The sequence below is a fragment of the Mustela putorius genome, unplaced genomic scaffold (assembly GCF_011764305.1).
Source record: "Mustela putorius furo isolate JIRA1106 unplaced genomic scaffold, ASM1176430v1.1 tig00001130_pilon_pilon_pilon, whole genome shotgun sequence".
NCBI classification, from domain to species: domain Eukaryota; kingdom Metazoa; phylum Chordata; class Mammalia; order Carnivora; family Mustelidae; genus Mustela; species Mustela putorius.
Window position 1 is genome coordinate 161,564 of NW_025421584.1, and position 144,179 is coordinate 305,742.

General features: G+C 39.4%; 1 protein-coding gene across 3 annotated transcripts; it reads right to left on the reverse strand.

Annotated features, from left to right (window-relative positions):
• Positions 1 to 25,288: 25,288 nt before the first annotated feature.
• Positions 25,289 to 92,035, reverse strand: MKX (mohawk homeobox). 3 transcript variants are annotated; one of them, XM_004781626.3, is made up of 7 exons: positions 91,708 to 92,035; positions 89,259 to 89,525; positions 87,367 to 87,526; positions 79,373 to 79,526; positions 78,610 to 78,948; positions 27,933 to 27,966; positions 25,289 to 27,826 (listed from the first exon to the last, which is right to left on the reverse strand). In XM_004781626.3, exons 2-7 carry the CDS (start codon positions 89,444 to 89,446, stop codon positions 27,640 to 27,642), a joined length of 1,062 nt encoding a protein of 353 aa, XP_004781683.1. In that variant the 5' UTR covers positions 89,447 to 89,525; positions 91,708 to 92,035; the 3' UTR covers positions 25,289 to 27,639. The 3 variants fall into 3 exon arrangements, with proteins under 3 accessions (XP_004781683.1, XP_004781684.1, XP_004781682.1); XM_004781627.3 differs by lacking the exon at positions 91,708 to 92,035 and adding an exon at positions 90,498 to 91,012; XM_004781625.3 differs by lacking the exons at positions 89,259 to 89,525; positions 91,708 to 92,035 and having other exon boundaries at positions 87,367 to 88,346.
• Positions 92,036 to 144,179: the final 52,144 nt, after the last annotated feature.

Genomic DNA, 144,179 nt, shown 5'->3' on the forward strand with positions numbered 1-144,179 from the left:
GAATGTCTTTTTGGAAAAATGTCTGTTCATGTCTTCTGCCCATTGCTTAACTGGATTATTTGTGTATTTTTGGGGTGTTGAGTTTGATAAGTTCTTTATATATTTTGGATACTAACCCTTTACCCAATATGTCATTTGCAAATATCTTCTCCCATTCCATAGGGTGCCTTTTAGTTCTGCTGATTGTTTCCTTTATTGTGCAGAAGGTTTTTATTTCACGAAGTCATAACAGTTCATTTTTTATTTTGTTTTCCTTGCCTCCGGTGACGTTTCTAGTAAGAAGCTGCTCTGGCTTAGGTCAAAGAGGTTGCTGTCTGTGTTCTCTAGAATTTTAATGGTTTTCTGTCTCACATTTAGGTCTTTCAACTATTTTGAATTTATTTTTGTGTGTGGTATAAGGAAATGGTCCAGTTTCATTCTTCTGCATGTTGCTGTCCAGTTCTCAACACCATGTGTTGAGCAGACTATTTTTTTACCATTGGGTATTCTTTCCTGCTTTGTTGATGATTAGTTAACCATAGAGTTGTGGGTCCATTTCTGGATTTTCTATTCTGTTCCATTGATCTGTCTATTTTTGTTCCAATACTGTACTGTCTTGATTACTACAGCTTTGTAATATAGCTTGAAGTCCAGAATTATGATGCCTACAGCTTTTCTTTTTCAGGTCTGCTTTGGCTATTTGGAGTCTCTTGTGGTTTTGTACAAATTTTGGGATTGTTTTTCTAGCTCTGTGAAAAATACAGGTGGTATTTTGATAGGATTTATATTAAATAAATGTGTAGATTGCTTTGGATAGTATAGACATTTAAACAGTGTTTATTCTTCCAATCCTTGAGCATGGAATGTTTTCCCATTTCTTCGTGCCCTCTTCAATTTCTTTAATAAATGTTCTATAGTTTACAGAGTACAGGTCTTGTTTATCTCTTTGGTTAGGTTTACTCCTAGGCATCTTATTGTTTTTGGTGCAATTGTAATGGGATCAATTCCTTGATTTCTTTTCTGCTTCTTCCTTATTTGTGTATAGAAATGCAACAGATTTCCATACATTGATTTTATATCCTGCAACCTTGCCAAATTCATGTTCTAGCAAGTAGTTCTAGCAATTTTTTGGTGGAGTCTGACAGGTTTACTTCATGAAGTATCATGTCATCTATAATGGTGAAAGACTGACTTTTTCCTTTCAGATTTAGATGCTTTTTATTTCTTTTTGTTGTCTGATTGCTGAGGCTAAGACTTCCAGAACTCTGTTAGATGGTAATGGTGAGGATGGACATCCCTGTCTTGTTCCTGACAGAAGAGGAAAATCTCCTAGTTTTCACCATTGAGGATGATATTAACTGTGGGTCTTTCATATATGGCTTTTCTGATATCGAAGTATGTTCCCTCTATACCTACTTTGTTGAGCGTTTTTGTTTTGTTTTGTTTTTTTAATCAAGAATGAATGCTATATTTTGTCAAATGCTTTTTCTGGAACTATTGAGAGAATCATATAGTTCTTATCTTTTCTTTTATTAATGTGGTGTTTCACATTGGTTTGCAAACACTGAACCACCCCTGCAGCCCAGGAATAAATTCCACTTGGTTGTGGTGAATAATCCTTTTAATGTACTGTTAGATTTGATTTGCTAGTATCTTCTTGAGGATTTTTACATTCTTGTTCATCAGGGATACTGGCCTGTAATTCTCTACTCTCTTTTAGTGGGGTCTTTGTCTTGTTTTGGAATCAAGGAAATTCTTGCTTCATATAAGGAGTTTGGAAGTTTTCCTTCTGTTTCTATTTTTTTGGAAGAGTTTGAGAATAGGTATTACCTCTTTTTTAAATGTCTTGTAAAATTCCCCTGGGAAGCCACCTGGCCTTGGACTTTTGTTAGCTGGGAGATTTTGATTACTGATTCAATTTCTTTCCTGGTATAGGTCTGTTCTTTCTATTCAGTTTTGGTAGTTTGTATATTTCTAGGAATTTGTCCGTTTCTTCCAGACTGCCCAGATTGTTGGCACGTAATTTTTCATAATATTCTCATTTAATTGTATTCCTGTAGTATTGGTTGGAATCTCTCCTCTTTAATTTGTGATTTTATTTATTTGGGTCCTTTCTCATTTCTGGCTAAGAGTTTATCAATGAATCTGGCTAAGGGTTTATCAATTTTATTAATTCTTCAAAAAACTGTTCTGTCCTACTGCGTTTTGTTTCTATACTGTTTATTTCTGCTCTAATCTTTATTATTTCCCTTCTTCTGCTGGCTTTAGGTTTAGTTTGCTGTTCCCCTTCTAGCTCTTTTAAGTGTAAGGTTAGGTTGTACATCTGAGACAGTTCTTGCTTCTTGAGGTAGGCCTGCAATTATAAGATACTTCCCTCTTAGAACTGCTTTTGCTGCATCCCAAAGGTTTTGGACTGTCATGTTTTCACTCTCATTTGCTTCCATGTATTTTTAAAAATTTATTCTTTTTTTTTAAAGATTTTATGTATTTATTTGACAGACAAAGATCACAAGTTGGCAGAGAAGCAGGCAGAGAGAGAGGAGGAAGCAGGCTCCCTGCTGATAAGAAAGACTGATGCAGGGCTTGATCCCAGGACCCTGGGATCATGACCTGAGCTGAAGGCAGAGGCTTTAACCCACTGAGCCACCCAGAAGCCCCTAAATTTATTCTTTAATTTCCTGGTTAACCTATTCGTTCTTTAGTATGATGTTCTTTAACTTCCATGTATTTGTGACCTTACCAAATTTTTCCTGTGGTTGACTTCAAGTTTCATTGTGTTGTGGTCTGAAAATATGCATGGCATATTCTCAATATTTTGTACGTGTTGAGTGCTGATTTGTGACCCAGTATGTGATCTATTCTAGGGAATGTTCCATGTGCACTTGCAAATGTGTATTCCACTTCTTTAGGATGAAATGTTCGAATGTATCTGTTAAGTTCATCTGGTCAAATGTGTCAATCAAAGCCACTGTTTCCTTGTCGATTTTATGCTTAGATGATCTGTCTATTGCTGTTAGTGTGGTGCTAAAGTCTCCACTATTATTGTATTATTATCAATGAGGTGTTTTTTTTTTTTTAATGTTTGCTATTAATTGATTTGTATATTTGGGTGCTCCCAAGTTGGGGGCATAAATATTTATAGTTGTTAGATCTTCTTGATGTATAGACCTCTTAATTATGAGGTAATGTTCTCCTTTATCTCTTGTTACAGTCTTTCACTTAAAATCTAGTTTGGTAAAAGTATGGCTACTTCAGCACTTTTTTTTTTTTTAATGTTTATGGGCAAAATAGATGTTCTCTATCTCCTTACTTCAATTTGTAGATGACTTTAAGTCTAAAATCAGTCTCTTGTATGCAGCATATGGATAGGTCTTTTTTTTTTTTTTAATCTATTCTGAACTCTGTGACTTCTGATTGGAATAGCATATATAATAATTGTGTAGTTTTTAAAGAAACTATCTAACTTTTCCAGATTGGCTGTACCATTTAGTTCCCACCATAGATTTATGAGAAAATGAGTTTCTCTTCATTCTCACCAGCGTTTGGTATTATCTTTTGTTTTTTGTTTTTATTTTTGAGGTTTCAAGCTGTTCTGCAAGATGTGTTATTATTAATTCATCATGGTCTTAGCATTTCCCTAATGGCTAGTGGTGTTGAATATCTCTTCATGAGCTTATTGCCACCTGTATATGTTCTCTAGTGAAATGTCTCTTTGTTTTTTGTTCATTATGTTCTAATTAGATTACTTTATTAAGTTCTGAGAGTTCTTTATTCTGGATATCCTTAATTGAATATGCAGTATGCAAGTATTCCTCCCCCCCCCCGTAAGTTGTTTCTTCATCCTTTTAGTAGGGTCTGTCATAGAATTAGGTTTTAATTTTGATGAGGTTCACTTTATCAATGTTTTCTTTCATGGGTTTTTGTTTTTTAAATTTTTTTCCCATATTTATTTTTTTTAATCTTATTTTTTCAGTATTCCAAGATTCATTATTTATGTACCACACACAGTGTTCCTGTTTATTTTAGAGACAGAGAGAGAGAGTGCACGGGGAAAGGGGGGGCAGAGGGAAAGGGAGAGAGTCTCAAGCAGACTCTGCGTTGAGTATGGAGCCCAATGTGGGGCTCGATCCCATGACCCTGAGGTCATGACTTGGGCAGAGACCAAGAGCTGGATGCTTAATTGACTGCGCCACCCAGGTATCCCTTTATTTACTAGAATGGCTTTCTGGAGATTCCTACTCTACTCTCTTCCCTGACATCATTCCTCCACCATCAGGTTTTGTACAATTCCCAGCAATATCATCACAAAATCAGTCTTGATTACTGTATGACTGAGCAAAGAAATAACTCACATCATTAATGTTGGTTGATATTTTTATTTATTTTGGTTAAGAAGAAAGTGAAGGAACATAGAAGTATGGCGGAACTTCACTTGTTTGGTAACAATGTGAAAGATTTCTTTGTTGGATTGGATAATAGTTTCCAAATACTGCAAAAATATTTCCTCATTTTTGTACTATTCATAATGTAACTCTAAGAGACACAACACTCTTAATTTTAATGTTTAAGAATCTGCATTCTTAACATTTCCTTCTCATTTTCCTAAATCTAGACCAGATCAGAAAACTATTTCTGTAAAGAACCACATAGTAAATATTTCTGCTTTGGAAGCCATACTCTCTCTGCTGTAATGACTCAACTTTGACAACATAGCACAAATTAGTGATAGACAATACATAAACATGGCTACATTCCAATACAACTTCATCTATGGGTGCGAAAATTTGAAATTTTTTGTAATTTTCACATATCATGAATATCACTCTCTTCTATGAAATGTATGAACTAAACATTCCTGACTACTCTTCTAATTGCACGCCTTGCCCCAGCCCCTAACATTCTTCCATAAACCCACTGTTCATAGTTCTTCATACTGCTCAGCACAAACTGAAATTATTTTGTTCATTTCTATGTTTTCTTGTTTATTCTCTTTCTGTCCACATAGAATGTGAGGCCTTATGAATGAGACCTTGTGAGTGAGACCTTGTGAATGTCCACATAGAATGAGAGACCTTATCATTTAGCTTCTCATCTCCAGCACCTATAAAGGTGCCTGGTGTCTAATAAGTCCTTATAATTCTCTCTCTCTCTTTTTTTTTTAAGAAAGAGTGAGATTCAATAGTAAATTCATGTTCACCTCACCATCACTTTTATTCTGATATGTATTTTTATGTAACAGAGCCAAAGAATATTTCACATTACAAATGATGTGGAGAATTCCTACTCTATTTTCCTCCTAGAAAAGCTGTAAAAAGCCATGCCCTGAGAGCATGCTCATCTCTGCAGGAGGTCCTATAGCTCCTCATAGAACGAAAGCAGTGTTTCAGTCACGGCAGCTGTATAAGGCAATGCTCTGTTGGAAGTTGGTTAAAAAATATTTGTGAGAAATGTTTTCCTTAGTGTTCACAGCTTAATGGAAAGTTGTTATTTTAAAGGTGCTGTACGAAGTTAGTCATGTTCCTCGAACTGGTTCTCTCTGAACCAGCTCTAAATGAGTTTCAGGCTCTCTGGGGACTTTTTTGATAGAGAAAATTTCACAGTTCCTGACTTGGCCGTGTTTGCTCAGGGAGACAGTCTTGTTTGTCCTGCTTGGTAATTGTGAGGCAGGCCTTCCTGAGAAACCAGCCAGTTTCACGAAGGACTACTGTGCGTGTGGCTGATGCTTCTGCCCGCCTCCTCTCAAAGCGTTTTAAAAACGTCTTGGCTCGAGGTCGACCTGCTGACCTGCAAAAACTTTGACTAGGTGTCACTACAAGACACACACGCTAATAAAAATTGCCATCTTTAAAACTGACCTGTGTTCCTCTCATGATCGTGATGGAAACATCTGGAATCATATCCAAATGGTGTATTTTCAGTATTCTTTGCCATTTGTATCATACTTTGTAGAATTTATGGAGTAACACAACCTTGTTAGTTGGAACGTCCATGTTTCCTAGATGAACAAGCATTCTTTAAATCTGTAGGTAGAAACTGCACCCCAGAACCATTCTAGCTTAAGCAGATTTTCCACAAGTGTTTCAGACTCGTGGAGTTAGAAGAAGGAGGGAGGGGAAGGGAAAAGGAGGAGAAATCATCAGATCTTCCTTCCCAATCCTGCTGACCTGGTTTCCATTCAGTGCCTGCTACCACCTCTGTCTTCCTTTTATTCTTCCAGCTGCCCAAGTCAGCAGGGCCACAGTGCCGCTGTAGTGACCCCTCTCTCACATTCCACATCCAATAAGCACTGAGGGCTGTCATTTCTCTGGAACCATCCATCAGAAGGCTCCCCACACTGTTCACCTCTCTGCCCCTCTCCCCGCCCCACGGACCCGCCCTCACTGGGGCTTTTCTTCCACGTTCAGGCCTCTGTTCCTGCTCTGCCTTCGCCCTCCTTCCCCAGGAGCTCCCCAAGTAGCCCAGGCTACTTCCGCGATTTCCCTCAGGTCTCCCCTCCACAGTCCCCCCACGGGAACCTTCCCGCACCACCACCACCCCAAGCCAGGCGAGGTGCCTCTCCTACCTGCACCTTCTGCCGCGCCGCCTGTCCCTCTTTAGCTCTTCCTCTTCCTCCTTGTTCTGTCCCCATTTTGTGACCTTGGCGCTTCACGGAGACCCTGGGTGTGGTGGCCTTGCAGAAAGTAAACAGAGAGGATCTCAAACTCCATGAACACCGACTGAGTCCCAGGGCGAGGAGAGGCGGCCAGAAAAGGGGCAGGCTTGTCCCAGGACTTTCGGCCGGCGTGAAGAAGTTCGGTCCCCAGCCCCAGACAAAGGCAGCCATACTGGGGGGCCTGGGGACCCGGACAGCAGCACTGGGGCAGGAGGCCACTGCAGAGGCAGTAAGGGTCTTCTGACAACATGTACCTTTTAGGAGCTGGGTCAAGGGCAAGGGTGCGGCCCTGGGAGCCCCGCGAGGCCGTGGTCTGTGACGGGCATGAGAAGGTTTCTCAGGCAGCAGCAGCAAGCACAAGGCCAAGCAAAGAGTTTGGGGGCCTGGGAGGCCGCGGGGGCACCACAGCCTGGAGAGGCCGACGAAGCTCCGCCTCCCGGAGCTGGGGAGCCGGAAGCGGGAGCCTGGCGGAGCAGCTTCCCGGAAGCAGAGGCGCGTCCTCGGCCAGGAGCGCCCCAACTCCTGGCCGCAGCCCCCAGGGGCGTGGAGCGTAGCATGGAAGACGCCCTGCGAGAGGAATGGCTTTGGCACAAACACTAGGCCTGTATAGAAGGCTCCTGGTTCAAAAAACTGGACACAAAAGCAGCCCACGCGGTGCAGGTGCTTGCTCGGTGCTTGCTCGGTGCTTGCTCGGTGCTTGCTCGGTGCTTGCTCGGTGCTTGCTCCGTGCTTGCTCCGTGCTTGCTCCGTGCTTGCTCTCAGATCCTTGCGCCAGGAGACCGCTCGGGATCCACCGTGTTCTCGCCGCTGCGGGGCTGTAGGAAGGCAGAAACCTGGCAGCTCCCCTGCGGCTTCACAGGGCCCCTCTGTAGGGGCTCCAGTTCCCACCGGACAGGTCGTCTTGTCCCTCTGTGTCCCCAGCTCCCAATGCAGCCACAGCCAAATAGCCTGGCTCCGGGCTCCGCTCATGCCTGCCTTGGCCTAGTCCCACCCTTGGCTCCTCTAGTCCCTCACCCCTGCAGCCCGTTCCCTGTATGTAACTTCCCTGTTGAAAGGATCCAGGGTGTTCAGGCTTTCCAGCTTTCCAGATTGAACCCCGACCTATCCAGTCCTCGGAAGAAATTCTCCAGCACAACAAGGATAACATAGGACTCAAATGGTGGAGGGAACATAATTTTGTAAAAGATTTATTGAAGGAAAAGGAAGTCGTATTTAGGCAGCATCTGCTACGGACTCCATCAAATTTAAGAAAACATGGACTTTCTGAAATGGGACTGAAATCAGTCATTCAGCTAAAATTTTCTTTTTAAAGATTTTGTTTATTTATTTGGAAGAAAGAGTGAGCAAGGAGCCCCATGTGGAACTGGATTCCAGGACCCCAAGATCATGACCTGAGCCAAAGGCAACCGCTTAAGGGACTGGAGGCCACCCAGGTGTCCCAAGATTTCCTTGAAAAGCTAAATTGGGGGGGGGGTGCCTGGGTGACTCAGTCATTAATAAATAAATAAAATAAAATCTTTTTTTTAAATAAGAAAAGCTAGATGGGATAAGGAAGGAATGCAAAATGAAATAAAAGATCTGAATTGCTATCTTGGAATACCAACTTAGTAGTATGGAAGACAGGCTTTACAAAACACCCTCTCAAACTCAAGAGAAAAGAAGAAAAAAATATTCTGAGAGTAGAAAAGTTTTAGAAGCCATTTTTGTAAACCTATTAAAAGGTTTTATATTTTCATAAATATGAGATGGATCATTTATTATAAAGCCAAGGGTTTTGGTTAAAATTTTTTAAAGCTGGAGTTTGAACAAAATATAAATGTGTGTCATAGTTTGTATCAGGAATTCTAAAAATCTGTTGTGAATCAGATTCACCTGAGAACTGTTAAACAAGCAACAATTTATGAACCCTGTCCTCAGAACTTTATTGAGTAGGTCCGAAACATAGCCTGAGAATCTGCAATTTAAAAAATTTTCTCAGTTCACTCTGACACATCTGGTCCTGACCAGGATTGTAAAATTATTGGTTTGAACAAAAAGTTACATTATGGTACCACCTCGCAGCAGTGAACCCTGATTGCAAATTTTGTGTGTTGGGAATGGTGGGGTACTTCCCAGCTAGAATAGGACCTGATTTCCTCTTCTTCATCTTATATTTAAAGTTTGTTTGTTTTTAGTAACCTCTGCACCCAACGTGGGGCTCACACCCGTGACCCTGAGACCAAGAGTCCCACCCCCTTCCCACTCAGCCAGCCAGGTGTGCCAGACCTGATTTGTTTTAACTGAATTAATTCTATTGAGCAAAATTTAGTAACTGGCTTTAAATGTGGGAAGGAAGATTATTAAGGGGATTGGGCATGAAAAGACAAAAGAAGTACCAACTGCCATAATGAATTAAGGCAAAATACTCTTCAGTTAGTATTAGGATAGGACTCTGTTTTTTGAGAGAAATTCTAAGCCTGTCCTTGCCACAGATTCTCCTCTGCAGGGGCATGCTAACCTCAGGGACTCATTGAATCCTTAAAACACTCAGACCTAAACAACATCAAAGAGGTGTTTTCTTGACTCACTGAGAATAATTCTTTTTTTTTTTTTTTAAGATTTTTTATTTATTTGAGAGAGAGACAATGAGAGAGAGCATGAAAGAGGAGAAGGTCAGAAGGAGAAGCAGACTCCCCATGGAGCTGGGAGCCTGATGTGGGACTCGATCCTGAGCTGAAGGCAGTTGCCTAACCAGCTGAGCCACCCAGGCACCGTTTGAGAATAATTCTTTAATCACGGACAGGTAGAGTGTGCGAGTCAAAAGTCACAGCCGCTGGTGGATACCTGACTACCAAATCTAGCCCTGTATTGAGACTTTCTTGTGTCAGTGTCAGTTTGAAAAGCCACATTTAACAATCACCATTCAAGAGTGGGCTCCCTGTCCCCCACAGACGTTAGACTCTGTGATGTCCAGACCAAGAAAAGCTGAACCCTATTTCACACCTACCTATGCCCATGCTCTTGGTTCCAATTTCCTCTTTGAAGTTCAAGCTTCTTTCCTAAAAAAGCTGGCCAAGGAATCACCCCATCTTTCCAGTGAGACTCACCTATACCTACAAGGGTGCCATCCAGCCCTTGTAGAATCAGCAGTAAAACTGTGTTAAAATGTGATATGACCATTCATTTTCATTCGACAAGATACCCCAAAACCGTAAAGAGTTCTTTTCAGAAAGAAGTTTTCACAACAGGGGTGGTGGTGGTGGTGGTGGTGGTGGTGTGTGTATTAGGTTTGTTTTTAGTAACAGAACTCTCACTTCAACTCAGAGACACAAATTACCAAATAGCTACATAAGGAAAAAAGAGAAGAGAGAAAGGGAAAAGAATGAATTAGAGAGGGGCTAGAAAGTTAAAAAAAAAAAAAAAAGTGTGAGGCCCAGTTAGAGAGAAATCGTGTTCTTGTCTCATATATTTCTGAGGACAATAATGGCAGAAGAGTGAAATGTAATTCCAGCTACACTTTGAGCTAAGCATGCAGTGCAGGAAGCAGTCAGCTCCGTTCTGGTTTAACATGATCAGGAGGCTTCCCTCTGGGAATGAGATGCTAAATCCACTGGCTCCTTTCTGAAAGGTCTTAATGGGCCAGCTCCAAGCCGAGGCTGTGTCTCCATTGGTCAATAGCAGAAGTATGGAAAATTCCAGACACTGGATAAACAAAGACTTTCCAATGTATTTGGCTTTTGGGGGTGCGTGATATACGACGGTAGAGTTTTCGGTAGCAGATTTCCTTCCTAATGATGTTTTTCTTAGGCTAACAAGGCTGTCCGTCTCTATGCGCCAGCATATTCGCAGCCGTAGCAGCCTGCACGACGTCAGAAGCTGTGCCATTCTGGTTTTTGCCTCTGTCACCTGCTCACGTGCAAGTTTGATGATTCTTAACACATATAAGCAGATCAGTGCAGTTAAGCTCTGCGTCTCATGTTCCCTGGAACCTGGACTTGTCTGTTTTGACTAGGTAAAATCACTTAAATATTTGGTGTATGTATTGGCGTGTTATCTTTCTCTCTTGCTTGTGTCTATGTGATGAGTACTATTTTCTGAGAAATCTGGAAACAAGCTTTATATGAACCAGCATCAGTTCTAACTGGGAGTCATTGGGTAGAGATTCCCATGACCTGAAGGCAAATTCATTAAACATCCATTCACTTGGTGACCTATTTCCTCAACGAGTGAGGATTCTTCCCAAGTTTGGTTTTGCTTTGGCTTCTCTGCAGGTGTCTGACCCTGCCCACCTCTGTCCTTGTCCCTGCCATTTTTGTTTACCCATGGGTGGCTTTTGGGTATCTACACAAGACTCTTTCTGTCTTCTACACCAATAGATTTTGCCCCTGGCCTAGTTTTTGCATTTTCAGCAGGATCTCTCCCTGCCTCTATGTTGTTTTCGAAAGAGAAGCGATTCTTCCCTAAACACTGTTTAGGGCCTTCTCCATTTTTGCTGACTCGGCCATGCAGCTAGCTGCTCCTGAGGCCCTGCTCTTGCCAGGTGCCTGTCCCTGTCCCCTGCCTATGGCAGTGAACTGGTTACCTGGTGTGCGGGATGAGGGCCGGGCAGTGGTGACATTGTCCAAAGCCCACCTGGTAATTTGGAACCCTGGTTCCAGGCTTCCTAGCTTGCCACCTGCCTAGGCTGCTGCTTTTCCTGGTCACGGTTGCTCCATGCGCCATTTCAGAAGGGGCTGAAGAAGGCGAAGAAGGGACTGCAGTGGGGCATGAGCTCCTGTGGTGCCTGCCCAGGCCTTGGTGCCCGCAGAGAACTGGGAGCGTGCTTTTGTTAAATCTTAGCTGGTGTTGGTGGGAGTAGTCACACCCACCTTCCACCACAGGGAGGACTGCTGAAGGGGGTGTCACAGCCTGCAAGGCAGGCAGAGGGACCTGGGGTCAACTGTTCTGAGAGGGGGATTGTGGGAGAGAGAAGGCAAGGTGGCCCCTCCGGAAGAGAGGCCCAAGACTGGAGGAACAAGGAGCCGGGTGGCGAGGGATCCTCTTGGACATAGTCAAAGGGCCTCCCAGTCTGCATGAGTAGAGAGGATCCCGGGACAGGACCCTAAGGTTGTGTGTTTACTCAAGTTCACTCAGAAGAGGTAAATGTGGAGAAGGTAGAAGGCCTGAGGTTAATTTCTGATCTCTTTTTTAAAAAGTAATATATCTTTCTTAAAAAGTATATATCTTTTTTAAAAAGCCACGTAAATGTCATTTTTAAGGGTACAATTAAGCAGGATTAAGTACATTTACAATGTCATACAACCATCACCCCCCTCTAGATCCTGCATCTCATTATTCCCACAAAGAAACTGTACCCATTAAGCAATAACTGTCCACTGACCCTTCCCCAGCCCCTGCTAAGTTTTAATCTACTTTCTGTCTCTGTGAATTCATCTATTCTAGGTACCTCAGTTAGGTGAAATCATACAGTTTTTATCCTGGCATTTGGCTTCTGTCACTTAACATAATGTCTTCAAGTTTCTATGTCTTCAAGCGTCTATGCTATAGCATGTGTCAAAATTTCATTCTGCTTTACAGCTGAATAATATTCAATGTCTCTTTTTTAAACACTGGGTTTCTCCCACTTCGCAAAAACAGAGTGTTCCGTGGTATATATGAAGCCATGCATCTCACTGAAGGATTTATCTTAAAAAAAGATACCAGGGCTGGTGGAGAAGTAGTCCCTCGCAGCTTAGGCTGGGGAAAAAAAATGCCATCTTATTGAATCCACGCTTTCCTTCCACGGACGTCTCCTCCCCATCGAGAACTGACCACATTTGACCTTTCTGAGTTGGGCAGACTTGGAAGAATGACCCGGCAAAGAGTTAAATATATGGAGAAAGATGATTCAGAATCCATTTTAATCTTTGCCTACACCTTAAAGGAATAGAAATGTTCCTAATTTGTGGTTATTTACAGCACTGTAAATCAAGCAAATGCCATGAAGTGCCAATAAAAATTTTTAAAAATCAGCCTTAAATAGCTAAACTCTCAACAGCAGCTCATAAAGTGAGGCTTGGCAGTTGTTAGGTAGTTATGGTTAAATTGACAGACCTTTGGGGAGTTAAGATATCCAAAAAGCAGAGGTAGTTAAGACTATAGTGATAAATGGTTGGGCTTGTTGGTTGAAGAGATTTTATAGCTCACATTTAAGCTTAACCGCCTGTGAGAAGGTGAACAGGAAATCAAGGTTATCACTTCTTCATAGCTCCTCTGTTCATTGCGGACCTTAGGGGGTCTTGTAGCGCAACGGGAAAGGCAAGACAGAGGCTCTTGAAAGGAGGAAATCATTTCTAGGTAATATGATCTTGTCAGGCAGAGAGGGATAGGGAAGGAGAGAGAGAGAGTGGTGCAAATCTAGTAAAGGTACCAAAAAAAAAAAAAAAAAAAGGAAGTAAAAAAAAAATCACAAAAGGAATTTTTAAGACCACAATAAAGAAAAAAACCAAGAATGTAATTTCCTCTGAGGCTTCTGACAGAAGATGGTGGTACAAAGTTATACTTACTGCCTCCTTACTTGCCTCCCCCAAGTACCAACAAGAAGAGAAGCAGAGCACAAAGTTCCATATTTGATGAAACTTGGCTTGGGCTCAACCACAGAATATGATGAATATCTAGTGTAGGCAGTGGCATTCTGACCAAAGGAGTTCTGTCTCTCAGGCAGGGTATAGATTGCTCTCTAAGTAAGTGAAACAAAATCTGAAAATAGCCAACCAACAATCCCTTACTTAGAAAGACAAGGACTTGGGTCATGAGCAGACCACAGGAAAAGGGGTAAATCCGGACGGGCATTTATTTTCTTAACATAGAGCTAGAAGGAGGAGGGGGTTGCAAGACTTATTTTCTCCTGTCCAGAAATGGGTTAGAAGTGAGACAGACCTGGGGAAAAAAAAAATAGACAGAAAACATGATTGGTTTGCAATTGCTGACCTGAGTCAGTTGAACAAAGAAGTCATCAGTGAGAGCTGCCATATTTCACCCTGTGCCTTTTCAAGTCCTGCCTGGAAACATGCTCATTCCAGAGAGGGGAGTTATGCCCTCACACAGACACAGAGCAGATTTGTTGAGAAACAAGAGCGATTGTTTTGAAGCAATACCTGGACTGAAGTTGCCAGGGACACTGGCCTCCCCTGTCCCACAACCATTTTTGAGAAAAGAGTAGCAGTAAATATAAAGGACAAAAGGTGGGACCTGAATGTTATTTTCAAAAAGGACAAGATCAAATACAAGCAAAAAGCAAATGAAGAACTTATATAAAAAGGAAGTTTTCCAGGAAAAGAATATTACTTATGACGGAATCCTACTCTAACTAGACACTAAAATGAAAATAGATTTTGAAATGCAGTGTCTAAGAGGACATAAATGATTTAACTATCACAGCAGAGAGAAAAATAAAGACATGAAAAGTGAGCCTCTTAAGGGCAAGAAATGCAAGGTAATTTAAAAGACAAAACAAAACACAGAGGGGCGCCTGGGTGGCTCAGTGGGTTGAGCCACTGCCTTCTGCTCAGGTCATGATCTCAGAGTCCTGGGATCGAGTCCCGCATTGGGCTCTCTGCTCAGCAGGGGCCTGCTTCCTCCTCTCTCTCTGCCTGCCTCTCTGCCTGCTTGTGATCTCTGTCAAATAAATAAATAAAATCTTAAAAAAAAAACCACAGAGATGTGAAAACAACAACACGAAAACCTGATGCCACTAAATTTAGGTGTGAAAGACCAACACAGGACATTTACTTGGAATTCTGCTCTATTCTGCTAGTACATGTTACTGATGCCCAACACCGGGCAGAGTGTCTGGTGTAGGACAGGTTTATAGTTGAATAAGGAAAATAAGATAAATGGCAATTCTGAAGAAGCAAACAGAAAAGGCAACTTAAGAAATAATTTAGACAAAAGAATTTTTTTCCTGAAATAAATTAAATTTCAGTCTGTAGATCCAGAAGACATGGAATGCTCCATAATGCTTCAAATACATTCTGAACATTAAGTATAAACAAAGACTTGTGTGGGCATTCAGGCAAAAAACAAAAACACATAGTGTACTGGGGGAAATATAAGGCTGCTTCAGAGTTTCCCACAACAATATCTAATTAGTTAATTCGTAGTGGAGGAGTAACAACCATGAAAGTAAGGCCCAGACTTGTATGTTTTTCTAGATATTATGAATGTATGAAGGACAGCTTCAACCTCAGGGAATGCAACATTCATGGCTCATCTTTAAAAAAAAAAAAAAAAAAAAAACAATAATAACAAAGTCTATTCAATCAAAAAGTAAACCAAAATAGAGAACTCAGAAAGGGGAAGCAGCAAATGAAAGGACTCATAATAAGCATTAAACCCATTTCTGCAACAGTGGGAGTTAAGATTTCAGAGAATAATTTAAGGAGCACAAATATCAGCAATGCAGAATTAATAAGAAAATTGTTTAAATGACATGTGAGAATGAAAGGAAATATACAAATTTTAGTATTCCTTCATATCAAGGATTCAAAATCTTTCATGTTGAAGACTCAGCAAATAGTACTTAAAGTGTGTAGCTTGAGCAAGATATAGAGATGGGGAAATGACAGTCCACATGTGCATCTCAGCTGCCTGGACCATTCCTGCCCATTCCTATTCAATGCCTCAAGAAGCTGCTCTTAACAGGAATCCATCAGAATCCTAGAGGAGAACATAGGCAGTAACCTCTTCGATATCAGCCACAGCAACTTCTTTCAAGATATACCTCCAAAGACAAAGGAAACAAAAGCGAAGATTAACTTTTGGGACTTCATCAAGACAAAAGCTCTGCACAGCAAAGGAAACAGTCAACAAAACAAAGAGGCAACCCATGAAATGGGAGAAGATATTTGCAAATGACAGTACAGACAAAAGGTTGATATCCAGGATCTATAAAGAACTCCTCAAACTCAACACACACAAAACAGACAATCATATTAAAAAATGGGCAGAAGATATGAACAGACACTTCTCCAATGAAGACATACAAATGGCTATCAGACACATGAAAAAATGTTCATCATCACTAGCCATCAGGGAGAGTCAAAACCACATTGAGATATCACCTTACACCAGTTAGAATGGCCAAAATTAGCAACACAGGAAACAACATGTGTTGGAGAGGAAGTGGAGAAAGGGGAACCCTCTTACACTGTTGGTGGGAATGCAAGCTGGTAGTCTCTTTGGAAAACAGTGTGGATATTCCTCAAGAAATAAAAAATAGAGCTTCCCTATGACCCTGCAATTGCACTCTTGGATATTTACCCTGAAGATACAGATGTAGTGAAAAGAAGAGCCATCTGTACCCCAATGTTTATAGCAGCAATGGCCATGGTCGCCAAACTGTGGAAAGAACCAAGATGCCCTTCAACGGATGAATGGATAAGGAAGATGTGGTCCATATACACTATGGAGTATTATGCCTCCATCAGAAAGGATGAATACCCAACTTTTGTAGCAACATGGACGGGACTGGAAGAGATTATGCTGAGTGAAATAAGTCAAGCAGAGAGAGTCAATTATCATATGGTTTCACTTATTTGTGGAGCATAACAAATAGCATGGAACAAGGGGAGATGGAGAGGGGAAGGGAGTTGAGGGAAATTGGAAAGGGAGGTGATCCATGAGAGACTATGGACTCTGAAAAACAATTTGAGGTTTTGAAGGGGCGGGGGGGGGGTGGGAGGTTGGGGGAACCTGGTGGTGGGTATTAGAGAGGGCACGGATTGCATGGAGCACTGGGTGTGGTGCAAAAACAATGAATACTGTTATGCTGAAAAGAAATTAAAAAAAAAAAAAAAGAAGCTGCTCTTAAGTCATTAGGCAGAACCTGTGGAGTTAAGAGGACGGGGGTGGGGGGGGGAGGGCGAGTGCAAGGAGGAGAGGAAGAGAAGAAAACCAAGAAAGAGTAGGAAGGGGAGTAGAGAAGGAAGGGTGGCGGGAGATTATTTATTTGTTTCTAGAACATGGAAAAGCTGTAGAGAAGAGCCCCAAAGTGAGCATGGAGGTCTAAGTTCTTAGAGAAAATGTAACTTGTAAAAATAGATCTCTGAGAAGAAGACAGCTTAGCCAGGGTGCTGTCCTGACCCTCAAAGCACTATGGGATTGCTAAGCAATTAGCCAGGGTCTTCCTACTTTTTGCAGTTCTGCAGGTCTGGAGAGAAGAAGAGATGACTATAGGTGCCTTAACAGGGGATTACAGCTTGCCGGCTGGTGTGTCTCCTGATCATGAAGACTGATAGTGTCTGCTCCACCCTCTTTCTATTCATAAGCTTTTTACTGCCTAAGGTGAACTTGGGCTTCATGTTGAAGAAAATCTTGAGCACACAATGAAAATGGTGATTGAGCAGCCAGAGAAAGAATAACAAACACAATAAACAGAACAGGCAGTTTGTACTGGAATGATGGATATGAGAACTATAATAAACAAACAGACAATGCATTTAAAGAGATTCAAGCATAGTATTTACAAGATATTTTCTGGAAAATACATGCTACATACACACACAGACACACACACACACGAGCAATACACGAGCACAGACATGTATGCATCTGATAAAGGATTCACATCCAGAATGTATTAGGAAATACTTTGAAATCAAGAAGAAAAGAACAGACAACCCAATACAATAATGGGCAAAAAAGTTGAACAGGATCTCCACAATATGCAAATGGTATAATACATATCAAGACCACAAATTACACATTAATTAAATTTAATATTAAATAGCACTAATATTAAATAATATGTATATATTTAGTATTATTTTGTTTTAATGTTAAAAACACAAATAAAAACCACAATGAGATGCTTCTGCGAATCTACCATAATGGCTAAAACATTAAAAACTGCCAAGTTTGCATAGTGATTTGAAGGGGCACCTGTACCCCAATGTCCACAATAAATGTCCAAAATTATGGAAAGAGCCAAGATGTCCATTGACAGATGAATGGATAAAGAAGATAGGTATATAGACTGGAATACTACTCAGCCATCAAAAAGAATGAAATCTTGCCATTTGCAACATGACATGAATGGAACCAGAGGGTATTATGTAAGTGAAATAAGTCAATCATAAAAAGACAATCATCATATGATTTTATTCATATACAGAATTTAAGAAACAAAGCTGATGATCATAGAGAAAGAGGGAAAAGTAAAATAAGACAAAATCTGAGAGAGAGACAAACCATAAGAAATTCTTAACCGAACGGAACAAACTGGGGGTTTCTGGAGGGGAGGTGGGTGCACGGATGAGGTAACTAGGTGATGGGCCTTATGGAGAACACTTAATGTAATGAGCACTGGGTGTTGTATGTAACTGATGAGTCACTAAATGCTACCTCTGAAACCAATTATATACTATATGTTAATTAACTGAATTTAAATAAAATAATAATAATAAATATATAAAAATTTTCTTAAGGGATCTCATATCCTGCTTGTGGAGATGTAAACTAGTATCACTGTGATGGAAAATTGTTTGATAATATTCACTAAAACTAAAAATATAACTCAAAAAGTCCATTTCTACCTCATAGAAATACATACATAAATTTATCAAAAGAAATGCACAAGAATGTGTTTATAGTAGCATTATTTGTCATTGCTTCCCAAATGGGAAACAATCCAAATGTCCATCAAGAGTAGGATGTATTAATAACTTGTGGTATATCCATATAATGATGTAGTGGTATATAGCAATAAAAAAGAATGAAATGCTGCTGTATGCAATGAGATTGATGAATCTCACCAGTCTAGTATTGAGCAAAAAAAGAATATAACTTTATAACTTCATTTATTTAAATTTCAAAAGTAGGCAGAAGTCAGAAAAATGTTTACCTTTAGGAGGATTTCTGGAATACTTCTAATGCTTTTTATCTTTATCTCTGTGTTGGTTATACAATTATATTCCCTTTGTAAAAGTTTAATTATACATCTGTGATTTTTGAAGTTTTCCATTACAATTTAATTAAAATGTTTAGAAAAAAGCAACATGTTTATAATAATAATAACATCTTTAAGTAAATCAAGAATGAAAGAATATTGTTTTAAAATAGAAAAACACCTCAAATCAACATCTTTTATTATATATAATATTTAAATACTAGAGGTGAGACCATTAATGTAAGAAAAAAATATAAGAAATCACCTCTATCATTAAAAAACTATTCTGGAAATGTTAGTCAATGCCACAAGGTAAGAGAAATAGAGTATAAATATTGGAAAGGGGCAGTAAATTTCATCATTTAGAAATAATATGATTGTATGACTGGAAATCCAAATTATACATTTGGAAAAATAATTTAAAGAATAGAATCCTAACTGAGGTGGTTGGTAAAGAAAAACATTTAAATATCGATAGTTTGCCTATAAAAATGATAATTAAGATTTTTAAAAATGGAAAAATCCCATTCACAATGTAATGCAAGAATAAATACCAATGAATAAAAATTAAGATACATGAAGGAAAATAAAACTGTTGAGATCAAAAGAAAGAAGAAAATTAGACAATAAAACTATTGCAATGTGTCAATTGACCTGTATATTCATGCAATCCACAAATGCCCACACAATTTTGGGGGCAGTGGGGGTCGGGTAAAATAATTTATCATGTATATCTTTACAAGTTAAGATGAGGAAAGAGCCAGGAAAATTACGAGAAGGAATAATAGAAATGAAGGACTCTATACTCACTGCCATAATTAGAAACTGAATAAAGAGTTCAAAAACAACTACTTAGATCAGTGGATTATCTAGCAAATACTTTTGAGGCATGAGTTATGTTTCTTTTTGCAGAATGGAGGCAGGGTGTTCAGTGAAGAACCAGATAACTAGTTCACTTTTTCTTTTTTCTTTAAAGATTTTATTTATTTATTTGAGAGAGAGTAAGAGAGAGCATGAGACAGGAGAAGGTCAGAGGGAGAAGCAGAGTCCCCACAGGGCTGGGCTCAACTCGATCCCGGGAGTCTGGGATCATGACCTGAAACCAACAGAGCCACCCAGACGCCCCACTAGTTCACTTTTAAAAATTAAAACATTTTTATTAGGACTCTTTATTTTTATTTATTTATTTATTTTAAAGATTTTATTTATTTATTTGACAATGACAGAGACACAGAGAGAGAGAGCGCACACACAAGGGAGAGTGGCAGGCGGAGGCAGAGGGAGAAGCAGCTTCCCTGTGGGTCTCTATCCCAGGACCCTAGGATCATGACCAGCAGACGTTTAAATGACTGAGCCACCCAGGAGCCCCATAAACTTTATCTTAGAGCAGTTTTAAGTCCACAGCAAAACTGAGGGGAAGGTACAGAGATTTCCCATTCGCTCCATGTCCCTATACATGAATATCCTCCTTCATGTTCTACAACCTCTACCAGAATGGTATAGTTGTTATAGCTGATGAACTGGCATTGAACCAGTTCATTACACCCAAAGTCCGTAGTTTACACCACTCTGGGTTGGACAAATGTGCAATGACACCTGTCCATTATTATGGTATCACGCAGAGTAGATTAACTGCTCTAAAACTCTTCTGTGCATGGCCTATTTATCTCTCTTCAACCCCAACTCCTGAAAACCACTGATCTTTCTGTTGTCTCTGTAATTTCACCTATTTTAGAATATCATATTGCTGGAATCATACAGTGTGTAGCCTTTTTTAGATTGGTTTCTTTCACTTAGTAATATGCATTTAAGTTTCCCCCATGTCTTTTCATGTCTTGATAGCTTGGTTCTTTTTAGCACCGAATCATTCCACTGTCTGTTTGTACCACAGGTTATTTATCCATTCACCTACTGAAGAATATTGGTTGCTTCCAAATTTGGACAATTATGAATAAAGCTTCACCTTTTTGTGTAAGTTTTTTGTGGACATAAGTTTTCAACTCATTTAGGTAAATAATAAGGAACATGATTACTGGTTCATATGGTATGCTTAGTTTTAAAAGAAACTGTCAAACTTTCTTCTGAAGTGGCTATTACCATTTTGCATTTCCACAAGCCATGAATGAGACTTCCTGTTGCTCCACAGTCTTGCCAGCATTGGGTGTGGTCAACATTCTGGACATCAGCCATTCTAATAGGTGTATAATGGTATCTATTGTTGTTTTAATCTGAGCTTCCTGATGACATATGATGGGGTGCATGTTTTCCCATGTTTATTTGCCATGTGGGTATTTTCTTTGATGAGTTTTCTATGAAGGCTTTTGGCCCATTTAAAAACAGATCAGGTTTTCTCATTATTAAGTTTTAAGAGTTCATTGTATACTTTGGATAACAGTCATTTTTCAGATGTGTCTTTTGCAAATATTTTCTTCCAGTCTGTGGTTTGTCTTCTCATTCTCTTGGCATTGTCTTTCCAAACTTTTTAATTTTAATGACGTACAGTTTACCTTTTGTTTCATGTATCATGCCTTTGGTGTTGTATTTAAAATGCCATTGTCATCCCCAAGGTCATCTAGATTTTCTATGTCGTCTTCTAAGAGTTTTATAGTTTTGCATTTTACATTTAGAACTACGGTCCATTTTGGATTAATTTTTGTGAAAGATGTAAAGTTTGTGTCTAGATTCTTTTTTTTTTTTTTTTGCATGTGGATGTCCAGTTCCAGTAATTACATTTTTGAACTTTATCTTTTCTTTCAAAAATTATTTTTAAATTTTACCATTTTATCTTTTCTCCATTGTATTGCCTTTGCTACTTTGTTAAATATCAGTTGTCTGTATTTGTGTGGGCCCATTTCTGGGCTCTGAATTCTGCTTCATCATTGAATTTGTATGCTCTTTTACCAATACTATGATGCTTTGATTACTGTAGCCTTAGAATAGGTCTTGAAATTGCATATCAGTTCTCCAATTTTGTTGTTCTTCTTCATTGTTATATTGACTATTTCAGGTCTTTTGTCTCTCCATATAAACTTTAGAATCAGTCTGTGGATATCCATAAAATAACTTGCTGGGATTTTGAGTGGGATTTCACTGAATCTATAGATCAAGTTGGGAAGAACTGACATCTGAGTAGTATTGAGTCTTTCCATCCATGAACATAGACTATCTCTCCATTTACTTAGTTTTTTAATTTCACTAACCAGAGTTTTGTCATTTTCCTTATATGGATCTTGTGCATATTCTGTTAGGTTTATACATAAAGGTTTCATTTTGGGGGGCTGCCTAGCTCATTTTTTATGCCAAAATAAATTGAAAATGGATATAAGATTTAAACATGTAAAAACAAACCATAATTCTAACAGCAGAAAAGATGGATGGGGTTTTTGTTCTTGTTTTTTACAATCTTGGCACTAAATACAAGGTAATATGATTATAAGTGCTTTACATATAATAACTAAGCCTCACAACACTACCAAGTAATTATTGTAATCTATATTTTATAGATGAGGAAACTGAGACTAAATAGGTTAAATGTCTTGTTCAAGATTGTAGAACTAGTAAGCAGGAGAGATAAGATTTGAATCTCAGAAGTTAGCTCCAGAGTTTGTGTTCTGAACTACTATACTATAAATATATCCAGTACTCTCTTTGACATTCAATGCATATGTACAGATTACATTTAAGCTTCTGAACTCAAAAATACTATAAGTGAGGTCAAGTATATATAAAAACAGTCTTGGAAAATATTTACAGCATCTATTGTAGACAGAATAGAAGAGAATTTTAAAATATACAAATAATGTACAAATCACTAACAAATGGATGAAAGGAAGGTAAGTATGAAAAAGAAATGAAGAAGCAACAACAGAAAAGACATGAACAAGCAATTCATTGAAAACAAATACATGACCAAACTTATGTGTGCCACTCATCTTGAAAAAGTTGCAGTTAAAACAATGACAAAATATCACTTTTCCCTACCACATTGTCTAGTATGGAAAAGCTTAATAATACTCAATGTTTTGAACAAGTTGAAGAAAAACAGACATTCACTTTCTACTGTTAGCAGTGTAAATTGGTAGACATTTTACTTGGTAATTTGGCAGCATCCATCAAAAAATTAAATTTACCTATCATTTGACCAATGAATTCCACTTTTAGGTATTTATTCCATAGACATACAAGTGGCTTAAGTCACATATATACAAGTATATTCGCTGCATCAGTATTTATATCAGTGATGTTGAAATATGGTCTGTTTGATGATGACAATTCATCAATTGTTGGTTATTAGTTTGGGAGGAGATAAGGGGTCAGAATATAAATCAACTAAGAGCTCTATGAGTTCAGGTGACAATTTTTATTCATAGAAGTTTTTCTTGCAGTATGCTAATATATATTCTAGGGTAAGCTCCTTATCTCAATGTAAAACAGTGCTTTGGGTAGCACTAGTTTATAATAATCAAAAAATAGGAAATAATTCAGAACTCCACCAAGGAGGTATTTGCTAAGTAAATTATAAAAGATCCAAAATAAAATCCTATGCATTCATTTAAATAATGAAATCTACATATATATAGATATGAAACATATATGCACATACACATGATGGAATGGAAAAAATATTGCAGGATCACATGAATATGGTAAGAAGTGCAAGATGAAAAAGTACAAGTTTGTATAAGCATAGAGTTTCTGGAAATAGACACAAGACATTATTAACAATGGTTATCTTTGGGATGTGAGATTGGGATCATGGAGAGATAGGGTATGGGATTTTGTTTTTTTTTTAATCTTATGTCCTCCTACACTGCTTAGATGTTTCTACAGCTAGCATAAGTTATGTTTATACTTTTACAAAACATGAATTAAAAATTTAAATTTTGTTTAAAAGTCATGAATACAAGTCAGAGTAGACTCACTACTGATCAAATTTTCAGAAGCTGGCTTTGGGCTGAAATTTATTTCAGAAGACTTACTGAGACAAATTTTACATGAATTTCCATGGAGTCATTCGTGTAAAGATGTAAAAAGCACATCAGCTTGTTTGTCCAAACTTAGAAACTGGTTTTTCTCATCTTAAAAAAAAAGAGTTTATTATGGGCAATATATACACTTCTCCAACCAAATTTTTAGTCCATCTCTAAGATGTGTTTCCAGTCTAGGAAGTGATGAAGTTAGGATTCTGTCCCTGCGATGTGACAATCAGTCACCTAATTCTGACCATAACTGTTAAAAAAAAGGGGGGGGGGATAAAAACAAAACAAAATAAACAAACAAACAAAAAAAAACAAAAAAAGAAGTAGAGGACCAGAAGACTTTGCTTAAGACGGCCCAAAGATGGTAGATCACAATATGAACTTGACAAAATCTGGTGGTCTTCAATGCTTCATGGAAACCACAGTTTTTATTGCCAAAAATTATAGGATATTAAGTGTTTCAGAGTCATCTGGAACACATTAATAATCATTAACATTTGTACAGTACATGCAGTTTGCAAAGTACTTTTATACTCACTGCCTTATTTGATCTTCACAATAGATCTTTAGAGTAGGTAAATTTCAGAGATCAAATTTTACAGATGCAAACACTGGGTACACAAGGTTTATGCCTATTCCCCAAAGTCACCAAGCAGTGAGGAGGCAAAGCCAGGTTATGCCAGTCCAAGTCCTTACCACCACCCCACACTGCTTTCCAAGGGATGGCCAACCTATGCCGCCCTGGACGGAAGAGTCTGGGTGGCTTGCTTACTCTCTGTGTTTATTTGCATGATGTTATGCTGTTGAGCTGGATGAGTTTAAAAGCAGACCATGGCTGTTGCCACTGTTTGTTAAACACTGCTACTTGGAGCAGGCAGGGATACAGAGAGCAGCTTGAGTTCTTCGTCATCTTGAACAAGATCAAGCAGGATGAATAGAGGGAAAAGCAATTCTAGCCGATATGGATGAAGGAAGCTCTCCCACATGCTATGTTTTGTATTGGCATTTCTGTTCTTTCCTACATTTGTTATACTTTATTCTTTACTCTGGGAAGTTCAAGGTAGTAATAATAAAATGATCTTTCTTGAAGGTCTCTCTAACTCTGATCCCAACTATTATTATTCCCCAGCAGTCTTTCATGTCAGACTTCCTTTCCCAATGCTCCTCATGAAACTCTCCGTATCCCAATACACTGTGCGTATTGCTACTTTCTTGCACACAAACCCTATATAGAGGAATTATAATTATGTGATAATACCTTCCATTTATTAAGCACCTATTAAATGCCAGGCACTGTGGTAGGCACTTTATAAACTTTATGTAATCTCTAAACCTTATAGCCAGTCTACAAGCTATGACTCATTCCTTTCACTTTGCAGATAAAGAAAGCCAAGTCCAGAATGACTGAGTCTGAATCTTATGTAGTGGGTGACAGAACTGAGATACATAGATCTAACTTCAAAGCCAAGATTCTCTCCAGTACATAGCACACAGGGATAATGCTTATTGTATTAGCTATTCAAAGAAGGCATTTAGTGCAAATGTTCATTTTAAATTTATGTATGTATTTTAACAGCATCATACTCTCTTTTCCTCAGCTCTTAAAAGGTAGGTTGGTGGTCTAAGGTGATGAAAAGCAAACCTAATACACATGCAGTGCTCCCATATCATATCGCTTACCAACCTAAAGAGACTTACGGCATATAATGGACCCTTCTGTTCTTCTTTCTCCACCTGGTCAACTCTCAAAGGAAAACAAAATTCATATGATCATTGAAGTCTAGAAATTAACTTTTATTTTCAATCTGTCAAGAACTCCTGGCAGTTATTAATTTTATTAAAATGATTACATATGGCAAAACAAAGAATAGAGGTAATTCTATTTCTCTACAACATAAATTATGAGTTAGATTCTTAGCTGCTGGCTCAGCATTGTTCAAGATTCTTTTAAGGATTGGGGGGAACTTTAATTTCCAGAAAATGTTAAAGCAGCAAAAGAAAAAATAAATTAAAAGTAATTGCAATTGGAGATATTGCCAAGGATATGCTAATTATAAAATCTTCTTGATGTGTTTATAGGCCAGATTCCAAGCTTTGGTATTTAAAAATAAAAATCATGTGAAAGCTCTCCTATAATGCCTTGTCATTTATAGTTTATAACACAGAACGAATTTGCTGATTCTTTTTAAAAGGATGGCAAAAATGAATTACAACTAATTCAAATGAAAAACAACCAGCATCCATTCATCTAACTGAAATGTGTCAAAACGAAGTCAATTTTATTAAAATATTTAATACCAGAATAACTTATAATAGTATGAAAAAGAGTGAAGTACTTGTCCTTCGTTTTCTTTGACATGATCACATTATGACAAAATTAATTGGTAAGGATTCGAAAGTTTTTGTCAAGGATCTGTAACTATTTAAGGATGTAAACCAAACGAACTCATACTTCATCTGATCATACAGTCATAACTTAACATATCCTGCTTTGCACTTACTGTTACTGCAAACAGCAATTTAAAAAACAAAGTAAAAATATATATATACAAAATATTTTTATATCAAATTATTTTCATTACACTAAATAAACCCAAACCCCAAATACTATGTTACATGAAAAAGTGTCCTACGATTTATATCAAGATTGATATTGTCCACATATCAACTAGAGCAGCCTTTGGTTTGAAAAACATTTTGCAAAATAAAGAAAAATACCACCACATGGCTGCACTAATGGCTCTCATTCACACTCACAAAAAAGCTTTCCAGTTTAAAAAAAAAAAAAATACAAAATAGATTACATACCCAGAAAAAACATCCCACCATAAAAGAGTCAAATCCTTTTTACTTCTCTGTAGCACATATTCTCTGTTATATTTGGCATCTCCACTGTTTATTCAAGTTTCAAGTCTCCCCCAGCTGATTAGAATATTATTGTTTGATTGAAAACTATATTCTTCTTTCTTGATACTGATTATTCTCACTCAATGATAGTCTAATTTAGAAACAAAATGTTCCTTCTTTTAATGCATGAGTTCACTTAATTTTTACTTTAATGTCCTTGGCAAAATGCAAAGACTGTCAATGTTTGTTTTCCATATGTTTTAAATTTAAAAACCAATTTTATGAGTGTATATGTATATTCACATAGAGATACATTTCTTTCATTGTCTTGTTCTCGTTGCAATACAAATTGTCCATCAGCAATTATAATTTGAAATGAACCAACTAAAAGGTTTTTTAACCATTCCACATGAAAAGCTTTCCATCACAAAAAGCACTGAACTTTAACGCAAACAGGATTATGTGTTAAAACTAAACTATAGGTTTAGTTCTACACGGGTACATTTTGAGTACTTTATATAATAAAATTTTTAAGAACTTCAGCAAAACTTAAGAAAAAGAAAATCCAAATTAATTCTAAAAGGGCATTGTGGCATTTTCCAGCAATGCTTGGAAAAAGTTCTTCAGATCACAATGTATTCACTGGGATTCTTTTTACGTGTACATGTTATGTGATCGCCGCTCCTTTCCTTTTGGAACTTTGTAGTGTGTCTGATAGGCAGGCAAAATACATGCATGAAATTCTCACTGTCACTCTGAAAAGCATGCTGAACAATTTTAAATGCTGCAGAAGTTGTTTTTTTAAGAGGAACGTTTCATTTGGGCTGAATAGATGTCCAAGTTTTAACACGTGAATTACTGAATACATTGTGAGGCCTTTCAGCGCGTGTGGTTTCAGTCCTGGAATGGTCAGAGGCCCGTCTGGAGTGACACACAGACGAACAAGCATGGCGGTGTTGTCATTTGAGGCATAGCTGCTCCACTACGCCCACGTTGCTGCTGATTTTTGGGAAGCAAGGCACTTACTGTAACGGCAATGCAGACACCTGATGCATAGTTTGAGTAACATAAAATAAGTTACTATTTTTGATTAAAGTGAGGTTTTTATAATTTATATGTCTTTTATAGAAGCAACTAAATGATATAGTTAGGATAATTAAAAATAAAAAGAGGTTTGAAAGGGAGTCATTTCCACTTCCGCTTCGGCTCGTAGGAGGAGGCTTTATGGGAAAACACTGACGTGAAGAACAGCCATTGGTCTGAAAAGCGACAAACCCTTAAAACTGGTGGACCAGTGGCACTTTGACGGTCTTGACTTCTGCTATATGTGACGACTTCTGGATGATGCAACTGGTGGTTCCCTGCAGTGTGTCTTTGCCCTGTGCAAGATTTGTTAAGGCCATAGCGGCATTAATCTCCTTCCAGTATGTGTCATCTTTGCTTGGTCCCTTCCTGTGGGCTGCACTGGATTTCAGCAAGACAAGAAAGATAATGATCAAATCCACTGCAGTGTACACAGAAAGTGCCATCAGTGAAAAGCACAAATGGCGGATAAAAACACATTTCTCACCTGTCACCCTTATTGGATCCATTTTCCAGAGCATCTGTAAAGACAAGCAAAAACTCGATTATTTTTCTTTCCTTGTTTCTTTCTGTTTTAATCTCTGGAGTTGCCTCATTAATGACCAGGAATAGAAGCTAATCAGAAAATATGGTTGAAAGTCAGTTAATTTTTTGTTTAACAAAGATAAAGTAGTTTAAGATACAAAAGAAATCTCTCTGCAAAGAAGCAGGAATAAGATGAGAACAGGTAATTAAAAAATGCAAAATAGCTTTCATAAATATACAAAAATCTGACATTGATTTATCCCAAGAAATTGAGTTTTTTAATGAGGAGGCAAACAGTAGAGGGACAAGGTTCCTGCGGCCTTCCTGCGGCCAGGTTCTGTTCTCACTCCCCCACTCACCTGCTTACCTTTGGACAGGCTACAATGCTTCCACAAAGTCTGGGATGTAATTTCCTCAACTATAAAAAAAGAGGGTTCTTAGAACTTCAGGGTGCCTCTGGTTCAACCTTCTATGACTTCGTGGGAATCAAACCGTGATTTCAGAAAAAGGATTGACAAAGAGTTCCCTCTGGCTAGCTAGCAAATGAGTAGCAAATTCAATGCAACAGCACAGGGCTTCTGACCCTATCAGAATAAGCAGGCACCAGTCTTCCAGCTGCAAAGGAACCCTTCCCACTGCAGGAAATGAGCATTATGGGGTGAGCTTTGCTTACGCACTCTCTCTTTTGGTGTACATTTCCTCCCTCTCTCAGGCACTAATGTCTACCAGTGCAAACATCAATATCGAGAAAGATGAAATGGGCTACTGATCTTGATTAATTCTCCCTAGGTAGCTTTTAGGCTAAAAGAATATGGTACTCGGAACCCCAAAATAGACATGCTGGAGGGGAAGATAGGCAGAGGGTAAAGAGGATCTGCTAGCATGGCATGGGAAGTGGGGACAAAGGAACAGGGTTGAGACTCCCCATCAGCCTATGAGATTCCAAAACTAAGTTAAGTTACAACCACCATCACCACCACCACCATCATCATCAACATCAACAACAACAATAAATATTACCAAGTAGTTACGAAATGAGGCACTTTGCCCTATACAGGAAACATGAAAACGAGGACCTCCTTCCAGTTGTATGGCTTTGGAAAGCTGTATTTTCCTCTTCCTGTTTTACCTCTCTCAACCCAATATTTTTTAAAGACATCTTTTCCCACTCTGCAAGGCTCAAGGCTAGTAAGGCGAGGCAGCATAATTTTCCAGTTCTGGGCTCTAAAACAGTAATGGGACTTGAGAATAAGAGCATCAGCATGACCGTAATACAGTGTAACCAGGGTAAAATTTTCCAAGGAAGATACGTTCAGGAGAAGAATGATTATATGCCCATGGAGAGGAGGCAGCTAAAGTCCTGTGTCCTCTAGGAAAGAAAAGAATTAGGAAAGCCTGTTAGTGCATCCTGAGTCGGGCCTCCTGGTGTGGACCTGGGGGAAATAAAGGGTCACTATGGGCTCTTTGTAGAATCCTTCCTAGGGTCCCAGGGAGTTTAAAAAAAAAAAAAAAGGCAAGCCAACAAAACAAAAACACTTAGTGCATAAATAACAAGGTTCTTATGAGGAATACATGAGATGCTATGTGTCTGGCCCAAAACAGAACAACAAACATTAGTCCCTTTCTTTGATCTCCTTTTATTTAGGGGTCCTTGGGGGAAATAGCTCAATCTGTGAGCAGCTGGATGGTCACCGACTGTATCTTCTGGTCCCTACTAGGTTGGCCTGGATGGCTACTTATATTTCGGCTGCTTTTGATATTTTTAGAACTATACAATTACTTATGTAATTGAAGAAAGAGAATGACAATTTTTAATTCACAGAACTCCAATAATCCCAGTTTACAGATCCCTTCCTCTGTGCCAGGCACTATTCTAAGCACTTTGTGTCTTAGCTTATTTTGTATTAGTGACTCTGTACGTGGATAGCATGTCTCTGTTATGTCTGTTAAGTCATTCTTTGTTTCGTACTATTATCTGTAAATCTTTACTCAGGAATGACAGAGACAGTGTACTATAAAAACAGAGAACAAGTCAAGGTCTTTGTTTAGGAGGAGGAAAGCCAGCAACACTGGATATTTTACAGAGAAAAAAAAAAAAAGAGTTAAGCCTTTGCTCAATTTTGCCCACAAATTGCAACAATTCTGTTGCCAAAGTGAAGCAATAGGTTATGGAGATATTTATTCAATGGAAAGACTTGGCAAAAGCAGAATAAGTTCCATGAAGCTTAAATAACATTAGGGAAATAACAAAACATAATTTAGAAAAGACCATGTAACTGATGCTCTGGCTTACAAACAAAGCAGTCTCACATATTCAAAGGGGACCAGAGGCGAATTCCCTACCTGAATGATCAACCCAAGAGTGATTACCGCACAGACGACAAGAAGGAAGCCTGTGGCCATCAAATATGTAATGGGTTATAGAACCCAGAAATGCCATAAATGAGTGGAGGCTACATGTGGATTTACCGTTCAGGTCCATGGAGAGATTCCGTTTAAGAGGAAGAGTGATCACGTACGTCCTGCAGCGCAGTCAGCGGTTAGATGCTGGTAGCACTGCGGCTTGTCTCCCTAAACTCCTTCCACTGAGAAACAAGTTTACTACAGCCAACTGCGAAATTATAAAATTCTGCTTACTCTTCGGGTGCTCAGTGCCTATGAAAATACCTTTGAAGTGTAAAACTTAGATTCCAATCCCTGTTCGGGTATTCTTAATTAGTTTCATGATTTCAACAAGGTCCCCAGCAGCATTCAAAAGACTGCATCCTGCGTTTCATTTCTAAAGCTGATGGGTATGTTCAGTGTCATTAGGTATGGATTCAGGTTCTTTTCCCAGCAACAGAAGAAAGGTCTTCATAAAAAGTAAGGAACAGAAGAGACATTTTGCTTCTCTCTCAAGAGCAACGCGAAAACAGGGTGTAACAAAGCTCAGTGTCAAACATTTCAAACCAACAAGAAAGAGGTGGCTACTACTATTTGGGGTGGAGGGGGGTGGGGAGAATCTCTGTGTCCAGGGTGCTTCTGGTTCAAAACATAAATGGGTGTTAGAAGGGCATGCTTTCTCTGTTGCTGTTGTTGGTGGGTTGCCCAGTGTCACTAGGATATTATGCGTCTAAGAGCCACCTCCTGCAGAGTAGTGTGTTCTAGTTCCCAGAAGAGCTAGCAGAAGCAAGATAGCAAACAGGGATCCTTTTACTCAAACATTTGTGCTCTTGCAGGAAAGCAAAGGGCAATAAAGATCTGCTGGATTGGGAAGATGGTTTTTCCAGTCCTTACTCTGAGATGAAATCTGGGGAAATACCCCAGCTAGAGAACTGACATCATTGAGGGGAACCCAGAAAAGGTACCCTCTACTGCTTACATTAAATAACTCCATTAATTGTGAAAATGCTTTTTTCTTGTGCTTTTTTCTTTTGAAGTGTAAACTAGCTGGCTTTTATCTGATTCAAGTGTTTTGCATCTTTTCAGCCAATAGATAGGTGCTCGGTGGGGGGCTCAAGCCACTTCTACACACAGCAGACAGGTGGTCTCCCTGGCTCCTGTCCAGAAGTGGCATCCAGTCACAATCTGCCAGGAGAGGGAAGGATTCTGAATGCCGCTGCAAAGAGAGAAATCTGAAGTCTGAGCCAGAGCAGACGTTTCCCTGCTGTTAATTAGCATGCACAGACTTAGGGTCTGACTGCCCTACATTCAGCTCAGCTGTATCTCTCACTCTGCAAGTAGCTTGGCTCGGCCTATCCGAAGTCTGGGCTAAAATGCCTTTTTAGATTCTAAGGTTCCAAAAATCGGCTACGCTGTCAATTACCATAAAAGCAACTGGTTGGCAGGCACAGCTTATTGAACCAGCCAAAAGAACGTGTTTTAAGACCAAAAAAGAAGAGGAAAGGGGGAAAAAAAAAAAAGAGGTGCATAGTTAGGAAAATCTTGGATGCCGTAAAACCCAAACCATGCTGAAACTTAAAGTGGGGCTATCCTCAGTTTGGACATGTGTTTCCTTATAAAGATATGTAGAGAAACAATTACACTGAAAACCACTTCTATTGCCATTCGAGATGTGGAAGCACCAAGCTCTGTGGGCAGATTCCAGTCGACTTTGATAAACGCAATCTAGAAACGTATTAATTCTGATATATATTCCTGAAGTAAGAGTTATGGTCATAAAAAGAGATAAAAATATGGCCAAATCTCTGAGTTTTTTTTTTTTTTTTTCCAATTGAATCAATAAGCCCTAAGGTTAGGAATGTTTAAAAAGATTCCACAAATGTGGAGCAGAAACTCACATCACTTAAGTGTAGATAAAAAATATGAGGATTTTAAAAAATTAAATAATCTAAAAATTATGCACTACGTATTTCCCTAAATTGAGATGGAGTGATTCAGAGATGCAGATGCTTGACCACCGCGCCCCCTTGCAACTGTGTCTGTTTTGGGGCCATCACTGGGGACAGCTGATGTGGACAGCCAGGGTTTGGTGTGTTTCTGATCTCAGAGGTCCCAAAAGCCCCCAGGACACCAGATCAGTTTTTGGAGTTATTTACATACTTGGAACAGTTGAGATAAAGAGCAAGGCTCTGGCAAACCGGGCAGATGGAAAACCTTCCTGAAGATTACGAAATGCCGACGGCTCCAAATCTACAGGACCTTACCCCAAACGGACGGAGCAATCCCTGGGGCTCCCTGCTCCCACCTCCATAGTCTCTATCTTTACTTCCCCACATACTGGATCCACGCGGGGGTCACACACACACCTAAAGACTGGTTCCACTATGACTCTATACTGTTTTTAAAAACAGCATATGTTGTGTCTCTCTCTTTCTTTCTTTCTTTCTTTCACAGAGAGAGAGATCACAAGTACACAGAGAGGCAGGCAGAGAGAGGGGGGGAAGCAGGCTCCCTGCTGAGCAGAGAGCCCAATGCAGGGCTCCACCCCAGGACCCTGAGATCATGACCTGAGCCAAAGGCAGAGGCTTTAACCCAAGGAGCCACCCAGACGCCCCTATGCTGTGTTTTTCTAATAAGAAAGTCATACAGTTTCACTGCAGAAAATCTAGGAAAAAAGTATAAAAGAGAAAGTACAGGAAGTTTAGGGATAACTAATATAATATTTGAATATATGGCTTTCCAAGCAAGTTTATATACATTTTTTAAAATGGAGTCATTCTGTACATGTTTGTTTTTTTCACTGAACTTCGACTTTTGCCTTATTAATAAGATGGTAATCGCTTTAATAAATAAGATAGCAATCTACCATGTGGCCTTCCCTGATGTGGCAGTGGTTTTGGCCTGTGAAATAGAAACAGATTGAAAGAATTCAAAATCCAGCTTCATCCAGTTCAAACTTGAATATTGAGAGACTCCAATGTTACGAGAAGAGGTTATCTTTAAAATAACAATTACTAACATTGATTGGATGGTTATTCTTGTGCCAGGCGCTATGCCAGGGACCCTAAAATGTTATCTGGCTAAATGCTGATAGTAACCCTGTGAAACAGCACCATGGGCCTTATTTCCAAATGACACTGGAGCTTAGAAGAGTCCAGACACTCGCAAAGGACTCATTTTGGCAACAGGGGTCGTGAGTCTCAGCTCCACGTCAGCCGACTCTGAAGGTCATGTTTTTAACTACTGCATTCAATTACTCGAGTGGTCTCCATCGATAAAGCCACCTTCGAAGACCGTGACAAGGCTGAATGCACTGTTTACACAGAAAGCCTGTCGAATGACAACTTATTAAAAATCGGTTAAACACCTTTTCTGTTCTTTTTTTTTTAAGTATTTTAGACCACAGAGATACAAAAAGAGACTTTTTTCTGCTTATGATTTAATCTAAAATATTAAAAAAAATCTGTGCAAATCACAGAATAGGGACTCTGAGCTCTCTCGAGTTCTCTCCCAGGCTTTAATTGGATTGACGTTTTAATAGACGTGATATCCTTATAATCACTCTTCTATTGCCCAGAGTGAATTACTGTTAAATAACTCCTAGACAGCTGTGGCTGCATCACTTTTAGAGGAAATTTTTGTGGTTAGCCTCTCTTTGGGGTAGTCAGAGCTTCCGAATGAGTAACGATAAATCATTCTAAGTGATGTTTGCCCCAGCAGGAAGGAAAAAATACCCAACACACTAAAACACGTATCTGGATGACGGAGCTGCTTCTTCCAGGCCCACTACAACCCAAAGGGAGTTCTTTAAAACTCCAGCATGGCGGGAAGAGACTGCATCTGAGCCCGGTGAGTACCAAGGACGCTGCTCGCAGAAGAGCACTGGAGCCCGAGTTTTGAGGGCCTTGAGAGGGATGGTGGGGCAAGAGTTTGGCAACCTTTCTGAATAGCTGAGAATTATAAATGAAACCCACCTCTTCTTCATGGATAGCGTTTAGAAATTTTTTTTTCCTTTTTGCAATATACTAGCACAATTATTTATCCTGAGGCCTTAAAGAATGAGTGGCTTCCAAAATCACTTCAGGGTTTGAAGAAAAATCTTTTCCAAAAATTAAGCCAGTGTTTCCTCCAGCCATGACTTCGAACATCTGGCCAAAGATTCTTTTCCTTCCTGCTGCCTCTCATGTGGGCTGGCCCCTCACTATGGCTAATGATGCCCAGATGTCCCGGATCCTCAGGATCCCCACCTTCGGCTGCCTCTCTGTCAATGCATCACCTCCTTTAACTTGGCCAGGAAATAAAAATGAGAAACCACACACCCCTCTCTTCCGGACCAATAGCGAAGAGCTCCTCCGTCTGGATGGGTGGTAAGCTGATGTCGCAAAACTTTCGGAATAGGTTATATCTCCATTAACAACAACAACATCTTTATTATTCCAGCACTACCCATGTGTGTGTGCAAACCCGGGAAAGTGTTGCTTGGCTCCTATCAGTCAGGGAGTGATGGCCTTGTGGCTTTCCTTATTGGGCAGAGCATAAGAACTTGAGACTAATGGCTCCTTATCAATTCCAAGTGGAACGGTTACTGTAAAATGCACCGGTGTTCTGAATTCAATCTAGGCCAGAGGACTGAAGTTGTAGGAAGCGGGATTTAACAATTTGAAAGTAACTTTTCAAATAAGCCGAGTACAACCCAGTTATAATGCCTCCACTTCACTTTCAATCTTTTTCGCTAAGTATCTTAAATATTCTTGATGCTAAGTTGTTCTGCATGAGACCATCTACCAAGATTGGTCCTCTGTGATCTCAAAGGCTCCCTTTCCAAAGCCGAAAACTTTGAGCCTGAAACTTCACTTTGAAAATTAGAATGCAATCTGTGGGGAAGAAATTGTTGGTGAATGACCAGAAAGGGGGTCTGGAAATGTTAAATATTCTCATTTCTTTTCTGAGCTCATCGTTATTAACTATGAGGGTGGTCTGGAATGAGGCACAGAGGCAGCCTGGTGCAGTGGTTGGAGCCCAGACCCTGGAACCAGGCAGCAGGAGCTGGACCCCTGCTCTACCGCCTACTGTCTGTTTGACAGCGGACCAGCTGCTCAACTTCAACTTTCTCACCTATATAATGGGGAAACAGTACTATGATAAAATGCTTCTTCTGAGGACCACATGATTGAATATTTTCTAAAACAGAAGAGCGCTTGGTCACGTATACCAAGCACCAAAGGAACCCTTGTAAAATGGAAAAAAAAAAAAATTAACCTCCTCTCTCTACTTTTTACATCTAGAATATGGGGTTGAATGTAGACACCAGAAAAATTGGTATTGTTCAGAGATTTAATAAGAAAGCCATTATGTAAGAACAGAGTGTTTTAACTCTGGGCAAAGCCCATCAGCTCAGATTAATGGATTAGGTGTGCAGAATCTATCTTCAGGGACAAAATGGTTTTTCTGATGCTATTTTGTGCTGAACTATCACAACATGCCAAGACAAAGAATACTGGATCCACATGAAACAAGAGCTGCGAACTTTAAGTGTCTAATGGATTTCGTTACTTCATTTTTCTCAAGGGGAATATTGGAGATGTTACCCGAAATGTTTCATCCATGAAAGCTAGGTTTCTAGCCAAAGTCTCAGAAAATGACTTCCTAACTATGCATGAATAACTTCTGTGTGTGTGTCCGTGTGTTGCAAGGAGCATTAATTGTTTATAAAAGCACTCCTTTTGCATGCCAGTGGGGCTACTAGTTTTGGAAACTGGATGGACTTACCAGTTCTTAGCTAAATCTTAATTTTGGCCCAAAGTTGATATTGATATTCATCCTCTAAGTTCTTCAACAGCGCCAGCACTCTTTCTCCCGAGATCAATTTTATAGCTGCTACCCTGCAATTCTAGAAGGTTGACTTAACGAACATGGATCTGTATGATGTCAGGTTATGAAGTATTAATATGTCTTTCTTCAGCAAAAAGAAATGGAAGAGTATGCATTTGTAATAGTCTAGAAACTGGCTGGAGAGTCTGACTCTGTCTCTGTATTTTCAAGTTCTTGAGGATCTCTGAAAAACCATCGAAAAGTATTTTTGCTTTGATATACGAACCGTAGTGTATCTTTGAATTGGCTCACATTTTTGCCATACTTTGCAAATTCCTCAAATTACCATCTCCAGAAATGGCACTGGAGGCGAAGAGACCTAGCTGTTAAACCTGTCTGACTGCATTAACACCAGAAATGACACTAGAAGGGAGATGACGCTCGCAAACTTCTTGGATCTTTCCGAGGAGTGGCAAATGACAGCTTCTTTACTCACAGTTCATCTGCTGTACTTATTAATAGAAAAGAAACATATTTTAGACATAAGATGAACAGGATTACCAGGCCTTCTACTTTTCAAATACATCTCAACGTTCTTAATAAACTTATAATGTTACAACTGTACTTGGCATGTCAGTGTTCTATGTTCACACATTTCTACATTTAAAGGTTCTGTGATTTTCTGCTTTTCATTTCAGACACAGTCATTTGAAGTCTGAAGTAGGGCGGGGAGGGGCTTTGAAATGAAGACTTGGAAGATTTTTGCTGATGATACTGAAGGGCATTCGAATTCAAACAACGAACTAGGTGTAAAGGGAGATAAAATGCCTTCTGGGGGTCAGAAGGGCCCCAGCGTACCCCTAGTATAAAGGTCTTCTGATGACCCATTTGATCAAGGGCATACCTAATCCCACCTCCTCCCCACCCCCCATATAAATCTTGCCAGGAGTATCCACTCAAGATTTTGTCTAGGCATTTATATCCCACAGGATTTATTAAATTCCAATAGTATACAGATCCTAATCCACTATTATCACTTAAATTTAGAACAAATTGCTGAAGAGTAACAAGTTGATTTGTTGGGAAGGAAAGCAAAAACATTTTATAGATCAAAAACCATCTTTTTGTACCATAATTTGTAGAAGTGCAGGAAGTGTGGAAAAGAGCTGACTTGCTAGGTATGCAACCTTGGGCAAGTTATTTATGCACATGGTGTCGAAGTGTCTTCCCCTACAGAATGGGGACAACAGTAATGCCTACTTCTCTGGGTTGCTGTGAGGGTTAAATGAGGTCATGAGTGTTGAGCTTCTGGAACAATGCCTGGCCCATAGCAAAGGCTAAGGCATCACAATTCCTGAAGTAGAGAAACAATGCTGTCAGTCACCCTTCACCAGTCACAAGGGTTGCTCCAAGTGCCACGGAGCTGTCAGCCTCATGTGCAGTTTCCACTATTACACCCTAGCCTCTAACCTATCTTCTTCTTCTTTCCTTTTACTTTTTAAATTTTTTATTTTTTTAATTATTATTTTTTTATTGTTAACATATATTATTTGCTTCAGGGGTACGGTTCTGTGAATCGTCAGTCTTACACAATTCACAGCACTCCCCCCACCTCCCCTCCAGTAACCCTCAGTTTGTTTCCTGAGATTAAGAGCCTCTTATGGTTTGTCTCCCTCTCTGGTTTTGCTTTGTTTCGTTTTTCCCTTCCTTCACCCATGATTCTCTTTTTTCTCAAATTCCTCATATCAGTGAGATCAATACAATACTTGTCTTTCTCTGATTGACTTATGTCGCTTAGCATAATACCATCTAGTTCCATCCACGTCATGGAAATGGCAAGATTTCATATTTTTTGGTGGCTGCATAGTATTCCATTGTGTGTGTGTGTGTATACATATATATATATACCACATTTTCTTTATCCGTCAACTGTTGATGGACATCTGGGCTCTTTCCATAGTTTGGTTATTGTGGACATTGCTTCCATAAACATTGGGGTGCACGTGCCCCTTCAGATCACTACATTTGTATCTTTAGGGTAAATACCCAGTAGTGTAATTGCTGGGTCATAGGGCAGTTCTATTTTCAACTTTTTGAGGAACCTCTATACTGTTTTCCCGAGTGACTGCCAGCTTGCATTCCCACCAACAGTGTAGGAGGGTTCCCTTTTCTCTGCACCCTCACCAACACCTGTTGTTTCCTGACTTGTTAACTTCAGCTATTCTGACTGGTGTGAGGTGGCATCTCACTGTTCTAACCCATCTTCTTGAAATGCTGTAGAGAGGAGAATAACATACACAGGGGAACTTCTCAAAAGGGCAGGGGCGCGCCTGGGTGGCTCAATGGGTTAAAGACAATGCCTTTGGCTCAGGTCATGATCCCAGGGTCCTGGGCTCGAGCCCCGCATTGGGCTCTGTGCTCAGCAGGGAGCCTGCTTCCTCCTCTCTCTCTGCTTGCCTCTCTGCCTACTTGTGGTCTCTTTCTTTCAAATAAATAAATAAAAATCTTAAAAAAAAAAAAAAAAGGGCAGGCTCCTGGATCCCATCTCGGACTACGATTCCATAGGTCACAGAGATGCTAAGGAACATGCCTTTGAATGAGCTCCCCAGGTGCTCTAATGTAGATGGGAAAGGGCAGCCTCCCTGGGAGAAAAAGTGCTGTGGAGCATAAGAAGTGGCTGTGTTTAGTGCTGGAATTCCTGGGGATTCTCTCCAGGGTAGCAGCATAAGGCAGCATTTCTTTAGTATTTTTCAAAAATCATTATGGATTCTTAGTATTCCAACAAGGGTCAAATAACAAGGCTGTATTTAACAAACCAAGTTCTTGAGGCCTACCTTCATGTGAATAGGAGATATAACATTATTGTTGGAAAACACTGTTCAGAAATGGGCTTCAGAGATACTTTTCATTGTGTCTATTTTTGCTGAAACATGAATATAATACCACTAAAGATGTTTTTTTTTTTTTTTTGGAGGGGGTAATAAAACATTTCACTTTACTTGTATTGTTTTTCCCCCAGTTATTATAATTTCTAATATACTATGACACATAATTCAGGGACAGTCATTACGAATACAAACTGGAGAATAAAGAAACCCAAGATTTCCACTGTAATATATTACAGAATACTTCAGAATAATCAAATCATCCTCCTTCTTCTAATTGGAACAGTGATGGAAATAATATACTGTTATAAGATCTGTGTTTTCTGTTTTGAAAATAAACATATTGGCCCGGCTCTATATTGCTGTGATGGTGGGGCTTTTATTTTTGAAACTCTTGTATTTTTTAATCTTTCCTTTGGGAAAATAGGGGACAGACAGTAATCCACATGGGGTCATCAAAAACTAATTATTCAACCTAACATAGAATTTTTTCTTTCTAGGGTAGGATAACAAGCTTTTTCAAACTAAAGTAAACTTAGTTTCTGCTGCCCTTAGTAGAATGTTTTATTCAGGCCTGCCTCAAAAAGAACAGAGCATTGTTTTGTTATACATCAACATAGTGATGAGGTTTTACAAACAGTTTTTGGTTATTTTTAATGTTCTTTTTACCACAGCCCTGAGACGTAGCTGGAGCTATATGATCTCTAAAGAGGAACAAGGATGAGGAGTACACAACAACCATGCAAAAAGCAGGCCACCACTGAAGTCAAAATCACTAAAATTAAATGTAGTGGTCGTGATGTTGAATACGGTTGTGAAGAAGGATCGAGAGGATCCTGTCGAGGCCTACCAATGGCTTTGTTCTTAAACAATGGCAGAATGTCAGAGCACCTTGGAGGAAAGGCCTGAAGAGAACCAAAGTTCTAATAAGGGTGGTCATTTCAAATCCACGTAATGGTGGATAGGCAGGCTGAAAACTGAGAACAGCTCTTGGCTGGGTGTCCACAGGAGGGTCAGCTGAGAATGTTCTTTCCCTAGAGCACACAGAATCATCCTATGCTGAGACCACCATTGCCAATGGCCTACCAAAATTCGACGTAGCAAGTCTAAAATAATAAGGTTCCACACCAAGGCTTAAGAAATGTAATGTTCAGGAAGGGTACTTCTGTGGGCATCACAAGGTATTAAAAATATAGTACTCATGCATGGAAACAAAGAAATGATAAAGAGAAAGCAAGCCTCCTTATGATCACGTACATCAAACAAAACAAAGCAAAACAAAATGAAACACCAGAGCTCAACAACTACCAGGAAAGAGGCAGAGAACAAGTGTAGTATAGAGAAAAAGTCTTGCAAAGCCATTTCATGAAAACGTAAATACAAAAGAATGGCAGGTTTCATGATTTAAATATATTTAAATGCAAGCAGCTGCCATAAGCAGCTGCCATAAATATTGTCTTACAAAGGTCACATGCTGTTATAAGTAAATACAGAACCTTTAAAATAAAAAAGAAAACATTTATTTTAGTCATTAAAAATTATTTGATTTAGAGAGAGGAACAATGAACTTAATACTTTCTCCAGGCTAAAAGTAATCCTCTCCTATTTCTTATATTTTCTACCTTTTCCCGGACTTTTTGAGACTTTAGAGAGAAATGTATGTTTTGACAATCAATAATACAAACAAACTTTAAACAGAAGAGAGAAAGGGGAGAGAAAAGGCAGAGGGCTGTGCAAAAGGGAAAAGACAGCAAAAGTTACATTTCCAGAACAAACTAAATCCACTTATCCACATTTTTGTTTCTGGTGATGGAATACACTATACACTATACATTAATTATATAAAAATATTTTAAAAATTAAATTCTCTAATTCTAAATTCTCTCCAGACATCCAGAAATATGGTGAATCAGCAATGAGAAAAAGAGTTATTATTGCCTTGAATCAAAGGATTATATGATAGAACTTGGCTCACATATGTAAGAGAAAACAAACTATATATTTTCATCATGAAGGCACCAAAAGTTACCCTTTTGGGGGGTGGGGGGAGGGAAGGCTAATAACAGCCATTCCTTGTAAGGTTCCCAAGATCTTGTAGGTAAGTCACTCTCTCTCCTTCCTAATAAGATGTGGTAGTTCTAGTCACTTTTCCACACTCAGGAGGTGGAAGCCAGAGCGGTTGGTATTCAAAGGCAGACTGGTTTTTCACAAGAAACCAAGAGTCATGAAGGCCCCTGACCCTAGAAAAGTGCCACAACACCACTGTTCATGACATCTTCTAGTATTTCAGATGTCTGTCTACTTGGAAGCACACTCAGTTAATGCCCAGCACTAGTGTACCACTCTCTGTTATGCGTAGAGTTCACACATGAGTCCAAAGCCAAGGGAGCTTAGGAGATCTACTGAGCATAGGAGGAGCAACCATACTTCTCAGGCTACCCACAAAGGGAGCTGAACACAAGATATTACAGAACACACGTGAAGAAGTGAGTCATTGTTTCAGGCTTCAGTTCAGTGGTTAATTATACAGCCCTTAGCATAAGGTGAAAATAGGAGGGAAGAAGGTGGAGTTGGCCAGCAAGGTGTTTTAAGAAAAAGTAGTTCTCTTCTTTTCCAAACTTGGAGTAGCTGGATACTTTATCCCGTTGATTTTCAGCCTACATTAGGGGGTTTATAAAAGCCATTCTATAAGATAGTTTATTAGACAACATAATATATTGATCTCACTTGGACAAGAAGATGGCCAATCATATTCTCAAAGTGAAAGAAGCAAGAAATCTGTATTTGAGTTGACTTATAGGAGGTCCTGGGTGAAGAATAACAAAATGAAAGATGAGCAGTGATAATGAGCCCTAGGTGAAAAGGCACTTAGTTAATTATTCACATGACGAATCCTTGTAATAATAAAAATTGGCAGGGCTAGAAAAGCAGAAATAGAAGAAAGATTGTTTTTACACTGAAGAAAAGAGGAAGTAATGGGAGTTGCATGGGGCAAGTGTTGGAAACATCTATCAAAAGGTTACTTTAGAAATGGGAGCTGGAGTTTATGATTAATTGAAGAATTTTTCAAATAGAATTCCAAGCTAATTTTAGCAGTCTTTGAGGCACAGAGAGAATAAACAATTAGTTACTCAATTTCTCCAGCTGTTTTTAATGGGATTTGTGTCTTTGTTTTGGTTTATCATGAATTGAGTACACCTGTTCTCTGCTAATCAGTGCAAATTTTGAAGGGTACCTTCTCTTAACCACACTTGATTCCCCCAACAGTAAAGTACAGTGGAAAGGGAGTAGATTTGGAAGCAAAGAGCTTGGGGTCTGAATCCCAGTTGTGCTACATATTAGCATGTGGTGTGGAGCAAGCAACCTAATCTCTCTGAGCCTCATTTTTTTTTTCCTCTGTAAACTAGATTAAAAAAAATTGAACAATGAGGACTACTGTAGAAATTAGAAATAATCACTGTAAGACACAAGGCTCCCAGGAATACACAATACTTAACAGCTACAATTATTCCACAGTTGGAAATACTCTGTAGTGGCAGCAACCCTTGATGAATGTGGAAGTTTTACCTTGAAGAAGAGCAGATAACAAGTAACACAACAATTCAAAACAGCTTCTGTATTCGAATTATCTAAGCTAGGTCAAGGGCAGCCATGTTATGTCTATGATGCTTGAGTGTGGAGAATTCTCACAGGAGCAGGACCGCATATTATGAAGGCTTCGGTGTTGCAAGGGCTTGGAGAATATCGCTTAAGTTACTTGGTAGCCATAACATGCAAAACATGGGGATGGAATCTTTGGAGAAAGTGAGAATGAGCATACCAAGACAAATTCCAGGATTATGTCAGTGACTGGTCTTCTGCTGCTCATTTTGGGGCTGGCACATGTAACTGCTACGGGACCAGTGGCTTATACGTGTTACCCATGCAATCATATAGGTATGTTGTAGTGTTTACTCTTAAATGCCAGGAAAGTTTTACATGGGAAGGCCCTTAACTTAAATATAGCACTTGAATTTGGGGAAACAGCTTTGGAAATGCCCTATTTTTATAAGCTACTTCCCCAGTATTTGTTATGAAGAATTTTCTATGAAGATCTAACTAACTGGTATCTAACTAAAAGGACTAACTGTCCTTTTCACAAGGAATAAAATAACGACGTAAATCATATTTAAAAGACCTTAATTATATCAGGGCTTCATCTTAAACAACTGTACCTGATATTCTTAAATTCCTGATTGACTGAAGGAAGAATGTATAGAGTATTTTAAATATTCCTGATATTTTACAAAGAGACTGAAAATTATTAAACAGTTCTCCCCGGTGCACAACACCGGGAAGTGCACAACACTTTTTTCTCTTGAAAAAAATTTTTCCCCTCTTCAGATGGCTGGCACTTTGATAAAGAATGTACCACTACATTACAGTGAATCTGAACTTATCAAGTAAAAACCAAATTATCTTTTTGTATCAAATGGAAAATTATACTTTATACATATCATTTCATCCCCCTAAATCCTCTCTGCCTTTTTGGGGCATAATTAAGGGCTAGGTCAAGTTAACACAATTCAGGTGATGATAATATTTATTGGACACTTGCAAGTCATAAGTGTGCAACTGGCCTCATCTCTTTTCTGTGTACACTTTTCATTTCCCCCATTTTACAGTATGGAAATTGAGACTGAGAAAAAATGAGAGGTCCAAGGTCAAATCGTTAGTAAACAATAGAGCCAGGACTAGAAGCCAGATCTTTTCATTTTAGTGCCATAGAATTTTCTCTTCTCTAAGTTGTCTTTATTTACTTACTCATGAGTCCATGGGTCCCACAGCAAACATTTACTGAATGCATGTTCTAGACCAGACACTGTGGTAGGGCCTAGAAATACAAATCACAAATGGATCTCATCCCCAAGTAACTCACACTTGGAGAGAGAAAGGGCGACCGCTCCTTGTGGGAAGTGCCGTGGGAGGGAGCAAAGGCAAAGGCAGGGAGTGGGGGTCCTGAAAGGAGAAGAAAACCTTGGGCAGCAGGCAGGGGCCCTGGGCAGTTGCTCACAGCTGCAAGGTGCCTCCTGCCCTCATGCCAGCAGGCCCAGCCAATGTCCTCACGCTCTGAGTGCCTAGACCTGGAAAAGATGGGGAAGCACAGGCCTGGGGTAAAGAGGAGCAGGAGTTACTCAGATGAAGACGACGGGGACAAGCATTCCAAGGAAGGGGAAAGGCTGACTGTGGGAAAGCGCAGCGTCCCGACATGGTACAGCTCCTTTGGGAAACTCTTTTTGGCATTGCTGAAATGAATGAGGTGTGTGACAGGGCAGCGGAGAACTAAGCCAAGAGAGATTTGCAGGAGCTAGGCGCTGCGGGGTTTATCGTTTTGTGTGCAAGATAAGGAGTGTGAACATGACCCTGAAAGGTATGGGAAGCGAGTAAAGATAGTGCGCAGTGGTAAGATCAGAAGTGGATCTTAGAAAGCTCCCTCTTGCCCTACTGAAGACCAGATTGGAGGAGCCAGGCGGGATCACGGCAGGGACCTAAGGCATAAGTGAGGAGTCCAGGGATTAAGGAGCGACCAGTGGGGATGGCGAGAAGATTGGAGAGATAAGGGGGCAGACATGTTCAAGGACTAGATGGGTGTAGGGATGGGAGGCAGGAGTCTGAGATGCCCCTTAAATTTCTGCCTGGGGTGACTGGGGATGGACAGTGATGACATCCTCTGAGTGAGGGAAGAACAGAAGAAAAGCACATTTCCCTTTGGAGGAGGCAGGCCACAGAGAGCGATTCTGACATACTATGAGTATGTGATGCTTCGAGGACCTTCAAGTGTACATGTGGATGTACTGTTAGGGATGTATGCCGCCACCCTTAACACAAAGAGAAAGCTGTTTCTGGATTACTTCTAGAAATTTTTTGATATTTGCTACTGAAAGCAATTTATTTTACATGGAATTCATCGGCATATAGGAAAAGCAGGTATACAAATAAATAAGGTTAGCTCTTACATGAATCTAACTACAGAATAATATTTTAGCACATAGATCTAAATATTTTCCCATATGCTCTGTTAATATTATTCAACATGTGATTTTTTTTTAAAAAAAGTGTAAAATACCAAAGTCCTGAAAGATGAATTATTTAAAAATCTTTATTAGTCGCAGACCCTTAATACATACTGCATTTGCTCTGAGAAGGAAATGCACACCCGAAGGGTGAAGGGGAAAAAATAGTTTCCTTAAGTGAAGGAACGAGAAGAGCAGAGGATCTATCTGGCCGCTTGCCAGTCTGAGAATATTGAAAAACTGGATGTTTCAAGACAATTCTCCACTAATCCATCTTTTACCAAAATTCTTGCTTAAAGTCCACTTTTTGACATGAAATATTTAATAGGAACTTATTTTAGCCACAAAGTGCCCTTAAAAAAATGTAATATTGGCCCCCATACTAGGCTAAAAGAAGAAGATATTAGGTGACTGAAAAGAAACTTGCATTAAAAATATGCGGGGTGGGGAGGCGACTTGTGGAAGGCCTAAAGCAGTTAATGAGAGTTTCTACTGAAAACTGAGAGCTAATGACAACACAAAGGTTCTTTGCTATTGAGGACAGATGCTTTTTGAAGAATGGATAAATCAATAAAATTCGTTTTCTAGTGGCATCTGGAACCACAACTTTAATCTGTTGAAACGGCAGAAGGACAACGAACAAAATACAAATAAACACAAAAGGGTTTTCTTTTAGAGAAGCACCATTTAATTGGCTTCCACCCTGGCTGTTTATATGCAGCTCCCTGATGGGGGGTGACTCCCCCCACTGCCCCCCTCACCCCCAGCCCAAGGTAGCTTTTTGTTGGGTGCATGCATGATGTTCTTTCGTCTGGCATCTAAAAATTAGAACATAACAAGCTTCTAATCATCACTTGTTAATTCAAAACAAAAAGAATTCTTTTTTTTTCCACTGAAAGCAGATTGTATTAAAAAAAAAAAAAAAAGCAGCCTTCTCCAAGGTCATATGCTGTTGGCAAAGCTCAAAAAAACCCTGTAGTCCAACTTGCTTATGTTCAGCTGTGTTTACTTAGACTTAACATGACAAAGTCTGCCTCTGATTATGCTGTGCAGTCATCTGCCCACAGATAAATAGATATTACACAAACTTTTGGAGAGAATGACATTTGGCCTCCATAATTTTGGAATAATTTACTATGTACCTTCAACTTAAAACACCAAAATGATCCACAATATGTTTTTGGGAATAAAACATAAATATTTCATTTTGCAAAGGGAGCAGTCTCCATGACCTTTATGGATTTTAGGTGATTTACTAACAGAGTATGGTACTGGTTTGGAAGGTGTGGGGTAGCTGTGCAACAGGCAGTTTGAGGCAACATATATTTCAGTCTTTTCAATAACCATCAAGATTTCAAGGAATTTCTGTAAACAATCTGTCACTTAAAGAAAATAACTTTCCATCAATTTTTGCAACAAGTCTCGAGAACAGAACATGCATATAAAAATAAGAGTTAACTAAATTATTTCCAGACACTGCATCTTGGAGATATGTTTACACTATTGGTAGAAAGCAAAAGCTCAATGTTTTACCACCATATCTTACACTAAATGCAAAATTTTGCTTTTGGAGTAATGTAAACCACTTCCACAGCATACAGTCTGTTCCTGATTACCTAAGAATTGATTCTGGCCCATCATATTTACTTTGCTTGCTGTTTTATTTACATAATAAAAGATATACATACTTTCCTCTCCAAATGGAGATTGTTTCAAAGGTGGAAGTACTTATTCTATTCCCCAGCTATCAATCAATAAACCAATCAATCAACAGATCTTTACTGCATTTTGCTAACAGCTGGTAACACAGTAGTGAATGAGAGGAAGATGATTCTGTCTTCTGAAAGTTATCTAATGAGAAAAATGACAAGTGGAACACATGCTGTCACTTTCTGGGTTGCTCAGCTTAATTTACAGAGTTACGAAGAGTTTTCCTCCACAAAAATGAATATATTTTCAACCCCGAGTCTGGCTTTATTATTGAATTAACTTAGGGGTGGGCCCCTGCACTTGGGGTGGTGGTGGTCTGTCAAGGGAACCATGAATGTTCTGCCGTGCCAGCTCCCTTTGCCAGTTCATGCACGTCTGTAAAAGGGTTAGTCTTTGACTGATTCATTTAAGCTTTCTAGGGTGGCCTTTATTCTAATTTACTAAATTTGCTTGGATAGGTGCTCCGTAAAGTGGACTAACGTACAGGATGGCACTGCTGCTGTTCTAGCAACTGCAACTTATATTCAATAAGCAAAGATTTCCAAAAGCCTTTCCCTCTAAAGAACTGAATCGATCTTCATACCTTATGCCATATTCCCCCACTGTTTTCTCTTACTGACTTTGAGATTCACAAAAGATGGTTTTATAGGCATATATATATATATATATATATATGAATATGTTTTTAAATGTAAATGCCTTTAAGGTCAGCAAACAAATCCATAACATATGCTGGAGATGAACATCCTGCTCCAACCAGTCTCTGCAAGAGCATACATGTAGACCTCATTAGCTTTTATTTATTTTATTTTATTATTATTATTTTTAAAGATTTTATTTATTTATTTGACAGAGAGAGATCACAAGTAGACAGAGAGACAGGCAGAGAGAGAGAGGGAAGCAGGCTTCCCGCTGAGCAGAGAGCCCAGTGCAGGGCTCTATCCCTGGACCCTGAGATCATGACCTGAGCTGAAAGGCAAAGGATTAACCCACTGAACTATCCAGGTGTCCCATTTTATTTTTTTAAGGTTTTGTTTTTATTTATTTGACAGAGAGAGACACAGAAAGAGAAGGAACACAAGTAGCGGGAGTGGGAAAGGGAGAAGCAGACTTCCCACTGAGCGGGGAGCCTGATGTGGGGCTGGAGCCCAATGCAGGGCTCCATCCCAGGATCCCAGGATAATGACCTGAGCTGAAGGCAGATGCTTAATGACCCAGGTGTGCCTTTTTATTTTTTACTTTTTTTTTTTTATTAGGTTATGTTAGTCACCATACAGTGCATCATTAGTTTTTGACATAGTGTTCCATGATTCTTGTTTGTGTATAACACCCATGCTCCATGCAATATGTGCCCTCCTCAGTACCCATAACCAGGCTCACCCATCCCCCCCCCCCAACCCTCAGTTTGTTTCTCAGAGTCCATAGTCTCTCATGGTTTGTCTTCCTCTCTGATCACCTCACTTCCCCCCTTCATTTTCCCCATCCTTCTCCTAATGTCTTCCGTGCTATTCCTTATGTTCCTTAAATAAGTGAATTCACACTCATGAAAGAAATTGAAGAAGATACAAAAAGATGGAAAAACATTCCATGCTTATGGATCGGATGAATAAATATTGTTAAAATGTCTATACTGCCCAGAACAATCTATACGTTCAACTTCATCCTGATCAAAATACCAAGGGTATTTTTCAAAGAGCTGGAACAAACAATCCTAAATCTTGTATGGGACCAGAAAAGACCCTGAATCACCAAGGAAATGTTGAAAAGGAAAAACAAAGCTGGGGCCATCACGTTGCCTGATTTCAAGCTATATTACAAAGTTGTGATCACCAAGACAGCATGGTACTGGCACAAAAACAGACACATAAGGGCGCCTGGGTGGCTCAGTGGGTTAAAGCCTCTGCCTTCAGCTCAGGTCATGATCCCAGGGTCCTGGGATTGAGCCCCACATCGGACTCTCTGCTCCGCAGGGAGCCTGCTTCCTCCTCTCTCTCTGCCTGCCTCTCTGCCTACTTGTGATCTGTCAAATAAATAAATAAAATCTTAAAAAAACAAAAACAAAACAAAACAAAAAAACCCCAAAAAACAGATACATATATAGATGGAACAGAATAGAGAGCCCAGATATAGATTTTTGACTCTATGGTCAAATAATTTTTGACAAAGCAGGGAAAAAAAAAAATCCAATGGAAAAAAGACAGTCTCTTCAATAAAATGTGCTGGGAAAATTGGACAGCTATATACAGAAGAACGCGACCATTCTCTTACACCATACCCGAAGATAAACCCAAAATGGATAAAAGACCTCAACGTGAGACAGGAAACCATCAAAATTCTAGAGGAGAACATAGGCAGTAAGCTCTTTGACACTGGTCACAGCAACTTCTTCAAGACTTGGCTCCAAAGGCGGGGGAAACAAAAGTGAAAATCAAGTTTTGGACTTCATCAAGAAAAAATCTTTGGCACAGCAAAGGAAACAGTCAATGAAATGAAGAGGCGAATGGGAGAAGATATTTGCAAATGACATTACAGACAAAGGGCTGGTATCCAAGATCTATAAAGAACTTCTCAAACTCATTAGCTTTCAATGCAAAACTGCATTTGCAGTCATTCTAGAAAGGGCAGATTCCTTAGATTAAAAGTGCCATCAGAGAACTGAATCCAGAAAAATGAGGGAGTATGAAATTCTCTTCTGAAGTCCAGCCACACAACCAAGCCACTGGTGAAACAGCGAGCCCAGTGAGGAAGGCTGCTCCCGCTCAAAAGAAATTACTTTCACAGCTTGATTCCGAGTTCCTTTGAGAGCTGCCTCAAAGAGGAAAGTAAATGGTGTTAGAAAACATGGGCGACACAGATTACCATGCAGTTTACTTTCCGAGCATGGGGGCTGTGGGGCCAGTTGATATATTAAAGTCATGAAAACTCTTTTAAGTTATAGAGCCACTTGCTGGGGGATTTCTTACGAAGGAGAAGTGATTTGCCAATCTTACTAGATTGGACCAAAACATAACACCACACAAAAATTAGTACAGAAACTCATTTTTTAAAAAAAGAATAAGGAAATCCTATATGCACAAATTATCTGACAGGGCTATTCAGGCGGCAATGTTGTGTCTAAGAAAGGAATGACAGCCATCAGTGTCTCCAGGCACGCAGTTCATCCTCTAAAACACAGAATTTAACACAGAGGAAAATGTTAGTTAGCAGATCACTTGACAGGAATTAGTTTGCAGAAGATGTGTAGTTGAATAGAACTTACATGGCTTTCTCAATGTTAACCAAAGTTGGAAGGAAAAAAAAAAGGAAAGCTTTCACAACCAACAATCTTGAAAAATTTCCTCTATTTTTTGGTTTCATTTTTCCCAGAACTGAAACACCACAAAATAACACCATCTCAGTGCACTCAATTCCAGCTCAGTCAGGAAGTGCTGAGGTACATAACCATTTTTTATTTCACTTTTTTACAAGAAGGTGACCAACATTTTCTTAGCCTTCCAAAAAGCTTCAGGTTTGGAATACATTTTGGTTAAATGTCAGCGAAGGAATTTGCTCATCGTTCAAAAAGCACTTTTTCTTTCCAACCTTGGAATATATGTAGAAACTGTGTTGTGAATGGAATTACAAAAAAGGCTTGGAGCCACAAAGGGAAATCCAGTTTTATAATTCCGAAAAGAGTTGTGGAGGGAAGCATTCTGACCAGGAGGAAACAGGAATGACAAGGGACATGCACATTGCACAGCTTGCCACCTGCTTTCACGACCATTAGCACCAGCTCTGGGAGGTAGGTGATTTTCTTTCCCTCATTTTGCGGAAATAAATCAGAGAAGTTAGATGACTTCTCTAACATGTTTCAGTTAGTTAGTGGTAGAGAAAAAAAATATCAAAACCCAGATCTTCAAAGTCTTAAGCCATAATTGGAAGGCATGGATTGAAAACCAAAAGCCAGCATCACGCATAATGGGAAAGAACTGAAGTGTTGCCATAAAGGTCAGAAGCAAGATAAGAACGTGCACCATCATCACTATTATTTAACACTGTATGTGGAGGTGCAAGTCAATGCAATAAGCCAGGGAAAGAACTCATGGCAAAAATTTCAGCAGGAGGTAAAACAATCAACGTTTGCATGTCATGTAATTGTATTACTAGAAAACACAAGGAAGTCAACTAACAAACTGCCCATAATAATTTATGGTGGTAGCAGAGTATAACATTAAAATACAGAAATCAATGGCATTCTCATATAAAAAACAACAGCCAGTTAGAAAAATGTGATGGAAGAAAGGATTCTACCAGAAATAAAACAGCAAAAAGATAAAATACCTACGAATAAATTTAACAAGAAATATTTAAGACCTATTTAAAACATTTTAGAACCCTACTAACGGTCACAATGGAAGACATGGACAGACATACCAAGTTTTTGTATAAGATGATTCTACAACCTAAAAATACCATTTTTCTGTAATTAATTTGTAAACATAACGCAATTCCAATAAAACTAACAAAATGGTTTCTTTTAGTAGACAAAATTAATATGGAAAAATAATCAAGCAATAATAGCTAGAAAAAGTATGAAAAAAGAAGAATGAGAATAAACACAGCCAGATATTAAATATATTTTAAAGACTCACTAATTAAAGCAGTGTGGGACTATAACAAGAGGAAAAACAGGAGTCAGTAGAGAATAGAGAGATAAGATAGGCTCAGTTTAAAATGTGATGTATTTCCACGAGGGAAAGAGAAAGACCGACTGATGCTAAATGGTATTAGGATAACGGAGTAGCTATATGGACCAAAAAAAAAATGAATATTTTTTTCACATAATATGATACCATATGTCAAAGTCAAATGCATTCCAAATAGAGAAAAGATTTAAGGTAAAAATTGAGACCCACAGAAATATAAGAAAACTTGTGACACCCTTTTTATAGTTGTGAAATAAGGGGGTTCTATCACTTAAAATCTTGAAGCCATACAAAGAAAAAATATTAAACATAATTACAGTTTTTTTTAAAGACTACATGGGAAAATAAATCAAAACGAAAATAAGAATATACATATTTAATCGGGACTAAATATTTGTTATTCACAAGGATCTCTCTACTCCATAAAATGTTCTTCAACTTAATAACTCTCTACAAGAGAGTCCCACAGCAAAAAGAATATGAATATATATACATACACAGAGAATGAAATTTTGTGATTGTCTCATTTCACTTAAAATAATGTGTTCAAGGTTCATGCATTTTGCAGCATGTGTCAGAGTTTCCTTCCTTCTTAAGGCTGAATACTATTCCGTTGTATGTATAAACCACATTTTCTTTATCTGATCATCTGTCAGCAGGCACTGGGTTGTTTCCAACTTTTGGCCATTGCAAACAATGCTACTATGAATGTGGGCGTTACAAACAGCTGGTTCAGTCCCTGTTTTCAGTTCTTTTGCATATATACCCAGGAGTGAAATTGCTGAATCATATGGTAATTCTATTTTTGCTTTTCTGAGGAACTAGCATACTGTTTACTATAGCGGCTGGACTATTTTTATATTCCTATGTGCAGTATACAAGGGTTCCAATTTTTCCACATCTTTGCCAACACTTGTTAATTTCTGTTCCTTTTTTTTTTTTTTTTTTTTAATAGCCATCTAAATGGGTGTGAAGCAGTATCTCATTCTGGGTTTGATTTGCATTTCTCTAATGATTAGTAATGTTGAGCATCTCTTCATGTGTTTAATGGCCATTTGTGTATCTTCTATGGAGAAATATCTATTTTTAAGTCCTTTGCCCATTTTCGAAATGAGGTGTTTTTTTTTATTGTTGTTGTTGAGTTGGATAGTTTAACTTTTACATAAATAAGGAAAATAATAATGTACATACCCATTTGTTTTTAAATATTAAGAACTCTCTGTAGGGATACATTAAAAGTTAAATATTTAAAAATGTGTACTTAGATGGTATTCCTCTGTTACATATTTATAGGATCCTGTATTTCTTTGTAGTATTTGGCATACTTTGTTCAGTGCTTGTCTCCCACAATATGCTGTCTGCCATGTTCATTGTTTTAGCTCTGATTCATCACAGAAGAATTCTCGATGATTATTTGCTAACAGATTCACTACCGATGAAGAGAGAGTAATTTAGCACGTTAGAACATTTATGTTATTAGGAGGCTAGACTGTCAGATTACAAAATAGTAGTCATGCTGGAAAGCAGAAAGAAGGACCTGAGGAAAATAAGTTGCAGGCTGGGGGCTGCATTAGGACTTCTGTGTACTCTAGGTACTTCTGTCTTTGCATACTCTTTCCATTAAAAAATGTTAAAATTATATTTTATGACTACATCAACATATAGGTGTACATAATCCCTGATTGCTATGTATTCATTGCTATTATGTTCATTTTCCTTTCGATTTTAAAAGAAATTAAGATGGAAGTATTTCCATGGGTCCTGGGAATTGTGCCATGGAGGGGAGTTGGCCCTCAGAGAGGAAACCAAAGAAAAAGTAGTGGATGTGAGGTATTTCTTAAAGAAGGCAGGCCTTGATGCCAAAGACCTGGTCCTGGGGGATGGAGAGGTAACACCAACATGCATGAACCCAGCATGCATGAAGAGAAGTAAAAGAAACATGCAAATCCAACCATTTTGAGGCTCATCTTCTCCGCTTCCACACCACTGTTCCTCTGCCCTCTCTGACAATTACTTGCCACAGTATTTGGCATCTACTGGCATTAAACAGGGGTGAATTCTGCAAAACTAACTATATTTTGAATTTCAAAGACAATGAAAGATAAAATAGAAATTTCTTCTGGCCCTACCCTTAAAATGTTCCTCTAGTTAGTTCACTTGAAATTTCAAAAGAAATGTATTAAGAAAAAAATGAACACTGGGGAGGGTATGTGCTATGGTGAATGCTGTGAATTGTGTAAGACTAATGATTCACAGACCTATACCATACCCCTGAAACAAATAATACATTCTATGTTAATAAAAAAAAAAAAACCTTTATTTTTCTAAATGGAAGCTTAGAGTCTATTAAAAAAAATTCTATTTGAAAGCACAGTGACTCATGTCATACACGTGCAGATTAAATCAAACTGGCCTGTGCGTTTTTCTATCAGAAATAAGCAGCAATAAACCAAGGCCAACTTTGGACCCTAAGAAGGAATGGAAAAGTAGATAATGCTAGCTTTTGCAAATTTTCTAAATAATTTTCTCCTGCAATCTATCCATGAAGAGGGAAACTAACTCTCTTCATTGATTAAAAAAATTTTTTTAAAAGATTTTATTTATTTATTTGACAGGGAGAGATCACAAGTAGGCAGAGAGGCAAGCAGAGAAAGAGATAGGAGGAAGCAGGCTCCCTGCTGAGCAGAAAGCCCGGTACGGGACTCAATCCCAGGACCCTGAGATCATGACACTGAGCCACCCAGGTGTCCCAATTTAAAGAAATTTTTTAACCTAATTCTTCCAACCAGAGAGTATTAAAGTATTTAACAGCTGGGATGGCATGTACACCAACCACTGAGAAAACAGGTTGGCTATAAAGATAGGGATCCCAGTGCACACTTTGTTGTAGAAAAAAACTTTGCTTCCAACTTCACATGCTTTTTCTCTGATTTGGCCCATTGACCATGGCAGGGTCTTTGATCCTTCTCCTGGACCTATATTTTTCTCGTGCACCATTCATTTATTTAGTAATTCATTCGTCTATGCATTTTCTTTATACCTTAACGCACACAAAAAATCAACTACAGACCAATTTTTTGGGCATGGGGATGAATGGTTGCACCTTCAGAATCTGTATTTTAAGGAAGTCGTACCCTAATGAGGGCAACAAGCTTTTTCCTTCACACTGATTCCTGGCAGCTCTGGTGACAATAACAAAACAAAGGTGAGCTGATACAAATGTGGCTCTACGCCATAAACATGAAGGGCCGTGAAGATGGCAGGGTTTCCTTAAGAGTAGGATTCATTGCTCTTCCAGAATGGGACTGAGGGACTATCAGCCAGTTTTCAGCCGAATAGAACTTTGACTTCCTTCTCCCTGATGCCTCTTCCTTGACATCAACACATTGTAATAAGAAGCTCTTTCCCTAACTTGTCTCTTACTACCACCACTAAGGCACTCTCATCCAAAAGAATAACAATGTGAGCCACAGATGCAAACCACATAAGTGATTTTAAATTTTCTAGTAGACACAATTAAGAAAGAAATAAGTAAAAGATAAGATTATATATATATATACACACATATATGTGTGTGTGTATATACATATATATATATAATTTTTGAGAGAGAGTATGTGCATTCAAGTGGGGTGGGGTCAGGGGAGGTGCAGAAGGAAAGGGAGAGAGACTCCCAAGCAAGGCTTCACACCCACTGGGGACTGGATCCATCTCAAGATGCTGAGATCATGACCTGAGCTGAAATCAAGAGTCAGATGCTTAACTGACTGAGCCACCCAGGTGCCCTATTTTATTATATTTTTATTTTTTAAAAGATTTTATTTATTTTTTTGATAGAGATCACAAGTAGGCAGAGAGGCAGGCAGAGAGAGGGGAGGGGAAGCAGGCTCCCTGCTGAGCAGAGAGCCTGATGTGGGGCTTGATACCAGGACCCTAGGATCATGACCTGAGCTGAAGGCAGAGTCTTTAACCCACTGAGCCACCCAGGCACCCCCAAATGAAATTATTTTAGTAAAATACTTTATCACAATATAGCCAAAAATATTATCATTTCAACATCTAATCAATATAAAAATTGACAATATATTTTCCATACTTTTCCCCCCACACATTTAAACACATCTCAATTGGGACTAATCACATTTTCAGTGTTCAGTGACCTTATGGGACTAGAGGCTACCATATTGGATGGCACAGTTCTGAGGGGCTCTAGATAAAATGCTCACATGACCACTCTATGAGCCATAACTTAACTCTCACAGTGATATAGTGAATTCTGAAGAATCTGTGAAAGTACTGAAAATACCCATAGTTTCTCAGAGCATTCCTGTGAAAGCAGAAACTTCAGAATTGACTACAAGGAAAAAGTTGAGATAAGACAAGGTGTGACTGGCCATGTTATTTTGTTTTTCCCTTCTTAATCTCTGGTTACAGAAATCTCTTATTCCAGTTCACTACTATTCCCTCCCGATGACCATTTCCCTCTTTTACCAGCTCATCTCCAGTTTCTGCATTAGCACGAGAAGGAAAGAATCCATGATGTTGCTGAATCCGTGCACATTTTGACACAGTTTTTCTCCCTTAGCAGTACCTTTTTATCTTATTTATAAGACACTGCGAGAAGACTGAGGTTTACAAAAAGCTTACACATAAGTCCCATAGTACTCAATAAACAAATATGCCAGCTTAAAGACTCACCCCTTACTACTCAATATAGAATTCATAAATTCCTTCAAGAGCCCATTCAGGCCTAACTTGTCAATAATCCCTGTTTTTTGTTTGTTTGTTTGTTTAATTTTCTGATCCTTTAGTGTACAAACCCTGATCTGAAACTAAGATCCGGAAGTAAGAGTCATTCCTCTGTTCTATTCTGATTTCCTTTCTTCTTCTAGCTCTCCTTTCTCAATCCAAATAATCTTTCAAATGTTCTTTTTCCCACATTACTACAAAGTGGACTTTTTTTTTTTTTGTTTCTCCTCTAGTTTTTCTTTCCTATTACACGTTTCTCTCTTTCTGATATTATTTCTTACACCTGGCATGTAATCATAGTTATTATTTCTCTTTCTAGATGATTCTGTCTTAAAGTCAGATTCTCTAGTTCTTTATCAAAACAGAACTCTCTCATCCATAGTCAAATATTAAAACAGTCCTTCCTTCCCAGGAAAAAAATTTATATATAATTTACCCCAAGTGCCTAAGTTTAAATGATCAGTGATTGAAAGAGAGGTGAGTGAAGTTACTTTGACTCTGCCTGAGTCTTTTTATGATGGCAGAAAGGACTTGAACAATGTAATCATGATGAGAGGGTTAAAGAAGGCAAAATGTGTCTGAAGTTGCTCCTTTGATTTAATATCCTCCTAGCCTTCCTCTGGTTGATAAATCAGAGTAAGCTAAGTACCAGGGACCACAGAAGGAACTCCAGTGCTGGAGGGAAACATGGACAGGGCCTAATTTCCACTTTGAGGATTTCTACCGCTTCAATACAACTTCAGAACTCTAGGGGTTATAATGACATTTCTGGTCTATCCCTAACTCCATACCTCTGCCAGGTTTTACCACTGTTTACAAGGGATATTTCTAAGTCATATAATGGGACAGGATGGGAGGCTTCCTTCAGAAATATGATAAATGATAGCCCAGCCATGTCACTGCTTTCAAGTGAGATGAAAATCTTTTTGTCCTGCTCAATCACTGGTAAGAACCAAACTCTACATGCTAGAATGCCCTGGAAATGGAAATAGAATGAAAGCAGCAGTGCTTTGAAATCACAGACCATCACCAAGGAGGGAAACTCTATCACCTATCTCTCAGAATAATGTAGTCGCAAATTTAAATCAAATGGAAGAAATTACCTAATCAACTCTTTTCCTAAAAATCACTATCCACTTTTTTATACCAATTTCTATTCCTATATCATGTTCTTCACTTTTTCTAATAACACACGTATCATTTTCTTAATAGAACGTAAACACGAATGGAAGTATTTTCTGTTAGATTAATTGATTTGTTGTCTTTTTCCCCAGAAGCTTCAATGCGACCCGCAGTTTCCCGACTGGCCAGGGAGATGGAATGGGCAAATCCATTAGTATGGGCCCCTCAACCCAGAAATGAACTCCACACCAGCTGTCCTGACCTAGATTCTACCCTGCAGAGGTTATGAGAGCACATTGTGCCTAGCCACCAACAAAGAAGAACCTCAAGAAAGTTCTAAATTCACAGTCCCAAGAAGACTAGAAACTCCAGAACAAACTCCAAACCTAGGGGGAATGATGGTTGGCTTTTAGGGAATCCTTGAAACCCCTAAAATTTTAAACACATGTAACTGAAGAAAATAAGTTGCCATTTAATAGCAAAAGTATCTTATAAGGAAAATGAAGGTAATGAACCACAAGGCCCCATAGGTTTGCTTAGCATCTTGGTGGGTGGGTTTGAGCATGCAAAGGTAGGCCTGGAGCCGACTTTGGGAGCTGACTGGAGACAGCTGGATTCTACTACACTGAGTGAAAAGAAGTTGGGAGATTTTGAGACAACTGGGGAATTAGGGGTTAAATAAGAAAGGGTGGAAGGTGGAAACATGGAACTGGTGAGATGTTATGAGTCTGCGGGCCATGTCAGGCATAGCAGCAAGAGTCCCATGTGGGATGTCTAAAAGACACATAAGAACAGAGAAAAACAGTGTTCCCTATGAAGCTATGTGAACTGCTATGATATAAGGCCCTCCTCTGGCCCCTCTAAATTTTCCATAGTCTACTACACGCCTGCATCTTCTGAGTGGAAGGACACGCCGGCATTTGAGGAGGGAGTCATGTCATATCTGAATCAATGTGATGCAGACCAGGGACCACATATGTGAGATGGCAATGCAGCCCATAAGCTGAAGGCACTTTTGAAAGTACGCAGTGACATAGGGCAGAGTCAGGAATCCTCAGAAGGGTCCAACCTTCCACAGCATGAATGAATAAAGTATCCAAGACAATCCTATTTAGATCTGAAGAATCAAAGGTACCCCTTCTGCCATCTGGGTTATGCTAAAGCAGGGGGTGGGGAGAATGGATGCCTGTTCCTCTGGACAGGAATCTGAAGCTTTTTACCCAGTTTTCAAAGCAGCCCATGTACAAAAGGAGGAACAGCTCCAAATAAGTTAAGAGTCACTGTTTTGGAGAGTTCTACTCCATAAATGAGTTTTTTTATTTTGAGTATATTTAACCAGGATGGAAAACACCGTAAAATCGAGTGGAAAAAGCCTGAACGAGGGAGCTGAGAGACTCAACTTCTCTTTCTGGCTCAGCCGTTAAGTAGCTGTACATCAGTGGGTCACTCCCTCCTGCCCTGTGAGAAAGCAGGAATAATTATCCTTATTTTTACCTCCTAGAGTTGTAATGACAATCAAATAAAATAACAGCTGTTCATGGACTTTCTAAAGTACGTAGAGCAACACAACATATTATTAGATCTAATCTGGCATTAGACTTGCTAACCTAATACCAGAATAGTAAGTACAAAAATGACCTTAGTAAAAATATTTTTACAATTCAATCATGGATATTATCCCCTTTTCTTGCCATAATAAACAATGGCATTCCGCTTTAAAGGATATTTTTATCGGCCATCCAGCTTTGGAGGCTCACTGTGTTCTAGCCTCACTGTACAGCTTCTGTTTTGTGATTCTTCCTACCTACTGCCTTGCTCCTCTGCAGGTAAGCAAGTCAAACCTGTGGAGGGGCGGGGCGGGAAGGGACTTTGCCTGCTTCTATGCGTGGCAATGGGCATGACATTTGATCTTAACACAAGGATTAAGTCATCAGAGTAGAGCCCAAAGAGGGGGGAACAGCTCCAAAAAAACCACGAGCCTTGCTGGTACTACAACATCCAGAAATTCACAGTCGCTTCTGCTACAGTTACAATTTGTAGTCTGTCTGGCACTGAGAATTCCAACTGTAGTCTCTGTGGTTTAAATAAAATGTATCTACAGCAGCTTGGAGCCATGTTTTAAAATGTTCCATGTTATTTTAGTTCAAGGACAAGCTTTTAAAATTAAAAGAAAACTTTGGCTTTAATTATAGATTAAAAGTGAGGCTTTTTTTTTTTTTGGAATGCTATTGAGTCCAACTTTTGGAAAAAGCACTTAAAATTAAAAAAAAATTAATTCTTCCCCTAAAGTAACAATCTTCATTAATATAGGAAGATCAAAAAATGGAAAGCATACACTCACACATAAAGACAACATTTTTGTGGTTTTAAAACTATGATAGTCACAGTTCATCTATTCGGTATGACATTTTCCGGTAATTTCTGTTACATTTTATGACCAGGATGCAATGCTTTAATAGGTATTACTGCTGACACAATGACAGACCTAATAAAAGGCAGTTAATACTGCTGTTTAACCGTAAATGTAAAAAAAAAAAAAATCCCAGTATCTTAGAATATAAACTTGTGAAACATAAAGTTGAGTTATATTGTTCACATAATCAAAAGATTCAATGCAGGGGTATTTGAAGACACCAAGTGCCTACACTGTCGTTAAAACTTGATTCAATTTAAATCTAACGTCTGTGGAATGTATCTATTCGGCAATTCAAGGCACAATCTTTCCTGTGGATGTCTACAGAGTGGCTTGAAGCGGAAGCCTGAAGTCAAATACACAAGCAGAGGCTGTGCATGAAGCTTAGACTCAGGCTCCAGGAAATGCCGGCTCCTGGCCGGCCCTCAGTGCTCTGGGGCCGCTGAGGATGCTATAGGAAGGAATCTCACTGTATGTAGTCCTGCTTTTTGCCTCAGTAGATTTGCTGCCCCTTCCAAGGGAACAGCTCTCCCTAATAAAGGGGCTCACCACCCTTGTTCCATGTGGTTGCTTTATCTAAGCTCTCCCCATGTTTGGACTCCACAGCTGTCAGAAAGATTGCTTCAGGCAGATGCTTGCCTCCCTCTGGCCACTGTTGTGCCCCTGGATGCCTTCTCTCTACAGAGATGCTCTGTGCTTCCTCCTGAAGTCTATGGCTTGTGTGCCATTGCCTGTCCTACAGAGGAAGCTCTGTCCTAATGGCATCATCTCCAGCCCTGAGTGCTCATACTGGGACTCTGAAAGAAAGAGCCTGCATTACGACAAAGGAAGTGATGAAATAAATTCTGGACTGAGGGTTGTAATCAAAGATGGAGGAGTCACAAGGCTGAGAACAATCTTCTGGAATGGGGAAACAATTAGGGTGGCCCAGAGTAGCCGAGGAGGCTCCTTTCATATTCTCACAGATTCAGTCACTTAGAGACTTGCAAGTTCTGCTTTCAAAATACCGTGTGGGAAATGGGGATGATAATAGTACCTGCCTCACGGGGTTGTTATGAGGATTAAGTGAGAAAATGAGTGTTAAGTATTTGACAGAATACCGGGCAACTGATAAATGCTCAATAACTGACAAATGCTCAAAAAGCTACTATTACTGCCATTAATGTGCCCTAAACTATCTTGACCACACTGCTTTTGTCCCCCCTCACAGGTACCAGCTGTCCTGAGATAAAGGCCTGCAGCTCCGGATCAAGAACCATTAACTCCGGAGGACTGAAGGGGTAGACAGCGTACTTACTATGACCGGTGGGGGACAGAGCACAGTGCAAGGACACAGGCTCCTTAGAAGCAAGAAGGGGGAAGAAAGCTTAGAAAAGGAGGTGGGACGATCTCTCAAAAATAAACTACCATCTTTGTAACTTTTCCTACGTTTGCGAAAAAGTAAAAAATAGTGGTCCAGAGCAAGGTTTTAGAGTCAAACAGATCTGAGCTTGAATCCTGGCTCTGCAACTTCACAGCTTATGTGGGCAAATGCGACAGACCTCTGTTCTCTCATCCTCCAAAGAAGGGCAGTAAGAACAGCATGGGGTTATTGCAGGCGCTAAATAAATCAGCACGTTGAGGGTAAAGCACAGTGCCAGGCATGCAGGAAGTGTTCAATATATGGCAGCTGTTGTTTCTACATGTAGCGAGTGTTCATCACCCCACAGCGAACCATCTAGGAATCTACTTTAGAAATAACCTGTCAGTTCTCTGATGATTGCCTGCATGTTAAAATGCTAGCTTCAGGGCACCCAAATGGCTGATAGATGAATGTCCAACTCGCAGTTTTGGCTTAGGTCATGATCTCAGGGCGTCTGCTTGGGATTTTCTCTCTCTCTCTCTCTCGCTCTGCTCTCCTCCAGCTTGCATTCTCTCTCTCTCTCAAAATAAATAAATAAAATCTCTTAAAAAATGCCAACCTTGTGTTATGAGACAGAATGTATATTGTTAAGGAAAGCAAGACTAACCAAATGTATAAAGAGAATATATAATGTGTGATTTTTGTGCTCATATGTAACTAATTATGCAAATGTCATCTAATTTATTTAGACAAGATTTGATTTCCCAGTTTAAAGCCTATCCATATCAAAGCAATATATTTTTTATACTTTATAATTAAAAGATCACACTAATGATAATGCTTATTTTCTAAACTTTTGAGATTGAATGGGTAAAACCTGATCTAAATCCCCCAAGTGATCTCTGCTGGAATAGGCAGTATTTTGCCCTCCTGACTTTTTTCCCCATTCTTTGTGCATATGTTATGTTATATGTTTCAAATGGGATTGCAGGGGTAATTAAGGTTGCCAATCAGTTGGCCTTAAGATATGGAGATTATCCTGGATTATGAGTGGGCACAATTTAATCATATGTGCCTTTAAACTCAGAGTTTTCTCCTGTGGGGGTGCAGGACAGAGAGATTCAAGTGTTAGAGGGAATCAGTGCGCTGTTGCTGGTTTGAAAATACAGGGGAAGAATGGGGCCGCCTCTAGAAGCTGAGAGGCAAGGAAATGGGGACTTCAGTTCTATAATCATGAGGAAATGAGTTGTGCCAATGGCTTAAATAAACTTGTGAGTGGGCTCTTCCCCAGTGCCCCCAGATAAGAGCCCAGTGTGACTGACCCCTTGATGTCAGCCTAGTGAGACTCTAAGCAGGGAGTCCAGTCATGAGTGCCAGACCTCTGGCTTACAAAGCTCAGAGATAATAATGGTGTTAGGTTGTTATTTGTGGTAATTCGTTATGCACCAATATAAAACGAATACATTGGTGTAAGAACTGATTTGCACATTATAACCACAGCTGTCTCATTCAGATCTGTCATGGTTAAATAATTAAAAAATACTCCTTTTCCAACTGTGGCATATAAGCTCTCTGTCCCTAGCAAGCTATGTGCCATGATCTCAAGCTGGCTTTCTGGCATTTCTCTTCTCCTTTTTAATTCAAGGCCTTCAGTTATCATTTTCTTAGAATCAGTTCTTGGATATACTGCTGCCCATTAGCATCTCCAACAGAGGGTCAGCAGGCTCACTGGAAAAGAAAGCCCTTTAAATCCTGATATTCCTGGGGTGCCTGGGTGGCTCAGTGGGTTAAAGCCTCTGCCTTCGGCTCAGGCCATGATTCCAGGGTACTGGAATCAAGCCCCACATCCGGCTTTCTCTTCAGCGGGAAGCCTCCTTCCTCCTCTCTCTGCCCACTCTCTGCCTACTTGTGATCTCTGTCTGTCAAATAAATAAATAAATAAATAAATAAATAAATGCTTAAAAAAAATCCCTATATTCCAGGAAAACCCTTGTGAAGGGATCTGCTGCAATGTCTGCCTAAGAATTAGTTCTGATATTTACTGTTTATTCATTTTGCCCAACACCAGATCAGCCAGTAATAATATGTAAAGCCCTTGGCCTCATCGGAATGATTCTAGCACCTCAAAGGATATACGATAGCATTTGATACATGATCCAGGGAAAGACCCACCTAGTATAACAGATACCGCATTACACAATGACCATAAAGTCACCACAAGCAAAAGACTCTGGAAATTTAGGTGCTCCAAATAAAAGAAGGTGCTACTCTAGGGGAGATATTAGGAACAGTGACCTATTTTAAATTAATTACTGTTTAAATAGCACAGTTTCCACATGTTGACAGCTGGACAATCAAGCATATCCCTGAGGGATGAAAGAAAATTCATAGAAAAGGATTCTGTGGTCAGTCCACTACTGCCCAGAGACATGGGAATGTGGCGAAATACTCAGTCAGCTTAGCCACAGTTGAACAAACTGAGGAAGAATCTGGATAGCAGAGCCCTGAACAAAGACCATGCACTTTAGTTTTTAAAAAAGAGAGAGAGGGAGAGGGAGAGGAGAAAGGAAGGGAAAGGAAGGGAAGGGAAAAGAGAAAGGAAGGAAGGAACAAAGAAAAAGAAAGATATTAGAGAAAGCAAAGATATCCTGACATTTTCAAAATAAATCAACTCTATACATTTTAATATGCAATTTATTAATGTGATATTCTTGAAATGTGATAATCCTTTCCCTCCCATGGTATCTCTTTATTTTGATGTATAACTTTAATCAGCTACATTTATAGCACTAGCTAAAAATTATTAAAGTAATCCAAGTACAAAAGGGTAAAAAAAAAACAAAACCCTAACAATCTGAAGCACATGATTATTTAATGTCCCATTAATTGATAATTTTGCTTGAAGGAAAGATTGGAAAAAAAGGAATGGAATTCTTAGCTCCTTGTGTTTACTTAAAAATTCCCAATAGTAACCACTCAAACAAAGAACTTAAGTTTTCCACTGGAAGGGTGAAAAGAAAAGTCAGTTCTAGCATGCCCTGTCACATGCTTAACTACAAGGTAAAATAGTATGGATTCAGATTCTAATCACGTTTCAAAAGTGTAATATTTATTAGGTCTATGACTGCCAAGCATTACTATATCATAACATAATTACAGGCATTTTTTAATTTAAATTATATTTAGCTCTTTATTTCAAGTACTGCAGTTTGGAAAGTCTTACCATTATAATGTGTCATGTTTATGTACATGAAACCCAGCAAAATTTTCTAGGAGTTCCCATATTTCATTCTGTGTATAATTATTTTTTATTTATTATTCCTTTGATATTCAGAATCTCTACATAATTCTGAATGTGTGTAAATTCCCACTAAAAACTATCAGCAACAAACATCTTTTATGAGAAAATCATTTACTAACAACAGTCTATATTACAGAGTTCCCTTTAAGATGGTACACTGAATAAGCTTTATTTATTTCTCTCTCAAAAGCCCATTAAAATTACAGAATGTAAATTTAAAAACAAATAGTGCCTAGCAATGCTCAAAAACAATAAAGGGCACCATGGTCAAATCAAAAAGTTGAGAAGTTCATGAAAGTTTAAATGCATGTGGCATTAAATTGACGAGGAAATCTAAACAGAGAACCACAACTCAAAACAGGTGGAGACCAAGACCATGGCAGTATGTGAGCTGCTTCTCCCACCAAGGAAGACACCACAAGTCAGCAGTCCACAGAGAATAAAGCAGGCCATGGGAAGAATCATGAAGGTTACCAGTTAAAGACAAGACATTGGAAGAGCTAGGCCATCCTTTTCCTTCCTGAGCCTACAGACCACCTCTAGGTCATCTGAACCCAGAGCACAGTTTCTATAAATGTTCTTTTTTTTTTTTTTTTAAAGATTTTATTTATTTATTTGACAGAGAGAGAGAGCGAGATCACAAGAAGGCAGGCAGAGAGAGAGGAAGAAGCAGGCTCCCTGTGGAGCAGAGAGCCTGATGCAGGGCTTGATTCCAGGACCCTGAGATCATGACCTGAGCCGAAGGCAGAGGCTTAACCCACTGAGCCACCCAGGCACCCTCCATAAATGTTCTTTAAACAAGTTAGGGGACTTGTACAAAGACACTCCTAGCAAAGGCATTAGGCCATGAAGAGATGCAGAGTAGAGATTCAGTTAACTTCTGATCTCTATAGGGTCATGGCTCTTATGAAAAAGGAGCAAAAAGAAAAAAAAAAATGATGTTCTTGGAAAATGAAAACAAGATACCAAAATTGAAAGACTACAGTAGAAACGTTGATCAATAGAATGGATAGGGCAACGCTGAAGACTAAATGAGTTACTTGGAAAAGAAAGTTGAGATAACTGCTCGGCACATGGAAGGGAAAGGTGAAGAATGTGAAAGGGAAAGTACAGAACCAAGGGATCCCAGGCCAAGATGATTTTAGAGGTGAACTCTTTCCAGTCCTCAAGATCTGAGAAAAGCCAGTCCTTACGTTGTTTAAACTTTTCCAGAGCAGAAGAAGATGGAGCATTTTCTAGCTCATTCGACAAGACTGGCGTAACACTAATATCAAAATTGTGCAAGGAGAGCATTAGGAAAAAAGAAAATTATAGACAAATCTCACTTGAGAATTTTGATAGAAAATGGTTAAATAAAATGTTAATAAATCAAATCCAGAAATATATTAAAATAATGATATACTGTGATAGAGTAGAATTTTTCCCAAGAATTCAAGGAAAGTTAAACACTATGAAATTTACTCTGTTTGTAAATTAAAGGAGGACAAAATTGTCTTAAAAATTGTGGAATTAGCATCTGATAATTATAATAACCTATTTAGTTATGTGTGCATTCTGGGAGTAGGGAGAATCTTTTATTAAATAATCTAGGAATGGAAAGAGAATCCCTCACCTTGATAAAGTGATTATATCAGAAATTTTCTGCAAACATTATACTTAATAGTAAAACATAAGAAAAATTCTCCCCCCACTTTTTAAAAGATATTTTATTTATTTATTTGCCAGAGAGAGAAAGCACAAGCAGGGGAAGTGGCAGGCAGAGGCAGAGGGAGAAGGAGAAGCAGGCTTCCTACTGAAAAGGGAGCTGGATGCAGGACTTGATCCCAAGACCCTGGGATCACGACCTGAGCTGAAGGCAGATGCTTAATGACTGAGCCACTCAGGCACCTCAAGAAAAATTCCCTTTAATGCCTGCCATCACTACCATTATTCAACATTGTTTCGGAAAATTTGGTCAATGGAATGTAATAACTAGAGAGAGGGAGGAAAAGAAAGAGAGAAAAGAGGAGAATAAATACATTAAACTCTTACTATGTGAAGGCTGTATGTTTGTGTGTACTCTGGCAATCCAACTTGAGAAAATACAAGACAATATAAGAAAAATACAGAAAACCCAACAGATTTCCTATTTATCAGTGATGACTATTATCATATCTAGTAAATAGGAACTCATCCACAATGGGAACAATAAGAATGACAAAATGAAACATCTAATAATCTAATGAGAAATATGCAAACCTTATGTAAAGAAAACTATAAAAATTCATTGAATGTCCTGAAAGATAATCAGAATAAATGGAAATATATACTATATTCCTGAATGTAAAGACTTGATATAAGCAGGATAAAAATATTTCCCAAATTAACATATAAATTCAGTGCCATCCCAAATGAATTTCCAAGGAAATTTTTAAAATGACATTTGTTAATCTCATCCAAAGTTCAACTGGAAAAGCAAATTCAAGCCTTGATGAGAATATTTAGAAAAGATTGAGAGTAGACATGCCCTACCATATGTCAAAATGCACAATAAAGCTACAGTCATGAAAAAAGTGTGCTACTGATGTAGGAGTACTTTAAAAGTTTGGTGGAATACATTATAGTCTAGGAATAGACATATAGAAAGGAAGGTAGAGTACAATAAAGGTAGCAATTCAAGTCAGTAAGGAAATGTGGAAGCACTCAATAAACTGTGTTGGGACAAACTGTGTTGGGGTAAAAACAGAAGTCAGATCATTACTTCATATAATTTACAAAAAAAATCTTAGGTCCATTGTCAGTATATAAATGTACAATTAAAATAAGAACAGTACTAGAGGAAAAAGTAAAAGTGAACTTTTCTAATCTTGGAATGGGTCTTCCTAAACATGACGAAAGACATAAAGAACACATCGATATATTTAATCATAAGCCCTCTCCCCTCTTGGCCTCCTAACCTCTCCTCAGGGCCCAACACCCTCCCTGGGCAAAGTCCTTTACCTGCCACCATGGGGGGGCTTTCTGTTGCCATATTTGCTGAAGCTCCTTTGAAATGTTCCTGAGCTCAGAGCCCAAACTGGGAGTGATAAAATGGTAGGCACTTAACTATGACTTTCTGTCAACTGCAGGCTTCCTTTTCTCCTTATACTTATGCACACCCATTTTACAGGTGAAGGAACCAAGGCCCTGGTTAATAAAGGGACTTGCCTTGGAACACAGACCTAACTGCTAGCAGTTCCAGCTGAATATGGTACTTCTGGTTTCAAGGTAATGCTTTCTGCTCTTCCCACCTTATAACTTCGTGTGGTCTAATCTGCAAGGGGGTAATTTCAGTTCAGGTAAGGAGGCTCACTACAGGGAAAATGTGAACACAGCAAAGTCATTTTCCAACCACACTTGAAACAGTAGGAATTTAACTGCAATCAAAATAAAGATGAAATTCATATTGCTTCCACAGAGTCCCTACTTAGCCTTTACACCATCATTTTAGTTAAAGCACCTGAGAGACAGGATGAAGTCAAATAGAATATAGATAGATCATTTGCCTTTATCTTTCTGTTCTGAGCCTCCTATTAGCATTTCGCTGAGTGTGTATGTCAGGGGGTGGGGATTAGGGATGGTATTTGGGGGTTGGTAATATGTCATGAAATCATAAAGTTGAGGTTCTTTATATTTTCCTAATGAGAGGAAAGTTATTGTAACCATAAACTAAATTTTACTGCTTCAATCATAGTAACCGTGAAATAGTCCTCAAACACCTTTCAAGATAGTTGAAAATTACTATTCCAGATGATTTATGTTTATACTTTTTAAAACACATTTTAAGAAAAAAATATAAATAAAAAAGTCTTCTGAAGGAAAAAAGTACACAGGTTAGACAAACTGGAGGCCCCATGGGTTATGAGTAAAACTGAATTGGTGCCATATTTCTGAAAAGGTCTAAAATAAAGGAACCCAGGAGACCCAGTAAAAACTAAGAGAAGACCAATTGCACTTCTGACAAGGTTGTGAAAAAACTCCTGATCCAGCTGGATAGACTCAGCAGCTCAGAAAGATTTAAAGAGGAGAGGAGGAGGAGGGGAACAAAAACAACAACAACAACAAAACAAGACAGAAAAAAATGTGGCTAAGACAAGGATAAAAGAAAATGCGAAACAACAATGGCACTGGAGCTCAGCTGCAAACTAGCAAAAGCTGTGTGGGTTCTCAAGCAGCCACAATATTGCAGCCATCTAGCACTGAACTCGGCGAAGACATCACACCAAAGGCACTTGGCACCAAGTAACTTCTGGCCAGGGATTTTTTACATTTAGAAATGTAAGACCCAGTAACACTTAAGGAATTCTCCCTCTCGCCAGATAGCCATCCTCTGGCCCCGAAGCCATGTGACAAATGATCCTGAATACCACGTTGCCTTTTAGGCATCTGTTGTCTAAATCAGTGTAGAAACTGGAGGGAGAGACTGAATTCTGGCCCTTAGCAAAAGGGTACATTTTAGTGTCATAATGACAGTCTTGGCAGAACAGGGCATTCTTACTTGAAATGTCTCTGCCATACTGAGAGCTTTGTCCACCATAACCTGAGTCTGGCTCAGTTGAAGGGACTATCAGTTCTAAGTTTTAAATACACAAGCAACTATGTGAAAATTTCAAGAGCAAATTGTTTCTTGGAAATCCCACTTCATGAATGATTGTCTCTGACCACCTTTCAACACTTGAAAAGATTTCATTTTCATTTGTGTTATTTTTGTTTTAATTTTATGTTACCAAAATATTCCTCTCAAAATCACCATTTAACACTTTTCTGTTCTCTTAATATATTTAATGACACATGATCAAAGGCAAAATTGCTTTTGTGTCTTATGTGATGGGTGGTGTGTGTGTATATAATGGCACCAAAAAGGGAACACATTCCTTTTATCAAAGATGTTCACCTTGGTCACTGTATCCAAGATACTCTAAAGGACAGAAGCGGGTGAGCAAGAGACTGTTTGTAACCTCATGTGCAGGTCAGGGATAGTGGCAGACACAACATGTGCTTGCGAGTGTCCTGGCCACAGAGCCATCAGTACAGGCTGCCGGATCTGTGAGACAGCTTTAGTTTTGTTTTTTCTAGGTACATCTAGCGGTGTGCCTGGCTCGAGGAAATGCTGAAAGTGAATTCGACTCTGCAGGGCCTCAGCATATCTTATACCACGGTGTCCTACTTGCCCGAGAAAAAGAATTCATGGCTTGCTTTTCAGACTGGGAAGACCTAAAATTGTTGGAAGTGGATGAGCAATGTTACTGCTTAAACCTGAGACTAGTCTATCTTCCCCAGTGATTTTCCATTTGGGTTGTTATTATCACTCAAGGTTTTTTTTTTTTTTTTCTTTTCTGTTTCTTTTTTAAAGATTTTATTTATTTATTTGGCAGAGGGCAAGACAGCAAGAGAGAGAGCTCAAGCAGCGGAAGCGGCAGAAAGAGGGAGAAGCGGGCTTCCCACTGAGCAGAGAGCCTGATGCGGGGCTTGATCCCAGGATCCTGGGATCATGACCTGAGCTGAAGGCAGGCCTTTAACGACTGAGCCACCCAGACACCCCTTAAGTTTTTTTCTGACCACTAGCAGGAAAGGACTCAATGTCTCCAGTGTTCACACAAGGAAGAGGGAAGATACCACTGGTCAGTTTCGAACGCCACCTTATTTTCCTAACTATACGCAATTTCTATTAGAACTATGACTACACACACATGTAGAAACACACACAAACCAGCACTATTAACCTTTAGACATTTTCTGGAAACGATTCATGTTTTCCTTAGTAACCAAAGGATGACCCCTAGGGTAATGATGCCTGTTACAACCTGCAGTCCATAAACCTACGTGAGGATCTTTCCACTGCAGCCATTGAAATACAGAGAATTTTTAAAATGCACACATACCTAGCCTAAGTTCTTAAAAGTTCAACGTAATGGTTTAAGTATGCACTTTCATTTTAGAGTGAAAGTCAATTAAGTACCTGAAATTGCCCAAAGCAATTAGAATTATTGTGCCAAGGATCTGGATCATATCTCCAAGCAACCAAACAACGCGTATCCAAAAAAACCTAACAATTTCAATGCCTAGGATACAGCCTAAAGCAATTTTCTAACCTGTTAGAGGATCCTTTAAAGTTCACTGTTGGATTTATAAAAATCCTTGACTATTTCCTTCTTTAGTACAATGAAAATGAGAGAAATTGGGTGACAAAGTTGTCAAAGGAAAAAAGGGACATTATGCCGCTGTGCCTTAAACGTGACATCCTTCACCTAAACTGAAAACTAAGAGAAAACTCAGATTTTGCAAAAGAACGATTTCTTTTGTGAGTGAACAAAATTGTTAAATGTTTTTGCTTCCTCAAAACTCACAATTATAAATGATATAATTTCTGGTGGAAAACAAGTACAGAAGCTTCCAAAATTTAAAAGTACCCAAATTCTGGTCTGGAAGAAAACACATATTTATTCTGAGTAAAAATTCTGTTACATCAACAAGACACATTTTGACATAAAAAAAATACCTGTTTAATTTTAGAAACAACGTAGGGAGACAGAAGGGAAAAACTCACTGCAGCTAACCAAAAAAGAAAGAAAGAAAAGAAACCACTTCCATATTCATTAAATAGAATGTCTTGTTATTTTCACAGACAGTAAAAACTTTTTGACATCTTTTTTCGTCCCAGACTGGAGAGGTGTCAATGGATCTTTTTTGGTCTCTTCAGTGTGTAAAGAGTTTACAAACCTAACCAAATTTAGAATTAGTGGGAGTTATGCACTTATGTTCCTTATACATAAGAGAAGAAAAAAAGGCCCCTTTATGCCAGCTTTGAGTTCGGCTTGAATTTTTATGACTTATTTAGAAGCCCTAGGGAATGAAAAAAAAAAGTCTCTTAATGGAAATACTGACACAGGCTTAAATATAGTGACATGAACAAGCACTTCTATGAAACAGTACCAGGATGTGACTGACCACACCAGCAAGTCTGAAATGCAGACAGTTTCAGACAATCAATGACAACTGACTGAATGCCAGGAAAAAAGTAATGGCAAGCTAGAGAATCAAAATTTCAGGTTGATAAACTTGTTTTTAACAGGAAAAGATGTAAAAAATGTATGGGATCTTTACTCCAATATATGGAAGAGAAAGAAAATGTAAAATGTAAAATTTCTGCTAGACTTTCTCCAATTCTGTTACAGGACTAAAAAAAGTCATCCTTAAAAAGTCAAAGCTGTCCTATCAGTCCTGAGAGATGTGGTAGAAGAGTTGAAATCAGTGGATCTAAATCTGTGCTGTGTTTCTCAGATCTTACTCACAAGGCTATGTGCTAGATAGAGAAAACAAATACTTGTTTTTATCTATCTGCTACAGTTTTTATTCTTTGGCAGATTTTTAAAAACTAGCTAACCCTTTCCATGTACCACCCTTGCATTTTCCTGAAAGTCGCTTTTCTTACTTGAAAATCGGTTAGTTTCATTTTATACTTTCTAAGTTATTATTTTTAATCTCTTAAACATCTCATAGTTTTCAGCTACATCTTGTTTAATATTTTCCTCTGGCTTTAACTTTTTTGCAATTGCCTTTTTTTTTAAAGCCATTTAAACCGATCTGAGATCATTTTCTTTCTCTTGTCATGTTCACGGACACAGACCAACATATATCTGTGTACATTAAAATGTCTTTTACGGTTTGGAAGGCAAGCAGACCAAATCATTAAAACACTAACTCATTTAAGAAACAGTTATGGGAAAGACACTGTACTAAGTGCTAAGGGGGCTATAAAATGAATACAACGCCACTTCAGGGCTGAAAGAACTTTTAATACAAGTAAGGCAGTGAGCAGCAGCACAAAAGAGGGACAGAATGTAGCTGTAGTTCAGAAAAACAACGTGTCTAACCGTCACACAAGGACTACTCGTGTTCTAATCATTCTTAGGTACCATGTGGAAGAAACACAATGTGCAAGGACAGAAAACATTAGGACCAAACACAGTCCTAAAAAATGTGTACAGTTTCTAAACCAAGCTGCCATATACTTTCGATTTGTCTGTGAGCCGGGCTGTAGGTCTCAGGATTTACATTCACGTTTTTCAGACTCTCATATGATACCAAACAACAAAGAAAAGTGAAGGAAAAGCTACCCCCGGAGGAGGCAGCAAACCACTCATACCAACAGTTGTTCTTTTTGTTCTATTTTTGTTTGCCATTATTCTCCCAGTTTCTAACAGTAGATGGAACACTTAGGCAATTTCACTTAAATTTCGCAAGTGAATCTATAAGGGAAATTCAATGTTAACAACCGAGCTACTTTTAAATAGTCCATATGAACGTGTTTGGTCTTCATCACCACTGACAGACATTTAAAAATCTATGGTGTTTAGAATATCATGCTGAAGTTTTAATAATTCTAGAGTAACCCCACGCCTATCCAAAAGTCAGAACTTCCATAGATCTCATCTGTAAGATTGCCTCTTTGGAAGCAGTAATTAGGAAAGAATCTCTTCCAACATGCTCTCAGAAAGACAACATTTTTTATTCAAAGGTGTGAAGGGCAGATTTGGGATTGTGGTTAATCCTAAAATGACTGATTTGAAAGGGTGGAATATCATATAAAAAGCAACAGGAGGAGGTAGTTTAGAGAAGAGACGATATTGAAGCACACCCCACATGTTGCGTTTAATATCCTAAGCTTAGGAGAGCAGAAAATTCTCTATTTCTAAAATCAGTACTGAACTTTCTATCTGGAAATCTCACTTACGTGGAATACCTCATTCCCAGATGGTGTTTGATAGGTGAGGTATTATTGTACTAAGGATACAAGACAAGGAATTGGATAACCTTTCAAGTATCCTTTAAATGTCACTAACTGGGCTGGTTGATAGAGGGTTTTATTATTCTCTGTTGGAGTACACCAGCAGTCATTTGCATGCCAGGAAAAGGATGTCTGGAATAATCCAAAAGGGCAAAGCTTAGTTCTTTCACTAAAAACAAGGAAGTGACAGGCACAAAAGAGGAAATAAAAGAAGATAAAAGTATCCAAAACAGACTTACTGGTCAACAAAATCCCGTACAGAAACTAGCACGTACACAGAAATACACTATTTTAACAGCTGGCACCTGACAAAGTCTTCTCTTGACTACCAGGAGGCTTTCTTGAAGCTACCCACAAACACAAAACCTAAAACTGATGAAACATATAAATTAGTAGTGATTATCCACTGTCAAAAAGTTCTGCCAAGACAGCCCTTTAAATCTTTCTTCTGCTTCATTTAACTGTGGTTTCTTTGATGAGCAGCTTAACACAAAACACAGGGCTCTGGTGAGCCTAGAACAGGGCCTGTGCACAGTGGCTCTTAATAGACATTTCTGTATGTGGAGTGAATGCATGAAAGGGTACCGCTTATATGAGTGGATTGTATCCCAGAGATGTACCTGTGAAGTCAGCTCTTAGAACAGAGAGTGCACTTCTCCCAAGAAGTCATGCTGTAAATTAAGGTTAAATCCCAGGCTAATCCAGGGCTTTATGGAACTCATGGGCATACTTGGGTTTTACCACTGATAATGCCAGTTTAGATTCTAAAGTACATGTGTATGCAGGAAGAGAGAGAAAAAAGAACATCTCTCTTCTCCTGAGGGGCATTGTTAGCCAAGAAAAAATGTTTGGAAATGGGATTTAGCCTCTGGCATCCTCCCAAACTTACTTTCTACTTCCTAGTTCCTCTTTCCTTAGTAACCAAAATCCCTAGTTCTGTCATTTTGCTCCAATGGCGGCAGGCCATCCAAATGGACTCTACGTTCCAAAGAATTCCATGCACCAAATAAGTGACTTCTTTCTTCTCTCAATCAAAATCTCAATTTCTTCAGGGATAGTCACCTCAGTCAAGTGGAGGGGAAGCTAATCTAATTAATTCACACTAACATAGAAAAGAGTTCTATCCGCCTATATGTTTTGCCCCACCAGATGTGTCTAATTAAGAGGGATTTTAGACAGTTTAACAAGATGAAGTTTAAACATTCAGCCTCTGGGAGCCGGTTAAATTTATGAATTATATACTAGCAGAGCAATGGGGCTCAGAGAATAACCATTCGAATGTACCAGCCATTTATAAGTTGATCATTTGTGAGCTGCAAAAAGAAAGAACATAACAGGGACTTCCTCAAGCCAAGCAAAAGAAGGAGAGGAAGTCCACACGTTTTATTTCAAGACTTGCCCGATTTTCCCCTCGTCAGTACACTTCTTAGAACCTTTCCCCTCTCTCCTTTGGTAAAGAAGGACATTTGATAGGCTTTTGAGGGTAAATCAACTTGAATGCAAGTTAGGAAAGGCTCCAGTGAGGACTCAACTCTATAAGGTGGCCTAGGTGGCAGATGGCTCCTTCACAGATGGTCCCATCTGGAGAATATCAGTACTGATTCAACAGAAATAGAGGTGGATATTAAACCTAGAGTCCTCCTCCTGGTACCTTACAGAGCAGACCCACCCAAGACTACAGGACTTGAGGTCAGTTTGTAATAGGAACTCGCTCCATCAAATATCTGGAAATTGTCAACCATTAACCTAACATAATGAAAAGGACTGTAATTTTAATTTAGATAGCTTAATTCAACAGACAACACTGAGTGACTAACTTTTCTCGAGTATCATTTAATTGTATTTAGAAGCAATAACCTTAAAAATTCGAATTAATTTTAATATTATAATTTCTGTTGTCAGAAATGCTTTAGTCAATATTTATTGAAAGCCTAGTAGGCCCCCCTGAAAAGAGAGCTTTTTTTTTTCTTTCTGCATGATGGGGAGACTGCAGATTACAGAGAAATATTTAATGTTTACATAAAATCAATAAAAACATGTTTGTATTTACTTTGATGTTGTCAATCAAGTGGAGAGGAAGCTAATATGATTAATTCATACTAACATAGAAAAGAGTTCTATTGCCTCTATGGTTCAATTAGGAGTACGACTTCATAATCTAGCAGGCTTTGCCCTCCTAGAATTTAACAAGAACAAGTGAAATGAAATTCAGTGATACATTATCCTTCCACACACCAACTCTTTCACTTGGTATTTGATTCCATATCATTAATGAAATGCATCATAAGATAGCAAAAACAGGTGGAAAAACAGATACAGTTGTTTTTAGCATAGATGAACTAATAAATTACGTTTAAAGGTGATCTATTCTTGAAAAAGAATTTAAAAGATGAAATCTTTGTACTACTATAAAACTGGGGTGAGGGAGGGGAGTGGTGTTTAATAGCAGATTTAGAGGATTTCCATTTAGGTGAAGAAAGAAAGATATAACCAGAAGGAATTGAAGGAATTCAGCATAAGCCTGTATGCCAGAGAAAACCATAGCAGTTGCTCAGAAAGTATTTATTGAAATCCCCTGTTCTACTATTTATGCATGAGCGGTAACCCAGCTCAAACTGTAGCAACGTTGTCGCTCGGTTCCCCCAGAAGACAGCCCTTTATTGTTTTAGGCTGAGATTTAGCAGACCAGTTTCAGACCACCAGTCTTTCTCAATTCTTTATCCACAAAACCAAAAAAATTTATTCTGTTCTTTTTAAAGTTTATACACATGCATGCAAAACCAGAAGTTTATGTGTCTAGGCTGCTTTCTCATCACTTGCATAACTAAAAAATAGGTTTTTATTTAAAAATAGAACTTGGCACATGAATGGGCCGTTGGATATTTTAATAAAAATAAATGGCCAAGATCCTAAACTTCAAAAAGCATCAACTACCCAGGCATGCTATTCCCTCTTTGGTTTTCTATTTTATCACCTTTGAAAAGAGCATGAATTTTCAGGAGACTCATCACATTGGGTAAATTTCAAATTTGTTTTTACTATGCAGCATAAAGGAATTTATAAGAAATTCATAAAAATAATAGACCTTCAATTATTCCATCTATTCAAAATTAATTTTCATTGTCTCCAAAAATCTTGTTTTTGTCTATACATACTTGTACTGTCATAACTGCATTCAGTGTCTCTATTTTTAAATTGTTTTTCACTTAACCTTCTGTTACCAATATTTCTCATGCTGTTTCAAAGTCAGCATCAGTATCGTAAATAAAAATGTTGATTTTTATGCTATTCTAATCCGGTTTTGGATTAGGATAAGATTTACATTTTTAAAACCTGACATACTTCCCATATTTTTACATGTTCCAGAAAAATGCATAAAGCATGAGAGTTAATTATTTCTTCAAGGTTTGGAAAAAAATCCAATGACTCTATCAAATCATGTGTTTTGGGAATGGAGTTTACTAAAAACCTTGACTTTTGGGGTGCCTGGGTGGCTCAGTGGGTTAAGCCTCTGCCTTCGGCTCAGGTCATAGCCTCAGGCTCCTGGGATGGAGCCCCACATCGAGCTCTCTGCTCAGTGGAGGGCCTGCTTCCCCCCCTCTCTTTCTGCCTTTCTCTCTGCCTACTTGTGATCTCTCTCTCTCTCTCTCAAATAAATAAAATGTTTTATTAAAAAAAAAAACCTTGACTTTTCCTGAATTAGTGGTGTTTACAACTTTTCTCATTATAATTTTATAATTTAATTTGTGTGGGATAATACCAATTAATTTCATCTACACATTTGTATATAGTATATTGTCAAACAACTATACATAGTACAGTACCATTTAAAAAATATTTTTAATGACTTGTATTGATTGCTGTACCTCTTCACTACCAATGTTAATCTGAGCCAGTTTTTGCTTGTTTCTCTAAGTATTGTTTTCAAAGAATCAACCTCTTTATTTTTCAGCTTTCCATAGTAACTTTTTTGTTTTTATTCTTTTTCCAATTCTCTATACTTAAATGACTTGATTTCCTATCCTTACATATCTCTGTAAATAAAATTCATGAAGCTCTGAATTATCTCCAAGTTCTGCTCTGGTCACATTAGCTAGATGCTAGTGTGTAGTTTTAAAATTTTGTTATTAGCTAAATAGTCTTTTATTTTTACTTCTTCCTTGGCCAATTATTATTTACAAGACTAATTTTGTATCTCAGAGCGTTTGGAGTTGTTTTCATAATTGAAGCTGGAAATGCAAACAGAAAATGAGGTTAAGTCTTTAAAACTAGATTTTCTCTGAATCCTCACAGATAATATATCTTATAACCATTTGTGGACAGAAAAGTAAGATTTCTAATTAAATAATCTGGAATGTGTATTAAACAGACCAAATTTAAATTCTTTTATAAAGCTCTACTGTTCACATATCAAGCTTCCTACAAGGACTACCTATAATGTCATTTGCGTAGTGTTTAGCAAAGGGCCAGCATATTGTAACTACTCTGTGAATGAGTGGTGGCAGTACATGTAGTCGTCGCAGGCTAGTAGTAGTTATATTCCCCCTACCCCTTATGCAAGCTAAGCTGCACTACTGATCTAGGAAGAGTAACTAGCTATGTGTTCTTGGTCTGGGTTTTCTTATCTATGATATAACATGGCTGGACTAGATACTTTCTGAAGTTATTTCCAGCTCTAACATTTCTAAATTTCCTTTGTTGGCATTTTCAGGACCTGGACTCTATCTACACCAGATGTAGGTCACACATATCCTTTGTTCTGAAGCAACTTGCTCAAAACTCTCTGAAAACTGAAGTGAAGATAGAAATTTTTACCAAACTTACTATTCCATCAGAAGATTTTGGACAGGCAGAAATCGATTAATTATTTTTGGAATAAAAGTAAAAAATTCAAAGCTATTTATCAGCCCTACTTATGCTTTCCAGGAATAAAAGTAAAATTTCCAAAGCAATTTAAGCCAGACCTACACTTTCCCTTCACAAGAGCCTTGGCACCCAGGTTAATTTGTGTTCATTTTCCACCGCTAATAGCAATCAAGGAATTTAAGAGAAAAGATGAAATACAAAGTGTTTGCATGGATGGCTACAATTCAGGGCATTCCTCCTCCAAAAATGTATATTATTGAGATTAAAGATGGGTATTAAGGATGAAAACTCTCATCTTTATTTTTAAGGGTGAAAATCCCCAGTAGACCATCATCTACTAACAAGCACATCTGGTAATTAAAAACAAAAGCTTTCAAATTAAATTTTATGGGCTATCTGTGAATAATCTCATATAAAAGCAATAAAAAGTATGTCCTTATATCTGCTGAAATAGACCCCTTGCTGGGATTTTAGTTCTATTTCAAATAAGGTGTTACGAAAAGCACAGACTTACCTGTACGGTAGACAAAGTTGCCTTCGGTTTCTGATGATGAGGGAGACACCAATTCTTCCTCGAATTCATTGGAACTAAAAGATCCCGAATGGTTTCTTTGCCTTGTCTTTCCCATCATGGCAGCATTTGTGGCCATGACATGTCTCAAAGAGTCGTTAAGGTAACGATTCAATAAGCTGCTCTTGTATTTGGGGGGTGATACGTAGTCCTCACTGGCCCGTGACTCTGGCCTGATCACTCCAGCTTTTATGACTGAGCTCTCACTTTTAATCACAGGATGGTGAACTGGATTATTATAGCCCCCTTCATTTATGTGGTTTCTTGGAGGATTTTCTCCATCTAAGGGAGAAAAATATCAGTAGGTAGTACTTACATATACTTTTCCCCAGCCACCAAACTCTTATAGTTAATCATTAAATATATACATAAAGAAGGAATATTTAAAAGTATATAAAATTATCTTTGATACCCAAGATTAATTTTTAGGCAAGGAAGCAGGAATCTATATAATCTCTCCCTATGGTATTTTATTTTTAATGAATTTCACAGAAAATGTTATTCTGACACATGATAAATCTATAAACAAGAGGAAATAGCCATAATTCTGTTGGTCATTTATAGTATTGTAAAAGTGAAGTTACCTCATGCAGTAAAAAAGAACCATTATGGCACCATGATGTTTTTGTGGAGTCAACCTTAAAAATAGCAATTGAGGTGAACTTCTTATTAACAGAGGTAAAGCAAAATAAAAATATTAACAAACCTTCAGAACATGAATCATCGCTGCTTACACTAAGCCGCTCAGCGTTTCCTTGAACATACTTGTTGTACAATTTTATTCTTAAAGCCCAGCTTAAATCTGGCTGTCGAACAGTGTTCTTAAGCCGACGTCGTGCATTAGCAAACCAATTTGACACCTAAAAAAGTTTTATTTTTCAATTAACAAAACACAAAATATTACCCATCACATAATTACTTTCCCACAAGAAGCTAAGCCTCTCTCAGTATCTCTGATCATTAAATATTCTCAGAATGTAATAGTACTAGACAGTCATTCCATTCATTCATTCATTCAACAAACATGTGCACACACTACAGAGACTGAGCATACACTGTATTCTGGGAATAAAAAAAAAAAAAAGAAAAGCTTTTGCCATCAAATGCTCAGTCTAGTAAGAGAGGAAGGAGAAGGTACAAATAACTTTAATACAGAAAATAATGTGATGAATGGTTTAAGAGGCATTAAAATAAAATGATGCAGGAATCCAAAGGAATAAAGGGTTACTTTCAAGACTTCATGAAGAATTAAGTGAGGCATTGAAGGAATGTGTCCAGTATAATGGGTGGGGAAGTGTGTTCCCAATAAAGAAGATATGGGAAAAAATATAAGTCAAATTTGAGAAGACACCGTGGTGAGTGAGGAAAAGGGAAAAGTTAAAGATGACCTTGAATCATCCCTGTGTAATCAAGAGAAGGATAGTGCCATTTTGAGAAAGAAAGTAGAACTGTTTAAGGGTGAAATGATGTGCTTGGTTTGGGGAGTGATTAATTTGAGGTACTAGAAAAGCATGCAGGTGAGATGTGCAGCAAGAAAATAAAACTGTTATCTGAGACTTAAGGGAGAGGAAGAGCAGATGTGGGTCAAACACACAGAGGTGACAGCGGCAGCTTGGAGTAGGTAGAAAGAGAGATGATTGAAGACCAAACCCTTGAAACCTCCAGACATCAAAGGGGCAGGACTATAAAAGAGGACCTAGCAGAACAATCCGACACAGAGCAATCTGACAAGTAGAGGGAGAAAAATGCCAGTAACACCTGACTTTAAGTTGAAGGTCAAGTGCTTCCAAAGCAAATAGCTGAAGGCAAAGAAACAAACACTGCACAACAAGGTGAAATTACTTCATTGTTTTTAAAAGATGTTACTGGATTTCCAGAAGTTAAAATGGTACTTGAAATTTCCTTTAAAATATCAGGCTATCATCAGGAAAAAAGATATGTAAATAACTGAGGGGCCAAAATTTGCTTTTAAAAGAAATGAAATATGGAAATGAAATGAAATATGGAAAGAGAATTAATTATATCTTTCTGTCAGTTATTCTAGAACATGACTCCACATTATTGTAATGGTTTATGTAGCAATGCTTGCATTGGAAGTTTCTTTTTTTCATTTAGGTTGATAATATAAATACACAGTTTTTACACATTGCTAATTATTGAATGGACCTATGATGAATCCTACTTTTTAAGAAAACAAAACCACAATTCTTTTCCTCTTTGTCTCCATGGGTTTTAAAAACATGGTAGTTTCCCCCAATTTACACACACACACACACAATGTATATATACATACACAGAAAATATATCATATATTATACATATATATATTTTTTCAGTATTCATTACCTCCTAGTGCCTTAATAACAGTCCTCTTAATTTTATGTGCATTGATGTAGTAACTCACCATGACATTGCAGAAAACTTAGTCTTCAACAATATCCTCTTCCTATCAAGTTGTGCTATTATAACTACGATTTTAATCTGGGTTCAAATTTTAAGTCTTCCCCAGCCTCTATAGACAGACAACCTCTGGGACTATTCATTCAATAAACATATATTGAGTAGTTCGTGTGCTCTAGCCATGACATGATGGTCAGTGCTAAAAATCTTTAAGTGTTAGGATAAAATTTGTCCCTGCCCACAGGAAAGGATTAGCACAGAACTATGTATTAACTGGGAGACACTGGTGAACATTCAGTATGGAAGCACGAAATGCCTGGTCCAGTCCTCAAAACTCCCTCTATTCTCCAAGTCATGGCTGAAGTATTCATCCATGTCCTGGATAGTAGTAACTGGGAATTTCAGAACATTTTTTTTCTGAACTTCCTTATCTTCCATTCTATGCACTTGAATGAATCTTAACCACCATCATCATCAAATTCAAGTGTTGATATACCATTATGATTTAATTGCTTAACTTCTTCAAATCCTCATTAGTGTCCTATTACCTATAACTGGTATAACAGAAAGAGATCTGGTTTCCTGTTCTAAATTTGAGAAAAATGCGTGAATTTAGAGAAGTCACTCAACTTTTCGGAACTTCAAGCCCTTCATCTATAAAATGCATTGCCAACTCTAAAAACTAAGATCTGTGAATATAGTCTATGCTCTCCTACAAAATTACTCATTTATTCCCCTTATATAGCTGGTGCTAACCCACCTTCTGCTTTCGAGCAATCAAATGTGCGTGTTTATGTACCCTGAGGTGCAACTTCTCCTATGCCTATGTCACTTATATTTTTAGAATTCAACTTCAAAACACATTTATTACTTTCTTTACTAAATATCATATAATTCAGAGTATCCTTAAATCATAACTAACCATGAATTTTAGCATAACCATCACATAGTACAGTATAAAATTCAATTCTTATAGAGCCCCTCATATTTTATTAAAATGCAATAGCTTTCAAATTTACAAAAACATTAACATACCATAATTTTAACTACAAAAATGGGGACCATTAAGTGTCATGGTGGGATTACAGTTTTACATATATAGGGGTCATATCCTTTTTCTTGTTTTATATACTCAGTTCTTACCACAGTATATTAATTACAGATTAGAAAATTTTCCAGAAAGGTTTGCTGATATCTAACATGGGCTTTCTCTGACCTTATTTCAAAAGTTTGACTGGCAAACAACCTGCTAATAGATTTACTCTGCCCATATTTTATCACCAGAAACTTTATGTACAATTTAAGGGCTGGATATTGTCTAAGGTGTTTTTTGTTTTGTTTTGTTTTTTTAAAGATTTTATTTATTTATTTGACAGAGAGAAATCACAAGTAGATAGAGAAGCAGGCAGAGAGAGAGAGGGGGAAGCAGGCTCCCTGTTGAGCAGAGAGCCTGATGCGGGACTCGATCCCAGGACCCTGAGATCATGACCTGAGCCGAAGGCAGTGGCTTAACCCACTGAGCCACCCAGGCGCCCCTGTCTAAGGTGTTTAATATCTGCTTGCATTAAGTCATGTAAACAGCAAAGAGTTGGTTAACAAATTTGCATAAATACTGTTTTGCAATTTTTTTTTTTTTGTCCTGATGAACTAATGCAAACTCCATCTGTCTCACAGAAGATAAAAATACCAGTTCAGATTTTCTACCTTTAACTACTATGGATTCCTTCAGGTTGTCATGCAAATCTCATTAAATTCTACTTCACATGAAACAGGTCTCCTTACTATGGTTAGGTTCTGCAACAGCATTTTGATCTCAAACTCAGAGCTCAAGAAACGCTATATTTTATAGTGAAAACTTGGAGAACCAAATATCTAGAAGCTGGAAGAGAAAACTAAGTAATTTTCATCCCTGCTCTAGCCGAGGTGTTTACATTCATCATATTGACAGAGCAATCATTATAGTAAACCCAAAGGGATAAGCTGGCATCTGTCCACCTTTGAACATACAGAATTAACAAACTTATTCTGAGTTACTCAACTGAAATATTCAGAATCTCATTTCTAAGCCATGTAGTATAACACTTGGAATAACATAGAAAGACCAATCTAAGATTTTGTTAAAATATTTAATGGTTGCTATAATCCTTGCAGTTGATAACTACATACCTATCTCAGCAGAAGCACTCACCCGGCAAAAACAGAGCTATGTTAATAGAGGGGGTAAACTCTTAAAACTAGCAGTTTTAACCAGCGGCACGTGGACATTATCACAGGAATGTGAAACTTCTACAAGTAAAGGAAGCATTAACATCCAATCATTAAATGTAATCTCAAACTCCACACTCATTGTGCTCTTCATTGTGATCATGAAAAAAATCACCCTAAGGAGACATTTCACTCTTTTAATCCAGAAAAAATATAAATATGTTAAAAAATTTATACATGTGAACAATGGGGATCACTGGACCAGATATAACACCCATCTGCCCTTCTCTGAAAAACTTCTTCCAAGGCAATTATTCTGCAATAAGTTCTCTATATCCTACAATAATACAAAAGCTCAATTGCATACCACCCTATGTTATTCCACAATAAAGCTGTTCACATTTTGATAATACCAGAGTCTATTTTTTATAATGTTTAAGCAATGATCAGCCCTAGAAATTAAGCACAGTGGAATATTTTGGTTGGTTAAAGTACACACATGCACGTCATTACCTGTTAATTTTAGGAAAATGTTTATATCTCATTAGGAAATTAATAATAAATAACTCTTTCTGCTCCATTTCTCAGGGATAAATAAAATGTAGGTGTGGATTAATGTCCTTAGAACTTCTATTTATCAGAAAAATTACCTTTTGTGGTCCTAAAAATATTCCCTCCAGTAAAATTTCAGTTCCTTCCTTCTAGGTTTAATGGAGATTGCAGATCAGGTTTTATGTCTTTCCTTATCAATTTAAGAGTAACAAAACAAGGCAAAAGAACATTTTATGAAAAGTTTAACAATTTGACACATGGCCAAAAGGAAAATGTTAAGTGTTAAAGAAATTCTCAAAATACAAGATACTCTCATAGTTAAGGAATAAATTTATGATAACTGCTTATTAACATCAGTTACAAGAAAGATAGGAGGTACTGCAATAAATAGGAAATAGGACTTTAGAAGCAGAAATGAGGGCAACACTCCATAAAAATAAAATATGTCACATTTCTAGCTATAGTGAAGGTAATAAAATGAGTTATATTCATGCTGTGCTATAGAACCATCATATAGCATTGAGGATAATAAGCTCCCCTCTGCGTATTCAATGGAATGGATTTTAAAACCAGAATATCTTAGTCAGATTTCAACACATTCTCTAGTTTTCAGGATGGTGTTTTGGAAAGCTGCATGGTGATTATAATGGTATTCCCCAATCAGAACCTGTTCACTTTGCAGACATGTACAAACAGTTTATGGAAAGCACGGTGCTGGGATATGGAGGTATGAAGATGAAAAAGACATGATCACACTTCTCAAGAAGCCTGACTCCACAGGAGAAATTTATTCACTGGGAGAACTTGACTCATTAAATGGGGGTCTAATTTGCAGGGATCAAAAGTTTTATTCAGCTCCTAGCTTTCTATTTTTTCCTCCAGAAGTGTAAAGTATTTACACAACTCATCTGGCTTCCTATAGAGCCAGAATTTACTTAGATGTTTAAGGTATGTCTGACTTTGACAAACTCTCCCATATATATCAACATAAGTGCAGCTGACTCTTGAATAATACAGGTTTAAACTGCATGGGACCACTTACACATGGATTTTTTTCACCAATACTGTAAATGTATTTCTCTTCCTTATAATTTTCTTAATAACATTTTCATTTCTGTAGCTTACTTTATTGTAAGAGTATAGCTTATAATACGTATAATAAACAAAATATGTGTTAATTGACTGTCCATGTTATAGGTGAGGCTTCTAGTCAACAACAGGCTATTAGTAGTTAAGTTTTGGGGAAAGTCAAAGTTCTATGTGGATTTTTGACTTGCAGGGAGGGTTGGCACCTCTAACCCTGTGTTGTTTGAGGGTCAGCTGTAGATAGATACATATGCATACATATATACGCACACACATATACATATATATTTATACCCTACATCGATATCCTATTATGCCTAACTGAAAGTAAGCGGAGCCAAATTGGATTACTATGTTTAAAGTTCCTTGGCTATCCTATACATTTTGATTTTTTTTCCATTTATCACTATAACAGTCCAGAAACCAACTTCATTTACCATAAAAATTTGGAAATCATTAAGCAGGTATCTTATTATTACAAATAATTATCTTTACTCCATTAAAAATTAAATAATTCTGTGCATTTTTATTTTCTGAGGACTAGAGAAAGAGAAAGAAAATACAATGAGAATATAAGATATAATTAGAAAATTGTAATAGTATTACCAAGATCTTAATGCAGAAAGAATGGTTATTTGTATTTGAACTATCATTGTAGGTAGGAAATAATTTGGTTCTTTATTAAGATTACAACTACTTGTATTGCATCTCAACAAAACTACTGTACTCCCAAATTTAAGTATCTCTGCTAATAACAATGTTACCTTTCATAATTAAAAAATGTTCTAAATATGTCATTTTTGTTTGCTTTCTGTATGAAAGAATGGCAAGCATTAAGTATGCAACTGTATGATATACCAAAATTAATCTAATGTTTTATTGCTGACATCACAGTGAAACACTCAAATAGCTCTATAAACTAGGGTATTTTCAAAATAAATAGCATACCTGTTTTAAACTAAAATATGAACATATGCATTTATTTTCACAAGTCATGTTTTTCTGACTGAAATCACTGAAAATTCATAGTTTTATGTTAAACAGATATTAAGCCAAGAACACTAAATAAATTTTCCCCTCCAGTGCTGCAGCAAATCACTATTAATACTATTGCCTGTTAACATGAAGCAAAACAGATGTTTTTCTCTACAATTGTATTCCGAATATAAGCAGACAAATGCATATTATAGTTTTAATAAGCTTAAATACAAGTCAACGTTCATGCTTTGTCAAACTTTCCAGCAATTCCTAAAATGTCAACCTTAAATACTCTGGAAAGCAAGTTTTATTTTATCTAGTAGTTAAATATTATCTTTTATTTGGGGCCTCCCTCGCTATAAATTTAATGGAATGACCAAAACTTCACAAACGTGGTAATAATGTTGTGCTACTATAATATATGAAACTTCTCAGCTTATTTAGCTCCTCCTCCTCTTTCTGAATAAATTTGTTTGCACATATAAAAGTTCATGTCACCAAATTTATTAAAGAAGTCTGTGGTGTGTTGGAAAGAGCGTTTGATCTGGAATTACATTATTTCCAGGCCTACCTCTACAGCCCTTACTAATACTTGACTGCCACAGTGCCTTGGTCACATCATCTATAAAATGCTCACTGCTGCTCTGGCTCACCACGTTTTTGTGAATACCAAATAAGACTGCGTAAGGAAAAAGCCAGTCAGATGTAAAGGAACCCAACTTGCACCCTGTCTCTGCACCTAACAAAATAAACTAACCACTTGAACCGGGCCTCTTCTTTGACCCAGTAGAAAGGTATCAGCAGCAAAATCGTGTGGATTCCAGCTAATGCTCAGGATGCCTCTTACTTAAACATAAAAATCAAATCAAAACCCACTTCTTGTCCTTCCACCCTATGTCCTACCTAACTCTCTCAGTAAATGTAATTTTTAAGTTACCCTATACTTGATCTTTCACATGGGTGCCCAATGTAGAGTGCCTTTCTGCACGGTTCTCGAAGTTTCATCCAGGGCCAGCAGCTGTAGGACCATCCCGGAGAACTTGTTAGAAATGCAGACTATTGACCCCACGCAAACCTACGACCGAATCAGGCCTGGGGCGCGGGGCCCAGCTGTGTGAGTTCGAACCCGTCCTCCGGGTGATTCTGATGCCCACTCAAGGCTGCGTGAGGATCAGCGCGGGGCGCCCATCTGTACCCACCAACACAGACTCCCAAGACACCTTTTCATGACTCGAAGTTGACTGTCCCTGGGCTCCGTAACAAAACACCACGCAATCCCTCCAGAGCCGAGAGCCCCGAATCCATAGAGAAGACTGAGAGGAAACCCAGAAACTTCCTACAACCCCTCAGCGTCCTCCGAGGCAGCGGCCGCAGCACCGGGACCTGCCTGGCAGGGCCCCATCCCTGCCGAGCGGGAGGCGCCGGGCGCAGATCGGTGCGCGCCGCGCGCCGGCCGGCCCCTCCCTCCGCCGCGGTTACCTGCACCAGCGTCATCTGCGAGCCGAGCGCCAGGAGGATCTTCTCGGTCTTGGTGGGGTACGGGTTGTCACGGTGCTTGTAAAGCCACTGCTTGAGAGGCCGCGCCATGTCCTGCAGAGCCTGCCGCTTGTGCCTCACCTTCCCGCCGTTCTGCCTGGCCCTGGACACCGGGAGAGGAGGAGACCCGGGTGAGCTGCGCGGCCGGGCCGCCGCCCCCGGGACCCCCTGCGACCGGGGACCTCTGCGCCCGCAGCCCCGCGCCCCCCGCCCCGGGAAGGGCCGCCGCGCCCGCGTGCGGCTGCGCAGGACTTCCGGCTCGGACGCACTAGCCCGCCCCGCGCCTCCCGGCTGAGGTGAGGCCGGGGCTCGGGCCACACGAGTTCTGGGCGCGAATGTCCTTCCCTGGGCATCTCTTTTTGAAATGGCCTGGTTGTCGCCGGGCGTCATGTGGCAGTAGCCAGGGGTTAGAGGTTTAAGAGACGACGGTGAGGTGATCTGAGGGGAAGTGTGATTCGGGCTACATAGTTCGGCGCAGCAGGGCTGTCGCCCTCTCCACGCCCGCCCGCACCCGCGCCTTTGAGCGGCTCTGGCCTCCCGGGCAGGGTCAGGCAGCCGCCAGCTCTCGAACGTTCTTTTAGGGAACTCGTGCGTGCCGCTTGGGGCTTCCCGTCGCCCGTGGTCCCAGGAAAGGTCGCCCACCGGACGGCGGGCATAAAGCAAGGGATGATGGCCGTCCCGCCGCCCTGGTTCTTGGAGCTTTTTCCTTTGATCCTCTGGAAAAAGGGGAACTTTCCAAGCAAGTGTTTGCGGAGTAAGGACGCAGAACCTTAAAAGAAAAACCCCACTCTAGGGGCCTTTTTCCGACCGAAGGAGAGTTTTTAAAGTGTGGAAAATTCCGTCGGTGAGGAAAAGCACCCTCAAAGGGGAAAGGGGTCCAAGTAGCCTGGAGCCGGACGCTACGCGCTGCGCTCCCGGGCGGCTCCGGGAGGTGTCGCCGCGCGGCCGCCCGCGCGCCCCGCCACTCCGGGAGGCTCGCGCGCCTGCGCCGCAGCCTCCAGGACTTTTGCCTCTTTAAACACTTTGAAATGCAACTCCATCCGAAAGGACTGGTAGTAACATTTTGACGAAACCTAATCTCTATTTTACTAACCAACAACGCCGCAGAACAAGCAGCTGATGCAATCGCTCAGGTGGAGACGGCCAAGGACGGCCGCCCCTCCCCCCGCGGGGCGCTCAGGGAGCCGCCGCGACGCCTCTGCAGCCGGAGCTGCTGGCCCACCCGCGCGTTCCTGCTCCCCAGCAGCCCCTCACCCGGCTAAACCGAAACCCGGCCCGGGAGACCCGCGGCCTCCCCCTTCGGGCTCGCAGCGGGCCCAGCCGAGCCGCGCGCGCGCGCGTCCAGGGCGCCCTGCGAAGAGCCGACCTTGCCAACACCTTGGCGCGGGAGGTTCGAGGCCATGGCGAGGCCCTGACGTGACCTAAGAGGGGAAGCCCACGGGGCTGGCCTGACCTGGGAAGCCCCGACTGCTTGCCCTGCCCCGTTCCTAGGCATCCCGCTCAGTCCTTTCGGCCGCGCGTCTGCACCCGTGCTCCGGGGAGGGGCAGGTACCCCCTGTCCTGAGGTCCAACTCTCAGGGGACTGAGGGGCCGTTCCAGGGGTGCTCAGTTTCCGGCAAGCCTCTTTGGAGCTGTCCCGATGAACCGATTCCCCTATATTTTGAGAAACTAATGCCTTAAAAGGACAATGCTCGAGACCAGGGGCGGAGACCTGCCCTCCCGGGAACTCTGGGCCCCTAACCCACGGGCCCGGGGTGCCGCTCGCACGCCTGCGCAGCACCGCTCCCACCCCTCCGGGCTGCAGGCGGGCAGGGGACCCGGGAAGGTGAGCGTACCCTGTTCTCCGGTGTCTCAGGCCGAGGTTGTCCTTGAGGGGCGGGCCGTCCGGAATGCCCACCTCAGGGCGGGCGTGGGTACTGTCCAGGACGCCACCGTAGGGCCGGCTGCCCCGTTCCCGTTCCGGAGCGCCGCGGTCCTCAAAAAGCACGGCGCCGCTGAGCTTGTTGAAGACGATGGTGTTCATGGTGCCGGCTGGCTGGGGCTCGCCGCGCGGCCGCAGCGCCTCGAGGCCTGGCCGCCCGGAGCTCCGCAGGGCTCGGGTTCTGGGAGAAAATGATGCATTACGTTACTCGCTCAACGCTCACATCTCCATAGGTCCTGAGCCCCGGACTTGGCCAAGGCTCTGGGCTGGGGAGCCGAGGGGAGCTGCGACACCAACGCACCTGGACACTGGAACCCTTGCCTCTCCCCACCTGATCAACCCCCCCCCTCCCGGTCCCCGCACGCTCCCGGGACAGGTCCCTACCCTCCTCCTTGCCCTGGCGATCCAGTTCCCAAGGAACCTCAACCAAGAATAATTTCCCTGCCTGGGCAAAGGAAAGTAATTCCTAAATGAGTTCTTTTCTTGGTTTAAATCTGGAAGTACTGCACTCGGGTTAGCGGAGCGGGATAGGCGCGGAGGGCGTGGGGGGGGGGGTTGTTCTTCAGTTACAACGGAAGTCTAAGCATCTCCGAGCCCCCACTCGGGTTTTAAGGAGGGGTTGGAAGGAAGGGAAATTTTGGGGCAACATGAACAACTGCATCTGCAAGTCCCGTTAATGAGTCCCAGGCCACACGGGGATTCCTGGGATTTTCATGTTTTCTAGATTCTCGATGGTTTGGCCGAAACCCCGTGCGTTCTAACTCCGGTTAAGGTCCCTGGGGGTAGGGGTGAGGGCAGGGAAAGTTAGATGACTCCGGAGCTAGAAAGTTAGGTGGCGTCAGGGACAAATGTACCACATTGTCTCCCTCCTCAGGAGTCTTCTACCATCCCCCCCCAGCCCGCTCCAGGATGCGCTGGGTCCCGGAGGGTCAAAGGAGCCGGAGTCCCGGGCCTCCCGGGGCCCACTGTTAGTGCTGTCCTCTTCCAAAACGCGGGTATGAGCCTTAGCTCGGAGCCCTTTCTCACCCGCCCCTTTCTGGGGTGTCGGGGAACCATTTGAAGTTGCATAGGTGTTAGTAGCGGAAGGAGGCATCACGGTCCGCGCACCACCGAGCCTGCGGCTGCCATCCTTTTACAAAGCTTTTCAGCTCACCTCCCGGGTTGCGGCGGCCGGGAGCCTCAGGCCGCAGAGCGTGGGCCTTAGGTTCAAGTCCGCACCGCCGCCGAGCAGTGGAGTTACCGCCCCCATCACCCCGCCTCGCGCCTCGGGGTAGCTCCAGTTTCTTCCCGGCCGCCTCCGCACTGCTGCCAGCGCCCCCTCACCCCGCCCCGCCCCGGCGCAGCCTGCCACACTAACACGTACAGATCTGCCTCGAAGAGCGCCCACACTTGCCAACGCCCCCTGCCCCGCCCTCCAGCCACCGCAGCAGCGGCCACGCGCGACATTTGGGGCCGTGACCATAGCGATTAAGCGACAGGTACCGTCAGTATTCGTGGGGAAGTGAAGTCAGACTTCTGCTGGCTGCCCCGTGTGCCGTAAGGCTGAGTCCTCCCACGCAGACAGGTACGTGTCTGGAGTGTGCACACAGCCTCGGCGAAAAGTGTCAAAGCAAATTTCCGAGCTTGAAGCCCCTGTTCTAAGGTCAGGACTAGCCTTGGTTCTTTTTTTTTTTTTTTCTTTTTTTTTTTTTTTAAATCAGTGCGCTTAGTGCTTTGCGTTCATGCTGCATTATTTGTAAAACACACCCTTTTTCAGTCCCACAGTGTTTCCCCACCCCAGTCCGGTCCTCCCGTATTCAACGGCGAGTTTTTCTTAGCGACTCCGCTGAAAGGTGCCTTCCCGGTTGTCCCAAGCCCACACAGAGACCGCAACCACAGACACCCGGCGCGATCTGGGTCGGCAGGCATGCCGCAGGCGCGGTGGGAGAGGGCTGCAAAGGTCCAGGAGCGGAGTCCTGACCGGAAGGGGGGGGGTGCGTGTGAAGCTCGGTTCCTGGCCCTCATCCGGGGCCCAGGCGCAGTCCCCAGCGCTTCTTCTCTGCTCCTGTATTTCCCACTTAATCCTTACCCTGTCTCGCTCCAAACTATCGCTTGGGGAGCTCCCTCCCTGCGGAACTGCCCCGCCCAACGCCCGTGAACAATTTTAAAGCCAAGGAAGAGCGGCCAGGTGGGCTCCCAGACTCCTCGCAGACCCTCGGGCCAGCCTCGGACACCACCGGGGCGCGTGCCCACTGGACCTTGGAGGGAGGTGGGGGAAGGGCGGGGAGAGCGCCGGGGGCAGAGGGAACCAGCCGCTCGGGAGCCAGAGCCAAGTCTTGCATCCCGAGGCCCGGAGCAGGGACGCCGAGACCCGAGGGCTGTACCTGTGGCAGTGGGGCCGGCGGCCGGCGGCAGGGCGGCTGGCTCTCCCGCGTCGAGGCTAGGCGCACTCCCATCCCCGCCGCATGTTCTCGGCGCGGGCTCCAGCGCGCTCACCGCAGCCACCGCCGTCGTCTCGGCTTTATTTACCCAGACGGGCGCGCGCGGCCCGGGAACAGGAATACCGAGGCCTTCTCATGTTTCTTGACTGCCCGGCCCAGCCGGCGAACATCCTGCGGGCGCGGTATCCACGTTCCCGGGCCGGCGAGAGGAAGCCTCAGCACCCTCCCGGCCGCGGGGACTTCTGTTAACCCTCGCAGACGAGCCGCCGCTGCAAGCGCCGCCGGGGAGCCCCCGGCCAGCCCCCGGCCCGCCGAGTCCTCCACAGCGGGGCCCGGCCCTCAGATCCGCCGGCCTCGCAGGCGCAGAGCAAAAGGGGTTATTTCCTTCGCACTTAGGGGAGAAATCCGAGAAGCCGCAAGTAGCGCCCGGCTCCGGCTCTGGGACCTGAGAAGCTGCGGTGCAAATCCCGCGTCTTAGCTGGCCCGAGAGCCGGAAAATTAACCATGCGTAGCTAGGCACGAGAGAGCATTGCGACGCTCCCTTTATTTTCCTCGCGATTAGAGGGAGTGAAGTTAGAGCTCGGGTTTGTGCCTATAACGCGCGAGCACATTACAGGAGATGCTTGCATCCCGGGAGCTTCTTTTCTGGTGTCCCCGGGCTTCTGTGGTCCCGGCTGTCTCAAATCCAGGGACACGTTCGCCGGCCGAGGCCAGCGCTGGAGAGGCTGCGCTCGCGGCGGGTCATAAGGGTGGTGGCAGGCAAGGCTGGGGCGAGGCGAGCCCGGGTGCCCAACCCACTGTGACCCAGGTAGGGAAGAGAAGGCGAGCCCTGGGCCAGGAAGCTGCAGGGAGTGAGGATGAAACTTGCAAGAATCCTGAGCTGGGACACAGTGCAAGGAGAGAGAATGCCTCTCAGATTCTTTTACTGATGATCGTCCCCTTTCCACCGTCACCCCAAAGAGGAGAGTAGCGAAAGCTGTGATTTAGGTGCAAGTGGAAGCTCAGTGCTCCTGGCAGCCTTGCAGATCCTTAAGGAGCCGAGCACCAAGCTGCCCGCGTTCTTGCCGTGGGCCTTGTCGCCGCAGCGACACCTTCATCTTTTTATAAGAGCGAAAGTAGATTTTCCCAAACCTGAAAGTTATGGCATCATTTGTTCTTTTCTCCTTCAAGGTGGCTGGCCAGCTCGGAGGCAGGGGCCCACCTAAGCATCTTCCTTTTATGTGGCCTGGAAGTGGTTAAATATTTACATATATCAAAACTATTATTTCCAAGACTAATCACACCTTCTAATTTTTCCATTATGTTATCTCCCAAAATACGCGACAGTAAACCGGACAGTGGCACAACCTAAAACAGAAAAGGGCGAAGGTTTAAGTTTTTGCGCATTAGGCAGATAAGTATCATTTGAACACATTTCCCAATGTCCTTGTTTTCCTTTATGGTATGATTTGCGGTTGGAGCGTCCGCATTTTGTCATTGGCGCTGCACTTGACTTGCTTTAGTGTGAATTCAACGTACACATCGGTCTATAGTCCTCGCTGTGGGATTTAAAGTCAGGGATACATCATAAAATCTGAGCCACAGACTTGCGGCCACTAAGCTTCACAACAACTGATAATTGATAATTCAGGGGAAGAAAGACGGATTCTCTCCTATGGTCTCTATAACTGATGGTAGTCACCAGACATTATAATGAAATCAGCTGTAAAACGCCCCTCTGACATATATTTTGATCAGCTGTGCTGGATAAAACCTACAGGCATGTATGTAGTTGCTTGCAGTTTCCTAGTACAATACTGACTCATGGAGCTGTATGCTCTAATAGAAGCTAGCCTAGGACTGCATTTACACAATTTTAAAGAGCATTTTAAATTTTAAAAGAGCTTTTAAATTTTAAAAGCTTACCTGCATTTACACAATTTTAAAGAGCATTTGGGGAACTCTGACTTGAGATATATTTACATGTAAGATTTGTTTTCTTGAAATCTGATATAAAATACACAGCAAAAAAATCTTTCTGTAAAACTTTTAAAAAATTTGATTTAGAAATAATATACAGCTTAGTTTTAAGTCACTGAAAAAGTAATGCAGAAATACTTTATAGTTTATTAAAATCCATTTTAAAATGAAAAAACAGTGAAGGGTTAATTTTAAAATGAAGTAGGATGGAGAATCCCTATGTAATATACAAATGGGCATGTATTTTGTGATAGACCAAAATTTTATTTTTCCAAGTTTCATCCTCTGCATTAGTGAGGTTTCTTCTTTATTTTAATCCACAGATGAGACACAGTTATCATTATCTTAAATTTCACCTTTTCTGAAGATGAATTTTACTGAGCTTCTAATGTTATATTCTAATCTCAGTATGTGAAATGCTGTATTATAATCCTCAGAAATAAACCTTGAGGTTTTAGAAAACTTATCAGAAGATTTAAGAGAGTGTATAGTTTGTGGGATATAACCATATGCAGGGAAAAGAAAAAATAGCTATAGGCCAGAAGTCAGAAAATTTGAGTCCTAATCTGAATTCTGGTTAATTTTGTCTTGGTTTAGCCTATCAAATGAAGATATTAAGTTTTCCACAAGTTTTCCACAAATTTGCCATATGCTATTATTAAGATTTTTTTTTTTAATGTGAAAGTAACGTGTTACTGTTGCTAAAGCTAGAAAAATGTTAAGTAAGAACATTTGGCAGAAATCTTAATTCATTCTATTAGACCTGGAGTGTAGTTATAAATATAAGTAATTTTTACTTCCTAATTTTTAAAAAAAAAGCCTTCATTTTAAGCATTCTGATATTTTACCAGGGAGCCTGACATTTCAGAACAAATATTGGTTAAAGTTTTTGAAAATAAGGGCTGCTTTTAAACTCTCTTTTCTAGTTATTACTTATAGGCAATGAAATAAATTACAAAGCCAGGGAATGACTGTCACTTTCCGTCCAAATGTTATAAAATAGTAAATTTATGAAAAAATAGAAGGTTCACCTCACACTTGGCCAGTGTGACTTGTAGAGATACATGTTGAAATGCGTAAGTGGAACAACCGGACAAGTAGTGAAAGTCACAGCTGCAGAAACATTGTGGGGAAACCAGGAGAATGGGGGGGGGGGCCTCTCAATTTCTCACAAAACACTTGTGCTTTGATTGTAATTTAGCTTTAATTGCATGAATAACAGGATAAGTCCTCTCAGAGAGGGTCTTCTCCATAAATTCACTCACAATCAAAGGACAGAGTCTGCGTGAAAGTTCCTCTTCTGCCAGCTTCACCCAATCACGTTCCTGGGCGGCAACCACCAAGAGGCGGCCACTGCTGGTTTGATGTGTAGACTTTGACTCTTGTTTCGGTGCGTTCACATATGCGAATGCAAACAAAACATTATAGTTTAGTTTTATGACCTTCTGAAATAGATGAGACCATACCTTGTACCCTTATATAGATGTACACACTCACAGACATCCAGAATTAAACTAAAGCTTGCTTTGTCATTCAATTTCATAGGGAACTTTCATATTAGGACATATAGATGTAATACCGTATTTTAACTGTTACGTAATGCGCCAATAATCCATTTAGCCATTCCCCACCCTCCTTGCTGCCTTTTCAGTTTTCACTATTATAAACATTAAACACCTTGTTTAGGATTATCCTAAACACCTGTTTAGGATTATTTCTGTGTAAACATTTTTTTCCAGGAATAGCTACACCGACGTAGAATTGCTGCGCTGGAGATGTGGTTTTAAAATTTTGTTGGATATTTCCAAATTTCCTTCCAACCTGTACCCCCATTCCCTGACATGCTACACCGCATTTCTTATGTTTGGATTTCATAATGTTTGTCAGTCCAATGAGTAAAATAATGTCTTATTTTCATTTGTTTCACTTGTTTTCCTTTGTTTATGAGCCATTTGTATTTCTTAATTGAAGAAACATATCTTTATCAGATGGCTTGTTAATTTTATAAAGGTCCTTTATAAGTCATTTTTCCATTATATATATGCTTTATATATTGCAAATATGTTACCTGCCTTTAGCCTATTTTGTTTTTGTCTTTCAGAAGGTTTAAACTTAAATATAGGTCAATAGGTCTGCATTTTCCTTTATGAATTCTTGGTTTTTGTGTCTTCCTTACAAAAGCTTTTTATAAAAAAATTTTTCTTCCAATTCTTTTAAAAAATTGTTTTCACTTGGCTCTTTAATCCCCCTGGAATTAACCTGTATATCTTGTGAGGTATAAATGTAATTTGATTTTTTTCTTCTTCTTCAATTGAATAGCCAGTTATTCCTATGGTGTCTAATAAGGAGTTTCCCCCATTGATTTGAAATTACTTTTCTGGTACACATCGCGAATTCCTTTCCATGTGTAGATTGGTCTAAGAAGGCTTTAAGAGATGTTGCAAAACACCCAATAGACTGTAATAAATTTAATCTTCAAAATTTTAAAACCATCTTGCGCGCCAAAGACTTCCAATATTATTCTGTTTCTAATTTCAGAGCATGTCAAGTATCAAAATAGTAATATGCATGGCCTGGTTATGGTTCTAATTTAGAAGGCTAATTCAGTACTGTTCTAGGACAAAGTTGCCGTTTATTTTGTCGTCATCCTGCTCGAAGCAGGAGAGCAGTTTCAGGCAGCCATATTCTCCAGAGTGGAGTACGGGCTGCACAGAGCTTTGCAAACACATCACATAACCAAGTGGTCACTGGCCACAAGCAATATAAGGTTAGTTGTCAAAGTGGTGAGTCCCTGCCATCCATGATTTGAAAAGTAAAATGCGTTGTCTTTTTCTTGCTCAATTCTTTATGGAAAGTGAATTACTTTTTTTCATAAAGCAACCAGTCAAGATGAGAACCTTTGATCTGATTGCATATTAGTCAATTTCACTCTGGACAAAAATGCAAATATTTTGTTGCCACTATTTCCTTAAAACATTAGCTACATAAAAGTACAGAACTTCAAATCATAAACAGTCAGTAGAGCTAAGATCCAGAGGGGAGTTAATGTTTTTTTCTACTTCACAGAGCTGGACACAGGACCTGAAGTAACCTTAGGACACTACTATGTCATCTTTTTGCTTGATTCCAAAATATCTCCAGTAGCCACCAATGATCCTGGAGTCTCTACTCCATTACACACATGAAAATATACTATGTCCTGGGGTCCAGAGGGGAATCTGGAGAACATTTTGTCCTCAAGTGGTACGTTGAAATACAAGAATTTCTCCCAGGAGACTGTTCTATCTTGAAAATCAATTTGCTTGCACATCAAAACATGACCATTTGAATTAATACAGTGAAGACTTTTGATCACAAGCTAGTATGTATGACTCGCTGTTTGGAACCTAATGGACTTCACGTACTCAATAGAATTTTAAGATTTAATTTCTATATGTACTTCATGGTGTATCAAGCTTTCGGCCGACCTCCCACCTCATCCTTCCTTTCTGCTTTCTTTTTTATCCTGTTTTCATCTATGTGTAGGATATTTGAAAAAGTTCATCAAAGGAATGCCTGTGAGCAAAAGTGATGTGTTCAACTTCTGCTTAATGTGCTTAAAAAGAAATCGCTTGTCCTCCTCTTTAACTCTTCCCTGTGACCAAGGACTGGAACACGGATGTGGCAGTGACTCACATCCATGGATCAGGTAACAACTCAAAGAACAGCAGAGCCACAAGATGAAAGGAACCTGGGGCCTCGAATGGACCACATGGGCAAGAGCTTCTGGGCTTGGGCTCAGCTAATTCTTTCTAGAAAGGGCTGCATAGTAAATATTTTAGGTTTTGTGGGTCATAAGGTCTCTGTTCATTTCTGACACTGCAGTGCGAAAGCAGTCATAGATAATGCTTGACGATGAATGAGTCAATGCTGCATTTCAGTCAAACTATGTAATGGACACTGAAGATTGAATATTATGTAATTTTCATGTGCCACACAATGTGCTGCCTCTGACTTTTTTTTCCTGCCATTTAAATATGTATACAAACTGTTCTTACCTTGGAAACAGAAACAGACAGCGGGCTAGATTGGTCTGGAAGTTATATCTGCTGGCCGCCTGGACCTGGGCTACTCAGCTTCAGACTCTTATGAGAGAAAAGAGACTTCCCCTTCTTGAAGTCACTGAATTTTGGGGTTCCCTGGCCAAGGGAACTTAGCCTGTACCCTCCATGACGCACGTGTATGAAGTTACCACAATTGGGCTTAAGCAAAGTGCTTTTTAGATGGCCAGAGACTTCCACAAACAAAGAGAACTGGAAAGGGGATGTAAAGAAAGCGTGCTTTCTCCCCTCTCTTCCTGACAATGTATTACATGTGTTTAGAGAATTAGCCTAATTATTTTTACAATGGTTTTGATGCTGTTCTTTTTTAATTTTAACCCCTTTTTAAAAAAAGGGTATTGGTATGCCTTTGGGCACGGTATTGGTGTTTGGGTTTTGATGCTTATGTTTTTTTATGTCATGGAAAACGGTGTTTAACATATAAGGATTACTGTTTTCTGGCTCACTTCCTCCTGCCTCTCCCTAAAACCCCACAAAGTTCATACTATTTTTTTCATTTTTTAAAAAATAATCAACAGTAAATATTTAGGGACACCTGCATGCAAACTGCAGTGCCAAGATCTGCATCGAATGTGATTTAAAAGACATGATCCTTGCCTAGTTTACAAACTTGTTAAGAATGCCCCAGAAAACAAACATACCTCATCTAAAATGTTCAAAGGTGTCTGATATAAAGATTGCTTGAATCCAGTAATCTTTAAATCATCTGTAGAAATGCATGAGGGAGCTTGAAGACGATAGAAGGGCCATTTTATGTGTCTGCTAAAAATTTCGTGACCATATTACCAACATCCTTCCCGAAAACATGCAAAAAGATCATTATTTCAGAAATTTGAGCCTGATTGAAAAACAGCATTTTCACCTCTTACATCAGACTTTTTCAGGTTTTATGCCAAAACCTTCTGCGTTTCAAGAGAGATTTTTAGGGCTTCCATTGAAAAAACTATATGGGAAGAGTAAACACATGGGTTAGCTCATGATCTTTCCTTCCTCCTTCCCTTGTCCAGGACTTCCTGTAACCTGCCTTTGGCCCTCCACCTTTACATGCCTTTGGAAAACTGTTGAAGGGAGAGGAGGAATAGAGGAGAGAAGTTTTGTGAATAAACTTGTTGTACGTGGCAGTGAGGTAATTCTTGAGGCTTCGAGAGAGAAGCCCCCACCGCTCCTTAGCTTGAGGAGACTAATTCTTGCCCAAGTATCTGGGCCCCAAAGCCCCCCGCCCAAGAAACTGTTTTGGGGATGTAGTCAGGTCTACATCTAGAACTATGCAGTGATCCTAAGTAACTGATTAGCCATCCGTTTGTTTTGATATTCATTGATCTTTGCTAAGTGTACTTTGATGCTGTCGGCTGTCACAAATCCTGTTAAGAAAGGAGTGTGGACTACACAAGAAAGGGAAAAGGAAAAAAAAGGTGTGTATGCCAGTGAATTGTGCAATTTAAATAGCCCAAAGTCTAGGATAAGAGAAGCCTTGCAATATCCAAATGTCACAGTTTTTTCCTTGGACATGCGGTAGCAGTCAGCTCAAAACAGACTGTCCTAATACAGCTCTTCTGGACTCTTGTAACTGGGGACATAATTATGGATTTTTTTAAAAAAATTACATAATGTGCACTCAACACTTACTACACACCCATGTACAGTTCTAGGCACTTAACTTATGTAATTCTCACAGGCACCCTTTTTAGTAGGCACCCATTGGTGCCCACTTGATAGAAAAGGACAGGTAGGGATAGAATTGCCCTAAGTCTCTGGCTGATCTCTGGTGGAGTCCGGATTTGAATGCAGTCAGACAGGGGCCAGAGCCTGTTTGCTGAATCACCTAACTATAACTAGCTGCCTCTTTGCTGGTACATGTGGAGGGTAGAGAGAAAGCACTTTCAGTACTTGACTGCATAATTGTAGGCACAACTAAACTTGCGGTTGCACACTTGGCTCCAGCAGGAAATTGGATGCCAATGTGTTTGCTTTTCTTTCTGTATGTGACTTTCTTCCTAGGTGGGGAGCAGGTGGGATCTCAATGTCACCTAGGCTGTGATGACTTTGCATGGCTCTGACATCATGGTAAAAGGCTGTACTTCCTGTTCGTCTTCATGTGTGGGTTCATACTCAAAAGCTGTAAGTGCTGACTCTTCTGTGGGTTCTCTAAATCTGGAGAACATCCTTCCTACCAGGCAGGAAAGTGATTCAGCAATGAAAAAAAAAAATGCTTTGGAATAGCCCCAACAATTTGGAAAAGTTGCTTTGTTACAGGAGTAGACACAGCATAATTATACGTAGTGTATCTCAAATGGGGTCAAAACCAGTAGCTTTGACTGCGAAGCCTACAGAGATGATAGTGGCTCCAACGACGTCATGAGCTTCTTGTTGTTTTGTCTCTGTTTTGTTTTGTTTTGTCTTGTTTTCATTTGTGACAGTTTTTAGGCCTGCCTCTAACGTTTGTGTAGTCCAAGGCAAGAGTACAAATGAACGCCTACACACCATATGTCTAAATATTTAGAAGTTACAATTCAAGCTAAACCACTATTAAATAAAATACATCACATCCCTCTGCCTTGACAACTATACTATCATAAGGAAAAATCAGGAACTATGTAAAGTTATGATTTTTGTTGGGAAAATATCAAAGACAAGTCGGTTTAATTGTTACTGCACTTGACTGGATGTTTTGTTGTTGAACTGGCAATGTTGGATGAGTAATAAAATGAAAGAGACATAATTCGTAATTTATTGTGTATTTATTTAATCAAATTTATTTTTCAGGTCTTCATTTCAATCAAAATCACTGTGTTATTGTAATCAATATTCTCTCAAAATTTGTGCCCTGAAAGAATTCAAATAAAATGTAATTTTATGAAAAGTGTCCAAAATATGTCAAATATATGAAACATAGGAATATATTTTCATCAAGAATGTACATTAAAACAAATATAGACAATTTTAAGTTTATTTTAATATATATCATTATGAAGTGCTATTTTTATTCTAAACTACTTTGTATATAACATCCAAATAGAAAAGAAAAATTCATAATTAATATAGGATTTTAAATAAAGCTGAAATTTTATTTAACATTTTGAAAAATTAAGAACATTTTAGATAAATAAATTATTTGTTAATGCTAGTGTTCAAGGCATAGCTGGCTATCAGTGTAAAGCACTGGTATCCGATTTTGTGAATGGTTTGTGTAGATCTACACACTTACTAATCTTTGAGTGATATGAATTGTTTAATATTGCAAAATGTCCTTTCACTGCCAGGTTGCAATCATTGAAGAGATTGGCTAAACATTGAATACCTATGGAAGCATGTATTGGAAAAGCAAGAAAATGATGGCCAGCCTTCCTGGAAAACAAGTACCTCGTGAGGTAAGTCTAGATTGCACTCATGGGATTTGCTGCGGTGATCAATTTGTCTTTTCTCCTTGCTCTTGGAAGCAATGCTCACCTCCAGTATTCTTAGCAGGATAACCCAAACCTTTACCATTTTTGGATGGGATCACTTTTTCTTTGAGGACACACAGCAAAGAGGGTGTAGAAGCATTTCTATGGGCCCCGAAGGGTGTTGGTCACGATGGCAGATTTTTGGGTTTCAAGTTGAACTTTTCAGTTTTTACATATTTGTTTAGTTACATACTTACTTATTTATTGATCTTTTTCTACTTTATTAAACTTGGGCCCTCTGATGAATTCAAAAGAAATCACCCTTACCAAAACCTTTCCATCAGTGTATCCTCCGATGATTAACCCATAGTGCAACTCCTGAAATGACATTTTTAGGATCGTAAATGGATGCCAGCGAAACACATTTTTTAATGAACAATTATTACCGAGCTATCCTTTCAGACATAATGTCATCCCCGAGGATCGGAGGATTATACACTTGAGCGAAGTCAACTTTGCAAAGTATTCCCCTTAAGAGGAACGAGGAGACAGCTGATTATGGGCACTGCATCTGGCTATCACTTACTTGCCTTATTCATAGGCAATCGTTAGCTCCACAAAATGCTTTTTATTTCCTTCAACACCATGTTTTTCAACATGTAGACTATGAACTGCCTTCAGCAAGGGTACTGGTTAAAAATGCACATTCCAGATCCCAACTATATGATGAAAGTCAGGTTTTCTGGGCTTAGGCCCCATGGTGATGCTGACAACTGTGTTTCTCAAACCATGCTTTGAGAAAAAAAATTGATCTAAGACAACGGCACTCAGCTTTTTAAGTTATATACACTGATTAGTAAAAATATTGTGGGCTGGTATCTCTAATATATAATCATTTATTTGTAAATGTGTATGTGCACTCTTGTGGTATTATATCATGTAAACTGTAAAACACAAACAGAAACTTTTTTAAAAGGCAAAGTAAACAATATTTTAAAATAACTGTTTTATCTCTCATTGATACAAAAATATTTTTTGTTTCTAGCAAAATATAATTGTTAGTGAAAAATATATATTAATGTGATCACCAGGCTATTTTTAGTGAAAGGAATATAGTTTGAATTGCTTCATACTTTAAAAAATCTTGGCTTGGGGCACATGGGTGGCTCAGTTGAGCATTTGCCTTCCACTCAGGTCATGATCCCAGGGTCCTGGGATTGAGCCCCGCATGGGGCTCCCTGCTCAAAAGGAGCCTGTTTCTTCCTCTCCCACTCCTTTTGCTTGTGTTCCCTCTCTCACTGTGTCTATCTCTGTCAAATAAATAAATAAAATCTTAAAAAAACTAAAAAATAAAAAATCTTGGTTTGATAATAATTTAAGGATTGGGACTCAAGTTTGGGTTAATCGGAGCCTTGTTTTTCATGTCATCTCTAAAAAAGATACTTCAAGACAAGACAGGTTCACACAGGACAGGTTGATTTCTGGCTATATTTACCATTTGTCTTCAGCCCATCCACAAATTACAGAAGGTGTTTGCTTAAAATTATGCCTACAGGTCTTCCCTGATATCAACCAGTTCTTGTAAATTAATCACAACACGTTACATTTTAATTTTTAAAAACTTTAAATAATTCACTGAAACTCTGAGAGATTTTAAAATAGATATGAAAATTCTGTTTCCAACTTTTTGAAGTATGATAGGAGTTTCAGTAGGCAATACAAGTTGCTTTTAGGAACAAAAATCACACACTGATGGGTACATTTCTAAATCATGAGTGTCATTTGGAAAGCAGTTACTTTCTCAATTATTGTTAAATGTCATCTTTACCTGAAGGGGGCAGATGAAGAGTGTTTTATGTTTTTAAATAACAGTAAGGTAGATTCCCACCGAAAGTCACATCCTCAAGAAGATAAACAAATGACCATGGCTTAAAGCTAAAGTTTTGGAAGTGTAAAGGGAATCGTGAAAATCATGAGCCTGCCAAGAAGTGGGCTGAGGCTAGATATTGGGAGGCCTGTATTTTATGCCCACGCTTTCATTTGTATTCCCTAAAAATGGAGCAGTCATAAATGCTAATTGTGGACGTGGCCAAATTCTGTGGGAGGGGCAGGGAGGCCTCTGGGATGAACCTCAGCCTTGAGTAACTAGGGGCGTAGTGGAACCCTTCACTGAGAAAAAGAATAGTAACAAGAGTTGATAATTATGGAAATTTGGGTGTCAGGCACTGTGCAGGGTGAACCACTTTCTTACTACACAATGTTATGGGCACAGTCCTAGTATCGGGCTTTTATGGACGAGGAATCTGCATTCAAGGTCATATAGCTACTAAATAATGGAGCCAAGAATCTGGCAAGTTTAGGGACTTTGTTTGCAGACCTGAGGAGTTGAAATGCAGGTCTGGCCCCGGACCTACAATTATGACTCAACTCTGGCTTCCCAGTAAGATGGAAGAGATACTAGAGGGGGTCTGGGGACTGCATTCCACACACCCAGGAAGCAGACCTCCCTCCCGCTGCAGGTGCCATCTGCAATCTTAAGTCTGCAAACAGAGCAAAGGCTACAATATCTGAAATCATCTGCTGATCCCGTGGAACACTGATTTCCAGACGTCTTCAGCCTTCTTGGCAGGAATTCTCTCTCTCTGGTTGTTTTGGATATCATCAACTTCAGAATGTGTTTCTTTAATTTCTGTGATGTATAGAGATGTAGTAGTAGTGGCTATAGAGCACTTTCTAATATTATAAGTATTAGTTTGTGTTTTCTTGGAGCGTTTCTTCTGAATGAGTTGACATATATGCATCCATTCTATTCCAGTTTCAGTGGTTTCAAAAACCAGCCCTTACTCCCAGTCTAGGGAGAAAGAGGTGAGTGGGTAGGTAATTGAAATTGTTTATAGGGCTAGAACGGCTCTGACCTGAGAAGACAGAAGTTACCAGGTGGAGGGGTGGGGACTGCTGACGAGGCTCCATTCATGGGTGTATCATAGTACTTGAAAATAGATACCGGTGTTTCCTCTTTCATTTCTCACGTCTGTCCTTCTCCGTTCCCTTCTTCACAAATTTCCTTTCATTGCCTTTCTGTTTTTGCTTTTTTTTTTTTTTAAGATTTTATTTATTTATTTATTTATTTGAGAGAGAGAGAGCATGAGAGGAGAGAGGTCAGCAGGAGAAGCAGATTCCCTGCCGAGCAGGGAGCCTGATGTGGGACTCAATCCCAGGACTCCAGGATCATGACCTGAGCCAAAGGCAGTCGCTTAACCAACTGAGCCACCCAGGCGCCCTGCCTTTCTGTTTTTTTCTTAATTCTTTCCTTCCTTAAAACAGAATCACTGTCTTATGTTTAGAAGACATATTATTAGCATTAAACAAAAGGAGGATGAGCAAGTCTTCTCTAATAATCCTTACCAGGGATTAAAAGTGTTGCAGTAATCACTGCTAGGTACTAGGACGGTCTAAAACTCTAAGGACGTTGAATCATGACAATCCCTCTCACTGTGTAATGCTTACAGTTTTTTTAATAAAGAAATGTCTTATTGTTCCAAATACTGTATAAGCACCTTGAGAAAGCTAGAAAATTAGATAAGCAAAAATTAAGAGAAGAAAAGCTCTATATTCCTACTAGTGGAGATTATCTTTAATATCCTTTTGATTTGCTTTCAGATACTTTATACTTATGGATGTATTTTTTGTTAAAATGAGATAATACTTTGCAAGTTGTTTTGTATCTTGGGTTTCTAATGGTCTTTCCCTTTATGAGTTAAAATTTTAATCTTGTGTAATAGTCTATCCCCAATCAGATTTCTCAGTTATCCTCATAATACCCTTTAGAGCTAATGAGTCCTATGTATTGAATCTAGTTTTTATGGTTCTCAGATTTCTTTTACTCTAGCATCATCCTTAATTTTTTTCCCATTATACACTGACTTGTTGAATAGACCAGACCAAGGATCTTAACAGAATGATTCATCTTAATTTTGTCTGGCTGCCTTCTGGTGCTATCACTGAACTTCCTCCATTCACACTATTTTCTTATGCTGAAAGTTAGGTCTAAACTTTGGCTGGACTCTTGTTAAACATTTTGGCTAGGAGATGCCATAGGTGATGGTTTGTAGTTCATTGTGCTACATCAGGAGATTTGATGGCTCTGCCATTCATAGGGCTAAATTTGCACACCGGATTCGGGTGATGAAAATCCGTACACTTATGTTTTTCTCCTGTGACTAGAAAGAAATCTTTGTGGTATTACTTTGGCGCTCTGCGAAAGTCAGATTCCCCATAAATCATGCACTTAATGCTTTTAACACTACTTGACAGTCCTTGGCTGGGTCAATAATTTCATTAGGGATCAACAATGATTAAAATCTAATTCAGTCCTTCATTTTCTCTTAGTCGATGACATTCTTCTATGAGATAAAGCTTTTCCTCATCAAGTGGGGTTGTTTTGGATACTCTGTAATAGAGTCTAACTGGAGTGGTGGAATAAATATTTAATATTCCCTCTTAGATACATGTTTTCAAAGGAAAAAGCTTACTTAGTAACTGCCTCAAATGATGGCATCTGATTGCGGGGGCCAAGGGAAGAGGGCTTTTTCTTTTTTAAGTATCATTCTCGATTCATGGATTTTCATTGATTCAATCAATGTTTCTATACCCTCGAAACTTTTTTTGGTCTAAAAATTTTAAGTTGAGTAATTCAGCATCAGTTGCTTTACACTGCCGTGCTATTGAAGAAACAGATACAGCCAATTCTACCATTTTATGAATATTTTGAAAAAATGAGATTGACAAGATGGTGAAAATCCCTTTCATTACACATGACGAGCCACCTGGCTCAGAGTATGCCCTCCGCCCATTGCAGTGTGTGAATTTCTGTCTGTCAGCCTTGCAAGATGAAAATGAATTCACTCTTGGAAAAATGGATTTACCAAGGCCAAAAGGGAAGCACCATTTCAATAACTGTTCACTTGTACCATAGTCAAGATGTCTCTATTTGGGGGATCTTTCTTTCTTTCTTTCTTTCTTTCTTTCTTTCTTTCTTTCTTTCTTTCAATACTGATACTCATCGTCAGATTTTTTTTCTTATCCTTTAAAAAAATGAGTTGATAAACAGCTAACTACCAGCTTAATGGCACAGTTCATTCCATAGCCCATACCTTGAAAAGAGACATGTACTTATTTGCTTGTTATTCTGTATTCTAAAGTAAAGTTAAATCTAGAAGAACATGAAAATTATGTGTATGAGCAGTCACAGGTGAATGTGCACCGAAGTGTGTGCACGCACACACACACACACACACACACACACACAGAAAGATGTATTATTAAATTATAGAGTTACCCATAGTCTTGACTTCAGCACTGAAAGTCTCTGCAGTCCCAGGAAAACGGGAGGGTTGGTCATCGCAGTTGCTGTGTAGAGATCACATGGGATTCAGCAAAAGGTGAACCTAATGAATCTTCCTGTTCTTGACTGAGACATTTAATAAGGCTTTTAATTCAGGCATAAACTGATATGTCAAACGGGCAGGAAAAGAATTTATTACATACATTAGAATATGAATTCAAAGAAGTATCAGAAATGCACTCAAAGTCTTTAAAACTGCCAGTATGAAAGGGATCAAGAATCTTACTACTTATTTCTTCTTCAGAAGGAGTAATATAGCTGCCAGTATTTCTGAGTACTTCAGCCAAAGCTTAGAAAATGGAATGGCGGAAGGTACAGGGGCTTGAGTTGATTTTCACTATGGAATTTTATTTATGCAGAGACTATTCAATGGATGTTAAGTTGAAAAAGACCTCGAGGAGTCATAGAATCTATCTTTCCCCTTCTAGTCAAGGCCACAATTAGATCAGGATGGGATTCTACCCAATATATTTTTAAATACCATTAAAGAAAGAGATATTCCATTATTAATTTTATGCCTTACCTGAAACTCTTATCCTTTATATGGAACTAATTTTTTTTTTTTCCCCTGGTTGGTGCTGGAGATTGCGAATAGCCAGAAACCATTCTTTGACAGAGGTTAGATTATTTTTCAATTTCCTTTAGGTATTCTAATTCTAGAAGCTTTTAACTTTTCTTCAGAGTTTGCACTTTTAAACCTTGGGTTACATCTGTACTCTCCTCCAAATCCCCAAAGCGTATATTTGGGTGTGTTAACCATCATAAAAAAAGACATGAGTTTTTATATTCTTTCACTTATAGTACCATGAAACTGAAATATTTGTAGTGAGAATAGTATAATATAATAGCCTTTGTATCAGGCTCTTAATAAATTGATGTTTCAAGAACTGGTTTTATTTATCACAGTTTAATAGACTCTGTAGAACCTCCAAGTAGCTTTACAGATATGGCATCTTATCATTAAGGATTTATGACTAAAATCTCATTCTTCATCCTCAAGACCTGAGATAATAAGCCTTTTATCTTTCCGGTACTCCTGGGGATAAAAATATATGTTTAGAAAAAATAAAAAATTAAAAAAAAATAAAAATAAAATATCTGGGAAGAAAAAAAAAGTGCTTTGAGATCACAAAAGGGAAAGAATCTGATGCTATGAGACATATATGCTAATTTTAGTTCTTTTTCTGGCTTCCTGATATTTGACCTTGGTTATTGTGTTTGGTGGGTAGTTTAGGAATACAGAAGTATTTATTTTCTTTCTTTCTTTCTTTCTTTTTAATGCAGAAGTATTTCACTTAGGTTGTTGGGTTTTTCTGAGATTGAAAGAGCTAACAAAGTTAAAGGATATTTGCTACTGAATATCAATACAGAATAATTAAAAAGCAGTATTTCAATCTTGAACATGCATACAAAGTCACCTGTGAGATCTTATTAAAAATCAGCTTATGATGCAGTGTGGCCCAAGATTCTGCATTCCTAACTTGCTCCTAGGTGGTGCCAATGGTCCAAGGACCATACTCTTGCTTGCTTGCTTGCTTGCTTAAATTGAAGTATAGTTGATACACAATGTTACCTTAGTTTCAGGTGTACAGCATAGTGATTCTGCAACTCGATATGTTACCCTTCCTCACCATAAGAGTAGCTACCATCTGTCACCGTACAGCACTATTACAATACCACTGACTATATTCTCTATGCTGTAAGTCTCATCCCTGTGATTTATTCATTCTGTAACTGGAAGCCTAGACCTCCCACTCCCCTTCATATATTTTGCCCATCTCTCGCTGTGCTCCCTTCTGGCAACTACCAGCTTGTTTTCCATACTTACAGATCTACTTTTGCCCTTTTGTTTGTTTGCCTTTTTTTTTTAAGGACCATACATTGAAAAGCAAGGTTGTAAAGAGTTTAGCTAGAGCTTACTTCCGAATTTTTTTTATTAACCTAGAAAGAAAAATAGTACCCAATGAGATACTCCCTTTATAGGGAGTGTTGGGGAGATGGATAGAGATGGGAAAACTATTTTAATGGTATTACTGGTATAGAGAAGCATTTGTAAAAACTAAGAAAGCTATTTCTGTAGCACAGTGACTAAACTGTGATATAAATACGAATACTATATATAATGGAGGCTTATCCTGTAACTGGTGAGTATTTTAGTTATGAACTTTTAATTCTCACTATATAACTAGATTTAGACTTGTTTTACTTCCTTTTGATGTAATTAATTTTTCTCTATTTCATATCATGAATAAATGAAATTACTTGCTACAAGAAAGTCCATATACAGAAATGTGGTATTGCAAATACCAGAAACCAAGTACATTTTTATATTTTGTAATTAAAATTAACATTTAGATCAGGGCACCTGGGTGGCTCAGTCGGTTGAGCACCCGACTCTTGATTTTGGCTCAGGTCATGATCTTTGGGTTGTGGCTGAGCCCCTTGTTGGTCTCCACCCTGAGCATGGAATCTGCTTGGATTCTCTCTCTCCCTCCAGCCAGCCCCCCTCCCCACATTCCTACCTTATGTGCCTGAGCTCAGTCTCTTTCTCAAAAAAAATAAGGGGGGGGGTTGACATTTAGATCGCTTGCACCAACCCGATAGCCTCATTTCATATAGTGCTGATTTCAATTCATGGCCGTTTAGTATTTCAGTAAAAATCATTTATTGAGCAGCTCCTTATTTACTTACTGTTTATTTTGAATTCTTGCTTGATCTGTTAGGATTGATTGTGATTAACAGAAAAAAAAAAAAAACCAAGTGGTTTAAACTAGATAATAGTTTACTTCTTTCTTATATATTCAAGTGTCTGCCTGACATTCCCAGATGTCAACGATCTAGTCACCTTCTGTCTGTCTTGTTACTCCTCTAAGGCACGTCTTTCTGTCCCGAGTTACTACCTCATCCAAGATGGCTGCTGGAGTTTTCAGCACTGTGACCACATTCCAGTCAGCAGAAAGGGAGAAAAGGAGACAAAAATGCATGCTTCTTCTGCCCCCAAACTACTCTTTGTAGGCCTTACATCACATTTAATCACATGACCACACTTAGCTGCAAGCAGGGCTGAGAAGCGCAGTCTTCATTCCAAGTGGCCATGGTGCCCATCTATAAAATTTAGGATATTATTACTGTGGAAGAAGGATTGGCAAACTATGACCTGCCAGCCAAATCTGGCCACTGCCTATTTTTGTAAATAAAGTTTTATTAGGCCTTAACCACACCCATTCATTTACATAATGTCTGTTGTTGCTTTTACACCACAACGGCAGGGCAGAGCTGAGTAGTTGTGAAAGAGAGCATATGGGCCACAAAACCAAAAATATTTTCTGTCTGGTCACTTGCAAAAAATGTTTGTTGATCCCTGCTATGAAAAAAAAAAAAAAAAGAAGGATAACCTGCAGCTTCTGTTATCTTTTTTAGGACCCTTATTCAATTTTTAGCTCATTTATTTATTTAAGATTTTATCTGAGAGAGAGACAGAGAGAGAGCAAGAGCGGAGGGGGAGAGGCAGAGGAGGAGGTGAAGAGGTGAGGGGGAAGGGGAGAGGCAAGGGGGCGAAGCAGAGGGGGAAAGGCAGAGGGAGATGCAGGGGGTGCAGGGGGGGGTGATGAAAGGGAGGGAGAGGTAGAGGAAGAGAGACAGAGGTGGAGAGGCAGAGGGAGAAGCAGACTCCCTGCAGAGCTAGGAACCCTACATGGGCCTTGAACCAGGACTTAGAGATCACGACGTGGGCCGAAGGCAGACGCTTAACCATCTGAGCCACCCAGGTGCTCCAATTTTTAGCTCATTTATAAAAACCACTAGTGCCTTAAAAATGCGAAGAAAACAGGGTTTGAGTAAGAATTGTACATATCCTAGTACAGGACATTGGGGAGACCATTTGAGTAAGTTTCTAAAAATGTCCCCACATGGTACTGTCTTTTTCTTTATTTCATCAAGACAAGATTTATAACTGTTCCACATTTGGGTCTTGTATCAGTCAGGACCTAATTGATGTAAACGAATCGACTCTAGCTGGTTTAATCAGGAAGGAATTAAATGACACAGAAAATCATTAAGAGCTTAAGAGTGGGCAGGAGAGGGGCTCAATAAGTAAATTCTGGGTTGAGTTTTAAGAAAACAGCTCTCTAAGTTCACTGCAAAGCAGGACCCCCAAAAGAGCTTCCATCTCGTCCCTGATCAGGAAGCTACTAGCTCCAGACCACCACCAGCCCTGTGTTGTAGTCAGGAATTGCCGTAATTAAAAAGCCACCATGCCTCTAGCTCCAGAACTGCGATTCACTCAACAGAATCTGTGTCCTTCACTGTGCCTCAGGACACAGTGGACCCATGGAACTTGTGTGAGGACGCTTGGAACATCTGCTGAGAAAGGCATGATAAACTTCAACTGTCTCTGGGAGGAGGTCTATAGGAAGACATGGCACCACTGCCAAGGCAAGCCCTCCACCTTACTTCCAAATGCCCAATCCCACGCAGTGCCTGTGATTTGTCAAATCTAGATCACATTCGAATCCAAGCTGCAAGCTATGTCTGGAGAATGTGGGTCTTATGTGTCTAGTCTCGGTAGCCTGAGAAGGCCAACTAGGAAAAGGATGGAATGAATGGCGGGCACCAAAGCTTTATGCCCTGTTCTAGAATGGAAGCTCAGCATCTATAGGGGATGATGTCCTTGTTTGTTGATTCTGACAAGTCAGTATATCAGTCTATCCACAGTCTTCATGAACTTGGTCAAACCATAAAAATTTTCTGTTCTCAGAAGTATACCAGAATGAGGCAATCTTAGATTTGAAATAGGCATTTTTATTTTTTGGATCGGTGTCTGCATGTATTTTTTTTTTTTTTTTTAGCCAGAAAACGTGTTCTTCCGGTAAAATATCCCCCTGGAAACATTATGCATGAGTAAATAGATAAACTACTTCTCTCATCAAAGCAGTGGTAGGGCCAGAAAGAGTTTGCGCTCCTTGTCTATTTCAGGCACTTGCTTCAGTCTTCCAGATTCCCTCGAAGTTAGGTTGCCAACCACGTGACGGCATTCCTGCCGAGGATACATGTCACTTAGCTGGCCCTAAAAGCCCCGTGGACCCTCATTTCTTTCTTTCCATCGCGGCAGCAGTGGAGTCCAAAGATAGATACGGTAGCATCACACCGTGATGATGGCTGGACCACAGACTTACCAGATGGAAGAGAAGGCCTGCAGTGGTGTTTGTGGGGAGAGAAAGAAACCTTTATGGCATGCTGCCACTGAGATCATAGGCCGTCACAGCATCGCCTGTCTCTCTTGACTGAGATGGGCCTGAAGTCCTGCTGCCACCACCTCTCATTCCTTCAATCTATGCCTGTTCTTTTTTCTCCACTTTCTACCCACCTCCCCAGGCAACTCCACATAGCGATTTCTGGGGGTACAGTTTATAAACCGTTACTCTGGGCTTTTCAAGTATCCTCTCCTCTGGTTTTGGAGTGTAAACAACTGTATAAAAAATGAGTATATTGCTTTACGGGTAAATGGGAGTGGGGAAGGCAGGTGTTGATCTCTCATTGCCCTTCACTGAGAACAACCCTGAGTTTATGTTTTACACGTACAACTTGTACTACTCAGAAAGAGTGTGAAAATCACCGTTTTCAGGTTTTGAAATTATTATAATATGGAATCCAGCCTTTTCTGGAAATGGCATTGTTTGTCCAAGTGATACAATTGGGTATCACTTGAATCTGACTTTTCAATAGAAATGATGTTAAAATAGGCACAGATGGGCCTGATTGAAAGCCCAGTTGCTGATGGGGCGCCTGGGTGGCTCAGTCATTAGGTGTCTGTGTTCAGCTCAGGTCATGATCTCGGGGTCCTGAGATGGAGCCCCAGGTCTGGCTCTCTGCTCAGTGGGGAGCCTGCTTCTCCCTCTCCCACTTCCCCTGCTCATGTTTCCTTTCTCTCTGTCAAATAAAATAAAATAAAATAAAGCCCAATTCCTGAAATACAAATTACTACAGACACTGTATTTAACCAGCCTAGAAACAGTATATTTGATTAGCAATAGAATTAAAATTATATTATTTAAATAAATGGGAGCTGTATTAACCAATCTCAGAACATTTCATTTAATAAAGAGCATTATGATAGTACACCGTAACTAGTTAATCAGCCCATGAAAAGCAATCTCAACAAACAGTTCTCAAAATTCAGAGGGTCTTCTCTGAAAGAGTGACAGGTTTTGGGGGGAAGAGACCTATGGCATGCTTCATCCAGGAATTTAATGACTTTCTTTTTTTCCTCATCAAACTTTTCCCTGTAATAATCTTAGGCATTAGAGATCAAGCAGTTGACCTTACAGATACATTGAGGGTCAGACTGTTTCTGTCAGCTTCTCTCTGGGACCTTTGGTGTCCATGCATGTCTAGAAAGTCAGGAAGAAAAATGCGAGTGGACTGAATATAGGTCCCTCTGCTTTTACAGAGCGAGCTTCTAGGCCCTGTAGTCCTCAGCTCAGATGCTTCCTCTTCTGGGAGATCTTCCCTGACCGCCGTATCTGAAGTAGCAATTGCCTTCCTCTCCCATTACTTTCCAGGCCTTGCTTCACCTTGTTTTCCTCATACCACTTATCACTATTTGAATTATGTTGCTTATTGTCCTTTGTCTTCACTAGCATATAAGCTCTGTGAAGGGAGGGGTGCCTGGCTCAGTCAGCTGAGCTTCCACTCTTTTTTTTTTTTGCAAAGGGTTACCATTTATTATAGCAGATGTGAAGAGTAAACTACAGAGTTGGTTATTCCTTCAAAGAGTTGGATCAACTATCCAATAAGGCTAATTTCAACATTGATTCATGGTTTTCTAGTATGATTTTTTTTTCTTTTTTATTAACATATAATGTATTATTTGCCCTAGGGGTACAGGTCTGTGAATCATCAGGCTTATGCATTTCACAACACTCACCATGGCACATACCCTCCCCAATGTCCATCACCCAGCCACCCCACTCCGGCCCCCCAACCTCCCAGCAACCCTCGGTTTGTTTCCTGAGATTAACTCTCTTATGGTTTGTCTCCTTCCCAATCCCGTCTTGTTTTCTTTTCCTCCTCCATCCCCATGACTCCCCCACCCTGTCTCTGAAATTCTTTGTATCAGAGAGATCATATGATAATTGTCTTTCTCTGATTGACTTATTTCACTCAGCATAATACCCTCTAGTTCCATCCACATTATTGCAAATAGCGAGATTTCATTTCGCTTGATGGCTGCATAGTATTCCATTGCATGAACTTCCACTCTTGGTTTCAGCTCAGGTCATGATCTCAGGGTCGTGAGATGGAGCCCTGCAGTGGGCTCCACACTCAGCACAGAATTTGCTTGAGATTCTCTCCCTCTCCCTCCCCATCAGCCCCTCCTCTTGCTTGTGCACTCTCTCTCTCTCTTTCAAATAAATACATTAAAAAAAAAAAGCCCCCCAAAGGGAGAGCTTTTGTTTAATACCACTGTAACTCCAACAAATACATTGCCTGGTACATTACATAGTAAGTATTCAATATTTTTTCGGTTTCTCTGCCAGACACAAGAGGGCAATTTTCTCTGATATTTGCTGTGAGAACCTGGTAGGGCTTTTGGAGGTAAAGCTCATAAAAGTGCCACCTTCCCAAGTGCCACCTTCCCAAGGCCAGATCCTACTCTGGAGATTTAATTCTTAAACTTGTCCACCCAGAGGCTCCAGGGATTTGTCAATTACAACTTAGGTTTCCTACCCTATTGCTAGGTTCCCAGGAAGTTTTTCTTGGTGGGATTCACCTGTCTCTATAATTTCAGGGATAGAGGTTTGCCCTATGACCTCAGTTCTTGGATGGATCCCAGAATTTTTGTTGATTTCAGCTCATTCAGCTTTTTTGGGGGGTGGATAGGAGAGATGATTCCCAAGCTCCTTATGAGCTTGACATGGAACTGGAAACTATTCAATGTTTTTAATAAATAAGTGAATAAACGCTGTAAGAATTTATAGCTATCAGCAGGCTCACTACAATTGTTTACTCTAGTTTTATAAAACTGAACTTTATTTTAATCAATTACAACATAATTGTACGGGAATTCATACCAGTGAATGGCACTCCTCTGATGATTGAACTTTTTTAGGACATGGGATTGTTTGCCTACAGAAAGTGGTATATAAAGGTTACAGTACAAAAAAGAAAGTTACAGTACATTAACCAATAATTCCTTAACCTGAAAGCAACATATTCTAAATGTATTGATTATGGTATAGGCCAAGCTGCAATAACAGATTCTATAAATCATTGGTTCAACCATAATAGAAGTATATTTCTCTCACACACAGACTGGAAGGAGGTGGTGGCCTGGGTTTGGTGGGCAAAAGATCAGGTACAGACCCAGACTGAGTTTAAAGAGAATATGTAATCTGGATGCTGGCTGTTTAGTTAGGAAGGATTGCGTCTGATCCAAATATAAAGTGTGTATATGTGTGTATATGTGGGGTTCAGATGAATCAATTTAAGCATAGCATTTCATTTGAAGAAATATATCTCCAGCAGCCCAACATAAATAAAAAGACATTTTAATAGTTTATGTGCATTTCTCAAGAACTGTTAAGGAGATCTGTGCCATAGCCCACAACAATACTTTTAAAAATATCCTCTCTCCTCCACGCTTCTTTCGTACTCCGTATTTGTTCCAGAGTCTCCTTACAATCCCCCATTTCCCCTGACACCCACCTTTTATGGCTTTTTCTGTCTTCTTCCTCCTGCCTCCACCTCAAGCTCTTTCTTATTTAGTTCAATTCAATTTAGAATTGCACTTCTTTTTATGGTTTCATTTCTGCTTTGCTCATTACCTGGATTCTCCACAAGAAAGAACTCAGGGCTGACCCAGAAAGCAAATATCCTTTCCCTTTTCTTCACGTAGCTCTGGCCCAATTGCTCTCCTTGTCTTCTAATTCTGCATTACAAAAACACCAAGACCGAGGACTGGCAAAGAAAGACCTGCTCAAGGTGGTGGGGGAACAGTAGAATCTGCAGAGACAGGAATGAGGAGGCAATGAATACTTACACGTTAAAACGTCTTGTTTCCATCACACATATATCATTAAGAGCTCAAGTGAGGATAATGTGGACTGCTATAACTCTGAAACAGATGGAAAATCTCTCAGTTTAAAAATATTCACAAAGCTGGATTTATGCAGATGTTCCACCTGAAGGCAGAGCTGAACAAATTAATGCTCACAGCGGACTACGAAAGTCTAATCTATAAAGTGAAAAGGGAAGGGAAGGAAACTGAAAATTACTGAGCACTTACTCAGTATTGTGTTAAGCTCTTTAAACAATGTCGAGTCATTTAAAACCCCCGTAACCCTTCAGATCAGTGTTCTCGGCTTGGGGATCTGCGGACCATATTCTCAGTAGTATGTGAGTGCTGAGATTGAAAAATGCTTGTGTTTTTCTACCAAAAATAACATGAAAATGTTTAACACGATATCCTGACATTAAGCTTTTTTGATTGTTTTGTAAGTGCCTGACATTAAGCTTTTTGATTGCTGGGGGATCCATTTCAAATATGTCCATCTCGAATAAACATATTGCCAGCTGTATGACACAGCTACTAGCTAAACAACTAAGGTAAGGAGTGAGGTTGCCCCCACCTGCGAAGGTCCCTTTTCAGAAAGCTCTGAAACTGACTGCTTGAGTCACCCTGATTTTTCATTCCTACTCCTCAGTCACGTCCTTATGTTCTAAATTCACCAATAAAGAGTGAACCCCAGACACTAGGGACCCACACTCGAACACCAATAAAGTCAAATCTCCAGGTCCACCTTCCCTCCTTCTCTACCTATGACCTCACTATGTGTGGCCTCTGGATATGCTGTATACTCTCCAGGAACCCCAAAGTCCCCTTATGTTTGTTACTGAGGTGCGTCTTTCAATTGTGAAAACACAATGGCTTGTACAGCCGTAAACATTGGCTCTGGCCAGGGAAAACGTCTCCGGGAGCTTGCAGTAAGTAGTATGGGCCCAGGTAATTGGCCTTGGGCATTTCCAGCCCAACTCATTATTAACGATTGGCTGAAGCTGGCAGAAACACAGGAACATGTTCTAGATCATCAGAAGGATCATCTTATAACCAAATAATTATAACCAGAGTGTCACACCGTATCTCATTGCCACCCTAATTGAGGTAGTCTAATGAGAAAGGCACAAAGTCAGACTTGCTACGTAAATGACATGTGTCTACCAAGTAGAGGCTAAAAGACCTCATACTGTATGACATGAGTGATGACTTTGCAAGACTTCAAATTCAGAATGGGTCTAAGAGATTTGAGTCATCATCTGGCATATGGATGTAAAGTCATCTTCTAAAGAACATGCATCAGAGCAATATTAACATTTGAGCTGTGATTTGGTATAAACAAGAAAATGTTATCACAGTTAATGCTGCTTCCTTGAGTTTTATTGTTTTTATGAGTATTTGAACAAATTTACAAATATGTGTTGATTTATATCAGTGTGGCAAATTGAATTATTCTTCCCAATTTTTCACTCTTTTACTATTCTACCATCATATAGCCAAGATTGTGTCCTGTGACTCTGAAGCACTTCTTGCTAGAAAAGGCAGAATGTCATAGGAAGCTGGAAAAAAGGCAGCCTGTTTATGTGGCAGCAAAACATTTGGTGAGACGGTTGCTTTCAATGGCACAAAGGCAAAAAAAAAAAAAAAAAAATGTACCCAGCAAACCTGTGGCATTGAACAGGCTGCAGTTTGCAGCATAAGAAAATATATAACAGGAAAGTGATGAGCTTAGGAAAATTGACCAGTTTATAGACAAAATAGAGAACCTAGAAATTCCAGAAGCTGTAGGGTTGATAAAGAAAATTGTTTCTCATTTCCTTTCAGTGAAAGATAATATTGAAAAATACCTTGTGTTTGAAAAACCTACTAAAATAGCCTCATGGAAATGGCAGAATCCAGGCACAACCTTGTTAAGACAAACCTTAAGGCCATGTCTGGCAGTAGATACTTTCACCTGTACAAAATGACTTTGAGAAAAATGGTTATGAACCCAAAGTACTAGTAATTGAGTCTAGAGAGAGAGACAAGCCTCACAAAAATTACAGTGTGGATTTTGGCACATGGATTGGCTGTCATTAACTGTATCAAAAATCCAACAGGTTTTTGAAAGCTGTGTTTGCAAACATACCACTGTGCTGGATTAAGAGACTGACTTTGAGATGGACAAAAGAGCCCTGGGCTGCCGACTTTCTACAGGTGGCAAGTAGGTGAGAGAGCTGCTCATATTCTGTGATATGATTTTAGATGTGGCCCAGAAGGGTGGAAAAGAAAGGTCATGCTTGAGGCAGAGCATGGCCATGGAGAACAATGGACAGGGGCATTTTTCCCAGGGAGCAGAGCCAGGGCCTAATAAAGGACTTTACCTACTCTAGTGGAGAAAGTGGCTAATACCTTCCTGCTTCAGAGTGTCAAAGGACCAGCTGACCCCTATATGCCTCCCAATCTTCCTCTTTTCAAATAGGACCAAACTTGGGACCATCCACTAATAAGGCTGATACCAACATCAACGTGTGCTGCCTGAAAAAAAGAGCATCCTGCAGAATCAGACGAGGGATGAGAGGCCACTGGGGAATAAGAATGCAGATTACAAAACATTCTACAAAAGTAGAATCTTCTAGTGTTCGGAAGAGATTTTCTTGTTGAAGTTTTCCTTACTAGACTGTAAATTGAGTAGCGTCAGACCTTAATCACATCATGGAGGGGTGAAACCACTCCCACCACCCCAGCGATTTATGTTTTTATGTGGCTCATTATTAACAAACCTTTTTATACATGGAAGAAATGTGAAAGCTCCTTGGGGGTTTGAACAAACTGTCCATAAGATGAGCCATTCGGAAGCCCATGGTCAGTCACACCATGATGAAAGCCCTTGATCCCTTAAGTCACTGCCTCCTTTGGGTAGCAGAGACCAAAAGGCCACAGACCCAGAGCAGCTCCAGTGTCTCCCTATCCGTCTAAACTGCTATGTGGGTGCTGTCACACAGACAAGCAGATCACAAGAATGTGTTGTTTATGAGGATTACTTCCTCAAGGAGTGCTGTGGAGATACTAAAGCGGTATAAAGAAGAAAAGGAAAAACTAATAAGGAAAGGAGATTAAATCTTCTACCTCCAGCCACCAATAGTCAATTTTCTCACTTTAGAAAACTTCATTTCTGAAAGCCCTCAAAACACGCCCACTTCTGAATTCATTGGCCATCTCTTGGGAAAAGAACTCACCTCCTTCATATGATATGCTGGGACACAGTTGCTTCGGGAGCAGTTTGGAATCAGAGAAGGATGGTTATTCCATAAATGCAGGGTCTCTTTCAGGAAATAACGCAGAGTGGTTCAGGTTCAACAGGGGACACTTCTTAGAAAGGTCTCTCTTACAAACTCATGGTCCTGGGAAGGTCACTCTGGTTTGGAGGTTCTCAGCAGGTGCTGAGAATCCTGTGTCCAGGATTCTTTCTCATTGATGGCCTTGGGGACAAAGAGAGCAGCTGTTGAGCAAGGTCAAATTCTGGTCTGTAACACTGTGAGGAAAATAATACTTCAGACAAATTAAATTTGCATCAAAAAAATTCACAGATTTTTTATCAAATGTAGGCTTGCACAGTTATCTTTATTGCCTCTTTCCATGATCATAGGTAAGACCAGTTTATTTCCACCTTTTCCTTTTCTACACTCCTCCCAGCTTCTTTTTTTTTGGGGGGGGGTGCTAATCCAATTCTTTGTGTCATGGGGTGGACATGGAAAAGGAAAGTGGTTACAATTTTGGAAGGAGTGAGGGTATGGATCTTATTCTCAATGCAGTTTTTGTAATAGTTTTTCTTAAAAAATCACGTTGAGCTAAGATGTTCAAGACAAATTGATATGAGCAAGATGGCTATAAACACTGATTTTGCCAATTTTTAAAAATATTTGAATTTATCAATTAAATGAAATATCAAAATACTCTCAAAGGCCTGAAGTGACATGTCTAATTTTTTAAATTGAATTAGACTTTTTGTTCTCTCTAATCCTAAAGTTAAATGTGAATTGATTATAGTGACTGTTAGATATCTGACAAGATGTGACAAATTACTAATAAATAAATCTGAAATTAGATATAGTTATGTCTTACATAGACTACTGTACATATCCTTAATCTTTAGTAATTCTTTTTATTTTAAAATTCTTTTTAAATCAGGAAAATGAATCTGTTTTAATAAATTTATTTTTCAAAAAATAAAATTTTCTAAATAAAACATAGGAGTAATTTATTTGTCATTGGCCATAGATACAATTTTCTAGATGAAACAAAAGCAAAAATAAACTAATGGGACTACATCAAAATAAAAACTTTGGCACAGTGAAGGAAACCATCAACAAAACAAGGCAATACTGAATAGGAGAAGATACTCGCAAATGATATGTCCAATAAAGGGTTAATATCCAAAAAATGCAAAGAAGTTATACAATTTATCACCATAAAACGCACAAATAATCTCATTAAAATGGGCAAAATACCTGAATAGACACTTTTCCAAGGAAGACATACAAATTGCCAAAAGACACATGACAAGAAACTCTAAATCACTAATCATCAGGGAAATGCAAATCAAAATTACAAAGAGATTTTACCTTAAAACCCGTCAGAATGGCGAAAATAAAAAAGACAAATAGTAGGTGTTGGCAAAGATATGGAGACCAAGGAACCCTCTTACACTGTTGGTAGGAATGCAGATTGGGCAGTCACTGGAAAACAGTGTGGAGTTTCCTCAAAAAATTAGAAAGGGAAGTACCGTATGATCTAGTAATTCCACTACTGGGTTTTTCCCAAAGAAAAGGAAAGCATTCATTTGAAAAGGTATATGTATCCCTATGTTTATTGAAGAATATAGACATATCATGATGGGCACTGAGAAATGTATAAAACTGGTGAATCAATATATTGTACACCTGAAACCAATATGATATTATATGTTAATTATACTTCAATAAAATTTTTTAAATAAAACTTTTTTATTGAAGTATTTCAAATTATTTAATGATACATAAAAAATATCCAGTATCTCTCATAACAGTTTAAATCTTTGATGTATGTTCTCCCAGACATTACACACACCTCCAAATATAACTGGACTTTTTTTAAAGACTTGGTTTATTTGAGATATATATATATGTGTGTGTGTGTGTGTGTGTATATATACAGAGAGAGAGAGAGAGAGTGCACTTGCATGTTCATGAACAGGGGGAGAGGCAGAACGAGAGGGAGAATCAGACTCTCCACAGAGCTTCTGGATTCAGGGTTTGATCCCAGGACTCTGGGATCAAAACCTGAGCCAAAAACAGATGCACCCCCATAACTGACTGAGTCATCCAGGAACCCCCATTAATGGACTTTTAACAAGTTATCTCCCCCTACTTTTCATTGACATTGTTTCCAAAACAGTTTATGAAATTCAATTCATTATTCTAAAAATTATATAGTATTATATATACTAGAATTTATTTAACCATTCCTCTGTCAATTGGGCTCTTGCAGAAACCAGTATCAAAAAAGTTGTGGACATATTTCAAAACCATCACAATTACCATCAGAGAAGAGTGAATAAAGGTGGCAGTTCTTTAAGGAGGGAAGAAATAAGGGTGACAGATGGGGAGACAAATTATTTTTTCTACCTTCCACTCTTGCTTTGCTTTGTTCTTAAAAATGATGTACACTTGAATTTCATCAAATATCATTTCAATTATAGAAACAAATGTAACTTTTTTCTCCTTCAATGAGTTGGATTACATTCCTAGGTTTTTCTAATTCTGACACACATTGTTATTAGTAGGATACATCTTTACTATCATTCTAGATTATTTTTTTATACATTGCTTATTTGATTTTATACCTGTGTTCAGAGGTGAGATGGATTTCTTCCTTATTCTTCTATTGTCTTGCCTAGCTCTGGTATTAAAGGTGCTAACCTCATAAAATGATTTGGGTAGCCTTTCCTCTTTTTCTGTTTTCCGAAAAGTAAGCTATGTCTAGCTGTCTCTCTTGCTCTTCTTTTTGCTCTCCTTGCTTAGCCCCTTTTGGCCCAGGATGTCTCTTCATCTGAAAATTTGTGTTTCTTAAGTGTGTGGTGTTTTCTACCCGTGCTTCCCCCCCACCCCCCACCAATAGTCATATTTAGCCTCTGGCTCTGCAAGGAGCCCACAGTTACAGCCCCTCTGCTTTATTTAGGGAATGGTTTTCCAGGCTTTATTCTGCTGAAAATGCTGCATTTTCTGTGGAGCACTAGCCTAGTACATCCTCAAAGTTTTAAGTAGGCATTCGTCCACCAATGCATGATGCTTTTTGGCCCCATGGGTTTACTGACTCTACCCTAGGTGGCTGAGAGGGTTCTTGCTGGGAAGATAGTGATGTGATTCTCTGGCAGTCTTCTTCCATATGTGCTTGGACTTAAGAGCCATTCGCTTGGCGCTGGTTTCTTCATAAATTCAACCTCATTTTTTTAAAATTTTTTATTTTTTATAAACATATATTTTTATCCCCAGGGGTACAGGTCTTACTTTTGTACTATAAAACCTCATCACAATATCTACCAGTCCTTGGTTTCCAGCACTTAATGGATTTATTTTATTTTATTTTATTATTACGTTCAATTAGCCAACATATAGTACCTCATTAGTTTTTGATATAGTGCTCAAGGATTCATTAGTTGCATATAACACCCAGTGCTCATCAGAGCGCGTGGGATTTATTTCTTTAACTCTTTGTCTCCTTGGAAATTTCAATGAGACTTTGGGAGGAAGAGTTATAAAACTTCCTTCAGTCTGTTCAGCCTACCATTTTAGTCTGGTGCTACTATGCATTGTGCGCATAGAACTTGACCCCTGCACAAGCACATCCACAACTACGGAATTCAGAAACTATTACCTTTTAAGATATACATTAAAAAAATATCAGATGCATATTACAGAAACCCTGGAAAATGCAAAAACATGAAAAGAAGGGAAAAAGAGCCATTGCCCAAACACCTTGAAACAATTAGCTTTATCAGACCTGGGTATTTTCTTGTAATTCTATTAAGTATTTGTAATCATGTATATTTTTTGTATCATTTTTGGGGTTTTTGTTTGTTTGTTTGTTTTTTGAGAGAGAGAGAGAGGAAGACAGAGCATGGGGTGGGGGGCAGTGCAGGAGCAGAGGGAAAGGGAGAAGCAGGCTCCCCAATGAGTGCAGAGTCCAACTTGAGGCTCGCTCCACGACCCTGACATCACGATCTGAGCCGAAATCAAGAGTCAGAGGCTTAACAGACTGACCCACCCAGGTGACCCTGTATATCATTTTTATTTAGCATTATACCAGAATTCTTTTTTTGTGTTATTGCTTGCTTTGTAATAATGGTAGTGTCATTTTTTAAGTCATAATTTTCATGATTCTAAAATCTAATTTTTTTAGTCTGATATGACCTTCAGTGTTGTTTATAGCATATCATTTTTCTGTTTTTATGGGGTTTTCTAGTAGTCCTTGGGTTGGGCTTGTTTTATTTGGCGAGGGGGGTTGTGCTTTCCATAAGCAATGATTGCTCACCTTTTATCTTTGCACGATCTTTTCCACTATGTTCTTTGCTGCAGTGTAATTATTTATCCTCGCTATGTTATCTTTTTACTGTAGGCAGCTCTACCAAGGTGTTCTCTCTCATCTGGATGTGAGTGAATCGTCTTGATTTCCTTCTCATTTATCTGAAACCTCAGAATTCGAGGGCAAGGTGCTGGTGTTCCAAATGCTTTTGGAAGCCTGGTTCTCATCTTTAGTGAATGAGTCCTGATCTTTCTTCTATAATTTCAAGCCCTGTGATGGGATTCATTATATACAGGCATGGCATTTCTTATTCCCTTAGGTAATTTCTTTAAGCTTCACATTGTTCCCTCAACTCAAGCTGTAACACTTTAGCAAAGAGTCGCTTCTTTCACTTCCCTCAGTTCTCCCCAGCAGTAATTTACATTCTTCTCTGGCTTCTTTTTTTAAATAATAGGTTGGGGTTTTTTTTAAGATAAAATTTACATACACGAAATTATTTGCTTGAAAGCATACAATTCGGTGTTTTTGGTATATTCACGGTGCTGTGGAACCATCAGCACTATCTAATTTCAGCACATTTTCATTACCCCAAAAAAGAAACCCCCTACCCATTAGCAGTCCTTCCTCATTGCTGTCTTCCTCCCCAGTCCCCTTAGTTTCCTGGGAAGTGCCAGTCTACTTTCTATGGATTTGCCTATTCCGGACATTGACTATACATGGCATCATAGTGTATGTGACCTCTTGTCTCTTAGTGCGGTATTTTCAAGGTTCATCCATGTAGTATATGAGAGAGAGAGAGAGTTGAGAAGGAGCAGAAGGAAAGGGGGAGACAGAGGCTTGAGTATGGGCTGCCCTCAATGTGGAGCCCACATGGGGTTTGATCTCATGACCCAGAGATCCTGACCTGAGCCAAAGTCAAGAGTTGGACACTTAACTGACTGAGCCACCCATCTGGGTGCTCCTATCCATATACTTTTTTAAAAATGATGGTAACAATACTTACTATGAGAGCTACAGCCTTAACAAAATTCTAGGTGTACAATACCGCTTTGTTGTCTACAGGCATGATGCTGTACATCAGATCTCTAGAACTCATTCATCTTCCACAATTGAAAATTTATACACATTGATTAGCAACTTCCCATTTCGCCCTCCCCCAGCCCCTGGCACCCACCATTTCTATGAATTCCATTATGGTAGATTCTTCATAGAAATGGGGTCATGCAACATTTGTCCTTCTGTGACTGGCTTATTGAACTTAGCATAATGTCCTTAAGGTTCATCCATTTTATCACGTCTTACAGGATTCTTCTCTTTGTTAAGGCGGAATAATACTTCATTGTATTTATATGCCACATTTTCTGTATTCAAGTTGTTTCTTTATTCTGCTGTATGGGTAGGCCACATTTTGCATAATCAGTTAATAAACATTTGGATTATTTCTACTTTTTGGCTATTACGTCTCAGGGGTTTTAAGAGGGAACATCCCGGGGCGCCTGGGTGGCTCAGTGGGTTAAGCCTCTGCCTTCGGCTCAGGTCATGATCTCAGGGTCCTGGGATCGAGTCCCACGTCGGGCTCTCTGCTTGTTGGGGAGCCTGCTTCCTCCTCTCTCTCTGCCTGCCTCTCTGCCTGCTCAGTCTCTCTCCATCAGATAAATAAATAAAATCTTTAAAAAAAAAAAAAGAGAGGGAACATCCCACAGATTTTGATGCAGGCAGTCTTGGTTTGGGGTATGGGAGGGAAGGGTTGTGGGACTTTCCTTAGACCTCCGTGCCCCATGTCTCACTCAAACAATGGATTTGCCTTCTTTCTTCTTTGATTTCTTTCTTTCTTTCCCTCCCTCACTCCCTTCCTTCTGCCTCCTTCCTTCCTTCCATTCCTCCCTTTTCCTCCCTTCTTTTTTTTTTTTTTTTAAGAGAGCGCTAGAGAGAGAGAGAGAGAGAAAACACAAAGTGGGGGTAGGGGCTGAGGGAGAGGGAGAGAGAGACTCTTAAGCAGGCTCCATGCCCCGCACAGAGCCTGATGTGGGGCTCGATCTCACAACCCTGAGATCATGACCTGAGCTGAAATCAAGAATCAGAGCTTAACCAACTGAGCCACCTAGGTGCCACTCTCCTTTGCTTTCTGTTCCAGAAAGTCTTTGTTTATCACTGGGCTATTTGTCTGTGCCTCACAAGGGACTGCTCTGCAGACCCCTCTATGTTTCTAGTCAAAAAGAACAGGAATGGTGAGTCACCATTTTTGTTATGGGCGAGACACAGGCTTGGGCAAAAGTGTTCTCCCTTCTACAAGAATCTGCTGCTTTTCTTCTTCCATACTGCTTCCCTCTGTTCCAAATAAGACTCTCCCCAAACTGTGTAGGAGTCACAAGAATATTTAGGATTTCATGTACTCACCTTCTTCCTCCCTCTCACTTCCCACTGTTCTAGAATGGAAAGTTAGGAGCTCATCCAAATGACATAATTTACTGGTCTCTTTCTTGCCCTGACTGCCACCTTTCAAGCATTATTATATGAAGTTGGCTTTCTCTCTGAGCATTGCTTTTTTCCTTCTACTTGTAGCCTATTTTTGCTCATTTTATTAGTTTTAAGGGGAGGGACATTTTGTGATTTGGCTTTGTTTTTTCAAAAACTCTTCAGGTGATTCTCCAAAAACTGTTACAAACTATTTCCTTAATTGCTATTTAATAGTCCATGGAGTGAATGGAACATGATTTGTTCCAAAATTCCCTTATATTTGGACATTAAGTTTGTTTCCCTTTTTGGCTATTATAAATAATGCTCAGAAGAGAAATTTTTGCATAAATCTTTTTGTTTTGAGATCATTTCCTTAAGTTAAACTGCCAGATAGTAGTTATCTGACCAAAGAATACGTTGTTTTTTAAGGTCCTTGAAACATCTATGCCAAATTTTGTCCCCAGAAGATTATTCTCACTTTCGCTCCCAGCAGCATGGGTTGAGTATGCCTCTCTGATTAGATTTTTGCTCTTATTTAAGCAAAACAAACAACAAAACACATAACTAACTTCTTCTTGTTAGAATTTATAGCACTATGAGTTAGAAACAGCATAAAATTAATTGCAATGGCCTTAAAAGGCCTAAAGGTGTGACAAAGCTATTGTTACTTTATTTTGTGTATCTGTGTACTTTTTGATGATTACTGTTTACATTTCACTGAAAAGAGTAGAAAGATGCATGTTGGATCAGTGTGATCTAGCAAGTTTGGGTATACTTCAGTAGATTTTTCAGAATCTTTTCAGCTCGGTCTCTTTTGTTCTCAACAGTTTTATCAAGGTAGACATACATACTGAAACATACAGTATACTGCATTTTTTAAAGTGCACAATTTGCTAAATTTGACGTGTGTATAGACCCATAAAACCATCAGCACAATGAAGATAAAGAATATTTCCATTACTTCTAAGCATCTTGTTGGCCTTTGTATTCTTTCCAGATCCTTCCGGCACTCCCACCCCCATCTGGTTTTTTTTGTCACTGAAGATTATTTTGAATTCTGTAGAGTTAAATCATAAATCACATACTTTTTTTTTTTGTTTGGCTCTTTCAGTCAGTGTAACTATTTTGAAAGTCATCTATATTGTTGTGTTTCCAGTTTGAGGCCATTACCAGAGGGTTGCTATGAACATTCATGAACAAGACTTTGCATGGACACAGGCTTTCTTTTCTTTAGGGTAAATACCTATAAGTGAAAAGTCAAATGCTTAACTTCTAAAAAAATGGCCAAACTGTTATCTCAAGTGTCTGTACCATGTCCTGTCCTACCAGCAGGGTATGAGAGCTCCATTTCCTATACACCATCACCAGCACTTGGTATGGTCAGGTTTTTTGAGTTCAGACATTGTGATTCTAATGGATATGTAGTGGCATCCCACTGTGGTTTTAACTTGCATTTCTAACAGTGCTACTTTGGTGTTCTAAGAATGCACAGTGATATAGTGGAATTGTTGTGTCCCTTTATATAGTTTTGTGATGCTGGATAAATTATTTAATCTCTCTGTGCCTTGGTTAACTCATAAAAAAAAAAAAAACAAAAGATGAAAACGACACTATACACTTCAATAAAATTGTTATTAAAATTCACAGACATCGTGAATGTAAAATGCTTTGTAAACTACGTAAGTAATAGTTATTATCATGATGATGGTTAAATTGCTGCATGATTTTGGGCAAATCACTTCAACTTGTTTGAGGATTACTTTCCAGTTCTGTATATTGAGGCTAAATAAGCTGCCCTCTAAATTTCCTTCAAGTACAAAAATGTTTTTGTCTAAAATATATACTGATGTTCCAATATCATATATATATATATATACACATACATATATATAAAAACACATTTATAGAAAAGTATGCCTTAATGTGGGAAAATGATAGCTAAACATTAAAAAACCATACACACTTTATAATTTCTAATTATCTTAGCTATGCCAAATTTTAAAATTTTAACACAGATTTCTATTTTTCAGTGTCTTATGTGGAGGTGGTTACTACTAACTCCCTCCTTTGTTTCTGTGATTGCTCTGATCCAAAGAGAAAGAGGTTTAAGCATTTATATGTAAGTTCATCTTCTGTATTCTAAATCTTAAAAATAATATGATCATTTCACCAAATATCATTCAGTCAGTTAAGGCATTTTTGTAAAGTTTAAAAAACTCTGCTTGTTCAGATCAAGAGCCAGGCCAAATTTGGGGATCATAAAAGGTCTAGGAACCACTTCTGTTTGGATTTGTATATAAATGAAATCATTTAAAGGAACACCTAATTGGAATTGAGAAAATCAAGGGAACTGTGGTTTGAAGGTGTTGGAAGATTCCAGGCTCCCTGTTTTAATAATGTTTTGCCAAACATCTGTTTTATTGCTTAAAATCAGGTAAACAAATAATAAGAAATTTGATAGGAAAGCATCTCAAAATTGATTTTCAAGTTATTAAGAGATTTAAGGATATGGCTTGTTGTACCTAATTAATGTATTTCTTAGCAGTTGACTCAAACATAGTTATTCCCTGATAATTTCAGTGAATTCATTGATATATTTTTATATATTTTAAGTGCTTGGTTTGAAATACACTCAGAGTGACTTTTTTTTATTCAAGTTTTCTTAAATACATTATAATTTGTCCATATTCCATAGAGTCTAATAGCCATCTCTTAGTTTGGAGAGAAACAGTAGCAAGCAGGAGTCAGTTTCTTTCTTCATATTCTCTGGTATTTAGCAGATTGCAAGCTGACAAGGTTACACAACTGGTCTCCCATTTCTGCTTAAAAATTCTGTTTTTCCAATATTTTATTGCATCATTTCACCATCTTTCTTTAGTTCCAGTACTCAGTTTCAGGGCTTGATCTCATTGGATCTGTATTTCCAGCAGTTGTAGAATTACAGTGATGGCCCTAGTTCTGTCCCCCTGCCTGTCTTCATACCCTTGGCCATCTCACTGCAAGTGAGTGGAGTGACTGCTCCCATGCCTTAGTGTCCCGGGCTCAGCCAGCTGACTTGCTTTGGCTAATGGGATGTCAGCTGGCCTGACACAAGCCAAGTCTTAAAAAGGGTGTCTGTGGCTTGTTCTTTGACACCTTGGACATCACCATGAAAATATCTTTGAGTTATCCTGCTGGAGGATATGAGAAATGTGGGCAGAGCCAGAGTCATCCTGGTCATGTCCAGTCATCTGGATCAGGCACTGGACAGCTGACCCCCAGTTTTCTGAACTGGGCCAGCGAAGATCAGCAGAACTGCTCAGCCCATCCTCAAGTCACCCACAGATGCATGAGCAGTGAACACAACATTCTCTGTCAGTGACAGTCTGTGACTGTTTGTTGTGCAAGTTATTGCCACAGTAGATAAGGACACACTAAGTAAGTCCTGTTTCTGAGCAACTTCCCTTCACGTACACAACTTTTTTTTTTTTTTTAAACTAAACAGACTATAAAGTTAGAATGGTCTAGAACAAAAAGATACGGACATCATTAGCCAAATTTTGCAAGTATGCCAGGAATCCCCTGTGCTGTTGATAGTGAATAAGAAAAAGTTTAATACTTATATTGTTTGACAAGATGGATTGAATAATACCACCAGAACTTTTTTTAGGGTAAAAAGGTTAAAAGCCGGGCGCCTGGGTGGCTCAGTGGGTTAAGCCGCTGCCTTCGGCTCAGGTCATGATCTCAGGGTCCTGGGATCAAGTCCCGCATCGGGCTCTCTGCTCAGCAGGGAGCCTGCTTCCCTCTCTCTCTCTCTCTGCCTGCCTCTCCATCTACTTGTGATTTCTGTCAAATAAATAAATAAATAAATAAATAAAGGTTAAAAGCCAGAGACAGGGGGTGGTGCTTTTCTGACTTGAATCAATTCAGGTAGGCGTCTTAAAGAAACGTGGAGTTTCATTGTTAGTTTGCAGTGCAGTTCGATGATACAGTTACAAGGCAGTGGTTCTCAGCCCTGGCTGCATCAGAAGCATGGGGTAGAGAGAGTTCCAAACATGCCCATGCTCAGGCCGATCCCAGACCATCTGCATTGCCATTTCTGGGAATGAGGCCCAGGTTTATATGTTGTTTATCAACTTTCTGGGTTTTCTAATGTGTAGCCCAGGCTGGCAGATATTAGCCTAAGAGGAATGATTACATTATATGGTAGATAATGTTAAACATCTCAGTCTGACCTCAAAAAGTGGGCTCCTTAAAAAAAGGTAGTGCTCGGCCAATTCTATGGTGACGAGGTGCAGAGCAAAATGGGTGTAAAACATGAAACATATGGACACTGACTGGAAGGCCTCTGCTTTCAGCATAGGATTGAGCTCACTATCTTGTGAACATTGTTGGCACATAGGGTTTTAAAAAAGCTTTTTATTTAAATTCCAGTTAGTTAACACACAGTGTAATTCTAGAGTCAGATATAGAATATAGTGATTCCACAATTCCACACATCACCTGGTGTGCATCTCAAGTGCCTTCCTTAATGCCCATTACCTGTTTCACTCACCCCCCCCCCATCCCCAATCCATCAGTGTGTTCTCTGTAGTGAAGAGTCTGTTTCTTGCTTGACCTCTCTCTCTCTCTCTCTCTCATTTTTCCACCAAGGAGTGAAATCATATGGCATATGTCTTTCTCTGACTGACTTATTTCACTTAGCATAATACTCTCTAGCTCCACCAATATCACTAGAAAGGGCAAGGTTTCATTCTTTTTTTAAGGCTGAGTAATATTCCGTTTTGGGGGATGTTCAGTTTTATAACTTCTTTATATATTTTGGATACTAAACCTTTGTCAGATAGGTCATTTGCAAATATTTTCTCCCATTTTTCTAGGCTGCCTTTTAGTTTGGTTGATTATTTCCTTCAGTGTGTAGAAGCTTTTTATTTTGATGATGTCCCAATAGTTTATTTTTGCTTTTGTTTCTCTTGCCTCAGGAGACATAACTAGAAATAAGTTGTTATGGCCAGTGTCAAAGATGTTACCACCTGTGTTCTCCACTAGGATTTTTGATGATTTCCTATCTCATGCTTAGGTCTTTAATCCATTTTGAATTTATTTTTGTGTGTGGTGTAAGAAGGTTCATTCTTCTGCATATTGCTGTCCAGTTTTCCCAACACTGTTTGTTGAAGAGACTTTTTCCCATTGGATATTTTTTCCTGCTTTGTCAAGGATTAACTGACCATAGAGTTGTGGGTTCATTTCTGAGTTTTCTGTTTTGTTCCATTGACCGATGTGTCTGTTTTTGTGCCAGTCACATTCTGGCTTGATCACTACGGCTTTGTAATATAACTTGAAGCTTGTAATTGTCATGTCACCAGCTTTGCTTTTCTTTTTCAAGGTTTTGTTTTGTTTTGTTTTTTGTATTCAAGGGTCCTTTAGGGTTCCATACACATTTTAGGACTGTTTATTCTAGCTCCTTGAAAAATGCTGTTGGTATTTGATAGAGATTACTTTAAATGTATAGATTGCTTTGGCTAGGATGTTTGTTCTTCCAACCCATGAATGTGGAATGTCTTTCAATTTCTTTGCATCATCTTAAATTTCTTTCATCAGTGTTTTATAGTTTTCAGGGTAAAGGTCTTTCTCTCACCTCTGTTAGGTTTATTCCTAGGTATCTTATGGTTTTTGGTGCAACTATGAATGGGATCGATTCCTTAATGTCTTTTTCTGCTGTCAGCATGTGTTTTGATTGAACAATTTCTGCCTGTCTTATTCAGTAGAGCACACAGTTCAAGAATCTCTTAATTTTCCAAAGCCTTTCATTAACAATTGCTCCTTGAGCCCTTAGTCTACTTCCCCTAAGAAGGTACTAACCAGAGCTGGAAAAGGAAAGTATAGTGCCTCTAGAAATGAAGAACTTTAACAAAGATTTTAGGCTTGGAAAATGGCAATTCTGATTTCTGCCCCCATAGCAGGTTGAGCTGCTGTTTGAATAATTTTAATGGTAGCATTGCTTGCTAGAATAAGAATTCTAGCTCTAAATTCAGATAGGCCTGGACTCAATATCTGGTTTTATCTCTTACTAATTTTAGTTTCATCATTTAAAAAATGGGGATGGTAATGGTTACTTGCTCAAGAAGTTTTTGGGTGCATTAAATAACATGATGCAGAAAAGTGTCCCTTACAGTTCTTGGCACTTGGCAGTACTCAATAAACATTGCTTATAATAATGATAATAGTTGTTTTAATTACTATTATAAGGTAGTTGATTCTATTTTATACTGTTAGGCAGCTCCATATGATATTTAAGCCATTATATATTTTCTCAGAACCTCCAATGACTACAGTCATATTCTGAAATATTGGGGGTTAGGACTTCAACCTATGAATCTGGGGCAGGGGCACAATTAAGCCTATAACAAAAAGCTTCAGAATCTTGTCCCACAGTTTGATTCCAGAGCACAGTGACCAAGGCCAGAACATGGCACGAGCTGGCTCACTATGACAGGGTGTGTTGGAGGGTCTTTCCATTAGGACCCAGGGCTGCCCTGACTTGACTTCTGTCCTTCATGAGACCCTGTCCTTTGCTTTCTCTTCTTTTCTATGAGCAACTCCCATTTCATTGTGATACATTCCTTTTTCTTCCCTTGAAGCCAGCCAGAGTCAGTTTCTATTGTTTGCAATACAAAAAACCAAAAACCAAAAGCCAAAAACCCTCTAACTGACACATATCTCTATGTCTATTCCCCAAGTGTGGACTCTAGACAATTTGTGCTGAAAGCCAGCATCATCCTTTTTGAAGTCTTTGCTACCAAAACCAACGAATACCCAATTTGAGTTGGACTGAAAGAAAACTCCCTAACTGTATATGTGTGCCTGCAGATAGTTTGCTGTACAAGTAAATTAAATTACTTATATGCTTAATAGTAATCTGTTTAAAGAATATGTGCTGTGACAACCTCTTCGACCTCAGCCACAGCAACTTCTTCCTAGAAACATCCCCAAAGACAAGTGAAGCAAGGGGGGAAAAAATGAACTATTGGGACTACATCAAGATCAAAAGCTTTTGCACAACAAAGGAAATAGTCAACACAACCAAAAGACAACTGACAGAATGAGAGAAGATATTTACCAATGACATATCGGATAAAGGGCTAATATTCAAAATCTGTAAAGAACTTATCAAGGTCAACACCCAAAGAACAAATAACCCAATCAGGGAATGGGCAGAAGACATGAACAGACATTCCTGCAAAGAAGACTTCCAGATGGACAACAGACACATGACAAAGTGCTCAACATCACTTGGCATCAGGGAAATACGAATCAAAACCACAATGAGATACCACCTCACACTAGTCAGAATGGCTTAAATTAACAAGTCAGGAAATGAAGGTCTTGGCAAGGATGCGGAGAAAGGGGAACCTTCCTACACAGTTGGTGGGAATGCAAGCTGGTGCAGCCACTCTGGAAAACAGTATGGAGGTTCCTCAAAAAGTTGAAATAGAGCTAACCTAGGGCCCAGTAATTGCACTACTGGATATTTACCCCAGAGATAAAAATGTCGTGATCCAAAGGGGCCCATGTACCCCAATGTTTATAGCAACAATGTCCACAATAGTCAAACTATGGAAAGAACCTAGATGTCCATAACAGATGAATGGATAAAGACGTTTTGGCACATATATACAATGGAATATTAAGCAGCCAACAATAAAACACAAAATCTTGCCACTTGCAACAATGTGGATGGAACTAGAGGGTATTATGCTAAGCAAAATAATAATCAGAGAAAGATAATTATCATATGATCTCACTGATATGAGAAATTTGAGAAACAAGACAGGATCATAGGGGAAAGGAGGGAAAAATGAAATAAGATGAAACCAGAGAAGGAGACAAACCATAAGAGACTCTTCATCTCGGGAAACAAACTGAGGGTTGCTGGAGTGGAGAGGGTGGGAGGGATGGGATGGCGGGTGATGGACATTGGGGAGGGTATGCTATGGTGAGTGCTGTGAGTTGTGTTAAGACTGCTGAATCACAGACCTGTACCCCTGAAACAAATAATACATTATACATTAATTTAAAAAATTAGAAGGAAAAAAGGAATATGTGCCATGAAAGGATTAGGAGAAAATATTCATTTTTTTGAAGAAATTCCATTTATCATTGAAAACCCTCTAACTTAATTTTTTTTTTTTTTATAGTTTAGTTAACAATTGTGAAAGCTCCCATCATGAAGACCAGGAAAAAAGTTGGGTTATGGAAAAGTTGAGTTAATCTGATGGAGCTCAATTTCTGTATGTAAGAAAAGTGTGTGTGGGAATAAAAGATTTCAACTGAAAGTCAAATCCATAATGCTTGATTCACCAGGTAGTGACTCTTGACAGAGACTACGATTTATACTCAATGTCCATCCCCTCTCCCCTTTATATGGTATTGGATTATTTTAGCTGTACACATGGCCACCCAGGATAAAGGCAACATTTTCTGGCCTATCTTGCCGCCAAGTATGGCCATAGACTACAAGCAATTGGATGTGATACATGTAGAGTGATATGGGCAGCTTTTAAGGTTTGTACCCTGCCCTTCCCTTTTATTCCTTGCCATTGCTAATTATGGATCTAGTGAGCTCTCTTAGATGGTGTAGACAGGGGCAACACTCCAGAATAGTGCTATGCCAAAAGAGAAGGAACATAGCCAATCGCTAATTTTATGGGACAGACCCTTGGTATCCTTGTGTGATGGAGAAAAATAAGCTTCTCTTTTGCTCTAAACTCTGATTTAACCTACAGCAGTACCTATGTCCTATCTGACATAGTGGCCATGAAAATGTTTTCTATTCTTGATTAAGTATGGGGGTAACAGTGGAAAATTGAAATATAACCAGATTAGAACTGCTGTTAATGAGTTGTGCTCAGTGTGCTCAGTGAACAATGAATGTGTATGATACTCAGTTTTGTCACACGTTGAAAGTGAGAGGACGGCCCTCAACTTCAGTAAAAAATATTATATATTTCAAGTTTTCTTTAAAAATGCCAATAAAGAATGTTTCCATGATTTTAAGAGGTTTGCCAAAGTAGCTTGTATTGCAGTCGAGTGAGTTTTGTTAATGGCTGGATCCTATTGCTTCAGAGCCAAAAACAACTTAATTTTTTAATGTTCAAGAGAAGAAAAGAGAATTTCTTAAGAAAATCAAACTCTGGTGCAAACAGCTCTATCATGGTGTATATAACTCTTTTCAAACATCAAATACTCAATTTTTTTCCATCTTCAGAGGAAAAAAAATAATGACATCATATTGGGCACATTATAAAACCACATACATATGCTGTAACAGAAGTGGGAATGCTTTCCAGAGTCAAATGGAACCAAAGAATGGAAACCATTTGCCTCTAACTTCCAACTCGAAGCATACAACTGTCCAGCTCTTGAGTGTGGTATGTTCCTTGATTTAGTCTTTGACAGAATGCTGAAAGTTGTCCTCAATTGGAAGTTTCTCCATATTTTCAATCCAAATACCCAGGGCTTTTTGTCAGAGCCATAAAATACTTTCTGCCAGTTCTGATGACCTATAAATCGTGAGTTAGAATTTTCTTATCTGGTATAATAAAGAATGAAAAATAATACCATTTGAACTTGGAACCTAATCTAACACTTTAGCTATCCATTTTTGAGGTTGATGAAGAATTTTGTTGAAAAGATGGCAAATGTTAAAATCTTTCCAACAATTACATATTTTCTCTTTAATAGTCTCATGAATGCTTTAAAAAAAATTACCTAAAATGGATGACCCCTATGTCCATCCAGTGTCTAATAAGAAGAACTTGTGTTCCAAAAGCTAAAGAAAAATGACTTCTTTTCTCCAGAGCCTACATTTCCAGATTCCTTAGGGTTAAGATTCTTAACTGGGGTCCATGAATGAATTTATGAGTCTATGAGTTCACTTGCTGAAATGAAGTTCAAAATTTTGGAGGATTCAGATCCGTAGTTTTCATCAGGTGCACACAAGCATCCCAACCCCAAAATAGATTAAGAGCCTATAAGGTATTGGATAATAGGTGCTAAATAAGAGTTTAACACAACCTGGCTCTATACTACTAAAAGATTAAAACAGCTTAATTCTTTTGGAATGACAAAAGCGGAGTATCTGTTGCAACAGCCCATGGTTTTCAAAACCTTGTTATTTTTTGCCTCAGTGGTACAAAGTTGTGCTTGCTCTCTGTGATACTGAAGCCAGAGCCTTGCAGCGGCTGCTTAATGGAGAGTAAAACTCAAGACTGGAATAAGAGTTTGATGTTTACTGCATCAGTTTCGAAGTCCAGCTGTAAATATACTATAGTTGAGAAATGGAGCAATATAATCTTTTCAGGTTTGAAAAAACAGTCATGCAAAGCCAAAGGCTTTGAACTGTTTGCTTGTTTAAGAAGAAATCTATTTCAAGATTTGATTACCACTAACTCAGACAACTTTTTCATCACTAAGTCCTTTCAATTCCATATCATGTGTTTCAAATTTTGTCTGCATAACTTATTTTTGTTCTACTTCTCTGTCAAAAACAATGTGGAAATCCTAGGTTATATAATTGAGGACTTGGAGAGGCAATATACATCTAGCCAACTAAAATAAAATGAAAGCTATTATCATGAAACATGCTTAAGGAAGTCTATCCTTTGTTCGGGTAAGAGTGCCAACACTGGGGATCTTAGACTGAAGTCAAAGGAAACTAAAATGGGTTTTCCTTAATGCAGCCATGTGCAAAATCACTCTTTACCATACAGATGATCCGTAAAAATATTTGTGCATTTTTAGATTCCCATGAGAACAAGTCAATTTTAAGTAAAATAGTAATGTATTATTTTTAATGATATACCTGGAAGCTGAAATCATTCTATTCATCTTCCTTATTTGGGTTTATTATCATACCCATTTGACAAGTCAAGTGAGACCATCTTTGCACACTCTCTCTGTGTAGAATGCACATACAGAAGTGCTGATTTCTTTCTTCCTCCTTCCTGGTATCGGCTTGATCATGTAATTCATTTGAAGTACTGTTAGAAGGGAAAATGTTGCATGGCTTTGAACTAATGTGTCTCCTGTCTATAGTGTTTTAAATTCATGTTCAGGGGTTCTAGGAAGAGGAGGTTACCAATGTGCAGAGTTGTGAAGGGTCCACAAAGAGATAAGGCAATTTCAATTTCTTTGTGGAGGGGACAAGAGAGGAGTAGGACACTCTTTTGATAGCCGCTGGATAGAATTAGGAAAACATTTTTCTGTGGGGTGGCAGTGCAGAAAGGCTGACCATTACTGGATTGGCCATTGTATAAAATTGCCACAAAAATGCTTAATAAAGAGAAAATGAACAGCATATGGACTCCGGTTGAGGCTTCATGAAAACACTCAGGGAAGAAAAGAACAAAGGGCAGTCTTTCCAATGTATATGGAAGAAGTAAGATGTTTTTCTAAATTTTTCTATCACTGTCAGCATTTTGGATGGAAATATGCTGTAGGAAAAAGATTAGCTCCAGTTTGCTCAGAAAGAATTTTCCCTGAAAATAATCCTGTGTGTTTTTAATATGTCGGGTTACATTGCCAATCAGTTCTATTTGGTAATTTTCAATATGATTTCTTTTTAACCCATGAACGATTTAGAAGTGGGTATTAAAATTTTGGGGTTTATCGATGTCTTGGCTCTCTTTAGCTATTGATTGCATCTGTAATTTGAGTGCATTGTTTTTTGTTGAGTTGTGCTTTGTGGTCAAGGGTTGATACATTTTTGAAAATGTTCAATGCGTGCTTGAAATTTATATGTATATTCCATATTTATTTGCAGGACTGTATACATATGCAATGTATGTATCAGTTATGTATGTATCATATGTATGTATCAGTTATGCCAAGCTTAATAATTCCATTGTCAGATTTTCTGGATTTCTACTTAATTTTTATCTACTCGATCTATCTCTGAGAAAGGTGTGTTGTTAACCCTTTTCCGCTAGGATCTATATGACTTTCCACTATGATCCATTCACCTCATTGCCTGCCTCGTCTTGTTTTTCCTGCTTGTTTTTTGCTGCATATATATTGAGGTTATGTTTTCAGGTGGATACCGAATCAGAATAATTGTGTCTTCCTGGTAAATTTATCACTCTGTAGCTCTTGATTCTTAATAATGCTGTTTTGTGCATAAATCTCTTCAGTCTGTATGAGCTTTTCTTTGGTTCATATTTATCTGGTGTCGTGATCATCACCGGTTGCTCAACCAGCATCTCTTTACTGGGGGCATCCATCTTGTTCAGGTACACCTCTTTCTCACACAGCTGAGTGTCTCTGGTGAAGGTCTGACTGGCTTAAGGGTGAGTCCATTGTGTTTTCCAGTTGATTGATTATTGGGCATGAGATCCAGCGCTGGCCAAAATGAAGCGTGTGGGTAGGCAGGGAGCCTTTGGGAAAGTGTCTTTCTTCTGAACAAGAGCCATGGTCTCTTATTTCCACCCGGATGTTGCTGTTTCTGGTATGACACCCAGAAAGGCTGTGATCATATAGTTACAAGCCTATAAACCAACACGGGGATGTCAGACCTGAGAGGCAGAAAGCACCCAGGTCCTTCATGCAGTCATTTGCCTAATTTCTTTTTGTATATCCTTTTAATTTTTTAAAAGATTTTATTTATTGGAGCACCTAGGTGGCTCAGTGGGTTAAAGCCTCTGTTTTCAGCTCAGGTCATGATCTCAGGGTCCTGGGATCGAGCCCCGCATCGGGCTTTCTGTTCAGCAGGGAGCCTGCTTTCCTCTCTCTGCCTACTTGTGATCTGTCTGTCAGATAAATAAAATCTTTTTAGATTTTATTTATTTATTTATTTGACAGAGAGAGAGAGAGCACAAGCAAGAGGAATGGGAGAGGGAGAAGCAGGCTTCCTGCTGAGCAGGGAGCCTAGTGCAGGGCTCGATTCCAGGACTCTAGGATCATGACCTGAGCCAAAGATAGATGCTTAACTGACTGAGCCTCCCAGGTACTCTTATCCTTTTAATTTTTATGTGTAACTTTCTATGTTGTTTTCAATTTCTTTGCAATTTCTTTTGCGTTTTAATCTTTTGTCGAATGTATTAGGTTTTATTTGCTTTTTTCTTGATAATTTTTGAAAATTACAATTAGTTTTTCATTCCGCAAGCAGGGGTCTTTAAAAATAGGAAAATTCTTGATGTTCAACACCAGTTTTGTAAAAGCAAAAATTGATACATTTAAATGGTAGCAAGAATGAAATAAATCATTATGTATACACATAATAAGATGTTTATAAGTAATTGAAGTGGTAATATTGATATTCACCTGAAAAAAATTTTAAGGCATAGTGATAAAAACAGTTTATAAAACTCTATGTACAGTTGACCTTCTGTGACTTCCTATAGTTTATTCCCATTCCCTTTATATTTTAGCAGAAATTCTGTTACATTCCTGGTATGTAAATGCCATATATATATGGCATACATATATATATATATATATATATATAGCATTCCTAGTATATATATATGTATATATATATATATATATGGCATTCCTAGTTTCCACAACTAGTTCAGGCTTTCTTCTATTTTTATATTCCTTTGGTTCTATCATTTGCCTGAGTGGTGGTGTAAGAATTAGCATTTCTACTATAAGTTTATTTTTTCTTTAGTGTTGTGTTTCATTCATTCCTTCTTCAATAAATATTAGTGACTACTTACTAAATGTCAGGTTTTTGAGTCTAATTTTAAGGTTAAATATTTAAGCTTAACTGTAAGATTATATAGTCTATATACTAAAAACAAAAGAGGCTGGAAGACAGGGGCTCCTGGATGACTCAGTTGTTAAGCAACTGCCTTCAGCCTGGGTCATGATCCCAGGGTCCTGGGATCGAGCCCCACATAAGGCTCCCTGCTCCACACGAAGCCTGTTTCTCCTTCTCCCACTCCCCCTGCTTGTGTTCCTGCTCTCGTGATCTCTCTCTCTGCCAAATAAATAAATAAAATCTTAAAAAAAAAAAAGAGGCTGGAAGATAGAAGGGTTAGAAAATAAAAGCCCTATAGGGTAACTTTGCCCATAAATGACTAGGAGAGAGAATCTCTCATTCATATATTTGCTATGTTTCAACCAAATAAGTAGGGTAGAAAAAGCGAATTCAAGGAAAATAAAAGAATAGTAAATCTGAAGTTGTTTTTTTTTTTTTTCAAGATTTCTTTGAGAGAGAGAGAGAGAGAAACAATAGTGAGTGGGGAAATGGGCAGAGGGAGAGAATCCGGAGCAGAATCCCTGCTGAGCCCAGAAGTCCAACGCAGGGCTCAATCTCATGACCCATGAGATCATGACCTTAGTTGCAATCACCAGCCCAATGCTTGACTGACTGAGCCACCCAAGTGCTCCAGTCTGAAATTATTTTTAAGGTGTGACTCTTACTCTATAACTTACCAGGAAAATCCTGCCATGTCAATACCTCAGAAAACCAATAGCCCTATTTATTATCTATGCCTCAGTTTCCTCTGTAAAATGGACTAAAAAAATAACACTGACCCTTCTAGGTCTAGACTAAGGACAGAGTAAAGACTTGAGTAAACATAGGTAAAATGGGGTAATAATGACTGTACTATTGCATATTATATTGACATTGTGTATTACTAAATGATATTAATAAATTATATTATACAATGATATTACATTAATATGCCAGGCACTGTTGTACTTACTTCTCGTATGTCAGCTCCTTAATCCTCATGTTATCCTACAACATCAGTGTGATCATTCTTATTTCCCAATGATCTTTAGAGGCGTACTCTAAACATTTTCCTTTTTTTTTTTTAAAGATTTTATTTATTTATTTGACAGAGATCACAAGTAGGCAGAGAAGCAGGCAGAGAGAGAGGAGGGGAAGCAGGGTCCCTGCTGAGCAGAGAGCCCTACATGGGGCTCGATCCCAGGACCCCGGGATCATGACCTGAGCCAAAGGCAGAGGCTTTAACCCACTGAGCCACCCAGGCGCCCCTAAAAATTTTCCTTAAGAAATAATTTTTTTTTTCCCTAGCAATCTCAAAGATATCAAGACTAGTAATTATAGGAAAAAGCTGAAGTTATGTTTTTTATAGAACCAAAGTTACTGTTAATATAAGAAAAAATGCACCACACATTTATTCTCACCAATTACATTTCACTGAAATGAAAATAGAATTTAGTGAGATAATAACTGCCTACAGGACAACTATTTGCATTGAAATGTTTTCAGTTTTATTTTTAACTGAGCTGGAAGCACAAGAACATTTGACCCTCCCAAAGACCCATTGTGAGGTGGGTATTCACACACCTCCACGTTTAGTGGTACAATAACTGAGAAGAGTAGAAGACTGTGTAATACCTATTATACTTTCTAATATACAGAACTGTTGCTCTTCTTTAAGGCAGAAGTGGGAAAGATCCAGGCTGAAGTTTACCCCCTGTGTTCTCTAACCTGCCATGGTTGTTACATTATAGCCTTGTTTCTTACTATTTATCTACTTAGTCACCCAAACCAGAACAGCCCAGTAAAGGACAATCTATCCTGGCTACCCTCCTGTCACCTGCACTACCCGAGGACGGGTCTTACTGGCTCCTTCCACTGCACACTTCCCCACTACGTGGGGTTGGTGCAATGGAGGCCCCATGTTGTAGTCTCTGTAGGACCCGAGGAAATCAGCATAAAACCATCTCCTTACATAGCTCCTCAGGGACGGATATAGCTGGGTCTAAGGCAATCTCTGTTGTCATTACCTGAGCCAGTTCCATCAGCAGGAAGCCCAGACAGTCTACTCAGTGGCTTGAGGAAGTGAAACTCTTCTGAATGGAGTGGTATGAGGATATGACCTTCAGAACTGCTGCAGCTGTTTTGTAGCCATGAGGGAAACCTGATGATAATAAAGCCAACATACAGGAGAGGGACAGCCAACATAATTTCAGACAATAAAATTCAAACCCAGATGAAAGTTTACATGAAGATCATTCTACCTTTGGACTTTTGGTTACATGGCCCAATAAATTCCCTTTATTTTAAATGCCATTTTGAGTTAGGGTTTCTGCTCCACAACTTAATGCACCTTAGTCGGTGCTGACTGTGGTGCCAGGCAACAGGCTTGCAGAGAAATATATGAAATCCAGAACTGGTTATTTAGCCACATGGTAACATAGTCAATAATAACTTGGTTTTTATTATTGCAGCTGATTAACTGCTTCCTGATGTCTTTTGTGTCTACCCTACATTGTATTATCTTTCTCACTTTTGATGTGGTCCCCTACCCATTTGTGCTTCTTCTTTTTGTTCATCCTTGGTGATCTGGCTGGACATCTTTCCTTGGTTCTCAAAATTGCCTTTCAGAACTTTGTACAGTTCTGCTTCGCCAATTTGGCAAGCTGTTCGCTGTCCTGCACTTCCCATATAGTTTGTTCACCTGCCAAAAGTGTTTGTTCAAAGACCATCCAGCTCTTCTGGACTCCTTTCTTCCCATCAGGTCTTTTTTTTTTTTTTTTTTTTTCCTCTCATCTGTGCCCTACACTTGTTGAAATTTGCTTTCCCAGAACTGATTATTTTTCCCTCATCAGCTTCTTTCCTTTTCCTTAGGAAAGAAATTTTTTTTTTATTACTTTCACAGAAGTTTCAATTCTCTTAGGTCTTTATTAATCCTGCCATTATTGAAAATTGAATTAAAAAGGATTTGCCTTATGCTTCATTTTTTAACAAGTATTTATCTCCAGTGTATTTTAAATCTATTTTGCAATTTGTGGTTGACCCATTTTCTACAGCAAATATCAGGGAAGTTAGAAACCTGTCTGATCACCACACTGGGATATTAGGATTCCTGTCCTCATATAATTCTTGTGATGGATAAAATAGAGCAATTGTAAATATATGTTTATATTGTTTGCTTATCTTAAAGTCACTCTAGCAACACATTTTGAAAAATAAAAATTACCATAATCCCAAGAGCCAAAGCAATGACTTTTATTTTTTTACACATCTTCCCCCTACCCCCCACCCATACACACACACTCACATGCTGACATTATTTCTCTGTGTTCCTGGGGGGGGGGGGAACCCAGCTGTTTAAGTGGTGGCTGCAAAATTCTTCTGAGGGGAGAGAAATGTCTTTTTACTAAAAACAATTTAAGGATCACATTGATTGTAGAAAGATAGTCCTTAGGATTTGTACTGGATGGGTTCAGACTGAGGCACAGAGAGTTAAATGGTTCTATATAAGAGAAACAAGGAATTATAAATTATCTGCTAAAATAGCTGTAATTAATCCCTACTCCATCCCTTGCCTGCCATATGCTTACCTCTTTGCAATGTGACTTTGTTGCTCACTCTGTGAAGACTTGCTTTGCAGCAGAAGAGATGGTATACTAGTTATTCTAGGGTTCAAGAAGCCTGTGTACGTGTTCTTGTGCTCTTAGAACCCAGCCCAACCTCCATGTGCACAAACACTAGCTAGCTTACTGGAGGATGAGAGACTGCATGACAGATTCAAATCAGCCCATTTGTCCCACTGAGGCCCTACACATGAGAGAGCCCAACTACTAAAAAGCAGAGCTAACCTCCTTTTGACAATAGAGGCATGAGGGTGCCCAGCTGAGTCCAGCCCAAATTGCTGACCAGGAGAATCACTAGCTAAATAAATGATTGTTCAGAATGGTTTGTTAAACAACAAAAGCTAATCGATATAGAAATATCTAAATCTCTGAGGATAGCATCATGCGCGGAGGTTCTGGGAATGGGGAGAAGCTATGGGAAAGGAAAATCGGTGGGGAGGAAGAAAGAGCCCAACAGGGCAGGCGATGTAAGTGAGAGGTTGACTGTGAGAATGTCTGGGAAGCAGAGCTGAGGTTGGTATTACAGAGTAAGCTTTCTTTAGTCCTGCCTTAACCCCAGAATCTTCCGCAAATGACTCCCACTCATGTTTGCCTTGGATGAGTAGTATTTTTCAGAATCAAAGAAAACGGGTTGTATTTCATATCTGTGATCACAAGCGTATGAAGGGAGGAAGGAAAGGGGAGTAGTTGTCAGAAGCGAGACTTGGGTGAGCTGAACATCCAGAGGAACCAAGCAATGACGAGAATCATGCAGTAATTTGGAAAGATATGTCGCACCCAAGAATTCTTGGAAATATTAAATGGGTTTTGTTTTTATCTTTGTTTTTGCTCTATGTCAGATCAAGTCAGTTTCATCTAATTAGTGCATAAGATCATCCCCACGAACCAGAGAACTTTCAGCCACCATCCCCACGAACCAGAGCCATCAGGTTATACATAGTTTGTGTCTACCATACATCATTTGTTGCAAATGCATCATTTGTTTCAAAAGTATAAAGTAGCTGCCAAAAAATTGTATGGCACACTAATGCAGCTCTGGCATGGATATAAAGTCATTTTCATTGATTCATTGCTAATTTTTCTTTTAATATATCTGGAATCAAAAGAGAAATCTGCTCATCAGCCAGGTGACAACAAAAAATCTGCTCATCAACCAAAAGTCAGGTGACAACAAA

Bases quoted from the DNA above. Each gene is read 5' to 3' on its own strand.
- MKX (XM_004781625.3), bottom strand. From the start codon at position 87,813: ATGACGCCCGGCGACAACCAGGCCATTTCAAAAAGAGATGCCCAGGGA. The intron at 78,949-79,372 runs GTTTGTTAATAT...TTTCTCCCTTAG, and splicing joins CGATGATTCATGTTCTGAAG to ATGGAGAAAATCCTCCAAGA. The intron at 27,827-27,932 runs GTGAGAAATGTG...GCTGAAATCCAG, and splicing joins GGATCCAATAAGGGTGACAG to TGCAGCCCACAGGAAGGGAC.